Below are 121416 nucleotides of genomic sequence, written 5' to 3'. Positions count from 1 at the left end.
TTACCTGACTATATTCCCTTCACATTTTCAAATATCATATTTTGTTCTGTTTTTGTGACATTTTTTTTTCTAGATATTACTGAAGCATCATGTTTGTCATTAAGGCCCTTCACTCTTTAGACACTTGCTCTTGCAGCAAACAACTGTATAAAATTCTGACTCAAACTAATTTAAAAAAAATACATGTTTTTAAAGATTTTTAAAAAAATAAATGTTCAAACAATTGGCTTAATTCAGCATTTTTCCCTCATCATCATACCATCTTGTATTTCACCAGACTGCCTGTGAGGCTGTAATTTTATATCAGCCACTAGATGGCGCACAACGCACAATTATTGACTGTATTATCCGACGATTAACTCTAAATCAGAAAATACGACGGTTTAGCTCCTCTTATTAGAAAACTAGTTACTGGTCTAATTTTCTAATGTTATAAACATGTTCAATCAACAGAAAGAAATACCACGTCATTTTCTATTCAACACGTAGCTTTGATATCTTTACCACGCATAATCCGGCATATCCTCCGATTTTATAGCGCTGCCCACCTCCTCCTGTGATTGGCTATTACTTCAGGCAGGCAGCCTGATGTCCAATCGGTACTTGGAAGTATGTGTTACTATCCAATCCTAGCGCAGGAGGCGGGTTGTGTCGCAATACGGGTGGGGAAAGAAAAAACCCTGAACGCGTCGCAGCCAGCTAGGCGGGGGAGAGAGAGAGAGAGGGGTTTTAGCGTGGCTGGTTGGTTAGCCGTCTAGCAGTTTGTGTGATTCTCAGCGCTTCAGCTGCAGAAGAAAGTTTCAGATCGATGGAAAGTGAATGACTCGCTTTGGGATGTTTATTTCGACACAAAATGAATGTCAAGACTTGAAGAACCGGCTGTCTCACTCTTACGGACGTGGACTATTCACGTGGAAATTGTATGTTTTTCGAAGAAAAAAAAAACTCTTGTCGAAATGAGTTAGATAACTCTCAGAAGCTGGGTTTTTAATAAAGCTAATGTTTCTCCCAGCTAACTCAGCTGGCGGAATAAGCGAATGCTAGTCAAGGCTTAGTTTTTCTACAGAGTGAGTGAAATGAGTTCCAGGCGGTTTAATCAGCTTCACTCGGCTAGCTAGTGCTCCGTATCCCTAACGCTAAGCTAACCTCAGTGCTTTTAACTTTTTATAACACTACTAGCTAGCTGTTGGGTTATAATTGTCTAATTTGACTTCTGGACAAGTAAGTTTGCACGTTTATGCTCACGAACAGCGTGTTTTATCATTTTAAAAATAAAAAACGACTAACATTGTTTTCCTTTTTGCAGCTAGACCACTAGCAAAATGAGCTAGCTAACTTATAGTTCAGACTGAGCTCGTGCGGAATTCGTCTTTTTTTTTCTTTTTTTTCTTTTCTTTTCTTTTTTTTTTTTTTTTAAGCAAAGCTGTATATGTTGTTGTTGGATGTTACTTGATGAATATCAATATAGCAACAAACTATATCAGTATAATTCAGTGTTGGTGGGTTAAAAGTGAACAGCCACCGTATTTTGAATTGTTTTGACTTAAAAAAAAAACTTAATTAGCTAACGTTTGTTAGGTTTGTTGTAATGTTATGGTTATTGTTAGCTAAAGGGTGGTCACATGCTCAGCTGAATATTTTAACTTCTTGGCTTGGAGAGTTGTTTTTGACAGTCTAAAGTTGAGGAATGTGACTTTGAAAGGTCTGGACAAACGACTTAGAATTAATAAACTTAAAAAATACAAAAACAAACAAACAAACAAAAAACAACGTCCAGAATTCTCCTAATGTCTAATGGATAGATTTGAGAAGTGACTGAGAGCTCTGTCCACCCTGCTTTAAAAAAAAATAAAAATAGAAACCATCACAGAAATTCTAATTTGTAGTTTTCACTACAAATACCATTACAAACCTTCAGCTAACCATTAAAACCATGACCATTGCTGTTATTGGTCCTTAATGGTATCCACTAGACATAACATGCCACCAAAAAAGGTTTACCAGAAGAATTACCAGTAGAGACCCACAGGGACCATTAAAACCAATACAATTCCCATTATAACCAATAAAACCATTACAAATTCTATGAGGGTTTCTATTGTTTTTGTTTGTTTGTTTGTTTGTTTTTCCAGCAGAGCAGCTTCACAATGTCTCTAATGGGAGGAAATAGTCGGGCCGTCTCACGTGTTAGTTTGTTTGCTTCACCACAGTAACTTCTTAAAACGCATAATCCACATCATCCACAGCTGTGTGTCTGTTATTCTCTCTACCCAAGACAATGAGCCAGATGGCACACTTGGAGGAGAGGACTTTGATGCAGTAGTTGGAAAAGCAGCCCACCAGACCAACTCGATCGTCTCTGTTTCTCTCGCCGTGACTCGCACCGCCAGCTCCGGGCATGGAGTCGTACTCGAGGCCCAGCGGAGACATCCTGCGCAGAAACCCCCAGCACGACTTCGAGCTCATCCAGAGAGTCGGCAGTGGCACGTATGGAGACGTGTTCAAGGTGTGTTTCCTTTCTAATACGTGCTCCCCCTCCTGATGCTGAGCCCGTTACCACACTTATTTACATAACCACAGTTAGCGCATTTCCTGACTGTTCTGTTAAATGCAAAGATAAGATTAGTCGATAATTTGAACCTAGAAACCAATATATAATATACAGACGTGTATTTTCACAGTGACACATGGGTGTAGGAATCTCTAGGCATCTCACAATTTGATTTGATTTCGATTCAGGGTGCTGAGATGCATCAGTAGTCAAAATCAGAGAGAATTTGATGCTTTTGGTTCATTTGCTAGTCGGCTTGGTTTCGCACCGCATATAATTAAATGACCCAAACACCAAAAAACATTAGCTAAAGGTATTCGTGTACGGCTGAAAATGTACTTTGTAAATCTCTTTCACTGGTCAGAAATACGGTGACAAATATACAAAACCTTGCTAAGTGCGTGCAGAAATCACAAAAACCCTTAGCACAGACAAAACAGAGCCAATGCTAAAGGTTGAATGTATAAATAACTAGTTTAAAACATTGTGTGTCACGTCCAGCATTTTTTTTTTTTTTATTTTGTTCATCAGTCCAAATATCCAGAACACATGCACATTTGTGCATTAAAGCTCTGTCCTTTTTTTTTTCTTTTTTTTTTGTTTAAATAAATAATATACTGTAGTTTACTTTAGTTTTCACATTATGATTTCACCCTGAACATTCAGGAAAAAGGTTCTTAAAGGGGTTCTTTAGATCGATTAGGATTCTCAGTGTGGATGGAAATACTGGTCTTTCACATTATCCTTGTTAAAGACCATGTTAGAGTGGACTAGGCATTAAAGCAAAAAAAAAAAAAAAAAGCTGAATTATTTTTGTACAGGCTGTAAGCCCAACTAGAAGGCTTTTCTTGAGAAACACTTACTAAGTAAATAACACTTATTAAATAAATAAAAACATAATACAACATTATCTTTCTGCAAAGGTGTGGTGTTCATCAGAGATTAATAAGAGTGAAATTATGCAACAGACCCACAGGTTTAATAGAAACTCCTGTGAAAACAAACCAGTGATGATGACTTCCCCAAAAGAGTCCAGAAGCCATAGTGATCATTCAATTATTTTCCCATTTTTAATGAATTGTTTGATTCTGTAGTGACTCTGTTGTGCCATGTCATTGTGTCATATTTGTGTGTGTGTGTTTTTATTGTCTGAGAATTTCTGTGGGCACTCCTCATAAGAAGGAACCATCCAGGAAGTACTCTCCCATCTGAGCTCACCTTTCCGCTGTTATAATAGTTAATGCTTGACTAAACAAGACTTTTTTTCTCTTTGAATGCTCTCCTTTTGTGCCTGACAGGGAAGACTTGTTTCTTTTGTGTTCTCAGACTGCCAGAGTGAATGTAGTGAGAGCGCTGCGTTTGAGGATGAGATCTCTCTAGGGGTTGTCCCTCGCTCTCTCCTAGATTAGCATGCCAGGCAGAGACTACCCTACTTTTGAGAAAGTTCTGTGCTGTTCAGGGGTTCTGTGGGTTTGATTGTCTGAATTGTAGCGGGGGGAATGCCTGATTGTGGCTTTTAAAATAGGAAAATAGGATGTTCGTGAAGTAAAAATGTCAAGAAATTATGTGTGTGCTGTAAAACATTGTTCTTTGTTAAATTACAGTAATCGTGTTGTAGTGCAGGTTTTAGATTATTATGACATCTCCCTCTCTCGCACGTCAGAGACCTTAAAGAAGAGAACTTCACATACTAGTTTTTCTTGTATGGGTAGTCACTTTTTCTCCCTATGAACTTTGAGAGCACATACTGGGAGCTTACTCATATCTGTAACTACCTTGTCTACAGGTTAGTCACTTCAGTGGATGAAGTAAACAGTATAGGAGAAAGGATTGTAATAATAACAATCCTGTTTTTTTTTTTTTTTTTTTTTTTTTTTTTTGGCATCTTTAAACATCCTTTGTAGGATTTGAAAGATTTGAGAGTTGGAATCCTGTGTAGATTCAGGAAGAGTAACTTTTACAGATATAATCCTTACACATATGAAGTGTCTTATTCTTTCTTATCAGTTAAGCTAGAGTATATTAGATGCTAAAACTGCTGGTAGAGAGCTGGATGGAGACCAGGATTTATGACTGAGCTTTAACAATATAATTAATTTAAGTACCACTGGAATATAGAAACATTTAATATCTTGTTCTGATTATTTAAACAGGTGTTCAAGTGGGATACATTTTGTCTACTAGTTTAAAAGCACCAGAGGTGAACTCACCTGACCCAGGTCCAAATTCAGACTGTGGTGTTTTTTGTTCTGGGTTTGGTTATTGTTATTTGTGGCTGAAAGAGAGAGCTTCTGAAACATCTGATCATGTCATGAGAGAGGACCTCTGATGTTAAGATGTGTAAAGCTGCAGCGTACATGTTTACTTTCTTTTTTAATAGCTCTAATAGTCCTTGTGTACTAATGACACACACATTCAGGGATTTGGATTTAGCAGGCCCTCTGGAAACTCCTGGAAACCTTGTGAAAGTAGCAAAGTTTCCATTCATCCATGAGTGGACAACTTCCTCAAGCCAGAGGATAGCTCTCTCTCTCTCTGTGTGTGTGTGTGTGTGTGTGTGTGTGTGTGTGTGTGTGTGTGTGTGTGTGTGTGTGTGTGTGTGTGTGTGTGTGTGTGTCTGCCTGCCTGCCTGCCTGCCTGCAGTAGACACTTTTTTTTTTTTTTTTTTTTTTTTTTTTTTTTTAAACACTGTTATTGTTTGGTGGACATCCTTCCTCTCTGTCAGCTTAGCTGCTGCTGTTTTAAGAACTACGGTGCAGCAAGCTGCCTGCATGTGCATTATCTAGCTTTTTACCTTTTACATTTATGGCATTTGGTAGACGCCCTGTGTGTTAAGCTTAGTAGCTGCATTGCTGCTGTGTGAATTTTATAACTCTGCATCAGCACAATGTCTGAGCAGTGTGAAGCATTTCCTGACGAGAAGTCTCTACCAGTCTGACAACAGGTTTGGTCTGTCTCCCGGTACAGGCGCTGCCGCTCTTATTTACTGACTTGTTTATTTACTAGTCCAGGGGTTATACGATCTGAAACGTGGGTACAGGCTTTAGTCTTATCTGTAAGTAGAACGGTTTTCAATAACAGGGATTCTACATTTTTTGCAACCAGGGACCTCTGTAGCTATAAGGAAATCTATAGGCCAACTCAGCTCAGGTTTATGTTATGAATTATTGAAAAGATAGGCTCATTATTCAAATGTGTACTGTAATATTTTGGCTATATTGAGCCTAAATATATGCTGCGTGTGTGTATATATAGCCTAGAAACTACAAACATCACTTCGATAATGACAAGTAATGATTTTCACCACAAAAAAAAAAAAAAAGATCACAAGCCCACTGGCTATACATAATAGTACCCGAATAATAACAATCATCGTCATCAACATCTATTGTGGCTCAGAGTGCTTTAAAACGAGGAAGTTAAAAAGACAATAAAGATAGTGAGAATTAAATAGGGACATATAATAACAACTTATAACCATTATAAACCAATATAAACCATTTAGAAACAACATGAGAAAACAAGAATAAGATTAAATCATACAAAAGAGATTTTATAAAGGAAAACAAGAATGAGTAAATACAAACTTTTTGATTTCTTTTTTTATAATGAAAACGAGATTAAATAAAAACAAAAAATGCATAGCTGTTTTTAAAAAATTGTGTATTGTAGTTTCCTTTCTGATCTCGATTGGTATATCATTCCAATTAACTCTTGTGTAGAGACACCTTCATGTATTCAGCTGATGGTGTAAAACAGATGTGTGTGAAATGACACAGTTGACTGAGATTTTGTTCTTCTGGTTCCTGTATATAACCGGTTTGTACCACCATTCGTGTTTCTTCAGGTCTGCGTCTGTGGTTCTTCCTACCAACCAGAACATAATCCGTGATGCTCAGTTTACTCGTGCTTGTTTGTGTTATATTCCTCAGTGCAAACGTTATCACTGTAGGCGGGACAAGGATGATTGTTAGGAGCTCCGATATTCTTTTTTTTTTGGAAGGGCTATTTTCCCATTGTTGAGGGATGAGGGAAATGGTTCTGAATATCTTGACTTGTTTAGTCAGACTTCAGTAGGATTGGGGATGGCAACTTGTGATTTACAATGAACAAAATTATGAAGCTATCAGTCAGAATATCACTGTGACTTCATGAATGTAATTCTGTACAAAATTTTACTGATCCAGAATGATGCTTTAGTAAAATACATTACTACAAATGTGATATCAAGATTATATTTGTATCTTTTGTTTGTTATTTTTATACAAAAGAGTTTCATTTAAATGTGTAATTTGTAATATTTGAAGGAGTTTTAGCTCTATAATAGTTATATAATTTAGGGGCACATTAGAAAAACTGTGATTTTCAATATAACAGTGGTATCTTGCTGGCTTCTTTGTTTCTGTTGACATTTTTTTCCAGCCCAGGACAATTGGCTCTGCCCCTAGCCAAAACAGCTGTTCAACTCTGCCCCTTTAAAGGCATATAGCACAGCATGCATAGCTTTAACCAAGCAGTGCTTTCCACAGATTTGAAATGTACTTGGGTGGTAGTTGGGGGACCACAGAGGACCATACATGTATTTCATGTATGATACCTACACTTAATAAATGAACAGAATTATAACAAACCAAACCCCATGTGTGTTTGTCCCATCACCTGCTCTCTAGTGATCATCAAAAACATAGTTTTAAAGATTTTAAAATAGTATTGGAGAAGTATTCTCAACCGATTCCTCTAAAAAGGTTTTAAAAGTAAAAGTAAAAAAAGTAAAAGTAAAAAATATCATTTACCATTTTATATTCTGAATATGTAGTGCTATTATTTGTATTCCTTTACAGCCCAATCCTATAAAGGTATCATATTTGTGGAATGTGTTAATCTCTGACAGCCTGTCATGTTTAATATTACAGCATGATTTGTCCAAAGACTTTGAAAAAAAAATATTTTTGAGATAGTAATCTTTTAATTTTAGAGTACCATTTATTTTAAATGTAATATCACCACCAAAATGATTTGGGTTCAGCTAAGTGTTGGATATTTGTGACACCTTTTTTTTTTTTTTTTTTTTTTTTAAAACCTGGTTATATGTAGTGCACATTCTACAGTTTTTTTTAGACTCTATTGAAAAATCATTATAGGCAGGTGCTAATTACGAGGAGAGGAAGGCATGGAATGAAGATGGTTGAGTGCAGTTTCTTCTGTAGTCAAATGGTTATCAGTCTGGTATCATTGTGCCTCACTGAGCACTTGAGTGAAAAGCAAGCCTGCACTTCCGCAAACAGTGTTAACAGTATCTGTATCAAACACTTCTTGTTCCAGTGTTACCAGCATCAAATAACTGGAGAATGGGTGATGTAGTCAGTGTTATAATTCCAGCCCTGTTGATATTTCAGCTGTAGGGTTAGACAGTAGGGGAAACACCACTGATATTGTATGCAGTGTTCAGACATAGAGAAGAGCAGATTATATGTTCTATCTTGGAACGTAACCTGTCGCACTTGGCTATTTTACCTATAGCTAATTACGTACTGGTTGATGTACAATTCTGATTCCCATTTATGTGGCTTCTTATGCACTGTAGTTTATGGACTATAGTGAATATCTGCAAAAGTAGCCAACGGTGCTACAAGTTAGACTAAACCAAAGCTACAACCTGCTGTCATCCATCTCCAGTCCATCCCTGGGTTTATCAGCTGGGTTTATCCCCCCAGGATTACCTCCATTTGTTTTTTTTTTTTAGGAAAGACAAGTGATTCTGTTGTTTCCACTGCGACTATTGTGACTGTTGTTTAGCCTTTTTGTATTTTTCCTTAAAGCTTGTTTGTGTTTTGCCTTTAGAGCCACATTTGAGTGCAGCACAAATTTGATCTGAGCTGTTACGCATACGCAACACTATCTGAGTTGAGGAAGCAAAAAAATTGAATTGGTTGGCAATGTAAATGCAGCCAAAGAGACACAGGACAGGACTAATTGAATGCATGTGTTACTGTATAACTAGGACAGTTTATTATTGTTAAGACAGTACAACACAAAAACAAACAAGTTTATATTTTGTTTCTATTCATATTGTGATTGAATAGCTGATAGATGGTACAGTATTTGTTTGGTTTAGGTGATTTGGGACATACCATTAGCATGGAGGTTTGGGCAGAGCATTCTCTGACGCAGCGTTCCGTGTGTTCAAGTGAGTTGACACTCAAGTGAGGTGAAACATTGTTCACTGGCTGTCACAGCTCTTCTGCAGAAACCTCCAAAGTGATCCCTATCAGTGTGAGCTGTTTGGGGGGTCACAGAGACCCGGATTAGGAAGCTGATTTGTACAGACAGAATGGAAATGAATTAGTAGTGTCCAATATGATGGTTAATTCAGTATAACAGTTGTAATTAATGTTAAGGTATGGATTTTGTCTATAGTGCTTTACTGAGAGCATAATGTGTTACATGCTATCCACACAGAATGTGACATAGTAAAGTGAAAGTCAGTTCTTCTGTTCATTTGTTCACTTTGACAGGGATACCATGCCTACTTTAAAAAGCAACCCAACACAAGCCCAGTACTCAAAATTAGTCCCTTCCACACCCTATACATGGCTTTTTAAAAGTCTAACAGCATGGCTACCACTGCAAAATGCATTTTAATATTTAAAAAGAACTTGCATTGTAACAGCGTTGCATTACAAGTAGTTTCTCATGCCAGTAGTTTAAAAGTAGTCCACTGCAAAATCGACTTGGTGAAACGGCACTGTTATGAAGTTTGCAAAGTCTGCACAGTGCAAAGCCTTCTCAAAGCCATTCAGTGCAAACTGGCTGAGAAAAAGCATGTTTGCTGGAGTGCATGCATGTTACCATAAGAACATCAAGATTTTGCACACATTTGCATGTGAAATTTATTTGTTTTGTATTTATGGAAAGGGCTGAGACACGTATACATAGTCATTCCTTCCTGTAGTGTATGAGTGTATGAGCAGTTTCAGTGTGGTAATGTAGATGGCCATTTTAGGTGAAGTGTTAGAATTACAGTTTGCTCAGTAGTAGATAAAGTATATATCACAATAAAAAATAGAGTAAATGGTACTTTTACCTGAATTGCCCATCCATAATAGATAGTCAGTAGCAAATGTGGGTCATACAGATAACCCACACTTGCTACTGACTATCTAACCCCCCACCCCGGTTAGATAAGGTTAATGACATGCAGCCTGGCACGCAGCCTGGGACCCGTTTGCGACTAGTTAATTATCTGCTATTTTTGAGTGTCTGTAAATGTTCAACCAGTCAGCAGTGGCTTCTGGTAAAGTGTGTGTAGTTGGTTTCTGACGTATCTGTCCTTCTGTTCGTCTGTTATCAGTCCTGGCCTGAGTATGTAAAACACATGCTTTGGGCCCGGCTGAGTTTCACACACAGTCATTTGCCCTTTTATGTCCAGGCATTTCTCTGAGATCAATTACAGGAACTTCTGAATCTTAGCCAGCCTCTAGATCTCTCCCTCCTCCTCAATCTCTGTCTTCCATGTCCTCACACGCATTACCCCATGATTTTCAGAAGCTTTGCACTCCATATGAGTTCCATCTTTTATTGAAAAGGTGGCACACGTATGTGCAAACAGGGATGAGCTAATTTTACTAAACGCTTAAGATTTGATTTCTAGTTGATAGCATTCTGGGCAACATTTGAATACAACTGATTTGGTACCTTTATTACAATGCATGGTTTGAAAGAAGTAAAGGACTAATTGGGAAAGGTGCTTATGATTGAGAGTGAGCCTGGCTATCACAAATAAGTGAATTGTTCCCAGCTTACATCTGATTTGTTTTGTACTTCTTTCCACGAAGGTTTAATTGCAGTTAATGATGTGGTTAATAAGCAATTTGTGGATGCCATCGTGTGTGAGTGAGTGAGTGAGACTGACAGAGAGACTGATATATCTGTGTAGATATTGTTCAGATCACCAGTAATCACCAGAACATCCGAGGCTGTCCTTGGAACTTGGGAAAGCAGAAACGACAAAGAAAAATATAAAAACATGTATGTGTTTTTGTGAGTGAGTGAGAACTAGGAAACCAAGCTGTAGCCCCTATTTACCATTTCTCTGGATGTGAGACACTCATGCTGACCTACTTCCACATGAAGACATGGCGAACTTGAACTGTTTTTATTGTCTCTCAGTCTCCTCTCCTCTGCTTGTCTCCTCTGTTTCTCTCTCCTCTCCTCTGCTCGTCTTTCCTCTGCTTCTCTCCTCTCCTCTTCTGCTCTCCTCTCTACTGAACTCCTCTTTTCTCCTCTCCTTTCCACTTCTATAACACACACAAACAGAAATAACGCTATCACAGTTTAGCACCTTCCTCAACACAAGCTCCAGCAGCCACAGTGCATATCTTTATGTTCTGCTCTGAAACTGAGCCATTCTGCTTGTTTAAACATTGTTATCTTTGTGTTTTTCAGGCTCGTAAAATCTCCACTGGAGAACTAGCAGCAGTAAAGATGATTAAATTGGAGCCGGGTGAGTTTCAGCTCTAACCATGCATCAGAATTTCTCAGCCATAACTTTCATAAAACCATTTTATCCGCTTGTCTATAGGAAACACTATAGCTTTGTCTCACACAGTGTTTATCTGAAGTACAGTCATTAGTACAGTATTATAACCTGACGTCCAGTGCGAGGCAAGTGTGCACCACTTTACGTCCATGGAAACTTACAACCCTGTATTACCTTCCATTGTTTGCATGGTTGAATAGTACTCTATAGAATTAACACTGCTTTGGGGAACATATGAACATGTCGTGTAACTTCTACTCTAAAAATGGTGACTAGAAATGATGACCCATCATCTCTGTTGACTTTGTGTCTGTTAGCTCTTGAAGTGACCTCTAATGAGGTAAACTTTTATTCTGCGAACGTTCACTGATCCTGAGCCTGTTATTATTTACTTAGATATCCAGTCACTGTCCTCCATTACCATGAACTTAGTCAAGCTGTCAGCATTGTATATTTCTGCATTCACATAGACATATTTTGAATTTTAAACTCCAGATATGATCAGAAGCCAAAAGACCTGCTTAGTGGGCATATGTCACTTTGACAGAGGAGGGGTGTTCTATAATGGAAGATATATCTCTGCTCAAAGGAAAATCTTTTATTTGCTGTTTAGTTGTTAACAAGACCAAGAACACGATTGGAGTAAATCATGGTTCCCCGACTCCTGGTGCATTTTAGAGGATTTTTTCCATACACATGGCTAATTGCTTAGTTCTGGGCTTCCCAGTTCTGCTCCTGAGAGCTGAGAGCTGGAGTTCAGCACAGTTTGGAGATTTTTCTGATCTCGTGTGAATGCTAATCCTGGTAATGAACTGTTGAGTTTAATCGGACGTCTTTTGAACAGGAAAAACTGAGTTTAGCTACTTTAGTATTTTGTATTGTAGTGTTTAATTAAATTATTTTGTGGGGTGTTGTTTTTTTTTTTTTTTTTTTTTTTTTTTGGTAGACAGGGTCATTTAGGTAGACCAGCTCAAACTGATATCAGTAGCTTTTGTTCTTAATTTTTTGTTTCACCATCACTGGTCTGCTGAAATATATTTAAATTGTTGGTTTCCTACACAAAGGTCATTGCTGACTGCTTCTACCTGAGGCTTCCAGATCCCCAAAATAGATCTGTTGTATATGTTATAGCCAGTTCTTTAACTCAGTCACTCTGGCCTTCACTTATTCTGAACCAATATAGCAACAGTTAACAAGCATGGCTTGGGATGGGTCAATTACTCAGTTATTCAGCAAAAAAATACCAAGCATAGCTATAATTAACTTGGACACACATGCGAAATGTGATCTCCAGTAAATGACAGCAGAGAAACTGAAGGAATTGTTTTTAATCACTGTAATAAAACGAATATTTATTTGCATGGTTTTCATGGATGAAAGGCGACTTAGCTTACATCTCAAATATTCAAGCAGAAAATATCACCTGTTAAAGGATGTTCAAGTCATGGAAATCAACTTCATTTGTCTTGGTTTATTAAGTTTTTAATGAGCACTTGTGTGTGGAACCTGTATGTACATACATATCTTGTATTGTACTGAATCTTGGAATGACTGCCATTTTGACTGTCAGGTTTTGCTATATCATTTTACTGCACAGACACATTTATGACAGAGATTTTCATTTTCAGAACTTTAAACACAGACACACATGGAGCTTGAAAAATTAGTGTCAGACTTTTTGTAGATTATATTTTTGTTGATTTTTGTAGTTTTGTACTCTGGTATTGCTATTGCCTGTAATCTGTGTGCTGTTTGACGCTTGCTCATATGCATGGCTACGCTGAAGAAATCTCAGGCTACAGCTTTAGAGTGAAAGGAGTACCTGTTTCATAATGAACTGCATTTCAGATCTTCTGTATCAGAGGGCAATATAAAATCACTATTTGTTTCCTTTTAAAAATATATTTATTTTCAAAGCACATTTGTATATTATGGGTGAGTTTGATGAAAATATCAGTGTTTGTATTAGCAATACCAGTTTACCGATACCATACACTGACTGCCCCATGTGTAATTATTGTATTACAAAGAGGCCTGAGGTAGAGATGAGCATGACTGTTGAACATCCTGAACGCATTCACACGTGCACCTCACAAACCTCACATTTTACACATTCTCGGGCTTTCTTGTACAATCAAGATACACAGCATGTTTAAAGGAAGTGGGCAGGATTGTCAGGCTAGTGATCACAATTTTGTTTCTCATTTCTCAGAGATACCTTAGTTAAGATGGCCTGGCTTGTTGCACAGCACGATCCATCTTTTAGCTCATAGTACCAAATGACTAGCACTGTACTGGGTACTGTATAGGTATTTATGCTACTATGTTTTATGTTTACATGCACTTCAGATTTAATTTTTTGGTGGCATTTTCTGGGCATTTTCAGACTATTTTAGTGCCAGCTTGAATTGTAACTGCTAAATCAGAACAGGTAGATTTATAAAGGGAAGTCTCTGTGCTTTTCTCAAACCCATTCTGCTCAAACTTTGGGCTCTTATGCTGAAAATAGCACTGCTTGGCTCTGACACACAGTGGCTGCATTCATGTGTAATTGTGTTTGTAAAGCAGTCACTAGCTCTCAGCTAAATCTGTTATTTAGTCATTTAACTTGTGCGTTCCCGCCCCATTTAATGGTGCCCTTATGGAGAACTGCAATAACTACACATACTCACAATGTACAATAGTGCAGTAATGCTCTGTACGGAGGTGGACAAATAAGCAGCCCAGCCCAGGCACCCGGGACAAGCAGATTTCATTTCAAGGCTGTTAGTTTTTTGTTCATATTAGGCTGACTTTCGCATTTGTTATGTATGTTTAAATGTAATGCATTTCATGGTGGTGTAGCACATCTAACTGTAGCATGCGCTACTTGTTCTGAATCATGAAACCTGCTCCACTACACATCAGCTGCAGGGATCCATGGTTGACAATAGAATGGTTTACACTCTGTGGATTAATTAGCACATACGCATGACTCAGACGGTTCAGAAGCAGGAACATGCAGGTATGTGAATATAAAAAAATTCGAGCACAAAGTGGTCATATTACTTTCCTGCTATAAGTAGCTCCTCACAGTTAAACATATCAAGGGAAAATGAAGACACAAGCCAGATTCAAATATCTTATTGTGTGGTGTAGGGAGAGAACACCACAGCTTATATCTGAACAGTTGGCCATAGGTTTTTTGTTTGTTTGTTTGTTTTGTTGAGGACATAATCACAATGCTCTAGTTTAGAAGAAAATGAACCTTTTTTTTTTTTTTTTGTGCTTCCTTTAGTCTGTATTAATGCACTTGACTACGTAGCTCTCTTGCCATCCGTTATATTACATTAGCTACCACCTTCTAGCCTTGTCACCGGCACTGGGCAGCATATTGGAGCTTTTACTTGCCCACTGGGCTAGCTAATAAATTTGATTTCTCCACCCCTAGTATATTTAAGAACTAATTTATGTATGTGCTGTACGCTCCATATTCAGAATATGTTTGTTTAGCTCAGGATTCACTTGACCACAGTGAGCTGATGTGTGGATTTACATGATTGATTTACAACTGTACTTAAGCTTGATCTGTTTTCCAAGGCCAAGGTTAACAACTTCATTATTTATGGTGGTGTTGACTTGCTTTTGGTACAAGAGCATATTTCATCTCTCTGTTGTTCATTTTCTTTTTGTTGTATTTTCTAGGAGATGATTTCTCAATCATTCAGCAGGAAATCTTCATGGTGAAAGAATGTACTCATCACAACATTGTGGCCTATTTTGGCAGCTACCTCTGGTATGACCAAAAATATAGACAGCTTGTGTGGGTGATCTTATGTCTTGTAACAGTATTTACAGGAAGTGGCTCATTGCCCTTTTGTCATTTTCAAAGCAACCTCTGGTCTCTAGAGGTTTTTGTTAAAGATCATAACATATCTGCAGATAAGCCAGTGAGCAAATGGAGTAAAAATAAATGATTAATCAAAGGGCATCTGAAAGGCATAAACCAAATTTTCTCTTCCTGTGTTGCAGTCGGGAGAAGCTGTGGATCTGTATGGAGTATTGTGGAGGTGGCTCACTACAGGACATCTACCATGGTACCCACAGTTTGTTTGGTTATCAACCTGCAAATATCTGTCATTTACACCTTGTCATTCTCATAAATCTGATGAGTTGAGTTGGTGTGCTTGGGACACCAAATGTGCAGTACAGGGAGAAGCATGACTGGGGTACATTCTGCATTCTCTCTCTCTATAATGTGTGTCTTTTTTTGTGTGTGTATGTGTGTGTGTGTATATTTTTTATTTATATATATATATATATATATATATATATATATATATATATATATATATATATGTACACATATAAAATATGTGTGTGTGTGTGTGTGCACATATAAGTGTATATACACACACACACACACACTAAATGTTTGGACATTGACACAATTTTTGTAATTTTGCCTCTGTACACCACCACAATGGATTTGAAATGAAGCAATCAAGATGTGATTAAAGTGTAGACTTGCAGCTTTAATTCAAGGAGTTTGACAAAAATATTGCCTTAACTGTTTAGGAATTACAGCTATTTTTTACATAGTATCTCCATTTTCACAGGCTCAAAAGTAGTTGGACAAACTAACATAATTATAAGTATAAGGATTATTTTTAATGCTTGGATGCAAATCCTTTGCAGTCAATAACTGCCTGATGTCTGGAACCCATAGACATCACCAAATGCTCAAGGGAGTTTCTTCCCTTGAGATGCTCTGCTAGGCCTTTAATGCAGCCGCCGTTAGTTGCTGCATGTTTGTGGGTCTTTCTGCCTTCAGTTTCGTCTTAAGTAATTGAAAAACATGCTGGGTTGTGGTCAGGTGTCTGACTCAGCCATTTAAGAGTATTCCATTTCCTTGCCTTAAGAAGCTCATAGGTTGCTTTTGCGGTGTGTTTTGGGTCATTAGCCATCTGCACCATGAAGCGCCGTCCTATCAGTTTTGCAGCATTCTGAGCAGAAAATATAGCTCTATTCACTTCAGAATTCATCCTACTACTTCTATCAGCAGTCACATCATCAATAAACACCAGTGATCCAGTTCCACTGGCAGCCAAACATGCCAATGCCATAACACTGCCTCCACCGTGTTTGACAGATGATGTGGTATGCTTTGGATCATGAGCCCCTTTTTTTCCTTCTCCATGCTCTTCTCAACTTTCTGGTACAAGTTAATCTTGGTTTCATCTGTCCAAAAATCTTGTTCCAGAACTGTGCTGGCTTTCTGAGATGTTTTCTAGCAAAATCGAATCCGGCCTTTCTGTTTGAGTGTTATCAGTGGTTTGCATCTTGAGGTAAACCCTCTGTATTACATTCATGAAGGCGTCGGGTGATTGTAGACTTGACAGACAATGATAAACCTACCTCCTCGAGAGTGTTCTTGTCTTCTTGGCTAGATGTTGTGGAGGGGTTTTTCTTCACCAAGGAAAGAATTCTGCGATCATCCACTTGCAGAAGTTGCGATCCACTTGCGATCGTCCACTTGCACTAGTTGTCTTCCGTGATCTTCCAGCCTTTTGGTGTTGCTGAACTTGCCTGTGCATTCCTTCTTTTTAAGAATGTACCAAATTGTTGATTTGGCCACTTCTAAATTTTCTGCTATCTCTCTGATAGGTCTGTTTTGTTTTTTCAGCCTAGTGATGGCCTCCTTCACTTACTTCACCTCTTTGGACCGCCTATTGAGAGTTCCTTTACGAGCTACCAAATACAAATTCAACGCTTGGAATAAACTTCAGACTGTTTATCTCCTTAATTTGTCATGAAATAAACAACAGGCCACACCTGGCCATGACACTGCTTCAGTCAATTGTCCAATTACTTTTAAGCCTGTGAAAATAAAAATAAATAAATAAATAAATAAATCCCAAATGGTTAATTCAGTATTTTTGTTAAACCCTTTGAATTAAAGCTACAAGTCTACACTTCAATCACATCTTGATTGCTTCATTTCAAATCCATTGTGGTAGTGTACAGAGGCAAAATAAGCAATATTGTGTCACTGTTCAAATATTTATGGACCCAGCTGTATATATCGCTTGATCAGTGATGCCTACTGTAGTGTGAGGCTCCATTAGGACACAACACACCTCTAATAAAAGGGGATGTTAATAAACAAGACTTATCCGTGACTATACTTACTTGGTTATTATAATGACACTATCTAAAACCATAGCCATATTATAAATCATCCCTTGGCATTATGCTCTTGTAATAAATCATAGTTTGTATCTGTATTTTCCCACGTTACCACATAAACATCTTTAAACATTTACACTTTAGTGTCTTAACTGTGTATATTTGGCTCATGTGCTGATGTGGTATGTTTGTGTGTACAGTTACAGGCCCTCTATCTGAACTTCAGATTGCTTACGTGTGCAGAGAGACATTGCAGGTAAGGTCTTACAGCCAGTAATATACAAATTGCCCTTTTAGTAGAGCTACAAAAAAATAAAAAAATAAATAAAAATTAGAAGATTAGAATAAGTTAAAATAAAACAAATATTAAAAGATTATTTCTGATGGGAGCTGGTAAATTGTCACCCTAAACTCATTCATTTTCTATGAATTAAAGAAATTCTCAGGAAAATAATTCAGAGTCAAAAGTGCAAAAAATGGTTTGTTTTATTTTAAAAAAAAAAAAAAAAAGGTTCTCAGGCAGTTCTGAGAAAAATATCTCAGCTCTCACTTTGTAATTTATTATTTCAACAATTTATTAAATCTGCTTCAATCAAATGTAATAAAAAGTGATACATGTTTAAAAATAGAGATTATTGAATGTTATTAAAATGAAATATGATCCCAAGGATGCCACAGACTTCTGTGGCCTGGAGTCCAAGAGAGCAAAATTGGCCATGCTCTCTGGATGGCTATCAAACACAGTGACGCTAGCCAGTCGTGGGTGTCTGTGAGCTTATGCATTCAGAAGTGAGTGTATAGCACACTCCTCTAAGTGTAGCTATGGAGAGGAGCCTTAGATTAAAAATCGTATGCAGTATACTGGTTTACTAGGGGATGGATGTAGGCATGTGTATGACTGGGGGCATTTCCAATTTGCATATTGATCCAGTCTGGAGTTTTTGATAAGGGTAAAAATGTGAGTGCTTCTATTTCTTTTTCTGCCTTTGAATAACACTTTTTTTGTGTAACTGCCACATCTAGCAAATTACTTATTCTACACTCACCAGTCACTTTAACAGGAACGCCTGTACACCTGCTCATTTGTGCAGTTATCCAATCAGCCAATTATGTGGCAGCAGTGCAATACCTAAAATCATGCAAATAAGGGCCTAGAGCTTCAGTTAGTATTCACATCAAACATCAGAATGGGGGAAGAAATGTGATCTCAGTGACTTTAACTGTGGCATGGTTGTTGGTGAGTATTTTACAAACTGCTGATCTCATGGGAATTTCGCACACAACAGTCCCTAGAGATTACACGGAATGGTGCGAAAACCAAAAAACATCCTGTTAGTAGAGGGTCTGCAGGCTGAAACACCTTGCTGATGAGAGATCAGATTAGAATGACCAGACTGTTCTGAGCTGACGGGAAGTCTATAGTAACTCATTTAAGCACTCTTTACAGCCATGATGAGCAAAAAAGCATCTCGGAACACAGCACATCAGACCTTGAGGTGGATGGGCTACAACAGCAGAAGAGCACATCAGGTTCCATTCCTGTCAGTGAAGAATGAGAGTCTTAGGCTGTCATGGGCACAGACTCACCAAAACTGGACAATAGCCAATCCACCTCAAGGTTTGATGTTTTGTGATTGCTGAGATGCTTTTCTGCTCGCCACGATTGTAAAGAGTGATTGAGTTACTATATCCTTCCTGGGAGCTCAAACCAAGCTGGCCATTTTCCTCTGACCTCTCTTATCAAGAAGGCGTTTCCACCCAACTCTAGAGAAAGTAAACTCTAGAGACTGTTGCGTATGGAAATCCCAAGAGATCAGCAGTTTCTGAAATACTCAAACCAGCCCATCTGGTATCAACATCCATGCCATGATCAAAGTCACAGAGATCACACTACTTCTTCATTCCTGTGTTTGATGTGTTAACTGAAGCTCTTGACCTGCATTTGCATGATTTTTTGCATTGTGCTGCTGCCACATAATTAGCTGCTTGGATAACTGTGTGAATGTAAAGATGTTCCTAATAAATTGGACAGTGAGTGTATATAAAATGTATTATAGATACCTTGTAAAAATACTGCAGAAGTCAAGCTGAATATAAAGCTAAGAGATTTATAACAAGCTCAGTTGAACAGCCTGTTTTAAACACAGCGTACATGGATCTGTCATGATGTTTATTTTATTAATATTTCTGCCTGTTTCCTTCAGGGTCTGAGTTATCTCCACTCCAAAGGAAAAATGCACAGAGATATCAAGGTACCTCTGCTTCCATTGCTCATTGTTTCGCTACTGTTTTGTTACTGTATCTCTGTAACTTCTTCCTGCTTCCTCTTTTTGGTCAGAAAGCTATTAATCAAAAAGACTTTTAAATTCCTCTAGTATCAAAATATGTTTGCTCCAGTTTAAAGACACTTTTCAAGAGTAGGGCAGATTTCCTCTAATTAATAGTTCTAATAATTAGTTCTGTTTTGAAATTCTTGTTCTTTAATTAGGGGGCAAATATTTTGCTTACTGACAATGGAGATGTCAAACTAGGTGAGTCCTTTTGGTTTTTGTATGAGACACTGTTTCTACAAGAAAGTGGAAAAGTTTGTTAGGATGGATTTTTTTTGCATGCCAAGTTTGAATTGGTTTAGTATTTAGCTTCAGTATATTTGCGAATTAATTGTAACTGTTTGTTCTAAATTTATCCTGAATTTTTTTCAGCGGACTTTGGCGTTGCAGCCAAAATAACAGCCACCATTGCCAAGAGGAAATCCTTTATTGGCACCCCCTACTGGTGAGATATGTGAATTCAAGATTTTATCTGCACAGTGTAAATAATCTCCGTTTTTACATGATGCTTAGAGACAATCATAAATGAGAGGGTTGTGGCTTTCTGAGTGGAATGTGTTGGGGGGAAGAGAAGAGAGAGAGAGCGCAATGTGAAAATGTGGAATGAGAGAGTGATGTGAGACTGAGTAAATTTGTGTGTCTGTGTGTGTCCGTGCGCAGGATGGCCCCAGAAGTGGCTGCTGTAGAAAAGAATGGAGGTTATAATCAGCTGTGTGATATTTGGGCTGTGGGAATTACTTCCATTGAACTCGCTGAATTGCAGCCACCCATGTTTGACCTGCACCCGATGAGGTACACATCATGTTCACGCTCCTTTTCATGACACTTGTATTGCTGGTCTGGAAATGTGTTAAACAAAAACTAAAAACAATTGTTTTAAAACTGAAATAAAAATAGATATACTTTACAGTTAAACTAAAGCTAGAAATATTGCTACAAATTTTGCTGAAATGAAATGAGGAAAGAAGCAGATGAATCAATTTCCCAACTTCCTTGCACTGCATGACAGCTCATGATGCAGAAGCTCACGCTGTGACTGTGCAAAGTTAAAATGCCAGTGATACCATGAGTTACGTCTGGTTTGTTTGTTTGTTTGTTTTCTGTCCCCCCCCCGGTCAGTAACATTCACACTTGTAAAAAGCTGGTCAGTCCTGGTGCAGTCTGTGGCGGGTAGCAGTCTGCTATGATGGACAGCAGATGAGGACTGTACACTACACAATGTCTGATTACATTTTCTTACAAATTCTTAGAAATTCATGTCCTCGGACAGGTCCATCGCATGGATCTATTGGGCATCGTTCACCCTCTACTTGTAGTGAATGATTAAACACAATATAATACATGGCAGGTATAGGCTATAGGTAATGACATATTAATATGCTTGACTTCATAATTTGAATTGGAGTATGTTTGCCTGGTATGACTAGTTTAACTGGAGACAGCATTTCCTTGTGTGTGTTAAAAGTGAAATGATGCATGAAATGTACAGTGGATACCACAAATTATCACAGCGCCTATTTCTTGATGCATTTCTTACTCTAATAATTAGCGGAAATATAAAAATTATAAAAATAATTGATATTTTGATAATTGAAAAACTGACAATATAAAAACTTAAACTCTAAAGTCAATGGACCACATTTGCCTTGTAGTTATATGCATTTGTTTTTGCACTAATGTGTGTTTGTCATGTTTGTGTGTACAGGGCTTTATTCTTAATGTCCAAAAGCAGCTTCCAGCCTCCCAAGTTAAAGGACAAGATTAAATGGTGAGTGCAAGTCTTTAATTTGAGGGGTGTGTGTGTGTGTTTAGGATAAATTCCTAATACAGATCAGTGTTCATTTTACAGTCCTGTGTCGCATTCTAGCTTCTCTCAAGCCTGCGTGAAATTTCTCTTGCCTTCACCACTCCCTTATGTTTAGGTCTACATCCTTTCACAATTTTGTGAAAGTGTCTCTGACCAAGAACCCAAAGAAGAGGCCTACAGCTGAAAAACTGCTCACGGTATGAGTCTGTACTTTTACCCAGCTGCCCCTCTACTGCCACTGAATTTGTTATTGTACTGTGCACTGCCCTATTGTACAGATACTGACTGAGGAAACCTAAAACCACTATAGTGAATAATTTGGGTTGACATTATCATGTGTCATGACACTTCTGTGTTTCGGATGTAGCTGAAATGAAGTTTAAAACACCCTGGTGTTTATACTCTCTGCAGTAGTCACAGTTTTGTACTGAGATTTTTGTATTTTGCATCAGTTACTAATGTTTATTTTGCACTTGTTTGTGTGTAGCATATGTTTGTGGCTCAGTCAGGTTTGAGTCGCAGACTTGCAGTTGAGCTGCTGGATAAGATGAATAACCCAGACAACCCACCTCTCTATATCGAGAAAGACGAGGATGACCTGGAGGTTAGTGCTGGGTGATTTTTTTTTTTTTTTTCCACAATTAATTCGAATTCATGTTTTAATGTGATTTTTTTAAAATGTTCTAATCGAGATTATACATGGTTTGTATGTGTGTGTGTGTATGTGTGTGAATATATATATATATATATATATATATATATATATATATATATATATATATATATATATATATATATATATATATATATAGTGTGTGTGTGTGTGTGTGTGTGTGTGTGTGTGTATGTATGTGTGTGTATGTATGTATGTATGTATGTATGTGTGTGTATATATATATATATATATATATATATATATGTATATATATATATATATATATATATATATATATGTATATATAAAATAAATAAAAAAAAATCCATAAATGCTATTTAAACCAATACAAAGGAAAAACATAGCCTTCTTAACCTGATAAAATCCTGCAGCCTGTGCTACTCCTAAACACTGCACGCTTAGATTTAAGCCAAGATATACAGGCAGCACTTGACTGAGGACTGAGCTCGTAGCAAAGAAGCATTCAAATATCACTTCATTACACCCTAAGCTGTAATTTGCGGGTCAGAATTATGTCATATTTGACCTCAGCACGTCGAAAGACGAAGTGGAGAAAATTGACACTCCATGTTTGTATTTTGTTGGCAACAAGCTAGGCAGCTAACTCGCATGAGCGATATATATTTTCTTTCTCAAACAGTGCACTGTATAGTCAGTGTTTTAGATTTAACAAATGAATGTGTCTGTATGTTGATTAATATAAAACTGTTACTTGTATATACAGTATAACTCATTTAAAGGTAAGAAGGGAAGGAACTTGGATTTGAGAAGAATACCACAAGTCAGACTTTTTTTTTTTAAATAATTGCATTATGTAAAAAAAGGAAAAAAAGAAACTGAAATCATAATTGAGAATTGTCCATAAATTTGAAAAAAATCGAGATTTACAGTGTGATATGTGTACATACTGAAACTGCACGTTTCTTTGTTCAGTAGCTGGTTACAGTCAGTGACGTCTCTATGTGTCAAGTCCATTCATTCAGCCTGCATGAGCAGTGCTTTAACGGATGTGTTACACTGTCACACACATTTACTCCGCGTTTCTCACACAGTGGAACACTGTTCCTATAATCAGTAGTCCAGTACTGTGGTAATAACTCGTCTAACTGCATCCTCTCTCTCACTCTCTAGCCACCGCATCCTCCACACACCATCCGTTCAGCCCCGAACAAGGATGCTCGAGCTGGAAAAACTCGCTCTGAGATTGACTGTAAGTGAGCACCTGTGGAATCACATTCCACCAGAGTCACAACACAGTTGGGCTTACACAGCATTACACAGCATTACACAGCATTACAAAGAAACAAAAAATCAGACATGCCTGCTGCTTTCACAGGGGATATATAAGCACTCACAAATAAGAGAAATTATTTTTAATGGAGAAGAATTCTACAACATTCAGCAATGGCAATCACCATTTTGTGCAGTACACCCTCATCCTATAGTTAATTTGTGTGGAAGTCATGCGGAACATTTGTAAAGGCACATGTCTTTCTAAAACTTGGACCAATGATTTGTCAGATTCTAGCATGAGTACGGCTAGCTAGTATTAGTTCAGTCCATCTGGCTAAAATGAACTAGCAAGCTTTTAGCAGTGTGATAATTTATAGAAAATTACAAACTTTATTAATTTGCTTAATAGTAAAGAAATTTCTTTGAGTCATGTGAGTTAAAAATACCTTATACCAATGGTCCTAGTGGGTCAGACAAACACTTGAAAAATACTGTGGCCGAAACGATCAACATATGAAAAAAAGGAGTCACGTTTGGGGTAAATTGGGCTTAATCTGCAAATCTGAGGTACTTGATTCGTATCGATTGCAGATTAAGACTTTTAATGGACTTAAGAGCCTACATAGTCTCAATAAAACAGCATTTCTGATTTGGCTACAGAAGAGTGTGACTTGGCTTTTGAAATTTACCAAGACTTATTTAACTATCCTTATATCAGTGTTAGAATACATAGTGGTTTGTTTGTTTGTTTTTTAATTTACCTGTGAAAATGAAAACTAATTTTAAAAATGCAAAAAATTAAGTATGCTATAATTTACATGTATTTATTGAGAGCCCTTTTCTTATATCAAGTGACACAATTTAGCCAAAATGTGTCTTCTGGAAAATACATGACTTACTGCCTCTCCACTGTTGAAATGCACATAAATCAGAGGCAGAGGACTAACAAAGAGTGAAGTGATCATATTTCACAAATAAAGAACATAGGGACACACCCAGTGTTCCCGGGATAGACCCCGGATCTGCCGCAACTCTGACCAGGATACAGAAAAATTGCGAGTCTCACCTGGCTGCTTGGGATAGATTTGTCTTTGGAGGCAACGAAATATTGGCATTGAAATAATTTTGATTGCATATTGAAGATATCATTGTAGTAATTTATACGCTGGCGTGCTACACTTTATCTTGGTTGTTTTTGCTTGGCCCTGAGATGATTATCTGGGTGAAGTAGGCAAGTATGAACACCCCAACTGAAAATAGCGCACACTCTCTGAGGGGTGAAATTGTTGACTGTGATGTAGGATGTTCAAGGCAGTGTGAAGGGACTAGAGTGATTTGGATAATGAATAAAGCAGTACTGCACCCTGAGTTTCATTTCATCTTTGTGTGAGTGCACTAAATGCAGTTTTGCCAGTTTTCTTTTCACTTTATTCCTGGTAACGTTTGCGTGTTCTTAAAGAGTGTGTATGATTTTCTCATGTGGCTCAAAATGGTGTGGGTTTGACCACACTCTCAACAGCTGCTGCTGCGCAGAGGGCAAGTGTGTGTGTGTGTGTGTGTGAGAATGAACGACTGTGGCCCAGGTAATATGTAGGAGGGTGAGAGTAAATATTTTCCTACGTACTGTACATGGTGTTTGTGTGTGTTGGTTTTAATGTGTGTGTATAATCTGCAATCTAAAAAGAGTGTGATAACGGCTGATGTGTATTTAGCAAGTTGTGGTTTTGTTGATCTGTTGTATACACAATATTAGTGCTTTTTTAAATATGCATGTGCATCAGGCCAAGTGATGTAGACACTGACATTCGAAAGTAACTGTTTTGAAGGCAGAAACAATTATTATTATAAAGAGGCTGTGCTTACAGAGTGTAATAGTTGAAAACTCTTGGCCAGATCTCTGGAACTTCTGCTGTAAAACCTCTTCTGCTTTATTGCCACAAAGTTTCTGTCTCACATCCTCTCAGACACAAGCTTACAGTCCAGATGTCATTGCAAATACTCACACATGTGTCCATGCAGTCATTCAGGTATGCCATTGCCATCACTTTGTTTTCTAATAAAGTTTTTTACCAAGTATTCTTAAAAAGGAGCCCCTGTTAAGTGTTTTCTTTTAAAATGTAGTTTATTCTCCATGCATCTGTATGCTGCCAACACAGCTGTCTAGCCCAAACTTAAATGCAAACAGACATACTGCTTTGAATATCTAAATTGATAGTTGTAATATTTGGATTTTCTCAAGTTCTGATATCTTTTTTCTGTGTTTTATCCATCGCTGTGAATGTGTGGGTGTCTGTGAGTGTGCTCAGAGTACAGCCAGTCTTCAGCCCTAGATGGTTATGTAGAAAGTGTTTCTGACGCACTTGACTTGTGTTCTGTCACGGTAGAGCAGTGTGCTGGCTGTCTATCATGGCTACCAAGGGAAGTTCATTTGAACTTCTTTCCCCCCCCTGGTGGGGAGTGAGTGCAATGTCTGCCTCTGTGCAGAAGGAAGGAAGACCAGATGTCAACCTGGCCAGCCATCAGCTCTTAACAGTTCCAACTGCAGAAACTTTATGGAATATAAACACTCTGCCATTTTGTTTTTTGCTAATTTGTCTTGGGCTGAACTATATTTGGTAGAAGTGATGTCAATGCTAACAAATCGACAATTAGATTTAGCTATCTTACATCAGCTCCCTTTTTACCCCAATCCCAGGAACTAAAGATACTTTCTGTATTGCTGCTGTTTGATTAGCTTTATTATCCTCTCATTTACAACTATCATCCATTTTATTAAATCAGACATATGCCATGCATTGTATAGCTTTTTAAACTACAAAAAGTACAAAAGTAGCAGTGGCATGCATACAAAGTGCAGTGTTTATTACATTATTCTACCTTGTTACTTAAGCACAGTGCTAATAGAATAATGGACAAAATACAGCAACGCACCATGTAATGACTTTTTGAAAACAAAAAGTGCAGCAGAAGTTCCACTTTGTCATTCCTATGTGCCTTTTAACACTAGCACAGTTCATGAGTTATTTAAGTTGCCAGGGAGATGCCACTGTCGATCAGTATGCAGTCTGGCACACCCACATGATGCAGATCAAGCAGAAAAGGTGTTATGATATTTGTGATGAGTCATGGCATTGGGAATGTTGCTTTATCCAATATGTGTTTCTGCTGTTTTGTAGTTAATAAGCTGCGATTTGAGCCTCCACTCAAGAAGGAAACAGAAGCAAGCTCTGAAATGGTGAGCACACAAACACAATCAGTCTCTGCTCCCAGCATACCAGTGTCTGTGCTAGAGCTGGTATGCTAGAATGTCCAACTAGAACTTCAGTGCAACCAGACTGATTACTAGTACAGCAGCTGTACACAGTTTTGACTAAAATGCCAGCCTAAACATAACCCACCCTGCTGTATGATCTGAGAGGATTAATGATGCAATAATATGATGTCACTCTCCACAGGATGTGACCAGAGAGAATGATTTCTCCTCTCAGTGGAGCCCATTTGCTGAGGGAGGCATCTCCTCCAGGTAACTATAGAAACAGTGGGAATGAAGACCATAAACAAACCAGCCTCCCGGCAGGTGGCCTCCTATCACTACTTTAATAACGTAACCCCTGTCTGAAACCTATCTCTGGTAAATCACAAAGCTATGTGTGTATGTCTGCACTCGCTAACCTGCCCAATTAGTGTGTCTGAGCTCACTTTCTCCAGAGTGTCTGCCTGCTTGTTCTTACTCCCTTTGCTTTGACTGTCTGTTCTTTTTTTTCTGTTCCTTTGTTTTTCTTGCTCTCGTTCATCTTTCCACTCAAGGAGCCTCCTGAAAAGTGTGGAGGACGAGTTGTTCATACGGTAAAGCAAGAAGTGTGTGTATTTGTACCCATACTTGTGAGTTTGCCATGCTGTTTTTTCCATATGTACTGATGCCCATTCCACTGCGAAGGAATGCTGAGTCTTAAAGAGTGTTTGCTTTGTCTGTGTGTGCATCCTGTAACTGTTGTTTCATCTCTGACTGGCCATAGTGCTCTTCTGCATGTGGTTTTTTTGTGGCACTCAGTAGATTTATTTTGTCAGCTCTTTATATATATATATATATATATATATATATATATATATATATTGTGTGTGTGTTTTTGCTATACACTGAAGACATTATGGTTTGAGAACAAAAAATTAGTACAAGATGATTTTTTTTAAACATTCGTTTCCTAGTAGAGATTTATTTATTTTATTTTTTTTTTCTTTTATTTCAGTTGTGGAAAATTTACAACTCATATATTAGCCCATTTGAATGATGGGTCATTTGAATGGGTTTAGTCTAGACTGCACTAATTCAAAGTCAAGTCAGCCTGTAATTGTCAGGATCTATTGAATCTAATAGTTTCAATAGAAATGTGTTTCGTGAGTGGAAAGTTTAGATATAAAAAGTACTATGGTCCTTTAGCGTAAAGCGTAACTAATATATTATTGTGCACATTTAAATAATGAGCCTAATATTTGTATTACTGGATTATGTTCATAAAAGAAGTACATAGATCATACAAATGAGTCTCTAAAATGCAGCTTTAGGACCACCTCGGGAAATAAAATATCTGGCACATTTAATGCACCTTTGATTTTTAAGTTCAGACAGAGCTGAACTTAAGGGTTGCATTTTGTACTGCAGATGAGTTACTGTCTGGTAAATACAATACGCGCCGTTATTAACAAACAGTTTTCCTTTGTCTTTCTGCTCCCTTTGTCCCTCTGTCCTAACTTTACTCTAGCGGACATATGACTCCACTAGAGGACGCCTTTGAGGATGTAGAGATGTAAGTTTCCTATAGGCTCACTTTATACAATACTTATGGATGTAATGCAATTTTAGATGGACTGTAACACACATTTGAAAATGAATGCATATAAATTCTTTCTCAAATGCAATTATTTTAAATTTTATGTGTGGTTATATAGAGCTTTTGGAAAAATTTGGCCCATGTACAGCATACACATACCTCACAAGTCGAAACAGCTGCTAACCCTAAACACCCACATCAATACTTTCTCTTTCACATGCACTTTTCTTCTCCAGATCCACTCTAAAACATGGTGTGCCTCCACCTCTTCCCCCTAAGGTACGTGTGTGTGTGTGTGTGTGTATGTATGTTTGCGTGTGTATCTAAAATAGTAGGGAAAGTATGTGTGTTCTTTCTGTTCACAAGTCTGCATGTGTTTAGTATTAACTGTTCACCATCCTTTCCACTGCTAGCCACATCCTTTCATCTCATCTGATGAAGTGGGTTTAAGTGAAGGCTCTTCAACGATTAAGCGGTTCCCAGGCTCAGATAATGGCCTGGTCCCAGGGCCACGCAGGCAGAGCACACCAGAGAGAGGCAACAGGATCGAACAGATGCAGCATGACCTCTCCGCTAGTGTGAGCAGCCCTGGACTGCTATCACGCTCCACAGAACATGGTACTTGTATACATACGCATGATCTCTGACTTTAAATGTGTATTACCAAGTAGAGAGCCCTGCCCAGCAGCTGACCATCTACAAGGCATTATTCAAAAGGCATAGAGCTGTGGCCTTCCAGGAGGAGAGCAACTTTTTTTTTTCTCCTGCTAACACCTAAATTAGTGGACCTTTTTGCCAGCATTCCGTCTGCACTGCTTTTGCTATTGCTCCTAGCGAGACACTCATTTTAACTCCTGTTTTTTGGACCCTAGGCCTCAATCTGTCTCTCTTTTTTTCTAAACATCCTCTCTTTTGTTTTCTTGTCTTTTCCAAGCTTCTCTTCATTCCAAACCAGGAGGTAAGACCACTGCAGCACCAGTACTGTCTCCGTTTGCTTTACTTTATCTGTTGCATTTCCATTCCTCCATTCCTTACTCAACTGAGCCCCCCCCCTTTCCTTTTTTTTTTTTTTTAATGCACCTTCATATTCTTTCTCTCCCTTCTTTTATCTCAATAGATGAGGACTCTGAAGGAACCCTAAATGGAGACGCTCCTAAATCACCACCTGGTCGGCCACAAAGGAAGGAGAAGAAAGAATTCCCTGTGAGTGTGTATATCTAGGGCATATAGTGGGAGTGAAATTGTTGCTCAGTACACCAATTTACATTCACATTTATTCATTAAGCAAAGGTTCTTATCCAGAGCAAACGAAAGCATCAAGTCAGTATGCAGGGATTCATAACCAGAACGACAACAGACAAGTGCTAGTTTGTCCAAGTGTTAGAGAAGTCTACATGGTAAGAAAAGACCGTTGCAGACAATCTAAGTGCATACACAATAGAAAAGGTAACAAGATGACAATTTTCAAAACTTGGTGCATAAATAATTAAAAAAAAAAAAAAAAAAAAAGGTAATACAAAAGGTAATTGCTGCAAGGTAAATGCTGTGAAAGTGAGGTGTTGTCCTAGATACTGTCTGAAGTTGAAGGTCTTTACAATATAGGCAAATGGCTTATTCCACCACTGACCAACCGGGGTACTGATATAGTAAGATCTTGCTCTGTGAGCTTGTTAATACTTCAGAGCGAGAGGGAGAGACATGCCAGGCTCCCTGAAGTGGAAGACCCTAGCTGACATGCACCTGTGTAGTTGTGAACTAGTGTGTGCATTGCAGAGCCAGCTGGACTCTGCATTGCACGCCATTGGAGTGACCTCAGTAGGGATGTCACGTGAGAGTGCTTTGGGAACGTATAAACCAGGTGGGAAGCAGCATTCTGAATGCACTGTAGAGGAAAATGTGAAGACAGACCAGCAAGAAGAGAGGAGTCAAGTATAGCAATGGCTAGGATTTGATGTTATGAAGAAGAAATCTGCAGGATCTGGTGTTGGCAAAGTTAAGTCGGTCATCTAAAATCACACCAATATTATTAGCTGTGTGTGTCGAATGGACTGTGAGGGTGTTGATGGTAATTATCAGGTCCAGCCGAGTTCTTTGCTGTTAGATGTGTCGAGGCTGAGATTCAGATAATGAGTCTTCATCCAGGAAGATGTCAGAAAATCATTCCAAATGTTTATGAATTGTAAAAGGGGAGAGAGGGATGTGAGTAAGCAGTATTAGCAGATGTGCTATTACCAAATAGTAAAATAGATAAAAGTTGCTATTAATGAAAAGTGAATAGTGTAGAGAAATCAATACTAAATTTTAATAGTAACTGCATTTGTATATCTGTATTGATTTAGTAGTTTAAATAGAAAATGTTTGACCCTAGTTGAAGGACCCTTTACTGAAGTTTATTTTATTGTCTGCTTACAGAAGCCAGCGATTAATGGCCTTCCACCTACCCCTAAAGTGCTGGTGAGTGCACACTTCCTTTTTTTTTTTTTTCTTTTTTTTTTTTTTTTTTTTAATAAGCCTTCCTCATGGTCAGGTGAGGGAAGTCTTCTTGCAGAACATATATAAAGCTGCTTTTACAAGAATATTTTGGTGTACTTCAGAAAAGGAGTGCGTGGGAAACTGGAGAGCACTGTATTGCTACTGCGGTGCCATCTTGGATAACCTAAGATCCATTCTGAAATGGAAATTAATATTTATTTTCAAGCAAACACAAAATTGCAGCAAACAAGTCAGAGTCTAAATCAATATTGATGTCAGTTGTTTTAATGTATTATAGAGGGCTTCATTTTAGTATCCAGCTGCCATTAATGTTGTATTTCTACTATGCCCTTTAAGGTAAAATTCCTGTGCAAACTGACTGTGGCAAGCCAATGCTCTCCATGAACCATGATTATAAATTTTTAGTTGGATTGTTGATTAATTTTTTTTTATACATGTGTGAGCACAGTAGTTGTCCCACAGAGCTTGATATACATCAAATGCCTTGCTCTCACTGAAATTAAAGGTCAGAGGGGCGTTCTGTATTGGATACAACAATGTTCTTTTGAAACCAGCATTTTACTTAATGCTTTTTTTTTTTTTTTTTTCTGTCTCTGTGTCTGCATTTAGATGGGAGCATGTTTTTCTAAAGTGTTTGATGGCTGTCCTCTCAAAATCAACTGTGCCACTTCATGGATTCATCCAGATACCAAAGGTAGTTGCCTCAGAGAATTATCCTGTGTGTGTGCGTGTATGTGTGTCTGCACAACACTGGCTTCTTACACCTGTAATATCTACCTGTGTTATAGATCAATACTTGATCTTTGGGACAGAGGACGGCATCTACACATTGAACCTGAATGAGCTACATGAGGCCACCATGGAGCAGGTACTTGCTGACCTCTGATCTTTTCCCTCTAGCATCTTACACTATAGACATGGTGTGTTTCAATGTGTCTGTAGCCTGATCCCTGTTTTGTGTGTGAGGGATTACTCAGTGTAACAGAGTATAAAACACTATTTCAGCATTCAGTGTATGCATGCTGACTGTGTTTCAGTTGTTTCCACGGAGATGTACCTGGCTCTACGTCATAAATAATAACCTCATGTCATTATCAGGTAAGTGTCTCAAATACACTGGAAATAAACATTTGGATACTAACCTGCCAGCTATGTCTGTCTTTCATTCAGTGTTTATGATCGTTGGTATTTTGACTTGGTGGAAAAGAGTCAATTATTTCAAACCATTTAAGTTAAATAAATAAATAAATAATTATTACAAATGTGGCAAAACTACAGTTTAGTCAAAATTAGGTTTGCATGATTTTTCCCTAACGTCAGATGTAATCAATGAGCCAAGACATGTTTGGTACCATTAATGTGAGTTTTAGCACTAACTCAAACGTTATAAGGTCATAAAATACTCCAGCACAGCTGATTAAATCTGATTGGATCTGATTCAGGGAGGATATAAGGTTCTATCACGGTAGCGAGTCTCTGCCACTTTGTTACAAATATATTAGATAAGCCATGCAGGATGAAAACAATTCAGGGTGCTAAAGTTGCCATTAAGACAGCAGATCCTTAACCCTTGTTCTAGTGTCAAAGCCTGAGCTCTTATTTTATTCATAATCATTAATGAGGAAACGGCTGCTAATTCTAGCTTAGACGGAAATGCATTTTAATCATGGCTTATTTATGTGATCATGATGTGACACTGTAACATGTCTAGCTGCCGCTTTAGTACTATGGATGTTTGAATAAGTCAGCTTGGCTCTGTAACACAATGTGTACAAAAACAGTTTCATAAAATAGCAGAAATAAGTCTGTACAAACACACACACACACACTGTCCACTTTAATAGGAACACCTGTACACCTGCTCATTTATGCAGTAATTCAATCAGCCAAGCATGATGCATAAAACCATGCAGATACAGGTCAAGAGCTTCTGTTAATGTTCACATCAAACATCAAAATGGGATTTTCACACACGACAGTCTCTAGAGTTTACACAGAATGGTGCGAAAAACAAACCAAAAAAAAACATTGAGTGAGTGACAGTTCTGTGGGTGGAAACACCTTGGTGATAAGAGAAGTCAGAGGAAAAATGGCCAGATTCGTTCGAGCTGCCAGGAAGGCTATTGTGACTCATATAATCACTCTTTGCAACCGTGGTGAGCAGAAAAGCATCTCAGAATGCACAAAACATCAAACCTAGGGGTGGATGGCCTACAACAGCAGGCTGCATCAGGTTCCTCTCCTATCAGCCAAGAACAGGAATATGAGGCTAACATGGACACAAACTCATCCAACCTGGACAGTTGAAGATTAGGAAAAAAATCTCCTGGTCTCGTTTCCAGTCATTAGCTGTTCAGTTTGGGTGAGTCTTTGCCCATGATAGCCTCAGCTGACAGGAGTGGAACCTGATGTGGTGTTCTGCTGTTGTAGCCCATCCACCTCAAGGTTTGATGTGTTGTGTGTTCTGAGATGCCTTTCTGCTCACCACGGTTGTAAAGAGTGCTTATGCGTTACCATAGACTTCCTATCAGCTCAAACCAGTCTGGTCGTTCTCCTCTGATCTCTCATCAGCAAGGTGTTTCCGCCTGTTCCGCGGGGTACTGATATAGACCCTCCACTATCTGGATGTTTTTTGTTTTTCACACTATGCTTTGTAAACTCTAGAGACTACTGTGTGTGAAATTCCCAGAAGATAAACAGTTTCTGATGTATTCAAACCAGCCCATCTAGTACCAACAACCATGCCATGGTTAAAGTCACAGAGATCACACATTTTCTTCATTCTTCATTCATATACAATATTATCATTTTAATTAGTTCTATACTATTTGGAAATCCTAAAGCCGCACTCAAGTTCCATCGTTGTGGGAAGTGATGCCAAGCTGTATGATGAAGCAAAGCAATTCCAATCTTAAGTTTTTTTTTTTTTAACAATACATCATAATTTTGTCCAGTTTTATAGATGCTGCTCATACAGTGTCAAAAACTACCAAAGCAAATCTGTTTGATATGCAGTTCGAAAGCAAGTGTAGGATAGGCATGCGATGTGCACTAGGCATTATATTAGCCTTGTAGCTTTAGTGTTAATTCTGACAAAGCATATTTTAAACACAAAGTCTTGGCTGAAGAATGACATTTGCAGTAAGGGCAGAATGCTTAGTTACATTTATAACTTTATATTATACACTCACATTTATAGACAGCTAAATGCTAAAATTACAGTATTAAATTAAAAGTAAATTAGAGTATATGTGTATAATGGGTCAAGATATTTTATAGGACAAAAATCAGGCAGAGGAAAAGGTGGCGTAGACGTTTTTTTTCTCCGGTTATTTTAATTTAGAATTTAAACTCAGGACAGGCCCCATCATACTCTTACTGTCAATCTGTCCTCTACAGATCATGTCACTGTGTAATATACACGCTTTTTGCTTTTGTCGTACTCGTTGTCAGTGTATAGTAGCTACATGATTACTTTCTTTCTCTTTCCTCTTTTGCGCTCTCTCTTCTATCCTCTCTGATCATGGCTGATCTCACTCCCTGCTGACTGCTTTAACGTCTAAATCACCATAATCAGAAGGTAAAGGCACTCTTACACACTTGCACATACCATCATTTTCCTCACTGTGCACATATTCATACCTATCTGATGTCACTTTTTTCTGTCTTTTAATTGTTTCCTTTAAAGCCATGTTGTAGATGTGCATCACTGTGCTTATCTTAGCTTGCTATCATTGTTGCTGACACCAGAGAAGTCCAGAGACACAGCTGAATTGTTTGGTTGTGTTGTCTCTCTGCCACATGTCCTTGTTGTATAACATGTTATAATCTGTGTTTAACGTGTCAATATCTGTCCTGTCTCAGGGAAAACCTTCCAGCTGTATTCTCACAATCTGATTGGCCTGTTTGAGCAGCTCAAAAAACCTGGACTTGCTGCACAGTTCCAAACTCACAGGTTCCCTGAGAGGATACTGCCCAGGTACACAAAAGCAAATCTCTGGCTGCAGTTGCTTTCTACCAACACAAAAATCTTCAGTAGTAGACTACTTGTCTAGTGTAGTTTCTTACTCTTATCAGAAGGTATTTTCTAGCAGATGTAATAAGCATCATCTCCATTTAAAAAAAAAAAAAGAAAAAAAAAAGACAATGTCTCATTCATTTTTATTTTAATTACCCACAGCAAAGGTTTTTTTATTTATTTATTTTGTTTATTTATTTATTTATTTTAATTACTGCTTAATTTACATTTCTTCCCTGTGATCTGTGTATAATTCTATATTAGGGTGCACATCCCAAATGGTTTTCTATTCACATTGTTTGGTATGACAGAGTGGAACAGATCACTTTACCTAGTTGCCCTCATACATTGTGTAGAACAACATTTGAGAGAAATACCCTTCTGCTTTTGTTTAAAGTCATCTGGTAAGGTTTGCATGCAACTTTCTCTATGTTCAGATTGAAGTATTGTCACGCTTGTGTGTGTACGCTGCCATTAAAACCTGATGGGTCTCATGTTCAGTAGTTCACTCTATGAGGGAGAATGTAACAGAGCCATGCACATTTTAACATCAAATGAGATATACCTGGTTTTATTTCAAAATCATTTAACTTTTATTTAGTACCACTTTTACGTTTAGAGTTATGAAATGTGAAAGCGAAACACACACATACTCAGTCAGCATACGGTTAGACCTGGGTTCACATTTGTTGCCGAGCCGCACTGTTCGGTGGAGAGGTGTTCACATGGCCTTGGGTTGAACCCATAGCTACTGTAAGCTCAACTTACTACTACCTTAATTGAACCCAATGTTACCTTCCTAACCTATGACTTCAGCTTTGTAGAGTACCACCTAGTCGCACAAACACAGCACACACAAACACCTACCTATTTCCTGACATGTCACTCCAAGTTCTCCTAATGTGATATAGCTCAATATATGAACTCTTCCACAGCTAAATAACTGGAAACTTGTATACTTATGTTGCTGGTAGTGGTGGAGCCATTTAAGTGTCTGTCTTTGGTCTAGGTCTAGAAGTGGAATGGTTACAATCCCCTGTTATATAATTTAACAAAAAATTATAGTAAAGTACAAATATTACATGTAAATAATTAATTATCAAAAGCCATTTCTTTGTCCGGGCTATAGTGCAGTACACAGGTTTTAGACAGCCATTGTGTTACACACTTTGTAATCATATGTAGTGGATAAGAAGCCACTTGGGATTACAGCCTAACAGGGTGAATTTTGAAGAAGACAGGATGAAGGTGGCAGGTCTTACACAGATCTTAAGTAGTATAAGAACTGTCAAATCTAACTATAGAACAACAAAACATGACTGTGGGTCTAAAAAAGCTGGACCATTAATGTGTACCATACAGTATTGCTTCCATGTGACTTTCTTTGGTTAATATAATTACAGTTTTTATTTTTTAAGGTTTCTGTGATAAAGTTAGCCTACTAATGTTTGCTCCTTTGATTGCAATATAAAATTGTAGGCTCGTTAGTAGTCGAATACATTATCAAAATTTCAGTGTATGTTTTAAAGGAATTGATGACAGATCTATAATGATGTCCATATTATTGCAGTGTAGATTGTCATAATAAATAAGTTAATTATGCTTATTTGTTACTGTGTTTTGTTTGTTAACAGGAGATTTGCCCTGACCACCAAAATCCCTGATACAAAGGGCTGTCACAAGTGCTGCATCGGTGAGCAACATGGACAAATTTATATTTTCCTCTAGTGGTTACTTCTACTAGTAGGAGTAGATAAGTAATTGTACCAGTGCTAAGCTGACAAGACTTACACAAAAGGTACATGGTTATTGTAGCTGTAACGCAGATACAACATAGTTTACACCCAGCACCAACCTTCCTGTCTCTCTGTGTGTGTCTCTCTCTCTCTCTCTCTCTCAGTGCGTAATCCATACACTGGTTTTAAGTACCTGTGTGGAGCACTGCAGTATGGCATCGTTCTTTTACAGTGGTACGAACCTATGCAGAGATTCATGCTTATAAAGGTTAGTAACAAACAGATAATATTGCTTTTGGTGCCACACTAAGAGACTATATCTGTAGTTTCACTAAACTCTCATGTCTCTATTGTCCTCCCTGCTGCAGCACTTTGATTTCCCGTTGCCGTGTCCTCTGCGTGTGTTTGAGATGTTGGTGGTGCCAGAGCAGGAGTACCCCCTTGTGTGTGTAGCTGTCAGTCAGGGCACCGAGCCCAGCCAGGTTGTTCGTTTTGAAACCATCAACCTCAACTCCTGCTCGTCCTGGTTTACTGAGATTGGCTCAGGTACCCACTCACTTCCGTACAAACCCACAAATTCTTTAAAAATTTTGCATTTATTTAAAATGAATAAATTGTTTGATATGCATTCAAATATTAATAAGGCCATGATTTATACTGCTGCAGACAGTAGTGCTATACTGTCTTTGTAATGCATAACCCATTGTATGTGAATATTGTTACTTTCTTAAGCAGAGAAAAAAAGAAACGGAAGAAAAAACAAAAGTATAAACTTTAAAGCAAAACCTGGCAACAATGCTTTTAACACTTGGTGAAGGAAAATAACAGTGGTGCTGTAGAAGCTAAATGGTGGACAGTATAAGCCATAGAAGGCCATTTGATTGTCTCTAATGTGTAGAAATTTTTATTTGCAAGTACATTACTACTTAAATATGATATCAGTTTAGAACACATACTGTAATTATTTTTATATAGAAAATACATCATTTAAAAAACAACCAAAAAAGAAAATTTAAAATAAATAATGTGCATTTATTCACACCCTTTTTCCTACATCAACATAGGACCTTTTCTCCAAAAACTTTTTTACGAAATATGTTTTAATAGAAAGTGGTTAGACCATACACTTGAATACATAAATATAATGAAAATCCAAACAGTGACAAGCATTGTGACAGCCAAATCGCACACACATTTGGTTCATTTGTGCTAATTTGTTGTTTGATTACACATTCATATGCATTCACAAAATGCATCCCTCTTTCTTTGACTTTCTAGCAGGAAATCAGGTTGATGCAATTCACGTTACTCAGTTGGAGAGAGACACAGTGCTTGTGTGCCTCGACCGTACGTATGACATCTTTAAAGATAAGAACTTAAAAAAAAAAATGCTTATATGTAGGTATATAGTATATTTCATTGTGTTTGTGTGTCCACCTACAGAAAATCTGAAGATAGTGAACCTGCAAGGAAAGCTCAAATCTAATAAGAAACTGTCTTCTGAACTCAGCTTTGACTTCTGTATCGGTTCAGTGGGTAAGTGTGTTCTCTGGGCATTTGTATTGTTTATTTTGTTATGGTCATAAATGTGGTTGTAATGGTTGGTTGTGTGTGGTAGTGTGTCTTCAGGACAGTGTTTTGGCTTTCTGGAAACACGGCATGCAGGGGAAGAGCTTCAAATCTAATGAGGTATGATTTTGCTTAAAAAAAAAAAAAAAACTTTTACACAAGATATTTTTTAAACAATTGAACAAAAAACTATCATGCTAATTCATTCATCATTCGTCTTGCTAATACTGTATACAAGGAGAGTACTTGCTAGAAGCAAATCATCTAATTCAACCTGTCTGCCAACTACTAAGCCATTCTTATAATTAAGCTCTCATGCTGGAGCAGGGAAGAGCACTATGCTGTACAGTGATGTGGCTGTCTTTGGGTAAATATTTATGGTATATGTAGTGTGTGAAGCTAGGCCTCTCGATTTTCCCAAAATAATCTTTAAAACTTGCATTCTTTGGTTTATAGTAGCAAGATAAAAAACTAGTCCTCCAGGGCAGTTATTTCTGCAATGAGGTTATTGAGGTTATTGTCAGCTGATATTTAATATAAGCCGAGTTGCCAGTTTATGAAGAAAAATATCTGTGCTCATTGTGCATTTTATCAGGTATATCTACCTGTAGCTTGTCTGCTGCCTTGCGCAGTTTGTCAGCAATCTGCTTCCCAATGCATCCGTGAAATGAAGCCACTGCTGAACAGATTTTCAAAAAGATAAGCTGTAGTTACTAATTGTACACCTGTTGATGAACCAACCATGTCGATATTTCTAATGAAGTGGGTAGAAAGTGTACAGAATGCTGTTCTTCCTGATACCAGCTCAACCCATACTACAATGTCTAGATCAATGCAGTTCTTGGAATGGTTAATTAATTTGGTCAGCAGCAGTCCTTTGGTGGTCCCTTTCCGTTGATGTATGGACCTCTGTTTCTGTGCACAATCACTAATTGTCACCTGATGAACTTTTTGAGCTGTTTCTAATAAACTGGCAAATAAACTAGGTTTGACATTTTTTGGGGCTTGAATCATCTCAGTAGCGTCTGTTATGATAGTGTGTTTGGGTATGTGGCTGTGGTTAGCTGGGTAACGGTTTCAATATGCCACCCTGTTCGCTGTCATGTTCACCTGATCAGCATCATTCAAACAATAAAAGATCAGAGATCACCAGAAGGTGAACCACTCTTTATGAAAACTAATACCCTGTGTGTGTATGTGATTCAGTGAGTGAGTCAGTGAATATGAAAGTCTGTGTTTTCTAGAAGACATTGTGAAAGGTAATGTAAAATTGATGTCCAATCAGAAAGTAGCAGCTGCTGAAAGAGAGCGATTAAATTATTCAGCTGTTTTTGTCTTGTATGACCCTACTGAAAGGCCATCAGCACCCTCAGGGTTCCAGTCTGTGCACTTGACTGCATGTGTATGTGTAAGAGCGAGAGAGAATAGCTGGCTATAGCATAAGCCTGACAGGTGTTACACCGGCACTGTCACCTGGTGTAATTGCCTGTGCTTGCACGAAAAGGGGGTGGGGGAGGGGGGTGGGGGAATTACTTTGTCATGATGGAGTGCTACACTTGGCTTTTGTCACTATATGACTTTGAGTGGTGTCTGCTTTCCTTGCACTGAACAATCTGTTTGTTAAAATAAATATGAAGTTAAACAAAATGCATAATAGAGGGAATTACCTACATACATAATTGACTGAAAGATGTTTATTTCAGTCAACCTTCTATTCACAGGTTTACCCGTGTATGAGAGTGACAAGAATTTACTTTAGTTTACTTGTCTCTGGAATGTCTGACTTTCTTACTGGGTTTGAGTGTGGAATATTTTTTGAAGATGTTAACTATACCAAACCTTTATTTATTGAAGAAGCTGAGCTGTGCAGAGTCTCACCCAAGGGTAGAGAGCAGTCTGAACAAAGTCTGTGCTGTTCTCTAACTAAATCTTTGATTGCTTTGTAGTTAGACTTTGGTCTTGTAAGCTAACAGTATATATGTACAAAATATGATTTAGTCCTCCTTTTGCTGATATATTAACCTCTACTCTTCTGAGAAGGCTTTACGCTAGATTTTGGAGCATGGCCTTGGGGATTTGTGCTCATTCAGCCACAAGAGCATTAGTGAGGTCAGGCACTGCTGTCGGGCGTGGAGGCCTGGGGCACAATCAGCATCCACAATAGCGTGACACCTTAGTTCTGGTGAAGGGAAATTGTAATCCTACAGCATACAAAAACATTGTGTACAATTTTGTGCTGCCACAGTGTTGGGGAAGAACCACATATGGGAATGATGGTCAGGGGTCCACATAATTTTGGCCATATAATGTATATAGTTCTTAAAAACTACAGGCTTGTTTCTCTTTTGCACCTCAACTACAATTAAGTTTCTAGCATTTTATAGTCTGGTTACCCCCAAAAGTAAAAGGGAGAAAATTGCGTTTCAAAGATGCTGCGGCACTGACTGCGGCACAGAAGCATCACCGACATTTAGACAGCCAGTATCTGATTAAAAAACTGATTTCAGTAGGCTTATGTCCATAACGGTCCATAACTGTCCAACAGCCTGAACCTGACATCCATTGTGTGAGGAAAGCACACAGCTGAGCTAGCAAGGTTTTAGACATCTTTAGGCAGGTTGACTGTTTGTAACCACTGCACTTGTAAACTGACTTCTTACCCAACATGATCTCTGTAGAGAGATAGCCTAGGCAAGCTAAAAAAAAAAAAAAAAAAAGTAAATATAAGCATTTCTGCATTGTTTTGATGAAGATGAGGTGTCAAATGCAATATATTATAGACAAAAACCCCTAGTTTTGGCCAAAACCATATTTTTCTTTATTTTTGCCAGAACTCAGCCACAGAGACATTGGTCGGGTTTTCCCAGACTGCTACACAATATTGGTGTAATTCTCCATGTCTTCATTAATGCATCTTGTACTTGTCTACAGGTAACACAGGAGATTTGTGACCCGAGCAGAGTGTTCCGACTACTCGGATCAGACAGGTGGGACTTTGTGCTGGTTTTATCGCTGTTTCCTCCTCTCATGTGTTTTTCTTTCTCTGTTTATTTCTTTCACTCACCCATCCATTCATTCAGTGTTCCCAGTGGTGTGTGTCTCGCATTTCTCTCTATTTCCTCTTTACCTGGAAACATACTATCACCTTCCAGCTCATCTCCTTCCATCCTCAGAGAGCCAGTGATTTCCCTTACTGCTTAAGTTTCTATGACGAGAGAGCCACACTGGGATCTGTGTGTGTGGACGTGGGCGTGAGCATGTGCAGTGTAAATGGAAACATCAGTAAAATGTTTTCATTGTGGCCCAGACGTAAAAGGGTTTCATGAACAAGATGGAATTTTTCGGAACGAGTTGATAAGAAAATGTATTAATATGTAATATTTACACTCATCAGTGACTTTTTTTTAGGAACTCCATACTAATGCTGGGTAGGACCCTCTTTGCTCTCAGAACAGAGTTATCTGTGGCATTTTTTTCTACAAGGTGTTGGAATAATTCCTTTGAGGTCTGGTCGGTGTTGACATGATTGCATCACATAATTGCTGCAGATCTGTCAGCTGCACATTCATGCTGTGAATCTCCTATTCTACCAAATCCCAAAGCTGCTCTATTGGATTCAGATCTGGTGACTAGGGAGGTCATTAAAGTACACTGAAATCATTGTCATGCTCTTGGAACCAGTTTAAGATGACTTTGTTGCCTGGCACATTATCATGTTGGAAGTTTCCATGACAAGATGGTAAATTTTGGCCATTAAGGGAATGTACATGGTCAGCAGCAATACTCAGATAGGCTATGGCATTCAAATGCTTCTTGACTGGTATTAAGGGGCTTTATGTGTGCCAAGAAAACATTCCTCACACCTTTACACCCCCATCAGCAGCCTAAACTATTGGCACAAGGCCGATTATGCTGTTGAGGCCAAATTATGACCCTACAATCTGCATGTTGCAGCACTAATCCAGTTTCATCTGACCAGGCGATGTTTTCCAGTCTTTAACGGTCCAGTTTCAGTGAGCCTGTGCCCAATTTAGTCTCTGATTCCTGAGTGGAACCCCATGTGGTCTTCTGCTGTTGTAGCCTATATGCATCAAGGTTTGACAGGTTGTGTGTTCTGAGATGCTTTTCTGCTCACCACAGTTGTAAAGAGTGGTTATTTTAGTTTTGCAAGTTAATGGCCAGACTGGTTTGAGCTGCCTTCTTATCAGTTTAAAACAGTCTGGCCATTATCCCCTGACCTCACTCATCAACATGGCACTTGTGCCTGCAGAACCACCACTCACTTTTGTTTTTCACACCATTCTGTGTAAACTCTAGAGACTGTTTTATACAAAAATCCCAGGGATCAGCCGAAAATACTCAAACTAGCAAATCTGGCTCCAACAACCATGCCACGGTCAAAGTCACTGAGATGACCTTTTTTCCCCAGTCTGATGTTTGATTTGAATGTTATCTGAAGCTCTTGACCTGTATCTGCATGATTTTGTGTTCTGTGCTGCTGCCATGCATTTGGCTGATTGGAGAGTTGCATGAATGTGTAGGTGTGCAGGTGTTCCTAAAAAAAAAAAAAAAAAAAAGTGGACAGTGAGTGTATAGAAGATCAAGGTCTTGTGTATTAGAATTGATCCGTGAGGTGTGTGAAAAGTGAGGAGATACAGAGTTGTCAGTTTTATCAAGCCCAAACAGCCTCACTTTCTGGAAGAACAACGTCATTGTAAGAGTACAGTATGGGAGGAGACGGTGTCTGTTACACACACACATTCTCCCCTATGACTCAGAGGTTGCTCTCATCCATTGTGAAACAGGTGCATTGGCCTCGGGCCCCCAGGCTCTGGCTTCTGTCTTGGGGAAGAGATGAGCTCTGCTGTCACAGCCTGTACCTTAACAGTTCCTAAATATGTCACACACAACAGGGTCAAATGAGCGTACAGAACGTTCTGTTAGCTCTCCTACTTCTTATTGAATCTGATTTGATTGGCTCTCCTCACAAACCCTGGTCCTCACATACTTCAGACACATATGCACTTGCACGCACACCTCTCTGCCTATACTCTATGTTTTATTCACTGTGACACGGGCAGTGCCAGGCTGGTGTGTCTGTGTGCTGTAATTTCATCTGATGCCCTGTGCCCGCTGCCTCCCCCTCTCATCTCTCCTTCTACTGAGGACACGACCAGTCTTGTGTCATACTGTGCGTCTTTTCTCTCTGCTAGTCTCTCTGCACGTGTATTTTTCCTAATTAAATGCAGTGATCTGCAACTTTAGTCCTCCTTTTCTCTCTTTCTCTTTCTCTATCCTCCTCTCTTTGTTTTTCTCCCTGAGGTGTAATGTGTGTTGTGTTTTTAGGGTGGTGGTTTTGGAGAGCAGGCCCACTGATAACCCGACGGCTCTCAGCAACCTTTACATCCTGGCAGGCCATGAGAACAGTTACTAGGCTGATTCTTGCTGATACTGTTCCCTCACCTAGTCACTGCTCTGGCATTGTGGATTCAGAGCTGTCTGGCAGTGAACTCTCTTCTCTCGCAGTATGCTGCTTGTTTAAGCAAAGGTTTGAGGACAAAGTGAGCAGAGGCTTCAGATCGTGCCTTAATAATTCCCTGAATGGACCTTCAAGCTGGTCAATGCTGTGCATCTTTCTGCCTCTGTCACTGGCTAATGGCTAATTTAGAATCAGATCAAAAGTAGCAGCATGATTCCAGCAAAAGTATTTAACATCTGAAATGCCTGAAATAATATTAACCCAACAGCAAGACTGCAGAAATTGTACTATAAAGTGCCTTTTTAAGGGGACTGTCAGGCGTGCTTCATTAAATCCTTTGAGAAACAGGCTGTCCTGTGTGACTAATCAGTATGCGACTAACATATCTTCACACCAGACTTAGATTTTTAGATCACTTTTCGGGAGTATTTAGCAGGTATGGAGTGAGCAAAAAGCGAACAAGGAATTAAGGACATATTGCTGTTGGCTATTTAAAGTGTAAATTATTGAGCTGTGGTCATGTGTTGTAGTTTAAATGCAGCGTTTCCGAGAGCGCACCAGCAAAAGCTCACTTCCTTAACAGAGCAGGACTCCGCACAGCTGCATCTTTATTTTACTGCTTTGTAATAAAATAATAAATCTCTCCTGCCTGGTTACATTTTAGAACACAGTTATGATGTAAAATGGTATCCTTTTTATTGTAACTTTTATTCTATATTTGCACCATGTAAGCACTTTTGTACATTAATGTTTTTGTATTTAAGAGTGACAAAATATGGGAGATGCTAGGTTTTTATGAATTGCGGAGTATTTCCATGGCTTCAGTTCTAATGTATGCTTTTTTTGTAATAAAAAAAAGACTGTTAACATGACAGTGTCTTTGGTTTTGTTAATTAAACTGTCGAAGAACAAATGACTTTGGTCTGTGATCAGGGGAACGTGTATGTGTGCTGGATAGCTTCTGTAATAAACATGGTGCTGTGCAGCAGATTTGTCTGCCACTAAACAACTGAAAGCATGTATAATCTGTGCTCTTCCTCATGATTTGTCCTTCACCAGGGATCACTGAGCGTGTTTTTTCACACTCCTCTCCTGCGGGGCTGCAGCACTGCACAGCTGACTGGGTTTTCTGCACTTGTAGTTTGAAACCTGTTGTGTGAAGCAGTGGAGTAACGCTGGAGTCCCCCCTGTCCAGCATGTTTTGTTCTTTCTCTGTACCACACCTGAGCCAACTAATCAGCTAATTAACAGCTAATCTTTCTCCGTGGTCAAAGCCCATGTAATTCCAGTATAATTAAAACATGAGGCATGACGTCTAGTTTATACGTCAGTGGGGGTGTGCTTGTGTGAGTTTTCCAGAATTTCTAATTTAGTAACTACTTTTACTAGTTTAATTACTGTGATGAGTTTGGTAGTACAAATATATAGTCAACTCTAGACTTTTTGGCAACTTTCAATAAACTGGGCAAAAATTATTGTATTGTAATGTGATTAGAGTACATGCATGTATTGGATATATAATATAAGCCCACATTCTCTCAGCAGTAAAAACAAGTAGAAAACGCCTCAAACATGAAATTTGATAGCTTTGAAGAATATTAAACATATTTAGCTTTTAAAAGTGTTGCATTTGATTTCCCACGGTTTATAAAATTGACATGCATGAATAAAATCTTACTTTTGTTGCCCTGTACAAATCTAAGGCCAAAATGCTAAAATCAAGCTTTTTGACCTTGCGAATCATTGGCATATTTGGCCAAAAAAAAAAAAAAAAAAACCTGCCATACCCAGTGTAAACATGCAGGTGTGTCACTGATGCCTTGGGTCTGTTTTATGTCTAGTGGTCTAGTGACTTTGTGGAACTTGAAAGCACCAGACATTGTGTACCATTACCAGGATATTTTAGCCCATAACCTGTTGTCTCCAATAATAGATTAAGACTTGATCTTTTAAAAATAATGAGCTGAAACTAGATTTAAATCAACACATAAATGGAGGTAATGGCTGTCCCAGTGTCTGGACTGAATCTCTGGAATGTGGAGTGCTCCATGATCCTCTTGAAGTGTCTTCAACCCTGCAGAGACTCAGTGCTAGCCTGCTATTCTCTCCAGGGGAGGCTTCATCACATCATTGTGGGGTGCCAATAATTATGAAACCAGCGTTTTAGAGGGGAAAAACGCACTCTAGCGTTAAAATGCTGCGTTAAATTAAAACAATACAAACGGCACACATTGTGTGTGTTACTTATTTTATTCATTTTTCCTTATTTTCATGAAGGGGGCCAGTGTTTCCTGATTTGACAGTGAAATCTGTCGCAGTGAGTGAGAAGAGCTTTACATTTGACTGCTGCTTCCCATTAGCTCAGTGATCCTGTGTGTTGCTGTGTGTTGCTGTGTGAGTGAAGCGCTGGGTTTTGGAGATGGTGTGGGTTTTGTGGTGTCGCTCTGCGCATTCACTGCGCTTTGAGAAGGTGGAGCCTGTGCGCTGTTCCTATGGGGACCGAGGCGCATGTAAATGCCCAGCTCCTTCAGGCCACCTCACACACCCCTACACACTCCCACGGGCCCCACACACACACACACAAACACACACACACACACGGGCACTGAGCTCTCACTGGCCCACAGCAGCACCACCTGCACGGCGCACTTTGGAGCGAGCAGGCGCAGTCAGGTAGGCGGCCATCACACTGTTTCCATTTCTTTGATTATTCCATTGCATGGTTTTTTTCCGTGAAACGGAGCTTGTGTTAAATCTCGGAATGGCAGATATCATTAAATGTTAACTTATTACACATTTATACCTCGACACAGGCACTATCCTGCACTGGGCAGGAACTTGGTTGGATGTTTATTGGAGCAGCACTGAGATGTGCTCGATAAACCCGAGCTGGCTGAGTTTAATGTAAATGTGGGAAAGTAGAGCCACTGCGGCCTTAAAGCTGTTTTACTGAAACACACAGGGGTTTTTTCAGCTACAAAACTGAAGAAGCTGATAATAATCGCGTTTGCAGAGATGTTGCATAATGCTTGGCTGATATTTTCCCATTAAGAGTCTATTATCTAATAATAATAATAATATAATAACAATAATAATAACAACAGCAGCAGCAACAACAACAATAATAATAATAGTAATAATAACAGCAACAACAACAATGATGATAATAATAATAATAATAATAATAATAATAATGCATAGGCAGGGATTTGCTTTTTTTTTTTATTATTTTTAATCATTGGGGTCTAACTCCAAAATAAACGTAGCCATGCATGCAGAGCTTTAATTTAGTGAGGTTAATGTTTTTCCAGGTTGATCAGTGCATGAGGGAGGTGGAGGTGGTGCACCAGAGTGCTCTGGGATTCCGCTTGGCTTCACAGCATGGAGAAGTATGAGAAGATTGCAAAGATCGGAGAAGGTTCATACGGAGTCGTGTTCAAATGCAGAAATAAAGACACGGGACAAATCGTCGCCATTAAAAAGTTCGTGGAGTCAGAGGATGACCCGGTTATTAAAAGAATTGCACTCAGGGAGATCCGGATGCTCAAGGTAAGTAAAAAAAAAAGAACAAAAAACACTCACAATAAAACAGGTCCCAGTGTTCGGATGCATCCTCTGTGTGCACATGATGTACAAATCAGACTCCAGTAGCTTGTACCATTTCCAAGCAGATTTATTCTTGTGCCAGAAAAAGATGCTTTGGCTTCTCAAGGAACCTGAATGGTTTAAACCTGAACTTTAACCATTTCTGTTTGTGTCACAATGAAGTGAATTATTTCTTATCATAAATGTCTACATTATGTGAAGGCAAAATAATTCTTTAGTTCATTATGGCACCAGAAAGAAAAAAAAAAATATTAGAACTATTCATCAAAAGGTTCTTGAAATCAGGGGTTTTAAACTTTTTGCACAAAAAGAACAGACTCAGAAATAAAGGTCCCATACTGTAGGTTTCCTCATTGCTGGGGTGGTGCCATCAAGTGTACATCTTTGTTTGTTTAGTGTATGTCTTTGCATGTTGTGTATTTTTCTTTAGGTTTTGCTTAAAGTAAAGCTTTTAAAGGTACATCATTGTTCCGTAAGGTACCTGTAATTATTTTCACAGGTATACTCAGTCATGTTTATACGTGAAAGATACATGGTAAAATAAAACAGATGTACCGTTGATGGTTCTGCCACAGTGACGAGGAAAAGTGCAGTTTGGTGCTTTTATTTCGGAGAGGGAACAATCCCAAACGTCATAATCCTTATCAGTATAGATTTGTAATCCAAATATTCAAATATTAAGCACAAAAGCCGTCATATTTATTTATTGGGACTGTAGAGATTACTATTCCTGAAATAAAAATTTAAAATAATAATAATAAAAAATAAACACAAAGCAGTACCCAAACTCAAAGTTTGTATAACATTTGCAGTTAGAATCTGATATTATACTTTATATTATTCATACTTTGTTAGTTATTAAGGTTTGGATTAAACCCAGTTTAAGTGACCAGTCAGTTTGGCTTATAATTATGAAAACCTAAAAATAAGTGAAAGTATTTTAAATTTGAATGAATCTCCACTGCTGTAACATCATTGAAAAACTAGACATCCCTCTTTTGTTGAAACTGAAAAAAGTTTGCCACCATAAATGTTGCCATTTCCTTCTGGAAGGGAACTGATTATGTTCTTTGTGGCAGCACCAGAAACGATTAAAGGGCCATCTATCATAAAGTCCTGTAGGAAATTTGTTCTTCCTTGGTATTGTTCTAAAGACCCTTTTTTTGGCACCATTATTTTTATGATAGTTGCAAGACTCGCGATACTATTTTGACATGTTTTGACACAGGGCATACTGGGAAGTCAGGCAATGTGCATTTTGTAATTAGAGCCTGTGATTTGGTTGCATTGTTATTTAGTCTATAGAACACAAGCATGTCGTGACTTTAGTATTATATGGTTCTGTCTGGGGGAAGAATGAATGACAGATACAACCATATAATACTAAGGTGATAATGTGCTTTTGAAATTGCCAGTGGATTGGTTAGCTGAAAGCTAGTTTTGCCATGCTGTTATGGTGGTCAGTATGTAGTTTGGTTTGTAGCAGTAATCATAAGAATCAGTAGGCATCTTTATTCTCAGGTTCCTGTGGCTTTAGGATAAAGTCTAATGGAATAACATTCTCTGTGCTTCTGTATATTAAAGATGGTACTTAAACAGTTAGTTTGTTTTTGCTTAAAATATATAATTAGTGGCTGCAAAGACTTTCTCCATGAATTCATGTCTTATTAAAAAAAAATCACCTCAGCATCTATATACTAATATCCTATATCAGAATATTATTGGATACCAAGTGTACAGTAATATTAGTTCAGCTCTCAGGGTTTGTAAACTTCGTTACTTTATGTGGGTATGTGGTTGTGTGGTTGTGGAAACTGAATGGAGATAGAGAATAGGTTTGATTTTACAAATGTTCTCACGTGCTGATCTTTTTGGTTAGTGTGTGGGAAGGGAAGAAAAGGGGAGGGGTAAGAGCAAGAGGCTTTTCATTTGCACCAAAACAGTAGCCCATATAACATTAGTGAAGGAGGACTCAGGGTTAGTGACCTACAATCATTAATCTCCACTCTTGCTTTGCATTTTACAACCTCTCAGTGTGTATGTGAATGTGAATGTGTTGTGTGATGGGGTCTGATTCTGGAGGATTATAAACTGATAGCTTTTCCAAATCAAAGGATAGCTTGAGGTGGTGTGGTGTGTTGTGTTACACGTACAAAGCCCACACTTTATGAAACTGTCTTTGGTGTTCATGGGTAAGAGTAAGAAGGCAGTGCTGATTAGATGATCCTATGATTCAGGTATTTTGCCATTTTTTTAGCCAATTATAATGAGAATTCTCCTGAAAGCCAATAATTCAGTGCAATATATCATGTTAAATTGGCTGCATTTCAGATACAAGGATGTATGGATTTAAAATTTTGAGCTAGTTGGGCCTCTGTGCAATCAGAATGTGTGTGTGTGTGTGTGTGAGAGAGAGAGTGAGTGTGCGAGCCCCGGTTTAACTGTTTAATGGCTGGATCGTAAAGCGGAGGCTGCTTTAAATAGGCTTCTGGATGGTGACCTGTTGCCATTGGAGATGCTGTGTGTCGGCTTGGTGAAGTTTACGATGCAGATAAGACATGCAGCAGCTTGTCTCTGTCCCTCTGTCCACTTACATGTAGAAAACAATCCTGCAAAAGCTAACAGAAATTCCAACAGTAAAAATAGTGTGTGTGTATGTGTGTGTGTGTGTGTGTGTGTGTGTGTGTGTCTACAGCAATTGAAGCACTGTAACCTGGTCAACCTGATTGAGGTTTTCAGGAGGAAGAGAAAACTGCATCTAGTGTTTGAGTACTGCGATCATACGGTGCTCAATGAGCTCGACAGATATCCCCGGGGGTGAGTTTCTCACACACATACACTCAAGTTTAATAGATACATCCACCTTATATCCACACTCACTAGCCATTTAATTACTGCACGTATAAATCGACCATCAATGACCATATTGTTTGGGTAGTCGACCATTTTCTCATTACAGCAGTGACACTGGCTTATTTGGTAGAAGTATATCAGGTGCTGCAGTGTTGCTGACGTTTTTAAACACCTCAGTGTCACTACTGGGTTGAGAACAGTCCACTAGAAAAAAATATTCAACACTCCCAGGGTTAGAAACTGACACTGATGAAGGGATAGTGTTTTATTAACACTAGCTCTGAATGGAAAAAGATAAGTTATAGTCTCTAACTGTACTGCTAGCAGATTTACAAACAAGCTATGGGTGTCTAATAAAGTGGCTTTTGGGTGAATAGTGATTAGTGTTTAACAACACTACAACGTCAGTGTCAGAGCTGTGCTGAGAATAATCCTCTATAAACAAATGATATCTGGCTAGAAGTGTTGCTATGATGGGTGACAGATGGACCACCATGTAGCTACGTACATAGCACATTTACCTGATAAAAGGCCACGGAGTTTAGATACAGGGTAGGTGCACCTCATAAACTGGCTTCTGCGTGTACAATTACTCTCACTCATTCACACTTACACACACAGGATGCTTTTAAAACTATTTGTGAGCCTCTTTGTCTTCGTCACACAAATGGCCATATTGTTTCTGTGTTGCTGGGGTGGCCAGTCATGTTTGTAGTGGAATGTTTACAGCAATGATTACCCAGAGTGCTTTGCTGGACAACTGCATCCAAGTTTCCTGGTGCACCCTCTAAAGTGTCCTGGTGCACTAGAGTAGAGGGAACATGATAAACGAAGTGAAAAGGCAAATTCTTGCTTAACAGGTTTTCATAAAAATCTCACTATCACATAAACCTTTATATATTATATGATACTGTAATAGGGGGTATGGTGGCTTGGTGGTTAGGATGTTTGCCTCGCACCTGCGGCGTTGGGGGTTTGAATCCTGCCTCCGTCCTGCGTGCACGGAGTTTGCATGTTCTCTCCATGCTTCGGGGGTTTCCTCTGGGTGCTCTGGTTTCCTCCCCCAGTCGAAAGACATGCATTATAGGCTGATTGGCATTTCCAAATTGTCCATAGTGTGTGAATGTGTGTGATTGTGCCCTGTGATGGGTTGGCACCCTGTCCAGGGTGTCCAATGCCTTGTGCCCCGAGTTCTCTGGGATAGGCTCCGGGCTTTCGTGACCCTGTGTAGGATAAGCAGTATAGAAAATGGATGGATAATAAAATGGTTCATAATGTAATAACTTTTACTGAAACTATTATATAGTACATAATGTAAGAGCTTTATAAATTTTATTGTTTAATGTGTAATAAATGAACAGAGTTATTGTATAATTACATAGAGCCCCTTTAACAGCAACACCTGTTGTTGGTGCCAGACAGACAAACTGCTGATCTCCTGAGATCTTCACACAAGTCAAGTCAAGTCAAGTGGCTTTATTGTCATTTCAACCATATACAGATAGTTAGTACACAGTGACATGAAACAACGTTCCTCCAGGACCATGATGCTCAACAGAACAACGTTTTAAAACAACAACAAAATTCTCTGGAGATTTCACAGAGTTTTTCACAGTGAGAAAAACAAAAACATCCAGTGAACAGCAGTTCTAGTCAGACTGGTCTGAGCTGACAAAAAGGCTAGGGTAACTCAAATAAACACTCTTTACAACCACGGTGAGCAGAAAAGCATCTCAGAACACACAACTAGTCAAACCTTGAAGCGGATGGGCTACAAAAGCAGAAGACCACATTTGGTTCCACTCCTATCAGACAAAAACAGGAATCTGAGGCAACAGTGGGCACAAGATTACTGACACTAGACAGTTAAAGACTGGAGAAACATTGCCTGGTCTTTTTCCAATCTTCAAATTTTGGTAGTATCATAAGTCCAACAAATATTTCAGATAGTTCACTGATCTGTTTATAATAATAACTAAACAGAATAAACAAGACACCCATCCATAAAATGTGTAATAAAAAGTCACTTTATGGCACATTATATATGCAGCAATATTCCAGGAGGACAGATTTATGATGTTTTCTTGAAACTTCCTTTGCAGTGGTTATTAGCTTAACATATTTATTGCTTGTCAAACCAAATGAACATGGGATTGTTTGCTACGACATCGTAACACACAGAAGACTGGAAGAGGACAAAGCAGAAAGTGAGAAAAGGGAGAGGCGGAAGATATAATAGTTACGTTTACATACAGCTGACTCATAGCTGAATTGAAATAAAAATGTTCATGTATACACCACAATCTTAATACAGCAAACCAACTGAAGTCAATCTGAATGAAATTCCTATCAGAAATACCTACAAAATACCTACAATCATCGCTTAAAGCCAGGTGAGCTAGATATGATTTGTTCAGTCTGGATAAATTAAATAAAAGACCTCTCAGAGATGTGAGGAAAGAGTTGCAGGGAGGAAACGAGAGGAGAAGGAAGGAGAGTGAGGAGAAGAGGACAGCGAAGAATTAAGGCTGAGTAAAGAGTGATGGCTAAATTTCGTTGTGTCAAACTAGACACCCAGCATCAACAAAACACATCAGCTATGAGTAGTGCTATTTGCAGTAGTGCTAGGGCATTTACTTTATATCACTCATACCCAGGCTACGACACATTAGTGCCAGACGATAGACGCAGAACAAAGAGATGGCGTGTAAAAGTGTGCTCTAGGGTGACCGCTTATATTTCTCCCACTCATTCTAAAGCTTTTATACTGTTGAATGGAATTATCAAAATAATAATCAAGAATATGAGCTCAGGGTGTGTAGGAATGTGTTGTATATTGTTGATTATACAGTGTTTTTTCTTTTTTTTTTAAACACAGAGTTCCAGAGCCTCTGGTTAAAAGCATCACCTGGCAAACGCTACAAGCTGTTAACTTCTGCCACAAACAAAATGTAAGAATTTATCCTTCTGTCTGCCATACTGTCTATTACTTTTTATGGGTAGTACCATGTGTGTTTAAAACAAAATGTGATTTTATTTGTTTTATTTACAAACTAATCAAAATGAAGAACCATAATGTTTCCTTTTGGTTACTGAGGTTAAGGTTAGGGTTAGATTTAGGTGTAAGACTAGCATTAATTAGCTGCATTAACAAATATGTCAATGAAAGGTCCTCACAAGGATAGTAAGACAAATGTGAGTGTGTATGTGTGTGTGTGTGTGTGTGTGTGTGTGTGTGTGTGCGCGTGTCTGCAGAAACTGAGAGGGAGCAGTACAGGTTGTACAAGGTTGGGTTTCAGATTGCCGATGTTAATCTGAACAGTGATAGTGAATTAGAGAGTGAAAAGTGGGTAAATGCTCTTAGATTAGATGTCTGCCATATTCCATCACCAGGTAGATCCAAATACACTATATGGCCAAAAGTTTTTGGACACCTGGCCATCACACCCATATGTGCTTGTTGAACATTCCGTTCCAGATTTAGTCCCCATTTGCTGGTATAATAACCTCCACTCTTCTGGGAAGGCTTTCCACTAGATTTTGGAGCGTGGCTGTGGGGATTTGTGCTCATTCAGCCACAAGAGCATCAGTGAGGTCAGGCGCTGATGGCAGGTGAGGAGGCCTGGGGTGCAGTCAGCGTTCCAGTTCATCCCAAAGGTGTTCAGTGGGGTTGAGGTCAGGGCTCTGTGCAGGACACTCAAGTTCTTCCACTCCAAACTTGGCAAACCATGTCTTCATGGAGCTCGCTTTGTGCACAGTGACACTGTCATGAACAGGTTTGGGCCTCTTAGTTCCAGTGAAGGGAAATTGTAATGCTAAAGCATACAGAGACATCCTATACAATTGTGTACTTCCAGCATTGTGACAACAGTTTGGGGAAGAACCACATGGCTATGATGGTCAGGTGTCCACAAACCATGGCCATATAGTGTAAATTTTTACACACAATATAAAATATCCCATAAGTAACATGTGAAAAAATAAAAGGAATAATAGAACAATAGTTTGACATTTTGTGAACGCAGAAACTCAGTTTGGAAGGGGAACAGAAGATCAGTGGTGCCACTTCAGTTGATAAAGTTAATGTTAGGTATCCTTCAGAAAGCACACTGGCGATAGGGTCGATCAGTTATACAGCCTCTCTGGTTTTTAAAGTATGAATGTAATGCAAATGTTAACCTGCTTTCTGTTTTTCTGCTGTGTGTTGTTGAGAGCTTTAGCATAGAGACTTTGTTTGCTGACTAGCATCCAGTTCATTAGCTAGTGAAATGTATGATGAGTAATAAAGGGAATTACAAATTATTTAGAACTTTTTAGTTTTTAAAAAAAGATTTTTTAGCCATAGATCAGCTCTCATATAAAAATCTGCTCCAGAAATCACCATCACATTAACTGTCAGTTCACACATCACCATGCAGTGTACACTACTAGTCAAAGTTTTTGAACACCATATATTTTAGCTTTTTTTTTTTTTTTTTTTTCTTTGGTGGACTGGTTCTTTATCCACCATAACCCTGACCAGGATAAAGCAGTTACTGAAAATGAGATTGAAATTTTTTTTAAAGTCTAAAATTTGACAATCTACCCAAGGAATAGATATAAATGAATTAAGAATGGTTTACCATTAAATGTTTACGGAATTTATTTTTATTCTATCTAGAGCTTCTGTAATCTGAAAAGGCCAAAATCTTCACATATTTATATTTTCCAGTTAATACTAGCACTGTGATTAAGTATTTTATCTCTAAGCTTAACAGGTTTACCCTCCGAGTGTGCCTATGTTTAATAAATCACTCATTTAGAGACCTATTAGGATCTGAGAGGAAGCAGTTAATAAACTTAATAAAAGATTTAATTGTCCATATTTAACTGCTATTCTGTATCATTGTGTAAATACTAGAGATTAAACTGTAAAAAAAAAAAAAGAAAAACATTGTTCAAAAACGTCTGACTGCTACTATACAGCATATTCTGTATTTTAAAAATACAAAAAATACCGAACACATTGCTAAACAGTATTTCAGATACATTTTGTGGGGTCACTTGATTAACAGCGATAGTCTCCTCTTTTATTTTATTCAATTATTTTACAAATTAATATTACAAACTTCACTATAACTATGATGACAAAATTTGGTTACTACTATTTTCAAATATTTGCATTCTAACAAGCCACATTTAAATTAAGATTTTAAGATTTTAATTTTTCGCTATCCTTACACGCTGCACTAGCGTAGGAGTTCAGCAATAAACAAATTTTAAAAATTGGACAATTTCTCAGAGCAGCTACTGTACTTCCGCTAATTCCTTAACAACACAGAGATAAATGCCAAAACATTTACTGAATATGGATTTACAAGTGTGATGGTAAATAATGAGGAGAAACCAAAAAAACAATGTATAATATTCAATTGGAGTTATTTGTCCAAAAGGTTTAGGAACCCCTGATCTAATCCTGATATTAACCTCAGTAAACAAGAAGAACACTTTTTTAAAATTTTCTAAATAAAAGCTACACACACACACACACACACACACACACACACACAGACACACAGTACAGAACCAATAAACCCTGATCCTGCACAAGTCTCTATGTACACACGTGCCAGATACAATGTGTGTGCAGGTGTCTGAGAGTGTGTGTGTGTAAGAGCACAGCCCATAGTTAATTTTTAATTTAACACTTGTGTGTGTGTTTAGTGTATCCACAGAGATGTGAAGCCAGAGAATATACTCATCACCAAACACCAGGTCATAAAGCTCTGTGACTTTGGCTTTGCCAGGATCCTCAGTATGTACAAACACACACACCCAAAGATGACAGTAATGATACCAGGTAACCACAATGAAGTTCCTTAACAGTGCACTGTCTTCTTCTCTGTGTCTGTTTTATTGTGTGTGTGTGTGTGTGTGTGTGTGTGTGTGTGTGTGTGTGTAGCGGGGCCGTGTGATTATTATACAGACTACGTGGCCACTCGGTGGTACCGGGCTCCGGAGCTGCTGGTGGGAGACACTCAGTACGGCCCTCCGGTGGACGTGTGGGCGGTGGGTTGTGTGTTTGCTGAGCTGCTCTCTGGCGCTCCTCTGTGGCCGGGCAAATCTGATGTAGACCAGCTTTATCTCATAAGGAAAACATTAGGTAAGAGATCCAGCACTACACTGTGTGTGGATCAAACACTAAAAGAATTTGTCTTATAGTATAACAGCAGTGTTTACTCTAAATCTAAGAATCTTAAACTAAAAAATGTAATAATGTTTTAATCAAACAACACTTTTTTATAGACTTGGGGATATAAAAAGAATGAACATTGATAAATGGGAAAGATATCAGACAACAAAGCAGAACGGAGATTCTAAAATAAAAGAAGAATAAAAAATGTTTTGGTGGATTTTTGTTATAATGAATGACATTTTATTGAGCTGAATTTCTATTAAAATGTATTTTTGACATTATTCTTGAATAAAATACTTGAATTGTCCAGTAATTAATTGAAATTATATATTTTCTTGCTGTTTCTGTCTTTGAGTATGTGTGTATATGATCACTCAGTATACTCTTCCTGTTCTCCAGGCAGAAATAAGTGTTCAGTGTTTTGGTGTTTGCATTGTGTTTGTAGGTGATTTGATCCCCAGACACCAGCAGGTGTTCAGCAGTAACCAGTTCTTCAGCGGAGTGTGTGTTCCTGAACCACAAGAAATGGTGGGTGTATAAGAGGTACTTTAATCTGGTCACGCTACCAACCTGCCGAGGGCTGTGTGTTCAGTATACTCTCACCGACCAGTGTTCAGTCTTCAGTATATACTGCTCGGTGGTTTTAAGTGCTCTGTTAACAGGCTGTTTATCTGAAATGCACCTGACTGAGGTGATATAAATAGTACACTGGTATCCTGTGACAGGCACGCCACTGCTTATTATAAAGAGCTAAATATGTTGAGCTGTGGAAAACAACACACTCTCCTCTGGGATGTTTTAATCGGTGTTATGTCCTTAGTCACAGGTCAAGACATTGCACTGATTGGAGAGAAACTATTTATAGTGTAGTTATAGTGATAACCAACTCGTACACATTTCCATCCTGTGACAACACACAGTTACGTTGTGTGGGCCACTGGGACTGTACAGTGATGTGTGTGTGCAAAGAAAAGAAGAGAGAGACTGCTCAGTGTTATATCACCTTCTATATGTTGTTCTGTGTGTGTGTGTGTGTGTGTAGGAACCCCTGGAGCAAAAGTATCCAAACATCTCTTTCCAGGCATTAAGTCTAATGAAGGTGAGCTATGTAGACTGAACACACAATAATAACATATAATACTTATTTTTAAAAAATTATTGCCGTATCACTTTTTCTATACATTTTACAAAGAAGAGCAATTGTTACAGATTATACAACAGAACTGTTGAATTCTTGATTCTGATTAGTCAGAAGGTGTTGACTAATATTCTATAACATCACAGGTTTATATGTAATATAATAATGCGTTGCATATAATGCATTGTTACAAGTTATTCTCTCTATTACTTATAAGTCTCTCTCTCTCTCTCTCTCTCTCTCAGGGTTGTCTGCATATGGATCCTGCAGAGAGGTTAACCTGTGAGCAGCTGCTGGAGCATCCGTATTTTGACAGTCAGCGGGAGGAGACAGAGAGCGTGATGCGAGAGCATGACAGAGCGAAGAGACGAGCACGGCAACCCCGTAAACACCTGCCCCCGGGGGTGAGTTATCATGCCCATGGGCTGGGGATTCTTGTGGATTATATATTAGGTGGAACCAACATATGTGGAAATTTCAAACTGTCAAAGGAATCATATTTTATGAATATTTTCTGCAGTATAGCCATGCATTCATTTTTTAATGACGTAAGATCATGATCAACTACAGTCAACGTTGACTATTTTATAGTTACTTACTATTACTGTAGTTAGCTTAACTTAGCTTAACTCACTAGATACATGAATTGAATGGGTTTAATCTAAGCAAGTATAAATACTGTCAACTCGACTCTAACTGCAATTTTAATCAAGTTAAGAATAGAAATGTTAATATGATACAACTATACAATATTTTAACATGATGTATCTGGGTTGGGCTTTGTGGCTTGAAAATTCATAAAAAAAAAGTTTTAATAACTGCTTGCTTGAATAATTATACACATAAAATGATCACACTAGGTGTAAGAAGTTTGAGGATCCTTGATTTCCTTTAAGCTGTGTAACCCCCAAGAAGCCATTAGGATCTTATAATAATACAAATGATTGAAGACTTATTATGGTACATATATTATGGTACATGATCCAGAACTTTCTCTGTCTGACTGTGTGCAGTATTTACCCCAGCTGACTGGCAGCAGTATCTTCCCAGCGGTGGACAACAGGAAGTACTACAACAACATGCGTAAATTCAACTACCATTTCCCCAACATCTAGTTCTTCACGCTGGAACACACTTTATACACCCCCAATCTGCCCCAAACACTTTCATACACTTTCCTATTTTGGTTTCGCATATACTCACCTACCTTACGTCTTGCTCAGGAACAGAAGTCGCTGAGACGGTAATGCTGGCTGCTCCAGTCACAAAGTGTCCTCGTTTTCTGTAGAAAGAAAATCTCCACCACTCATCTACAGCTGTACTGTCAGTCAGTTCACTGCTGTATCTTTTTGTATACGACTCATCAGACCACTTGTGTACTCTGTGTGATTGACAAAGAGCCCTGCTCTGCATGTACACACACTGCTCTGAGTGTGACACTGCCTTTCTGATTGCCAAAGTGCTGCGTGACGTGACACAGGGAAAACAGATTGATTGTCTCATATACACAGCTAACGAAGACCTTGGTTAGTGAAAGGATAACTAAGCTGTAGGTAATTAGCATAAAACGTGCAGGAATCAAACAATTCCTCTATTACTGTTTTTTTTTTTGTACATTTATGTTTTTCTGTCTCTTTATATTGTTAATCTCAGACCATCTAACTTCCTGTGACAGACGGAGGAATAAAAAACATTCCTTCTACTAATATTATTACTCTAGGTCTATGTTCTAAGTGTTGATTTTGGAGTGAATCGCATTTATGAATCATATGATTTAAAAAAAAAAGAGAGAGAGAGAGTATAACTTGTGTTTTTGATGGCTTTTATTAGAGCCTTAAACATTTAAAACATTTAATGATATTATTGTTGCCTTGACAAGTGGTGCTAATGATCTTCTGGCCATTGACTTGCACCCAATGCCAAACTGCTAAAGACACAAGCCCATTCCCCAGCCCTCGGACTCACCTTGTTACCTTCAACACACCCTCTTTCCCTGTAAATATCTCATGACATTTAGTTCTGCTGGTTTTCCAGTAAGACAGGCTCAACAGGGGAGTAAATACGGGAACAAGAAATTCTTGCTCTTTTTGTATGTGATTTATTAAAGAGCTTTGAGCAATGAAATTGTGTTTGTCTTTTCATCAGTGCTCACTGACTTTTACAGGATATTTTCAACACAAGTACCTCTGGAACAAGTACCTCTAGTTTACAATACAACAAAATAACGTGTGCAACAAGACAACACGTCAAAATCAAGATTTTTTTCTATAAAAACTTTTCAGTCTCAAGACCTGATCTGAAGAATGCTGTGCACAACATCTGGCAGAGTAGTAACAGATGCACATCTGGGAAATATTACAACTCCAAGCATCCAAAAGCTGCTCAGAGGATACAAAGAGGTTGGATGCAGTTATAAAATAAAAGCATGAATATTTAAGGAACTAGAGAGAATATTTATATCACATTCAGAACAGAAGATGGACTTCAAATGATCTAATTGTCTTTTTCCACTATTAATACCTAATACAATTTAATAATGAACTATTTTGATAATTTACAAAATAATTTATGAAACTTAAGATACAAAACTAAAATGATTTGTTCTAAGGATCTTTTTTTTTTATTAAAATCTTTTATATATGAAAGACACCACTGCAACCACTTACAATTCGTCCCTAACTGACTGAAACACACCAAAAATATTGCTGTGATAAAGTAGAACACCATTCCTCAAAATTATCATCTGATCATAAGTGTAACTAAAATAATCAAAGTAAAGTATACAAGCTCACCGGTGGCTGCTTGGGTCAACTGATGGTTAACTTTAAATTAGTTTCAAATCCCTTCTTCTCACCACAAAAATGCATCTGTAAGCTGTGAGTAGTTTCCTAAAGATTGTGCGAAAAGAATACGATTTTTAAAAAAATCCCAGATATGGTCAGAATTCCAGCAATGCTAACCTGTTGACCAGGTTTTCTCTTACAATGAGATTTTCTATCACTAAAATTCCCCTGCTACAATATTGGTAAAATATATACATTTACATACACTATATGGCCAGAAGTTTGTGGACACCTGACCATCACATCCATATGTACTTTTTGAACATCCCGTTCCAGCTTTAATCCTCCTTTCCTGTTATAATAACCTCCACTCTTCTGCGAAGGCTTTCCACTAGATTTTGGAGTGTGGCTGTGGGGATTTGTACTCACTCAGTCACAAGAGCATTAGTGAGCAAGAGTTCTTCCACTCCAACCTTGGCAAACTGTGTCTTTATAGACCTCGCTTTGTGCACAGTGACATGGAACAGCCGGGTTCCAGTGTAGGGAAACTGTAATGTTACAGCATACAGAGATATTCCATACAACTTTGTGCCAACAGTTTGGGGAAGACCCACATAAGGGTGTGATGGTCTGGTGTCCACAACCTTTTGGCCATATTGGACTATGTTGTGTAAGGGGATTGAGATAAAATAATGTATATTTACATTATCATGTAAATATGTATATATTTACATTATACAGTGTCAGATGAGAAAGAAACACACTACAATACATCATGTCTTAATAACATTAAAGCCTAACAATGTTTAAACTTTTCCATACAGTTCTCACGTTTTTCCAAGATAATTTATCCAATTTCTTTTCTTTTTCCAAATCTCAACTGTCAATTTTCCAGGTGAGTGTGTAATATTTTAAAAATAGTTTTTACAGGATGCATGGCGTCTACGGTTCCTTACAGGAATAGGGAAATCGCCTTCATGTGACTCAACAAAACAAAAAGGTGGCGCAACAAAAAAGCAGAAAAGTGTTGGCTCTGTCGTGGGAGAGTGTGAGTCTGAATCCCAGTGACACCACAGCAATTCACATACCAATTTCACACACCAATTCCTTTTCTAACAATAAACGCTAATATTAGTTATCCTAATGATTGCACTTATTGATAACAGTTTATGCCCAAATCTCATTCATTACTCAGTGGATAACTTCACTATAGTCTCAAAGCTAAAAACTCTAATGAAATCAAAAAGGACTCTGATGCTCATACTGAGGATCCTTTCAACACACTCAGTACTGTTTGACTTTACAGCATACACTCATGCTAGAGTAATGACTCATAATCACACTTTCTGGAGTCTGGTTCCTCTCAAGGTTTCTTCCTCATGTCGTCTCAGGGAGTTCTTTCTTGCCACTGTTAACTCTGGCTTGCTCATTAGGGATCTAAAACTAAATCTATATACAGATTTCTGTAAAGCTGCTGTGACATTGTCCATTGTTAAAAGTGCTATATAAATGAAACTGAATTAAATTGAATTGAAAATAAGTGAAACTAAATGTAATGCAAAAAAGAGATTCAATCGAAGCATTTTCAGACAGACATAAACAGCAGTACATATTTAATATAAACTTTGCTTCTTTAATACTACACACATCAGTTTCTCAAGAACTCAGAGAAAGTTTAAACACACTGTTTCTATAAATAACATCGCATCGCTTCTCAGGTCTCCGATTTGTCAATCTAGGCTGCAAAGAAAGCTATGATTGGCTAAGCCAGGTCAAGTTCTATGGTGAGTTTGGGTAGTGCGGTTTGCAGTGTGTTTGTTGTTTTCTGTTTCTCTCTCACGCCTGGTAGGTCACTGAGGAACAAGGACTCCAAGTTCCTGAGAAGTGAAAAAAAACACACACACACAAAGAGAGGGAGAGAGTGTGTGTGTGTGTGTGCCTGACAATGAGACTTGAGATATTTTAATGAATAGAGCATGAAAGCAGCTCTGTGGTTTTCACCTACCTCAGGTGATGAAGAGCGATGATGCCTCTGTCTGTCACGTTGCCACAGGAGACAATCTCCATCGTCCTCATGCTGTTCTGCAGCTTCTCTGTCTTACTCAAGCGCTCCAGACACGTATCCTCTATATATATACACTTTCGCAGCTTTATCTCCTCTACATGCTCCAGACCATCTGCACAAACACACACAAACACACAGGAGGGAGAGATTTATTTACTATACACTCACTGTCTACTTTAATAGGAACACTTCTAACCCTGCTCATTCATGCAGTTATCCAATCAACCAATCACGTGGCAGCAGCACAATGCATAAAATCATGCAGATACAGGTCAAGAGCTTCAGTTATCATTCACATCAAACATCTGAATGAAGAAATAGTGTGGTAGCAGTGACTTTGACTGGGGTATGGTTGTTGGTGCCAGACGGGCTGCTTTGAGTATTTCAGTATTTTTATCTCCTTGCGTAAGAGTCTCTAGAGTTTACACACAATGGTGTGTAAAAGAAAAACCCTACAGTGAGTGGCAGTCCTGTGGGTGCAAAAGCCTTGTTGAAGAGAGAGATCAGAGGAGAACGGTGAGATTGGTTCCAGTTGACAGGAAGGCTAAAAAAAAAAAACACTCTTTACAACTGTAGTGAGCAGAAAAGCATATCGGATAGCACAACACAACAATTGTAGAGGCGGATGGGCTACAACAGCACAAGGCCACACTGGGTTTCACTCCTTTCAACCAAGAACAGGAATCTGAGGCTACAGTGGACACGGACTCACCTAAACTTGGTAGGTGAAGATTGGGAAAACACAACCAACACTCAAGCAGACACGTTCACTTCTCAATCATTTGTCTCAGGTATCTCAGGTACAGTAAGATTTTCTGCACATTAAGAGAACCTGAAGTCATCAACTCCAAGGACCCACTTCAGTGCAAAATGTTTACAAATGATGTGCTCCGGTATGTGTGAATATTAACCGAGCTCCCCGACAGGAAGAAGGTGGAGAAGATCGAAACACAGCTAAAGTCAAGCCAACAACTAGAGAAAATAACAAGTAATAATCCAAGAATAAATGGAAATAATATTTGTGTTGTTTCAAAGGTACTATTTTCATTTACTATAGTGACAGCCATGGTGATGTGTGGAAAAGATTTATTCTCATAACACAGGAGATGACAGGCGTTAATTACATTCTGTGAGAATTTCACACATGGGCTGAGCAGTGAGTCAGGTTATTACACCACCAATGGTTGTGTTATTGTATTTAGCGTGTAGTATGAGGGACACATACTTTGGGACACAGCCTTGAATTCTCCTTGAATGTGTGTGTTCTTGTCAGTTATAATTAAAGTGTGGGTGAGAGGTGCATAGCACAACTGCCATTACAAAATATTCAATGTTGTTCCAATGTTCCAACGTCATTTTGTACCAGTTGTTACATTTCTAATGCTGCTGCTAAGAAAATGTCATTATCAGTGTGTGCATTGTGAAAGCTGTATCTTTCATTTCGTGTGTAATCAGTGTTTATGATGATGTCTTTGTGATTTGCATGGGTGGATTTGAAGGATTTGGCTTTGGATGGTAAACGGGGTGAAGAGAAGAAAGAAGATTAGGAGAACAGTACAGCAGGGATACTGTATCAGGATCATACACAGTATCTTATCAGTTATTGTGTGAAGGCGTCACTCACCCAGGTAATCAAATCCCCGGTACATGATGCAGGATTCTGTGGCATCGATGGCCTGGATTTGATATCGACCCAGTGGCCCGGTCGGGAGCCCGTTATAATCATGTTGCCAGCGGTCGAAACCACGGAAACGAACTTTAGCCCCACACCTTAGGAGCCATTCAGCAGCCGCACGGTCTGGACCAACTGCCTTAATCCGCTCATAATCAACCCTGGAACAAAACACACGATTAAAGTTTTATAAAACTGTACATCAAGTACATCAAGAAAAGGCCACAAAATGACATGATCTCTGAATCCTCTCTTACATCAAACAATATATCTGGGAGGCAAGACTGATTTTTATCATAAAAATAATTTCCTCCCCTAAGCCATTTAAAATTCTAACTCCTAACCGCATTCCTATCAGTTACTTCTGCCTAGTGCTTCTACTGAGTTTGAAAAAAGAAATGTTTACACATTTAATACAGCATCGCTGTGAAACATGACATGTGCGTGCTGTTATAGGAAAAAAAAAACCCACGACAGCGTTACGCTGTTACTACCCCGAAGCAAATTATTTTCCTATAAGAGCACATCCCAAAGTGTTTTATTCCTCTTACACCACAGTGATCTGCCATTTCTGCAATTTTACCATTAATTAATGAATAAAACTTTGTGTTTTTTAACTGTTTATAGTTACATTTAACGTTGTGCATTGTACACATGTACACAAATGCACGTTCATGTTATCACTTATGTTGTAGCAGTTACAGACCATCATTCCCTCACTTTTTTCTCTCTTGAACTTAATAAGACAAAAAGCACACAGTAGAAAGACTAAAGTCCTCTGTTCTGAAGACTTTCCTGTGGCGGAAAACTTACTGACTGCTACAAAGCACTGACATGACACTCAAGATTCTTTCCATCAACGTTAATTAAATAAAACTTTACAGAATGCATTACTATATCAAAGATTATACATTTTTATTTGTTAAATAGCAAGTTTTCTTATTTCATTTATTAGGCTTAGATTATGTGGAGCATCTGGCATACAAGTCTATGAGCTGTTACTATATGAGCTGTTACTATAGAAACTATAACACATTAGAAGACATTAATATAAACACATCATGTGAATTATGAGCCGTGCTGTTACAGAAAATTAAACCACACTGTCAGATTCAAGGATTCATCAGCAAGGGTGAGTCAAATGAAGAACGTGTGATATAAATTTTAAGAGAAATTGTACATTTAATTTGCAGCTGCAAAAGTAAAAATGCACTACTGATCCATTGCTCTCAATAGCCCCTTCTGTTGTTACCTCAAATCTATACACTTTTGTGACACCCATTTGCAATAAACAAAGCAAAACATTTTGCATTGGACTCACTCTCAAAAATTACTCATTTATAGCATGTAATGTATATTCATGAATATATTACAGAATGTCAAATATCTCATTTAAATTCCTGACAACAACACAACAGGCTATTGGCCTATAAGTATAAAGAGAAAGTGAAAAAAAAAAAGAAAAACATTTTGCACTTTCTGTTTTGGTCATATATCCTGATTTTTTGCAGTTATCGGATTATTGTATGCATGTAAACCCATTCAGTGTAACAGACTATGAAATACCAGATGACATAAGTGTTTCCTGTCGCAGTTGTACTGTAACTCTCTGCACAGTACACAATGAGAGGTGATTGCTCTTTCTGTCTGTGTGTTATGTCACACCTCCAGCCCCCGGGGTCACAGGTATGAATCATTCACAGCGTTTAAATCCCAAAGGCTTTTACCACCATTCTGTAGATTTAATGAAGCGCCTTGGATGACTGAGAAAACATCTTCATGATAGGAATAGAAATTTGATTTAGATTTGCTCTGTTGGTTGCGTATTTTGAGTACATTAGATTAATTATATCCATCTTCTCTAAGTTAAAAAGGAAAGACAGAACACATTAGGTCCCAGCTGACATTTTAGGGCTACATGGTTTTGTCTTATTGAGGTTTGGATTGAACCCATTCAATTCAAGTAACCAAAAAATATGCTAATATCTGTAAGAACTCAATAATAAATAGAAATAACTTGGTTAATAACGGTTGTAATGGTTCAACCTGGATAATAATGGTTGAAAACTTGCTTCATGATCATTTCTGTCCATACAGTACTGTGCAAAAGTCTTAGGGACATGCAAAGAAATGCTGTAGAGCAAAGATGCCTTCAAAAATAATGAAATTAAATGTATCTACGTATCTATATCTATATGTGACGACCCTTTGCTTTCAAAAATAGTAGTCTCAGGTACAGTGTGTGCAGTTTTATAAGGAAATTAGCTGTAAGTGTTTCTGAGCATCTTGCAGAAGCAGCCACAGCTCTTCAGGAGACTTTGACTATCGCACTTGCTTCTTATTTCTGCAGCAAAATCCAGCAGCCTTCATTATGTTTTTTTATCTGAAAAGTGTCTCTTATGTAACATGCTGCTTTCTTTACTGACATACAAACATTTTTCTGTAACATTTAATTTTGTGCTGAAAAACTAATGTTTGGAAATCTAAAAAGTTTCTGTACTGAATCAATAATGTAGGAGTCATAAAATAAAAATCTATAAGTTTGTTCTAAAAAAAAAAAAAAAAAAAAAAAAAAAAAAAAAAAAACAGGAGGGTGCCTATACTTTTGCACAATGCTGTATATTTACATGAACCTATACGTCACTGCTTTGCTCAGGTTTCCAGCAGTTACATTTTTTATCAGGGTAAAGGGCAGGCTCGTACTGAATCATGGGTGTGGAAGTAAAGCAGTGAGCAGCAGCTCATGTGTTGTGTGTCTGTGGTGCGTTATTACTTGTTGAAGACGGCGTTGAGCCAGCCCCAGAACCCTCTGCTGCCCCCTGGCGGTGCACACCGGGAGTGTGTGTATAAAACACACCGCGCTGTCCCACTCAGGAGTCTCATAGCTACTGTTACTGGAAATAAAAAAACACATCAAACCAGACAACCACTTCTGAGTTAGTCTGCGGTAACCTCCCTTTATACCAATAAACACAACAACCTGGATCAACCGGCGGTCTCTTAGTTATTTTTCACACCATGAGGCAGCTCACTTCAAATGTATCCGTCTGCGTCCTGCAGGATCACAAACCACGCCCCTTACAAGACACGCCCACTATTACAAGTTACGCCCACATCAAATAGGGTTAGAGTTAGGTTTAAGGGGGAGTGGGTGTGGAAATGTTGTGTGGTGATGTTGTGTAGCAGGCATGGGAATGTTGTGTAGCAGGCGTGGGAATGTTGTGTAGCAGGCATGGGAATATTGTGTAGCGGGCGTGGGAATGTTGTGTAGCGGGTGTGGGAATATTGTGTAGCGGGCGTGGGAATGTTGTGTAGCGGGTGTGGGAATATTGTGTAGCGGGCGTGGGAATGCTGTGTAGCGGGCGTGGGAATGTTGTGTAGCGGGTGTGGGAATGTTGTGTAGCAGGCGTGGGAATGTTGTGTAGCAGGCGTGGGAATGTTGTGTAGCGGGCATGTAGGGGGTTTAGAAATGTTGTGTAGCAGGCATGGGAATGTTGTGTAGCAGACGTGGGAATATTGTGTAGCGGGCGTGGGAATGCTGTGTAGCGGGCGTGGGAATGCTGTGTAGTGGGCATGGGAATGTAGTGTAGCGGGTGTGGGAATGTTGTGTAGCGGGCGTGGGAATGTTGTGTAGCGGGCGTGGGAATGCTGTGTAGCGGGCGTGGGAATGCTGTGTAGTGGGCATGGGAATGTTGTGTAGCGGGTGTGGGAATGTTGTGTAGCGGGCGTGGGAATGCTGTGTAGCGGGCGTGGGAATGTTGTGTAGCGGGTGTGGGAATGTTGTGTAGCGGGCGTGGGAATGTTGTGTAGCGGGTGTGGGAATGTTGTGTAGCAGACGTGGGAATATTGTGTAGCGGGCGTGGGAATGCTGTGTAGCGGGCGTGGGAATGCTGTGTAGTGGGCATGGGAATGTTGTGTAGCGGGTGTGGGAATGTTGTGTAGCGGGCGTGGGAATGCTGTGTAGTGGGTTTGGTAATGTGTAATGGGCAGGGGAATGTTGTGTAGTGTGATTTGCTAGTAGGTGTTCCTTGTAGTGGGCGTGGTTTGTGTTCTTGCAGGAAGCAGAAAGACCCTTCTCACTCACTTCCTCCACTCACAGTTACACACATCTACAGCACAGTGTCTAAAGAAACTGCTCACAGGTCACTATGAATAAAACTTTGCACTAGTAGACTACTAGACGAAGCTAGGTGGCACAAGTATAACAAGAAATTTAAAGTTATCTCCTTGTTTTTTTCAATATATCACATCCTGAGATAATTTAGTTCATTTCTCTAGACTTCTCGCATCCATTAGCGACCTCTAGTGCTGAAAAGGATGCAGCCTGTGTAGCGTGTGACCTGCTTTACATCACAGCTCAGAGTGTGGAAATGTGAGGTCTCATCCACCTCATCCACCAAGACGCCTTCAGAAAGAATGAAATTAAACTTTTCTACTTTAGAAAGTACAATAGAGAGCAGTAAACAGTAATAACTGAAACGAAGTCAATGTGTGAAGTGACGATCCTTTGCTTTAAAAAAATACTAGTCTCAGGTACAGTGTGTGCAGTTTTATAAGGAAATGAGCTGTAAGTGTTACTGAGCATCTTGCAGAAGCAGCCAGAGCTCTTCTGGAGACTTTGACTATCGCACTTGCTTCTTATTTTTGCAGTAAAACCCAGCAGCCTTCATTGCACTGAGTGTGTACAATCTGGACCATTAAAGGTATTAAAAAAAAAAAACTCGTTTAAGCCATGTCAAATCCAGGAATTCTTGGGATTGTATTCCTTTTCTTTTCTTTTTTTTTAAATCATAGCCTAGACATGAACGTTTTTTTTAAATCATAGCCTAGACATGAACTTTAAATAAAAGATGTGGACAGCGATATCCTTCCGTATGTTGATAGAGATCATAAGTAATCTCTACACCAGGCCTCTTGTCATCCTCGATGACGTCATTACAGGAAGACAACACAAGTAGTGAGAGCTGCAGGTGAAAGCGTCCTGCCTTCACAACACACACTTCACACCCAGCACAAACCTCCGTATCGCGATCGGATAATCATTTCTGGTATAATCTTTTACACCATAGTCATTTACTGTACTAAAGAAAACGAGTTCATTTCCGAGGCAAACAATTCCATAGCAAACCACATTCAGCTAAAAACAACAACATATTAGTGTTAGATCATCCTGTTAAATTCACCATCATGCCGAATTTATACGCAGAGACTCATCTGGTATTAAAGATCAATTCAAGAGTAATAGAGTATACAGTAAATACAGCTATGAAGTCCGAGAGTTCACCTTTTCCAGTGTTGTTTACTTTTCACCTCCGCCATGCGCCACTTTCATGACCTTTCAACTCACGCCAGCTGACGTCAGCACGTTCTGATCTCCCATTGGTCAGTTCACGTTGAGCCAGAGAGCGATATCAACAGATAGAGGTGCAAGTATATATTGCTTCCTACTACACAAACCAAAGCGTCTAAACAGATGTAGATGCACCACACACCTGCTAAACTTCACTGATAATGAATATGTTCTGCTGGTTCAGTAACTAAAGCAACTCTGCATGCTCACTTTCTTAAATCCAACCTAAAACAACAACAACAACAACAACAAAAAAAAAACAACAACCACAGCCTCATTATCAGACAGTTATCCTGAAGCTGTGAAATTGGTCTTTCACTGTATGATTTTTATTGATCAATTATTAATAAGAAGTCATTCATCTTTAGTTAGTGCTGATCAGGGTTGTGGTGGATTTGGGAACACTGGGCGTGATGTGAGAAAACACCCTGGATGAGACATCCATCCATCACAGGACAACATGCACACACGTTCTTACACTCATTCAAGCATAGCCAGTCCAACTACTGGCATGTTTTGGAAGGTGGGAGGAAACTAGAGAACCACCAGCCAGGAAAAAAGCCAAAGAAAGAAACCACCTAATTGTCTACTTGGGGTAATCTTCACCACTACGCGTTCCCTCCCAGTTTACAGTGTGACGTCAAATCAACATGGCTGTACACAGCATCTGAAATAAACACCGTAGCACTTCTTACCTTTAAATGAGTTATGCATATATGGATATGTATGCTTTAGATCAATCAACATAAAACTGTGGTAAAACTCCACACACACAGTAAAGGCTCAGTTATACTAGCTTTTAATGCTGCAATCAACTTACATTGTAAGTGGTAATTTGCAGGTCGACAGTTTTCGACCTCTACACATTTGACACACAAAATAGGAAAAAAACACCCATAGGGACACCCCTCTGTTCATCTTTCATCAGCAACAAGTTAGCCAGCTAACTGTGATGAGTGATGTATAATTTCCTCCACAAAACTGCGATCTGTATCATCCATGTTATAGATTTAACAAGCAAATCTGGCTGTATGTTGATTGATCTAAAGCATACATGTCCATACATGTATATCTCATTTAAAGGTAAGAAGTGCTACTGTGTTTATTTCTGATGCTGTGTACAGCCGTGTTGAGTTGACGTCACCCCGTAAACTGGGAGGAAACTTGTAGTTGTGAAGATTACCCCAAGTAGACAAGTGGGTCGTTTCTTTGGCTTTTTTCCTGGCTGATGGTTGGGAATTACAAGTTACAACACTGAGTTGAATGCAGCATAATTACATGGACCTGTACGCAAGATGGCTGCTGCACTGATCCTGCAGTCGTTTGGAGCGTCACTTGTGTACGTCCTCAGAAATGAACCATGACATGTCCGTGGTGCAGTATATCAGCGTAAATAGTGGGGTCAGTGTAGCACCATGTGACAGTGTGTTTAGTTGAATAACAAACTAACATTATCCATCAATTTTTCATACCACTTATCCTACACAGGGTCACGGGGAGGCTGGAGCCTGTCCCAGGGAACTCAGGGCACAAGGCGGGGAACACGCTGGATAGGGTGCCAGTACATCATAGGGCACAGTCGCACACACATTCACACACTATGTCCAATTTGGAAATGCCAGTCAGCCTGCAACACGTCTTTGACCTGGGGAGGAAACCAGAGCACCCGGAGGAAACCCCTGCAGCATGGAGAGAACATGCAGGCTCTGCGCACAATAACACAGTTAGTGTTTACATTTTTAAAAATCTTTCATGTAGCCTTTAATCCTACTGAAAGATCTGTTAGATACTATTTCACTATTTTCAGCTAGAAATATAAATATATCTCAGCTGATATAAAACATTTAAAATAAAAAGCCTTATGATTATTATTAGAATGCCATCAGCCACAGCCCTCAGAGGCCACGCCCCCTTTTAAAGCGCAATAACCGCTATGACGTCATTCTATACTTCATTTGTGTATTCGTTATTTTTTTTTTTTTTATTATTATCATTAATTATTAGTTAATTATATGTCTGTTTTTTTAAGAGGTGGTGGATTTAAAGGGGGCGTAATTTTTGGCACATATACAGTATTTATCCCAGGAGTTTTAAACTCCTCAGAAAACATTGTTTTTATTTAAACTGTCTGTAAGTTACACTGTAGCACACAAAAACCTGTTTTTTTTTCGTAAATTAGAAAATATTGGGTAAAATTGTCTAAATTTAAGCATTTAGAAAAAAAACTTTTCCTTTAATGTGTGACGGAGCTGTGCTGAAGGCTGTGTATCACTGCTGCGTTTGTTGGCTTTACAAGCGAGTAACGCAGGCGAGCTAACAGGCTAACAAGCTAACAGAAGCTGTTAACATTTAAAGTCTCCATTTCTCGAGATTATCAGTGAACCTGACGGCTTCATGATTCCTTTCCAACCCAACACGCTTGTGTGGAAATAGGTAAAGAAGCGCAGGGGATTTAGCGCACACTCGCTCAGCAGGAGGACACACACACACACACACACAGACAGAGAGAGAGAGGTAAGACGTCATGCTAGCGGCGTTAGCTTGCTAGTTCCTGGCTAACGTTAGCTAGCTGTCGAGATTTGTCGTTTCTTCTGAGCTGCTATTCAGCATGTTTGTGTGTTTGTTAACTGCTGTGTACTTCTCTGTGTACTTCTCTGTGTACTGTTTATTGGTGAATTTTCCACTGAAACACTATGAAACACATCCTAGAGACCTGTCATACCTGTCAAGCAAGTAGCAGCTAGTTAGCTGTTAGCTGTTAGCCGAGGCAGACAGCGTTATTTTGGTAGCTAGCTAGTTCTTTCATGGTAATTGGCGTGTATCGGAATCTCAACTGTGTAAATGTTTGGAATAATTGTGAGAATACTTACACATTCACAGTGACTGAATGAAGCCGCTGGAGATTATTAAAGCTGTTTCAAACCCAGAAAAGGAATGATGATGTTTGGGCTTTGTACAGTAGAGGAGAGCAAACAGTTTGTAGTCAGGGACGCCTTTAACTGTTTTTTAAAAAATATCCACGAACCCTTTTAGCACAGATAGTAGTATATTTTACAAACAGACTAATAAATAATTACAATAAAATTATTTAAATGTATGCAGTAATATTTTGGCTAGTTATTGGACTCATAGGTTTTCAGTCATTTCTGAACTTTCTACCCATAGAATTAATTTTTATTAAAACTGACATTATTTATTAAACATTAACACGTTGCTAATGGCAGGGATTGATTTCCACCCGTGTAAGCAGCATTAGAAAATCACACACACTGACTGTGCTCCTCCAGACCCCAGTGTGAGAAGTGTGGAGTTAAAGGAATAAATAATGGTGGTGTGTTGAGTCCATTAAAACCCCATGGCCTCTAACACTGTCATGTCTATTAGACTGTACTGGGGGATCACGTGATTTGTCCCCTATTCCTAGGTTAAAGTCAGTCACATACAGAGTGCAGCCTTCATCTACAGCACAGGTTCCCATCCCTTTTTCAGCACATTTCAGTGTTTTTCCTGCTCTGAGACACCCGTTTCACCTGGTAATTATCTGATTAGTTGAATGAGGTCTGTCAGGAGCAGGGAAAACACTAAAATGTGCAGGACAGGAGTACTCCAAAACCAGGGTTGAAGAAAAAAACTAAGAAATACCAAGCCTTTGAATATGTAGTCTTTTGGATATTAAAAAAAAAAAAAAAGATCCTGACATATTGTTCTGCCTTATATTTATATATATTTTATATATATATAAAAGTTAGTTTAAAACAGGGTTTGATTTCTACTGTGGTAAGCCTAAAAATTTCTCATGGATAAGCCCTTGGTATTATGGATAAGCCCCTGGCATGGTCAGCTCTTTAGCATATCTCTAAACATATTGATTAGAGCACAGGTATTCCACTAAAAGTCTGTGAAGGTCCGGCTTCATAAAATTTCTTCCTTACAAAGGTCTGGATAAGCAGCTAACATGACTGAATGGTTAACTGTTACCTTTTAATGCTTAACCATTAACAAATGGTGGTTTACCTATTTTAAAAAAAAAAAAAAGTTATGTTGTGTCTGACCTAATCAGACCAGAGAGGGTAAATAAAATTGAAAATCTATGCAAATGTTCCCCTTTCTAACCTAATGTCTCTAGCCCTGTAGCTAATCTCTGGACCGTTGTACTGCCTTCAGCTAAATAATTTATATAAATATGGGACTGGATAAGCCACAGCAGAGGATCTGCTCCAGAAGACGAACTGGTTCATATTTAGGAAACTAGAGATGCTGAACAGCTGCCAGTCTGTTTCATACTCTTATTGATTCTGCTACAGTGATTTTTTTATTTTATTTTATTTTTTCTTCGAGAACTCTGTTCACTCTGCTGAAATATTTGCTGGGTCTGCATAGACTTACATTCTTACTTTAAAAATCAACCACGGAGCTTTTTAGTTTCATTTTTTTCAAGTGCTCTAAAATATTGAAGGATCATTCTTGAAATGAGTAACAACGAGGAACAATTTCTGTTCTGAAATTACTATAAAGAACATTATTTTTATTTTACCATATTTTAAATCAACAATAGAGACACACCTATTTGACACTGAGATTTGACATGTTTTCCAAAATGCTTCGCTGAGGTATTTTATCCCGTGAAGGCCTCTGATGTTGACAGGCACAACACAGCTCATGAATGTGAAAACAGAGCGTAACTTGTATTAAAGCAGGAATACATCAAACCTCTGATGTGTCATAACTCTGCAACAAACATCATCTTGGTTAGTGTTAGGATATTGGGTGCTGGATCAGTACTATATATCAACCAACACTCAGACCTTTGAAATCGATATTATTTCACTTGAAAGCATGTGCAGTAGAAAAGATTGAGCCATGCTCGCTTCTTTCTGAAAAATACAAACTAAAATGTTGCATTGTTATTATTAAATAGCTATCACATCATCTGAATGCTGTATCTCTCTACTGCACGTTCTTCATTTACTGCTCACATATGAGTAAAATTGCCCAACTTTCAGCCGAGCACCAGAGAAGAAATCACATATCGCACAGTCGTAGCTTTGAATGATGGCAGCAGCAAGAGGGCAGTCAGAGAGAGTAAGACCAGAACAGCAGTTTTTTCCACTCAAAAAAGAACAAGCATGATCCCTCACCTTTCATAAGAGCTCTTCGATGATGCAGATGCACAAACTTTTAAAACGAAAGCTCCTATTAGGTAAGTGAATGTTGTTATTTAGCCTCATATTACATAATGTTTTTATCAGAAAGAGAGAAACACGATCCATTTGAATGGTATTATATCATTATTTTTAATGGTCATATTCCTTATTTGTAATTCTAAATGGGATCTTGTTGTTAGAATAAAAACATAATCTTTAGATTCTGTTGGTACACGTTTGGGCTGGTTCTTGTGTTTAAATAGCAGTGGACTCTCCATACTCTCACACGAGCTGGATGTGAAGTGGAAGTGTGTGTGCCAAAGTAAAAAGCTGTTTATTTGCCACAGCCTTGTATCATGCTGTATTGGTTCTTGTTGTGAACAACGGTGACTCAGTGTGCTGCTGCCGCTTGGCAGGGTGACGGAGCACAGCAGGGCGCTTGCAGAGCTCGTCCATCTTGTCTGGCAGAGCAGGAAGAGCCTGTGCTTTGTGCAGGGGGTTCATGTTGAGTGTGTTGTTTAAAGAGTGCTGTGTCTCCTGCTGACAGGGTGCTGGGTATGTGTGTGTTGTGTGTTTTCACTGTGTGGAGATAGTGTGTCTTGAGGACATTTGCATGTGGTGTGTGTGTGAAGCAGAACGGTCACACGTCACGGTCACTGTTCCTTCTGTCCCAGCTGTCGATCCACTCAAACCGCACCCTCACTGCCTGCGCACTCAGCTGTCTGCCTCTCTGCTACTCTCTGTATCTGGTTATGTGACTTGTCCTCCAACCCCGTCAAAAAGTACAGAATAGTTGGCTTTCTTGGTTTGTGCTGTGAGAAGCAACATGGTGCTTTTCTGTTTTTCTGACCTGCATATGTTTAGTTTCTTTAAAGCTGTCCTAGCGCAAAAAGTGATCCAACAGATTTTTTTTTTTTTCATATAGGGAGCCAACTTTAGGGTTTTAGTGTGTTAATTATTTTCATTCCAAAATGAAATCATTTATCTTGGTATTTCATTACCATAAAATGTAAAAATCTGTAGTTAGTGAATTTTTTGATGCAGCCAACTTAATGAGCCATTTGTTAACCAATTTAGTCAGACAGTGTTTATCTTTGCATGTTAATTTTTGTATGCTTTTCTGGCCACAAGCTTCAGGATCTTAAACCTAGTGCACACTACGTGATTTTAGCCCAGATTTCCCAGTGGCAACCACTCGTGTAATGTGAATGTTTCAACAACACGATTTTCTCAGTCTCTGAGCAGTCACCAAGGCTCTGATATTTTCAAGCATATTTGATTTTTTTAATTATTTATTTATTTTTTGGGTTGATGAATTGCATTCTGTAAACCCTTTGGGACTAGTAGCAAGAACAGTGCTGAGAAACAGCCAATGAGAGTCCTAGAGGAAGTACAATTCAACTGCTGTCATGTGCAGCAGATCATGAATCTAGATCTGTTTGTGTGGAGGGGCAAGGGCAAAAAGTAAACACAATAATATTGCTTTTTTAAGAAGTTATTTGGCATGCCATACCCAAACCTGTTGTTAGGAGCATCAAAAATAAACACAGCATGATATACAGCAGTATACAAATAGTTAGGTTTTTTTGTGCTATACCTCCAGTTCTCTTTGCGGAACAGACAGTCCTTGCTGTCTCAGCTAATATTTCCACATTTATTTTTCCCTCTTATTTCTCTTTTTCTTGTTTTTGAACAAAATAGTGACAAACCCATAAAGTCACATGATGGATGGCGCTCTTATTTTGGTGAGAAAGTGCAATTTGGGGACCAGATGTGCTTCATTAGGGATCTGTCTAGGTGAAGGATTGTGTAGTCTGTCTACTTTTTTTGTGAGTGTGCATGTAGTGTGCACACGCTACACTACCAAAAAACTGATCACAAGAGATTAAAGTCATGCGGTGTGAGCAGGTCAGAGATTCTGAGATTTTGAAAGTCGTGTAGTGTGCCCTAGGCATTAAAGGTTGCAGTCTGATTGACTCTCCACACGTCCGTGTACTGGTTGCCAACAGGAAGACAAATTTTTGAATGCTGCGACGTTGGACTGATCCCATCTTTAAAAGTTATTCCAGAGCTTGGCTGAAGAGTAAAGGAGATATTCTTGCATGTTTACTGTCGATACTGGAAAACGTCAGCAGGTGGTCGTCTGCCATCAGTCAAGTTTCACCTTTCTGTGAAAGTAATTTCTTTCGGGTATGACAAGTATGATGTCATGCATAGATGTGAATTGGGCGTTTAAGTCTTTACTGAAAAGTTAAAGGGGTTGTGAGTAACATACATTTCAACCCCGGTCTCTTAAATCTTTTAGCCTGCTTTTTTTTTTGCATCCACCACTAGGGGGTGGAGGCATTATGTTTTTTGTTTGTCCTTTGTCCATCTATCCATCTGTCTGACAATTTTTTTGGTGTGATATCTCAAGAACAAATGGTTGAATTTTTGTAGGATTTATGTGGATTTATCATTGTATCCAGCAGATGAACTGATTAGATTTTGGAATTGATCCAAAAGGGTCATGGTTAAATGTCTGACGTAGTTTTTTCTTCAGCTTCAGTTCTGTTTGAAGACAGTTTTAAAGATGTTTCAGGGATACAAATTAGTAACTAGAAGAACTAGACTTGTTGTCAGCAGAGGCATCCCTGTCAATGTTGTTGGCATCGAGTACTTTTCAGCTGGCTCTAGTAGAGTGGTATGGACTGTCATCAAAACTGTTCAGGCCATCTGAGGCCGAGATATCAGAACGTTTTGCTAGAGCACTCCTGAGCTGGCAGGAATGCAAATGGAGCAGAGATGAGACTGAGGGAATGGGGTGGAGTCAGTGGAAGAGAAAGACTGCCTGTAGGGTGATTGGTATTGGAGTAAAGGTCAGAGGGGTCACCGAGCACCAGTGCGAGAAGGGGGATGATGCTGAATGATGCACCGTCCTCGCTGGTATACTGAGACTTGAAAAAACCGAGGACACGCATGCCCGATTGTCTCTCTCTTGGGCGTAAATTAGCACATCTGCTCTGCATTTGACTTATTTCCTCTTGCCTAATTACCCATAAGCTGGGTTACTGCTGACTCCTCTACATACATCCTTCTCGAGTGGGTTACAGGGGACAACGGCAGACTGATGACTTTGTGGCTAACCATAATACGGAGTTGTGTAGATTTTATTTTTTTGCTGCAGCACCACATTTGCGTCAGATGGGTAATCTGAGTATAGCATTTTGTCTTTGCAGGGAGTCAAGCCCTGAAGATGGTTTTGGCCTGGTGGGTGGTAATGATGGGAAATGATCAGGGGGGTTAGAGCAATTTCCCGTGTAAAGGGGGCAGCCTTTCCTCAAGTGATGAGTTTCCTCAGTCAAAAAAATCACGTTAAGTCTGACAGTAAAGCAGCTGATCCTCGGTACATGTGTCTACCTGTCTGTTAGGCTTGGCTGTGCGTGTGCATACATGTGTGTTGGTGCATAGAGGTGACTTGTCGAGGTCGAAGCTGGGATGTGCGTATCTGCCTGCTTTGTGTGGACCTTTTAATTCTGCAGTGCCTGTGCGCTCTCTCTCTCTCTCTCTCTCTCTCTCTCTCTCTCTCTCTCTCTCGCTCCCCTCCCCCTCTCCTTGCACTGAGGGTGGGGCTGCTCCCGATGACTCGGTGATGCTTTCTTTTCTACAGTCTCGACATCTAGCTTTAAGATAAGACGAGCCTGTTATTGTGATTCAGGGGCGGATGGTGTTGCTTTGCTGACAGGGTTTGGCCGTGTGTGAAGCATTGTTTCAGCAGTGTGCGACGCTGTTTTGCTATGAGGATCTGGTGCTGACGCTGAGGTAGGCAGCTTTTTATTTTTAATACTCTCTACTGCCAAGCTGCAGCCATCGCTAGTAAACACCCAGTCTGAGTGAAGCTTGTGTCCCACGCCATCATCAAAACCATAATTAGCTTCTAAAACTAGTTCTGTTTTTAAAAGTTACTTTAATCTTTTTTTTTTTTTTTTCTTTTAGCCACATGGACATTTTTTTCTGTTGTTAACAAATCAAGCTTTAATTTAGTTCTTTTTCCATAAACTGCACAGATCTGTCATCATTTTAAAGACGCACACCTTACTGTTCATAGATTTAGCTTCCACACAAAAGGAGAATGAGTCTCTACACATTAAAATACTTTCAAGTTGAAAACTGATCTTACATCCCTCAGATAAAGGTGTTTGCAAGGGACAGGCTGCTTTAACAAATAACATCAATAATTAATCCCATTTGCCAAGATCTTCTGTGCTGCTCCCAGGACTCGCAGATTACAGCTGCACAATCACGTTCAGGTCTTGAAGATGACTCCTGTTAGAAGGTTCTTCTTGTGTTTGTGTTGGATTTAAGCCTTTAATCCTTTCCTTGCCACCGCTCTGTGTTCACTCAGTGGTTGTAGCCCCAAACCTTCACATTTGAGAAAACCTTTGATGTTTGACGGTTTATTTCCACTGCAGTATTAGCGTAGGATTGGGAGAAACTCTTTGATGCCACATGAGACACCTCAAGCAGTCGACTAAGAATTTTGAAATGCGCTTTGCCGATATTTGGTGAACACACACGCACACACACACACCAGCATATTAAGAAATGCATGAGAGTGCATGACAAATCTGAACAGATAAATTTGACTTGACTGAATTACTTTTCTACATAGTGCTGTACTGGTCCCAGTTCTAAGTGCATGCTGGACCAAGACTGCACATCAGCTTTCTCAGGCAATGTACACTTATATGTTTATTCTGCTCTCTAATGCACCTGTTGTGCTAATGCATGGCAATACTTTAAATGTTTGGCACACAGTATAGGGTTTTATTTTTCCTCCATGTTCTTTATGCAACCTGTTCTATAACATTATACAACAACATGTTCTTTATAGCATCCTGTTTATAATGATATCAAAATAAACTGATTATGATTATTTATACTGATTATATACTGATTATTTAATTATGCCATCTTTCAGATTGGTACCAGAGATGTTGAATTCTTGATTTATACACCATCTTCCTATAAAATTCCCCTGGCTGGTGAAAGTATGGTCACATCTTATAGGAAGTGTTTCTTCACTTTTTTTTTTTTTTTTTTTTTTTTTGCTAATAATATGGAATTATGAGTGAACAAAAAGTGTTAAACAAATAAATAATATTTTTATAATTCCTAACAGTATTCATGATAAAACTCGTCACACTCTTCCTCATCTTTTCATGAGGAAGCTTCAGCCAAACAGGCCAAGCTTCTCACTGCTTGTTTTCAGTGAAAATTACTTACTGAAATACTGTTTGTTTCAGAATAGTATGTATACATGGGCAATGATGCCACTATTTACATTTGTCTAGTAGACATTTTGATTCAAGCTTATGGCTGAAATTTGTTTCTAAGCAAATGAAAAAAATATATTCATCTATCAGGTGTGTCCAGGTTTGACTGGTAGTGTACGTATCAGTGGCCTAATCATCACTGCAGCTTGATACACTACTATGTGTAAAGACAACATAAATTTGGTCTCTTCTCCTCCTGCCACTGCTCATACAACTGTTCTGTAAAAGATGTTTATTTGGCCTGAATGAATGGTGTATGATGCTTGGTGTCAGTGATGCCATGTCACAGTGATTCATACAGGCAATGACTAATAATTTCTAAAGACTGGATTAAGTCAGAGTTGTGTAATGTGTTAAGAAATAGTGTATTTATTTTTGTAATTCACTAAAGTTCAACAAATTTAGAGGGTAGCATGTTGCTTGAAGCATCGTTAATACTTGTTGTTCTTTATATATATACTAATTGCTTGTCAGAGCTCTAATGAGGAAACCTTGGTGATACTGAGAGGAAACATTACTTTAGTACAAGGCTTTTTTTATTTGAATTTCACAAAATAATATGCCAGTTTTGCCTTTCTCAAAGCCTGTCTGGTTTATGCATATTCATAAGAGAGAAGCTCTCAGGGCACCTACATATAATCAGCGTTGTATGCTTTGTTAACCTTGAAGGTAAACGCACTATACAGATAAAGTGTTTCAACCATGAGGTTGAAGCGGTGCTACGTTTGAAAACACTGATCGTTCATAGAGCTAGACCATTCTGTATGTTTCTAAATCCAACATGCATCTAAAGCTGAAACAAAAAAAAGGATTTGGCTTTAGTCATCCTTTGTTGAAGGCGGGAGAACATATGACAACATTACATGCACTGTTTGACCAAAAGTTTGTGGACAGCCGAACATCACACACATTTGTGGGCCTTCCTGTTGCCAAACTGTTGCTGGAACGTTGGAAGCACACGATTGTATAGGCTGTCTCTGTATGCTGTAGCATTACAATTTCCCTTCACTGGTACTAAGAGGCCCAAACATGCTCCAGCATGACAGTGTGTACTATAGACCTCACTGTGCACAAAGCGAGGTTTATAAAAACATGGTTTGCCAAGGTTGATGCGGAAGAACTCGAATGGCCTGCACAGAGCCCTGACCCCAACCCCACTGAGCATCTTTTGGATGAACTGGAACACTGACTGCGCCCCAGGCCTCCTCACCCGACATCAGCGTCTGACCTCACTAATGCTCTTGTAGCTGAGTGAGCACAAATCCCCACACCAACACTCCAAAATCTAGTGGAAAGCCTTCGCAGAAAAGTGGAGGTTATTATAACAGGAAAGGAGGATTAAATCTGGAACGGGATGTTCAAAAAGTACACATGAGTGTGATGATCAGGTGTCCACAAACTTCTGGCCATATAGTGTATGAGGGCTCATCTTATTGGTTGCACTTACAGAAGGTCAGCGTAAACTGGGTCAAAGATGAATCTCAGTGAACCAAAGCAATTCATGGCCCCTTTAGACAAAGTGACACCGCTCTCTGCATGGAAGTAAACAGTGATGGTTTTGCCCCTGGTCGTTTTATTCACTTGAATATTTTGAAAAGAAAATATATTTATTCAACAACTTTGCTAGACTTTTTTTCCTAATCTTTTCGTAAGCAGCCTCACGTAGTTTAATCTGCATTCGAGTCCTCAAGGCATTCCATCAAAATGAAACATTCTGCAACCGTTAAGAGAAATGATGCCATCACGATCATATAAGTACTGCCTTTTTATCTGAGTTCCTAATGAAGTGTGTGAAAATAACTTGAATGTGATCATTATGAGCAGGAAAATGTTCTTTACAACTGTTCAACTCCTAGCAGCTAGAAGCATTTAATGGGCCAATTATAATAGCATCCTGCTGACAGAAATCTTAGCTCATGTCATTGCTGCTAGCACAAGAAGTGTGATGATTCACAGCTTGCTATTGCTGCTTTAAAGCAGTATTATTTCAGAAAATCTGGCTCTGTGCAGGCAGTTGTTAGATTATTTGACATTGTTGATGAAAATGAGGCTTTTAAGCCAGACATGGGGAGCACAAGTGTCTGTTTTCTCCCCCTACTGAGCAGTGACTTATTTTATTTTGTTCACTGTTCTTTTGTTTTGTTCCTGGCTCCGCTTCCTGTGTTTTTGTGAGCGTTTTGAATGAGAGCGCTGGATTTCAATAAGGGTGTGGTACAGTTGTAAATTAGATGACAGAAAAGAAGATGCTCTGTTGATGAGTGCAAGGGGTGACAGTGTCTGGAGGCAGATGGTCTTCAGCTGGTGCCGTGTGTTCACAGACCCGCTCTCATTTTCTTTTAACAACCCTGTCATCTCTAATCTCCATCATCACCGGACCGCACACGGTGCTGAGGTCTCGAGCAGGGGTGGAAATGAAACACAATCAGCATCAGAAGATTACGTTAGAATTTAGCATTGTGTCTATAGGACAAATTGCAACCGAGTGTTATATTAATCAACCAACTGTTTGCTTTACTTCTGGCTGCGCTAATGGTTTTAACTCGTAGGCCACAAAACAGAGTCAGAAACAAAAAAGACCATTGCAAACTTCAGAGACCAGATATCACAAATAAAATATTTTGCATTTCTAATTCTTTTTTGCAAGAGTAAACTAGTCAATATGTGAGTCAACCTATTTTCAAATTAGTTTTGGATTGATATTTAGACATACATAAAAAAAAAAATCTTTGAGTCAAATAGAGACATGTTTTTTGAAAAGCGGATTTAGGCTGCGAATCGAAGTGAGGTCTTTGTAAAGCTGCTTTGTCTGTACTGTTCCCCTGTTTTAATTGCAGCGTTTCACACACACACACACACACACATGATACATGAGTGTATGGGATACATTGGAACATGGGTGTTGTGAGAAAACACTGTAACATTAAAGTAGCACAGGGTCAGGATGATTGGGAAGGTATGGCATACAAAATGTGACAAAAGTGGTTAATATAATGCACTGATTATGGAAATGCATAATATAATGCTTATTATTTAACCTTAAATACAACAGTTAGCCACATACCTCATGTCCTAATCAGATATACTACAATACTGATTGGTCTATAGACCTATACCTATAGACTGTTTCTGTCTATAGTCACTCAAGTGTATAACCACTCTCTCTATAATCTCTCAGGTGTATAACAACTCTCTCTATAGTCACATGATATATAACCACTCTATAATCACTCAGGTGTATAACCACTCTCTCTATTGTCACTTAAGTGTATAACCACTCTCTCTATAGTCACATGACATATAACCACTCTTTCTATAATCACTGAAGTGTATAACCACTCTCTATAATCACTCAGGTGTCTAACCACTCTCTCTATAATCACATGACATATAACCACTCTTTCTATAATCACTCAGGTGTATAACCACTCTCTCTATAATCACTCAGGTGTATAACCACTCTCTTTATTGTCACATGACATATAACCACTCTTTCTATTATCACTGAAGTGTATAACCACTCTCTATAATCACTCAGGTGTATAACCACTCTCTCTATAATCACTCAGGTGTATAACCACTCTCTTTATTGTCACATGACATATAACCACTCTTTCTATTATCACTCAAGTGTATAACCACTCTCTATAATCACTCAGGTGTATAACCACTCTCTCTATTGTCACATGACATATAACCACTCTTTCTATTATCACTCAAGTGTATAACCACTCTCTATAATCACTCAGGTGTATAACCACTCTCTTTATAATCACATGATCTGTAACCACTCTCTATGTCTATAACCATCCTCTCACTCTGGCTGCTCCATGAATGAGACAAATGCTTGATTAGATTAGTCTGGTGTATGAAGCTATTTCTTGACTGTATAGCTTGACAAAGTCCCCAAATACCACCCAAGTATTTAAAATCTGTAGGAAATGCTTGGTTGGATTGATGTCTGAACTATTACAGACTGCGAGAGTTTTGTGGTCTGCAAAAGCTCTGGTCTACGTTGCAGAATGCCAAAATGTTTGCCTAATGACTGGATGATGTTTGTGCCAGTTAGCCTGCACCATTCAGGAAGTTATAGTTAAGTTCTCTCTTAATTGTAGGAGTCAGCGTTTTGAATCCAGTCTGTCTGACCATCTCTCTAGTGAAGCGGACTAGCAGGACTGTCCATGAATGTCTAATGGCAAACAGACCATACTTATATTCATATTTAATAGTTTATTAGTGTTAGGACATTTTTGCCTAGCTCTAAATTTGCTCGACCGTGCCTATAAATGTTTGATAAAGTCTAAGTGTCTGCTTAGCAAAGATATTTTGTGTTTGGAGTAACAGACGTCCACCAGTAAGAGCATGTCTTTTAAGGCAAGCCAACATTTTGGAAGTTGCTTCTGACAAAGTAAACTTGAATAACTTTGAGCTTATGCACACGTCATGCTGATTGTCAGAGTAAATTACTTGCAATTAATTTTGGCTTTCAGCTCAGCTGAAAGTTTCATAATTTAGGATTAACAGTGATTCTTCACCAGTAGCCCTATTTTGTGAAATACTATAAATACTATAATCCTATAAAAGGCACCCTTTTCCCCGTGGCCTTATGTCATTTAGGCTTAATTAGTTAGAAGCTTATGCTCTGATTTCTAATGCCCATTTGTGATATATGCCAGCTTTTCCACAGGGCTCCTAATGAGGTCAAAAGGTGCTACAGTTCTTGTTCTATTAATGCCATTTTTTTTGGGGGGGGGATTTTTTTTCACAATTTAGTCATCTACTCACAAATCAGGCAGCTCTGCCCTGTCACACAACAGCTATCACGTGTGAAGAAGCACGTTAAGCCATCTTTTCTACCTGCTGCTCATGCAACGTCCCGGGGGCAGTGTAACTCGGAGGAAAGCGCTATCCGCCCCCTTCCGCATGCTTGAGCTCACATTGCCCGTGATTGGCTAGAATCTCTGTGATTGATAGGGGAGAGAGATTTTGGTGGAACTCCATGTCAGATTTATCAGAGGCATGCGAGGGCCATTTAGTCTTCTAGACTGATGATGGAGGAATTGTGTCATATCATTTCATAAATCAAATCTTCAAACTGATCAGTCAGCTGATCTTTACCGTGATGTAAACAAAATAAATATGTTAACATTTATTTCAGAACACTTTAGAAGTTCTTAATATCCGAAGCCTTTGTCTGAATTTTTACCTAACACTCATGTAAACACTCTTGTGTGCTTTCAGGTTGCCCCTCTGATAGAAGATGTCCACAATGGTGTATCCTCGTGAAGAGAAGCTGGAGAAGCTAACGCAGGAGGAGATCATCTCAAACACTAAGCTGGTGATCCAAGGCCTGGAGGCACTGAAGAGCGAGCACAACTCTATCCTGCACAGCCTGCTGGAGACCATCAAGTGCCTGAAAAAAGATGAGGAGGCCAACCTTGTGCACGAGAAGTCCAACTTGCTCCGCAAATCTGTGGAGATGATTGAGCTGGGCCTGGGGGAGGCGCAGGTGGGCCTGTCTTTCTGGAGTTTTGGGATTAAGTGTCTGTCCAAGAAAAAAAAAAACTTCAATAGTCTATTTTCAGTGCATGTATGCATCTTCTTGAACTAGAAGTAAGATGTACTACAAATAGTACATAGTTCTCCAAGCTATCTTTAGTAAACTAATGATAGAATGAGGAACTTTTTGGTATTTGGAAAAAGATCTGATTCACTCAAGCACGTCAGCCATCTTGTATCCTTCTTTCTCCCACTCTTTCCTTCATTTACCTTGGCGTTGCCTGTATGTCTCTGTGTCCATGTGCAGGTCATGATGGCTCTGTCTAATCACCTTAATGCTGTGGAGTCAGAGAAGCAGAAGTTGCGGGCGCAGGTGCGGCGTCTGTGCCAGGAGAACCAGTGGCTGAGGGACGAGTTGGCCAACACGCAGCAGAAACTGCAGAAGAGTGAGCAGAGTGTCGCCCAGCTGGAGGAGGAGAAGAAGCACCTGGAGTTCATGAATCAGCTCAAAAAGTATGATGAAGATGTATCACCCTCGGTAAGAAAAACACCTTACAACTTTCATTCGTATGTGTGTAAACATTATTTTATTTTCTCTTTTTTACTAATCAGTTGGGATGTTTGGATTTTAAAAGAATAATAATCAGACCACAAAGTAACATACAAAGTGTCTGCACACATAGCAATAATAATAACAATTATAATATTCATAACAACAATAATAATAATAACAAAATGGCATTAAAAAAAACAAGTTCCAAAAACATGTATTTTGTCTCTTTTTGTCACGTTGTCAGATTACTAATAAAATTAAGATTATAAATCTTTTTTTTTTTTTTTTTTTTTTTAAGCCTTGGCCGTTTTACTTTATTTATCTTCAGTTGCAAGCAGAATGAGGCGTGCGTGTCTCAGTGCTTGCAGAACTGAAGTGCTCTCGCCTGTGACAGTTTCTATGCACACCTTTGTGTGTGCAGAATTCACGGTACCTTGTGCTCGTATTTAAGGCCTAGGTTTGTTATTTGTTTAACAGGGAAGCCAGATAATACCAAAACATTGGTCAATAAGTAACGTCTTTGTAAAACTGAAGGGGCATCATGTTGTCATTAAGAATTTTAAGTTGTGACCGTAGGTAAATTTAGTTAAGTTAGGGAGCATATTGTTTTCCATGATTATTATTGTACCAATCATGCATCTGGCTGTAATTTTTTTTTTAATTTAATTTTATTTTTTTTTTGCCAAGTACTTTGTAGTGTATCAGCTATATTCATTTGTAGTTTAATTGAGCAACTTGTAATTTAGCTAGCTAGCTAACTGTATTTCTAGTAGCCTTTAGTAATTTGCAGAATACACTGTATACATCCAGGCTTTACTCTCTTAATGCTATGTGACCTTTTGTGCCTGAGGCACAAATTTACTAAGATTAAAAAAGATGACCGCTAATTTGCATGTACTATGAGATAAATTGTGTGCACAAACAGTGGGTGTGTTGCAAATGAGTTACAAAGCGTAACTGTGTGAATTGTGTCATGGGCAGTCAGGGGAAGTTCAGGGAAGTGTGCAAAAACACTGCTAAACTTGCCACAGTGAGTTTGGATGTCAGAGACTGCATGAAGAGTAAACTAAACTTGAAACCCAAATATAACAAGCAGTAAAGGCAAGGGGAAAATATGAAGAAATTAGTATATGTTATGTTATATTGTGATAGAAATTTTTGGCCTTGGCATCCAATACCAATGCTAACACATTCGCTAGTTTGCATATCGTGTGTGAACAAAGCAGCCAGTGGGTCATGTTTGTTATAGGGAGTGGTTGACATTCCACTGTTATTTGGTTAGATAGCAATACATTTGTTTATCAGTACTTTGTGATTAGGGCAGGCATACTCACTGGCTTCTGTGTTCTGACTTTGTTATTCACCTTCCTCATGCCGGCAGAGAGCTGAGCCGCTTACATCAGCACTGAGCTCGGGTAGAAGCAGAGCCTCTGGGGCTGTATACTGGGTCAGCTCTCTTCAATCTTTTTTTTTTTTTTTTTTTTTTAAGCATTTTAGCATTACCTTTCCTTTTCAAAACATGTTAGAAGCTGCCAAAGAAATCTCCCCTAAAAATGTAGCTGAAAATGTAGCTTTTTTATATTGCCTGTCAGAATTGATATAAAGCAATATGTGAGGTGAATATGGCAAGATTCAGCATTTTAGCACGCTTTAGGGAGGAAATATTTGGCCAGCTGTTAATCCTCCGTGTCAGGTTTGTGGTGTCAGGTGTGTATTTCCATTTTGCTTTTTGACAGTAACCAAACCTTCACCAGAAAGAAAACATAAACATAATCTGACATGTTAGAGCGGTGTGTTGTCATTTTTATGGCATGCCGTCAAAACACATTTGGTTGTAATTGGACACAGTTGTCGTTATGTGTTTGATCGTATTCACTAACTGAAAAGATTCTAAATATTGAATGACAGAGCTTTTAATTCTGATTTCATCTGCCTACTAGTAATTGTTCAAGTCACTTCCAGGTTTTCATTGAGCTGAGTTATACTTTTGTGAAGAGGCAGATAAGTATATCTGTGCCAAGAGGCAGAAAAGTGGTTTATGGTTAAGCCATGACAAGCTAATGTGTGCGTACAATTAGCAGAACTATAAATCAGTGCTAGGAGTTGATTGTTTTTTTTTTTTGTTTTTTTTCTGTGCTTACACTCTGGTCATTCGATGTTCTAGGAGGAAAAAGATGGCGACCAACCTAAAGACTCTTTGGACGATCTTTTCCCTAATGATGAGGAGGAACATGGCCAAGGAAGTAAGTGAATAACCTTCCCTTTTAAATAAGGTTGATAATTACTTTGTGAAGTACCTGTACATGCAATATTTGCACATGTACTGCAATATACTACATATCATTAACATTTATTTGTCATGGAAGAGTTAATAATCTGTTCATTTTGTGTGAATGATTCTTTAGTCTGAGCTTTGCGGTACATGTTTCCTCAGACAGAAGTGTATCTCTTTCCTTCCCCTCCAGTGCAGCACCAGCACAACAGTGCAGCCGTGGCAGCAGCGCAGCAGGGAGGATATGAGATCCCAGCCCGCCTCCGAACCCTCCACAACCTGGTGATCCAGTACGCCTCTCAGGGTAGATATGAGGTGGCAGTGCCGCTGTGCAAACAGGCTCTGGAGGACCTGGAGAAAACCTCGGGCCATGATCATCCCGATGTTGCCACAATGCTCAACATCCTCGCCCTGGTGTACAGGTTTGTAGCTGAACTCTGTGTAAAGTTATCCTGATAGCTGTTAAGTGTTACTAGCTGTTTCTGTAGACTTCTCTCACTGTAAGTCTCTCTTCTTGCTTCTGACGCTGTTGTTGAGTTGCTCATGCAATACCACTGAGACAATAATAGCCATCAATTCCTTTGTCACTCTCAGGGATCAGAACAAATATAAAGAGGCAGCACACCTGCTCAATGATGCTCTGTCCATCAGGGAGAAGACTCTTGGCAAAGACCATCCTGCAGTAAGTTACATCTGCTATAAACCTTTCCCTTCCAACATGCTGCATATAACAGAGGTGCCTACGCTTTAGCTTTAGTACTTGTGTCGTAAACACACACACACCTTGCTACAGTGATACAGGAGACACTCGAATGCTGTGGTTTTTCTCCTTTCACAGCTAAAGCCAAACAAATAACATTCAGTTTGCAGAAAAGCTAATTCACTGAAGGGGAAAGGACACTGAGATGTGAAAGGCACACATTTGTTTATGGTAGCAGTTACTTTCTCTTAGAGTTGACTATCTAGGTGAATAAAGGGACATGTGAGCCAATAGAAAACATACTGAGGCCTCTTGGTCAGGATTAAAAATGGAGGAACTGCTTATTATTACGTAGAAGTCACACCAGACTTTTGCTGTGCAGTTTTCTCACTGTTGCTTGGCGCACATCTGGGGAGGGGAAAAAGCTGCCTTGTCCACAGCCATATTCTCGGGTATTTGTGAAAAAAATTTAATTTTTTTCTCTCTGCCTACAAGAATTTTTCTGTTAGTAATGTTGGCACCTCTGCTACAATCACTTTAATCCTTTACCTCAATTGCAAAATATGTCATCATGGTAATTTACAACTAATTCAATGACTGTGAAATGAAATTTCCTGTATCTTCTATGTTGGATACAAGCTGAATTTGCATTTCTGTCTATCTCTCCTGTGCAGGCTGCTGATTTCAAATGACCTAATAGGAAATTACCAGTAGGGACATAGATTGCTAGTATTGATCTTAGTCTCATGATCCATCTGTCTCGCTGTGTTATCATACACTGGGTGTCTCAGAATAGCTTTTAAACTGATAGTACTTAATAATTTTTTTTCTTTTTTAATCAGATATCATACATCTCAGCAATTGGGTTTGGTGATGTGGTTCACTCTTGTCATAACGGTGGTTCTGTCAAAACTGATCTCTCTGGGTTGGTGTGTTTGTGCGTGCTGTGCTGCAGGTGGCTGCCACCCTGAATAATCTGGCTGTGCTGTACGGGAAGAGGGGCAAATATAAGGAAGCTGAACCACTGTGTAAGAGAGCCTTGGAGATCAGAGAGAAGGTGAACACACAGACACACTCATACAGCAAATCTCATGAGAAAGGTTTATCTATCTCTGCTATAATCAGTCAGGCATTATCAGTTTTATGGTTATGGCCACAAAAAATACATTGTGAGCTGTACTATTAAGAGGTTTGTTTGTTTTTTATTGGCTAATCATTTATTAGCTAATCATTTTGTGTCATTTATTAGCTAATCATTTTGTATGTGGAACATTTTAGCATATACCGTAATCATCATGTGCTTCAATCTTTTGTCGCTGCCTGTGGTGGTAAATCATTCACCACATGACATTCTTGAGATGAAGCATAATGTTTGAATCTTTCAAAACCTTCCATTCTTACATGACATGTGACAAGTAAAATATGACTAACATGTATATGTAGTGTGAAAGCATTGGTATCTAAGAAGAATAAATAAGAGAATGCTATTAAAATAATGACACTGCAGTTTAAGGAAATTAACTAAAAAACTGAACTGGATCTTCATTTGGTCAGATTGTGCATGATTATTTAAAAGGAAAAAAGTTATTTTTCCATAGTCAGCCATCAGAAGACAATAACCTTTGCCTGCCTTTGACTCTCTTCTGATTTTTGGCTACCTCATCATGTATGTGTGCATGTGTGACGTCATTAACTTCCTTAAACAAGTTAGGCTGCGTGAATGTGAAATTTGAATGCTAATAATGTAGATTTCTATGACAAAACACTAAAAGTCAGCTTATGACACCCCCACCCCCCCAAATGAACACATTTACCTGTAGGAAGAGTAAGCATCTAAAGCTTTAAGTGAGATTGCTCAGAGCCTGAGTAAGCTGTATAGAAGCCCCTCATATTGATTCAGCTTTTATGAGATCATGTCGATACTGAGCAAACAGCAGAAATCTTACACCCACTCTGAATAACCTGCTTAATGCTGGAGAGAGCAGTGGGGCTGGAAGGAGTGCAGCTCATTATGTTTGTAGGCAATACTAATGTTCTCTCCCTTCTCTGTTTGAGCAGTCTCCAGTTACAACTGCACTACCTTAAAGCACTCTAATCATTTTACTGCCTCAGCAATCAAAAAAAAAAAGGTCAGAATATTTTATTTATTTATTTTCTTTCATCGTGTTTGGTCTTTTTCCTCAGGTGCTTGGAAAGGACCACCCAGATGTGGCTAAGCAGCTGAACAACCTGGCCTTGCTGTGTCAGAACCAGGGCAAGTATGAGGAGGTGGAGTACTACTACTGCAGAGCTTTGGAGATCTACGAGTGCAGGCTGGGCCCTGATGACCCTAATGTCGCCAAGACCAAGAACAATCTGGTGAGAAGTAACCCTTTTAGCAATTTTTTTTGTTTATCCCTGAGAATATAGCAGTTCCCAGAGTTGTTATGGAGCTATGCTAGTAGTGAAGTTCGTACCCTATCAGCTTAGCCGCACTCTCTCAGTTTAGTAACAGAATGCTAGAAGGGATGTTCTCTCTCTTTTTTTTTTTTTTTGGGTAACTAAAGATCATGCTTTGATGAAGCTTTGATGTGAGGAAAAATAATATTGCAATTCTAGCTCAGTGTTAAGGAGAGAGCTTAGATCCAATTTATCATTCCCCCTAAATAATAGCCCTGTTACAGTACGTTGTGGCATCAGTGCACTGTAAGCTTAAACGAACATCCTCAAATCAATGAATAAAAGTCGAAACTGATCTGTTTCCCCAGGTAGTTCATGTTTATTCACATATTGTGCAGTGTTTTTTCTGTAATCTTTGATTAAAATGTAGTGGCTTTTGCCTGCCCCGAATGCTTTCTGATTGTTTAAATCCATCATCATGCACACATAGGCAGGGAAAAACAAGCCATTACAGAGTCTTTTCATTCAGAAAAGTATAACATTACGGAAGAAAAATGCCTAATGCTTTCAATTTCATATTGGCATTAAGTTACATTTCCAGCTGACAACTGCAGAATCTCTGTGGTGCTTTTAAAACCAGTTTCATTTCTTATTTTAAAATTTCATTATGATGTTTTTGCCGCACTGAAATGTATTATTTGGCCATACAGCAAGGGAACACCGCTTTATCAGGAGTGGCACAATTGAAAGTGACCTTTAGTGTGTACTAAAAGCTCTGGATTTCCTCTTCTTTCTCCACAGGCTTCATGCTTTCTCAAACAAGGAAAATACAAGGAGGCTGAGATTCTTTACAAAGAGATTCTCACCCGTGCCCATGAGAAGGAGTTTGGATCAGTTGATGGTGAGTCCCTGTGACACTGTTATAAGTGGCATAAGTAAACACTATTCACTATAACACTATAAACAGATCTCTCTCTGGATGTAATTTGTTGCCAGTATAGAAGTGTGCAGTAATGAGTTACTGCATTATGTCTCTCCTCTGTTTCCTTTTACTTTTTTTTAAAATTAAAATTCTTCTATTTTCACTCCTATTTTGACTTCTCTTTTATAAAAGCAGAGAACAAGTTCAGCGATGGAGGCAGGGTTAAAAGATGGACAGTTTTCTAAAAACAAAAAGACTCTAAACACATCCAGTCAGCAAGGGCTGTAACACCGAAGGATTTTTTTTATTTTTGATGAAGTTGTTTATGGGAAGAAATAAAGCTTCTGTTCACCATTTTAGTGCTGAATGTTTTGTATATATAAATTTTGACCTACGTAATAAATTCTCTCAAAACAAGTATATATACTACTCATTAAGTTGATTTTGTTTGTTTATGTATAATTTTAATAATCTACAAGAGGCAGAGGCAAGAGGCAGAATGCAACTCAAGCACAGAGCTGAGCAGCTGATGGTTAAAAGTCCACCAGTGGCTTTCTGGCAGTCCTGGGATTTGAACTCGTAACCTTACGGTCACTAGCACAGAATTTAACCATTCATTTACATCTATCTTCATGTTAACACAGGACTAAATTCTTTATGAACATATTTTTGTTTGTATGTAAAGTGAGGACAAAATTCTTTATGAACATATTTTTGTTCATATGTAAAGTCTCCTTTTACTCCATTCCAATACATAACATTACATTATTGTAGCTTTATTCTATTTACTTCTAAAACATGGAAATACAACACATTAACTTCCTTGGAAGTGGGACTTGCAGAGCAGAATGGATAACGTTACATACTAAGCCACCGTGTCTCTGCCCACAGCTGAGAACAAGCCTATCTGGATGCATGCTGAGGAGAGGGAGGAGATGAGCAAAGTAAGTATGTGCCTCAGTGCATGTCCACGTCCTTTTTCAGACATATGCCAATCCAGCGAAATCCAACTCAAGATCCCTACGAGCTTCACGTTTATGAAAAAATAACTCTCTTTCTCAGCCTTTGGTAGCTATCAAAAATTGTATATTAAAGCTGCTGAATGTGAGATTTTGAAATTGGGCCCTCTCTAGTTAAAAAAAAAAAAAAAAATGATATTGCAAGCCACTCAGAAGAACATTTTGTAATGTGAGTTGTGTTTCACTAGTGCCGATTAATCTCACCTCTGCAAGTCAGTGCACATTCAGTGAGAATTCAGTACTGTGTTCCAAACTGCATACTGTGCACTAATTAGTGTGGCACACGGTCCAAGTATTTGGACTTTGGGTTTATAGATAATCTGCTGCTTATATGGAATTAAAGAAGTAAAATCATAAGTATAAGAACTTTCTTAAAAACTTCATCACTGTGACTGTGATCCTACAGCAGTCTGCCTGTGCATCGCCAACCTGCCGCAGTGTAACTTTGCTCATTCTGTGGAATCAAAAGCAGCACATAATCTACAGAGTGAACTAGCCACCTAACATTAGCTAGCTCGCCAAAATATAAGTTCTGTTTGAAGGGAAAAGGGTTGCTCCACTGTAACATCACAGCGCACTGCTCAGCCTGGAATGCAGGATAGTATGGGATGAATATAGTGACGAATATATCTGTTTGCTAAAAGACACTGAAACATACCAAACACAACTAGTTTGTTTGTTTGTGCTAGATGATCTAGCACTGTTTGTCTATCGTTAACTCTTTAGCTAGAACTAATTCGCAACTGGGTAATGATACAAATTCCACAAGGATAAATCAGCTGACTATTATTCACTAGCGTCCCACCAGATCAAGAAAATGCCTTACCTAAAACTCCATCACACCTGAATCCATTTTCCCCTTACTGATTATATTTGCTTTCACACTCTCCCACTCTCTCTCTCCCCTGATTGGCTACTGGCTTTCTCCTGCCATTGTGTAGTCAGACTTCTTTCATGCCTAAAGTTGTGGCGTAATATCGTTTGACATGTCAGAGTTGGCATATGCATGCATTCCTGGTACAGCCCTCACTGTCATGTACTATTATAAGATTGTCAAGGCAACTCACAGAAGCTCAGGAACCTCAGTGTAATTTTTCCCTCTTCTGACTCGATCTTGTTTTTCATTTCTAACAACAATCCTACGCACTGTAGCTTGTCCACTCGTAACTCTTCTGTGGTCTGGTTTACTTCAGGGCAAGCATAGAGACAACACCCCATATGGAGAGTATGGTGGCTGGTACAAGGCCTGCAAAGTCAACAGGTATCACACACAGGGTCTTAAATGAATGAAAGACACCTTTTTTAATCATATGTTTTTTTCAATTTAAATGGTAATGTTTGTTAAATCACCAGTCCGACTGTGAACACTACTCTGAGGAATTTGGGTGCGCTGTACCGCCGGCAAGGCAAGATGGAGGCTGCGGAGACCCTGGAGGAGTGTGCCACGAGGTCCCGCAAGCAGGTCAGTTACATAATCCTACACAACATTGCCTGAATCTAGTGTAGCAATAAGACTCTTAACAACAAACTCAGTAATTCTTAAACATATTGTCTGCTTATCAGTTCAAACAGTCATATTGATGTCTTCTTTTTTTACTTCTTTTCTTCTGTGGCTTGCTTTGGATACCAGAGTAACTCAGTAAGTCATTTTGTCTAAAATAGGAACACTGTCAGTCCTTCACCATTCATAAGCTCTTCATTATCCATAAACCTCCTCCCTGTAGAACAAACATTGCAGATTAAATCATTCATGGTCACTGCATCACAACCAGCTCTTAGTAACAATCTCTATAGAGTAGGAATTTAGATGGGGGAAAAAAAAAACATGATTAGTGACATGCCCCCTAATCAATTGCATATTTGTGTGCTTGTGTCTTTTAGGGGATCGATCCCATCAACCAGAGCCGCGTGGTTGAAATTCTGAAGGAGGGTGATGGAGATAGGAGGAGGAGCAGGGACAGCATGTCCAGCGTTAAGTACGATAGCAGCTCAGAGGCTGGAGAGGAAGTGAGTATGGGCATAGAGTGGAGCGGGGTAAGTACATATCCACTTCATCATCCAATCAGAGATCAGTAGCATTCAGATACAGCACAGAGCAGCCTCACTCTAATCAGCTAGCTCTGGGACTGCTAGCAGAGACCAGAAAGTTAGAGTGTTGAAAAAGACTATAACAGAACATTGTACGCTGACAGTTGAGATCAAAATACCCTCATTTCCCTCAGCACTGATAGAGCAGTGGCTTTGATAGACCTTGGCAGAAAGGTTTGTAATTAGATTCTTGAATAGCAGGATTCTCAGTGTAGAAACGTCAAATGGAGAATAGACCTCAATCTGAAAAGGATTTCAGCCCTGTGCTATATAGCAGATACAGCACTATTCCAAGAACAGACATTAATCCAAAAAGGAGTTTCTGAAAAAACATCATCACATATGAACATCACATATGAACATATGACTGTTTTTATTGGAATGTTAGTGAAACAGAGGTCAGTGCGTCTGGTATATTTGACAGAATGAACTCAGAAATACGGAATTTATGCTTGAAAATGAAATTAATAATAATAACAATAATAATAATGAACAGTTATACTGATACCTAGGTAGCAGTCTCGTGTACTCGGGTAAGGCTGCTCTGTCCTGTTATTGTCTACTGATATTTATATAGAACCAAATGCTGATTGAGTGTCCTGGCATATTTCATCTGTTTAAGCATGGTTGTTATGCTTGTATCATTTATTTAACTTTCTTTTTTTTGCCTGAAGTATTAATTTGTTGTATGTTTTTATATGATTTCAAATGTCACTTGAGCATTTTGAGCATCTGTAAAAGCACATGTCTCATGCAGAAGCCAGTGTTACTAATTTCCCCTTACTCCACTTTAGTCCTCTCTACCAGCATTTCAATTTAAAGGTGCAGTCTGTAATGTCGAAAAGTGTACATAGAAAAAGTATCATTTGCTATATTACTATGCAGTGGATCTAGCTAGTTTCTTCATTTCTTTTCTCTTCACTTCATTTTTCTGGCCCAGAAGTGAGCTCCATCCCATCTGGAAAAGTGCTATTTAGTCAAGGCATATCTTGTTTCACCAGAGAGTGTTGGTGTGGAGAAGAGGGTTGTCCGTCTTCATTGCAATTGCAATTCACACTGCAGCAGCAAAGAGCAATTAAAAAAATTACAAACTGCTCCTTTAATTCTCCAAAAGATATATAAGAACATATTTTTTGAGCAAACTCACATTTTCATTATCTATTTCAATTATTACATGAGTTGTAGGTAACCTGTTTTTTTTTTTTTTTTTTTTTTTTTTTTAATAAAAATTTTGTAGGGATCCAATAATTAATTTACAGTTGATTTGGTTGTACATTGTAGTCTCTAGTCTGAACTGTAAACTCTAAACTCATCTGAGCACTACTCTGCTCTTAAGCTAAAGGAGTTCTGTTTTCAGAACTCTGCTGGTGAGCCAGGAGTAAACCTGTCGGGGGCTTCTGCAGGAGGGAGAGATGCTGTGTGTGTTCCAAATGCTTGGCTTGCCTCTGCACTCTTTCCAGCTTTGCTTTATTTTAAACTTCACTGCATGCACTGCTTGTCTGTATAGCCCCATGTGTTCTTGCACCATATTGTGCGCTTTGCTTTGAGGGTTGTTTTTTTTTTTTTTTGGCTTGGTGTATGAGCTGCACCACACTGACGGTGCACATTAACCCACGCTTCTACTGCTGCTCACACTTCTGTGTTTTGGAGTGTTTGAGTTATATAACATGTTTGTGCTAGGTATTGAAGAATGGTGCACAGGCCCCTCTGCATTTCCCATGCTATGATTGTGAGGCTTTAGTTCTAGGAAATAGTTAGAAATATTTGCATTCTTCTGATTTACACAACTTGTCATTGACATATCTTTGGATTTTGGTGAAAACTAAACCACACACCACCACAGAAGGACTATTGGAGGTTGATATAAAACCCAGCCTACATTTTTGAGAGTCTGCTGTTTGGTCCTTTCTGTTTGTGTGTTTCTCTAAGGTGGTGTGTGGAGCTGTGTGGGTTGTGTGGCGCATGATTATGGTCATATCCCTGGCATTGCAGTTCATACTGAGGAAATCTAAAAGAACTTTGTGTTCAGAATGAATAAAGCTTGCAACTGTGCCTACAGTGTTCATAGTGTTCATTTTATTTTTTTAAAACCTGAACACTGAAACAACAGACACAATCCATGACTTAATTTAAATAGTCAAGTAATTTCTATGTTGATTGCTAATTCACAGGGACCTATTAGGTGGATGCTCCACATGATCTGAGACTAATAATAAGATGATTAAAAATGTGTTATTTCACAAAGGAAAACATATCGTAATTGATATGGTGAAGCTTTTTATAAGGAGACATTCATTAAATTAATGGAAGTGTCAGTGCTAGACAGGAGTAAACAGGAGTAAAGCCCTTCTTTTAATTTCTTGGCCACAGGAAAGTCTTCGGGATTGAGGACGTTGCATTTTGCAGTTTCTCAGTAAAAATCTGCATATTCTTGTTTTAGTAACTTGAAGAGAAATTGAGAGAATTAATTTATTAACGGCTATGACAAACGTAAGTGATAACTAACCTGGAACTACCCTATTTTGTGGATGTTCCACAAGATTAAATGTAACTAAAAATGGATAAATTATGTTCTTCAATAAATAAAAAATTTAATAACTGACAAATTTCTATGGTATAAGAGGAAAACACTTTGGGATGTGCTGTTATTGGAAAATAATCAGCTTTGGGGTAGCAACAGTAACTCCACTTTGTGTCGGATTACAACACCCTGTTGGTTATTTTCCTATAACAGAACACCCTGTCATATTTTATGCCTTTTTGTTTGATAGATCTTTTTCTTTGCAGCATAATTTCCCATAGCTTTTACCAGATTTATTTAAGATATAGCAGTCTATATACTGTACATTTTATGACAAATAACATGTCCTACACTGTACCGTTTTGAACTATTTATAGCCACACTGCAACTGCATTTAGACTGTGTGTGTGTGTGTGTGTGTGTGTGTGTGTGTGTGTGTGCTTGCGCATGCAATAAGCCTGGTTAGAATGTTTTGGTTGCACTGAGCACATAATGAGTGCTGGGTTCAGCCATGCCTGAATAAATGAGGGGATAATGTAATGTAGAGCTTCTGTACACATTGTGCAGAGTTGGAGGGTTGCCAGGGTTTCTAAAAGCAGGCTGGAAGGAAGGGCACCATGCTACCTGGTCTTACTCTGCTATCCTGCCTCTTGGCAACCCAGCACTGGTGTTTGTTTATCATCACTTCTGAAGTAAAGGCAGAACACCAGTCACTTGATTGTTCCAGTAGGAGTGGTTGTAGATTATTCATACTGTGATGTGCTTGAAGTGTGTTTGTGGTTCATTTATGCATGAATCGGGCGTGACTTTCACCTCATCGTTGCCTTTTTTGGTTTTGCATTATCTAACTATGCATGCAATTGTACACTAAGTATATTGAATTATGAGCTGTTTTCAGTTTTCTGTGTTACTAACCAACAGCATTCATTAGTTTGTTGTTCTTAACATCGCCATGACAACCAATCAGCCAATGAGATCGGTTCTTCTGGATGTGGTGGATTGTACTCTCTTCGTGATGTCCTCGGCACCTTCTTGCATTTAAGGAAGCAAAGTAACAACAGCAGCTAGCTCCAAATAGATAGCTTACAGTTAGTTAGTCCTTATTTTACCTTTGCAAACAGGCACTGCAGTACTACAGCCAGCAGGGATGAGCGGGGACTCTGACACAGGCAAAGAAAGAAAAACAGTTACAGCCATCATTTAGTCATTTACTTGTCATCTAGTCATTTAGTCATCGGTCTGCTTAGACATGAAGCCCATGAAGTGTAACAACCTCCACGCCCAGACCAGTTTTTATTTGCTTTAGAGTTACTGCAGCGTTGGCAGGCTGTGTGTGTGTGTGTGTGTGTGTGTGTGTGTGTGTGTGTGTGTGTGTGTGTGTGTGTGTGTGTGAGAGAGAGGTTTGTGACAGAGCGCAGGGCAGAGCGTGCCAGGCCCGCTTCCACCCTCCCTACTGCACAGTGCTGCAGCTGAGTCACTCATACACTCCCCTGCTGGAGTCACACAAAGGGTAGACCAACAGAACCACACTTCCTTAGCCAGACAGTGCTCATCATTTACCCAAGTTCAGTTTTTATGTTGATTTGAGGCCAGTTCTTCACAGCTAGCCAAATAAACTGCCTGATTCAGTGATCCTGCTTAACGCCTATAAACCAGTCAGAAATGTCCACAGCTGAACCTTGTGCCTCTACAGTTTACAGATGGAGCACATCATTGTTGGTTCTAGCATAATTGTTGCCCTACATAAGTTCTACCCCTTCGCTCCCCCTTTCCCCCTGGACTCCCATTTCATACAGGACGTGGAAAAATTTGCTACTTCTGTATGCTTCTATCATCGTCCGTAATAAGCAGCGCGTGCCTTCACTCCGGTTGCAGTCACCACAAGTAAAGCATATTTTTTCACCACCGTTGATGCATGTGAACATAATTTTCCAATATAATATTGTCAATGCTTATGTGGACACTCACCAAATTTAAGCCTAAATGAATTTTTTCTTTTTAAGCATTTTAACGTTACTCAGGCGAAGCTTCAGTAAGGAGACGTTTAGTTAAAACTAATGAAAGAAGACTTAATTCAGTGTCAGTGCTTGGTAAAGCTGTTTAGGTTTTCCGCCATAGGTGAATTATTCAGGACCAGAGAAGTTTGTGCATTGTGGTTTATCAGTTATGTGAAAAGCTGCATTCATCTTACTAGCTTCAAGAGAGGGAGAAGAAAGAGAATGGTGAAGGAACGATGGTTTATAGCTGTTATAATGGCAACAAACTAGTTTCATGGGCTTTCCACAGCTAGCTAGCTATGTGTATATATATATATATATATATATACACACACACACACACACACACACACACACATACACATATATATATATAAGAGGCATATATATATATACACACACACACACACACACACACACAAACATAACGGGTAAAAGGCATGATGTGTCACTTTTGCTGTGGTTTAAGAGGAACTGAATAGTTAGTGAAATGCTTTAACAGCCCCATCATATTTTATTCCTTACATAATCCTCTGATAATTGTCAGATAACTTGGAAAATTTGTTTAATCTAGTTTTAGCTAATGTTATGGCTTCAGCCTTGTGCTGTAACAGGTTATCATGTCTGGATACGATGCCAAACACTGAATTTGGACCGGGGATAACACTAGGTTCCGGCTACCCGATGGCACTCCATATGCACCCCTCAGCATTGTGCCTGACTTAAACTCATCCAGTCGGTTCAACTTGTCTGTCCTGTCTGGAACAAGGCTAGTGTATCAGTGCTCTGTTTTCTGAGCCCCATGAAGCAGGACACCAACTGACTGCTTGGAACTTGGCATACATTTGAAGGCTTGGTAAAATGTTGCCCCTGCATGTGTTGGCCATGCCAAGGAGTGGCCCTAGAGCACATGCTTTAATAACAAACTAATGACATCACCATAATGTACTAATGAAAGAGTACAGAAAGAGTACATAAATATCAGGATGTCATACATGAGAATAATTAAAACTAGAGCTGAGATAGCTCACAGATACAAATGGCCATAGACTGAACTCTAACCTGATCAGTAATTATCGTGGAACGAGTCCCCTGGTTTTAGACTGAACAGAATGGCTGCAGTGTGTATTTGCAGAGGTCAGAAATACTTCTAGTCACAGCTAGATACTGACAACTAGAGCTAGTCGAGGCTGCTTACAATGTTTCTTGTGATTCTCAATGGTGTGGTTTCTCTCTGTCTGTTCTCTTTTTTTCTCTTTATTAGGCATAAGCCATCAAGATTTTCTCTCCACCTTAATCTCCCTCCCCATCACATAGCAAAGGATGTTCTTGTTCCCTCTGGTCTTTCAATTACACATCTACAGATTCGTCCTGTTCCATTCCTGGTGTCTTCGGCGAGACTGCACCCTGATGCTTTCACCTGTTCACTCAGAAAATTGGGATGGTTGCTTTTTGCTCTTATTGCTTAATTATCTTTTCCTTCCTCTTTCTCTTCTGTCCCCCTGACCTGATAATTGTAGATGTTTTTTCCTCTGTGTCTGCTTTCCCATTGTCACTCTCTCTTCTCTTATTCAGTATTAGCTGTATAAAGTGATCTTTACAACTTAGATAAATGGATAACAAATGCTTCTTTTTGCTGATTAGTCTGCTGTACTGCGTTCACAGTATTGCATTTGGAATTTGTGTTAAACTGTGCAGTGAATTATTTTGTTTTTTCTTCGGTCTTTGTAATTTCGTATTTGACTGGCCAATATTGAACAGGTAAAGTCTGAGTTTGCGCTGTCATCTTGCTGTAACCTGCGTGTCAGTAATATTTTTTTTTAAATCCGTGATTTTCCTGATTTTTGTTTGGCTTCCTAATTTTAACTAGTGAAATATCCAAAGGTGAACAAGGAGACGAGGACAGTTGTGTCTGTAAACATTGTTACAGTTAGTGGTGGGATGAAGTGGCATGGACATTAGACTCCTCTCTCCTTTTTGATGATGATGATGATGATTATTATTATTGTACTTAAGTATTAATTTTTATTCCACATTATGTTTACAGCGCTTGTAAATGCTTGCTGAGTCTTTGGTTTGAAACATGGTAACGCAATGGCTCTGACTCTAGGACGTGTTCTCAGTTTCCTGCTCTGCTGGCCAGCGCTGTTACATTTCTCAGCATCTAGGGATTAAAAATAAAAGAGAAATAAATACACACTCCAGCAACGCCACAGGCAGGGCCACTCCAGTTCTCCTTCCCAAGCCTGCTCTGTTACATGGCTGGAGTGCCAAGTAGTCAGCTGATCCTGGCTGATCCTGGTGTGTATGGTTAGTATTTAACTATAATGTTTACCAGAGTATCAAAACAAAGGGACTGAGAAGGCTGTGTGAAAAAGAAAATCAGCGTATAATCCACACTGACACAAAGGTCACTTTATTGTTGGACTACATTTGTGTCTTGTACTTGTATCTTATCATTGAACAATAACTGTCTAGATATTTTAAGGATCTCAACACACTTGATTCAATAAGGGAATGCTGATTTGAGCTCAGTCTCGAGTTCACACACGTCTACAGTCTGATCCAGAAGATGAGGCTCTTGCAATTCATCAAATGCTTTTAAATGCACCTTAGGTAAAACACAAAGAGAAATGAAGTCCTGCACGTGAATACATACGCTGTCTTACTCCAGACTGAAAACTGTCCTCAAGCTTCTTAAATAAAAGTAGAGGATTCTGTCTACACTAAGGTTCAGCTCGTGAACTGAATGTTATGTCAATAGTGCACTTGTGTAATTAATTGAACACTACACACTTTTAGGTCATTTCGTCTGTCGATATGTCATTCCGATTTCTTCTCGCGATTAACGTGCGTCATCTTCACTCTCACCGAAAGGCTTCCCAGAGACAGTCAAGGGTGTAAACGTGAACAAACATTTATCATGTTATTCTAATAGACAACATTATTGTGTTTAGTGGAATGTGGATTATTTATTGAGATATATATGAATATATACGATGTAACTTTGGTTTTCTAGAGCAGTAGTACTGACCTGTAGACACTATCGTAGAGATTAGAACTGCATATATATATTCATCTGTCTGCATTGTGACGGTTGTTGAATCTCCAATAAAGGTTTTCATTTGCGAAGGTTTGGCAGTGGTTACTCATGAAAGAATGATATGAATATATGTAAAGCATTCACATTTACAATTGTTCACCGTTTGTAGGGGAAAAAACTCAGAATCAGAATGTTAAATAAAGTGCTATGGATGCACATAATGGGGCACTGAGGTCTGGAGTACTCCATTTAGTTCATTTATAAAGGAAATGAAAATGTTGTTCCCTTTTAAACCTTAATGGAAATAAAATTAATCATTCTGATATCTTTTGATCTCATCATAAAAGTCTGAAATGTGTTTCCTCTGATTGTACATGGATTAATAGAGGTGAAGCTGTCCTTGGAGACCGCATCGTTCCAAATGCGCCTTCTGCTGGTCTCTCTAAGTAGTGAACTTCAAAACCAAACACTGCTGATCATTGCTTCAAGCCCAGAGATGCAGTCTGCAGCCCTAGTGATTTTAAACAAACATCATAGCTGATAAATATATAAGTTAATAAATCTCCTATCTAGCACCCGTCAAAAACCAGTTCAGAAGACAGGATTGTAGAACCTGCATCTATAGATTTAATAATTAATATTGTGAACATATTTACTAATATGGACTAGTTGGAATAGATAATAGCTTTGAAAATATTGCAATGTGACATGTTACAGAAGCACAACAGAATAATGATGAGCATGTCTGAACATTGTGACTGCTTAAATGGACCCATGCACATTATTGCTTGCAGTATTGCTATTGCAGATGTTGTAATATACTAATGAGGAATCTAGCCATACATATCATCAGGTTCTGCGAGGTCCAAGACAGCAGTAGCTTATAACCATACATTTTGGTGGGGAAGGACAGCATTTATAACGACATAGCCTCGACATAGGCCATCACAATTGATTTATGCTACATAGGCATATTATGCTACATAGGCTACTATCTAGTGAATTTTAGAGTAACCCTTTAAAAGTCAACAACATACAGGCATTCAGTACACAGTCTAGCAGCTTGTTTTGAACAGTTTTAGACGTACCATTGTTTAACTGTGGTAATGCCGTTAAGGGTTTACAGATTTCAGCAAAATTTCCAGCCTAACTACATTTCAAAAACCACACAAACAACCCGAATCTATCTCCAGCATTGGAAAAGGGAGACCTTTTCTTTTTCTCAGCCCTTCTTGGCATGTGAAATACTTGTTTCCCTTGCATTCTGATGTACCAACATTACTCCATAATCCCTGTTTTCTTCTCCCAATCTTTGCAATATATCTTACAACACAAATTATTCTGTGCATCATAGACCCATAGATATTTCACTTTTTGTGAAATGTTATTAGATTTAATTTAGATTATTTGCTATAAACCAAGATCTTGGTTACCACAGAGTATTTCTTTTTTTTTTTTTTTTTTTAAACGACCTCAATCTGGCAACCCTTTCATTAAGTGTCTTGTCTGCTTCACCTCCTCTACAAAAGGCAGGAAGTATCCCTGCCCCAGTGGACGTCAATTTGTGCTTGTTGTACTTCCCATTTTTGAGCACAAGGTGCAATAATTCTACAGAAGCTAGCAGGGGGCAGCAAGCGCTCTGCCTCACAAATGTACAAAATCAATTTAAAAAAAAAAATTTTTTTTTTTCCTTTTTTTTTTTTTTTTTTTTTAAATCATTGGTCAGTCAAAAGAGGTAATTAATATTTAAACAGAATTTAAAATGTATGGAGTTTATGAAGATTAACATCTGTTAAACGATTGATATAAATGGTCTACGAACGAGCTGTCACACGAGCAGTCTCCTTTAGGTGTTTAGCAAATCTTGTCAGTTACCTTAGGTCAAATGAATGCAGGCCAATCCTTAACTGACACATAAACACAATATATGTATGATGTGCTATTTTCTTCCATGTTGTACCACCATAACCTGTGTTTAGCAGTTTGGGTGCATTCAGGCAGAGGTTATTGTGGTGCAGTATTATGACTGTATATTCAGCATAGTGTTAAGTGCATGTGAGACAGCTAACACTATACTTGAAGTCCAACAGCGAATGTTGAACTTGTTCAAGTACCAGACCACAGTAAAAATAGGCTCCGCTCATGTATAGCATATAATTTAAGCGTCATGGTCAGACTGTTATTATAAGGATGAGTCAGCAGTCCTCTGCGCTGTAGCTGATTTGAACAAACACTACTCACAAGAAACAGTAACAAATGATTAGCCAGTTAAATAAATAAGGCCATTTTAATAGCTTAATGAGCAGGAGGAATTGCCATTGTTAAGAGGCTGTAGTTAGAAAGGTGTGTGTGTATATGTTTTTTTTTCCAGCACTGCGTACATTTACATTAATGCACAAAAGAAAAAGAAAATAATAGATGGCAGCCGTACAGTTATAATGGGAGTTGTGTGCATATACCTATGTAGTCTGTATCTGTGCAGTGGATGGTAGTGGGGATCTGCAGAGGGGTGTGTGTGTGTGTGTGTGTGTGTGTGTGTGTGTGTGTGTGTGTGTGTACACTCACTGGCTGCTTTATAAGGAACACCATGTTATTACTGAGTACGATTCCCCCTCCCTTTCCCATTCTAACACGTTACAAAGGCAGTATTGGATTTAGGTCTGGTGACTGGTGAGGCCAGTGAAATATCATGCTGGAAGAATCCATTATAAGATGATAAATTGTGGCCATAAAAGGATGCACATGGTCAGCAGCAATATCCAGAAAATTTGTTGCATTCTAATGCCGCTCTTAAGAATGGCATTAAGAATGAGTGAGACTTTTCCAATCTTCATCTGTCCAGTTTCAGTGCCCACTGTAGCCTCTGATTGATTTTAAAGTTTGACAGGAGTGGACACTGATGTGGTCTTCTGCTGTTGTAGCCCATCTGCCTCAAGGTTCGGCTGGGTGTGCATTCTGAGATGATTTTCTGCTCACCCTCCAGTTGTAAAGAGTGGTTATTTGAGTAACCGTAGCAATCCTGTCAACTCAAACCAGCCTGGCCATTTCTCTCTCTGGCTCACTGGATGTTTTTTTTTTCCTCACCATTCTGTGTAAATACTGTGTAGAAAACTCTGTGGGACTGTTGTGCAGGAAAATCCCAGGAGATCAGCACCAACACCCATTCCATGGTCAAAGTTTCTGAGATCGCTGTTTTTTAGTGTTCAGACGCGAACATTAACCGAAGCTCTTGACCTGGATGTGAATGACTTTATGCATTGTGCTGCTGCCACTTGATTGGCTGATTGGATAATTCCATGAATGAGTGGGGTACAGATGTTCATATTAAAGTCGCCGGTGAGTGCATATGCATAAACGTAGTAAATGAGTGCTGAGTGTGTGTTTGAAGGATAGTAGTGTGGCTTTGCAAAGAGGTGTGTGTGTGTTTATATGTGTATAAATGTAGTAAACGAGTGCTGGTGTGTGTTTGAAGGATGGTAGTGGGGCTCTGCAGAGGGGCGGATCTCTGGGGAGGATCAGAGAAGTGCTGCGTAGAAGCAGCGAAATGCTGGTGAAGAAACTGCAAGGAAACGGACCTCCAGAGCTGCGCTCCACCTCCAAGTAAGCACACTGTACACAAGCTGAGCCCAAATGTGAAGTGTGTATTAGTGGCAATGAATTACATGCAACATGAACTCTGCACTATTGTAAACTCTGCATCTGTAGTATATGTGGCATTTACACAGAATATTATTTTGCCACATTTCCTTGCACTGAGAATCGAACAGAAGGCACATTTACTTGAAAATCATTTATAATCAAAGTCTAGTGGCAGTTGTTGAAACTATTCAATAAACTTAATATAAAATGCACAATTATAGAATGTAAATCCAAAACTACCATCATTACACTGCAATAGCATATAGGTCTTAAGATGAGGCAGACATGAGAGAAGGTCTTACCAAAGCTATTCTTATGGAGCTTTATCCAAGTTTCCAATACAAATAACTCTGGTTACTTTCCTGAAGTTTTGTGGTTTCCATGTATGGGTAGATCCAGACAATTACACTGGAAACCACAAATTCTTCCATCTCTGAGAGGTCAAATTATACTGATTTAGATCTTTAATTTACAAATTGGTTTGGCTGAAGAATTCTTGAAAGTATTATTGAAAAAACAAGAATAAGACTTAGACTTCCATTATAATCAGTAGTGGCTGGTTGAGATATTGAATGGGAGGGTTAAAAAATTCTGCTACCTATCAGTAAATCACCATTACTATTCTGAACCCATTATAGGTGAGCCTTATAGCATGGGTCCTCATCATAGGCATGAAACTATTACACATAGACAGACAGAGCACCATTTGCGCTGTCCGTCCTCGTACGCATACATGAGCTCACAGACGCCCACGTGTGGCTAGTGACACTGATTTACAGGGGAGAAAGAGTATGCCATTCCTTCCATTCCTTCCTATGCCATTTTGCTCCCGTGACTCCCGGCGATGGATGGCTGTGGCATTGTCTGACTTTTCTGGTGCTCCACTTAGGAGCCTGTATTGTTGAAATTCTTGTCTGTCATAATATATGCCACAGTGTGATATGTAGAGATTAGGTTGAAAAATTCCAGGATTTTGACAAGGGGTAATTGGTGGGGAATGTGGGTTAGTTTATTTTAAACTACTTCTCTTCAGTATCTGATTATGATACTGATCTTTTTGGTAGACCGACTGCAAGATAACACTAATATCTAAGCATATTTGACATGGATTTTAGGGGTGTAATGATTGGACTATTTGGATTGATGCGTTGATTTTAAAAGCTGCAAATGAAACGACTCATCAGAAAACATAAACGTTTCAATCAGAGGCTAGTAAATCAAATTGTATTGTATTATAGCACATTCAGTGGTATCTCAAATATCAAATCGTTGCCTAAAGAATCGAAATCTGTTGTAGTGTAGCAGATTCAGTGCTACTGTCAAATATCAAATAATTACATTAAGACTCAAAATTCGTATTATATGCCATTATCAATTAAATTGATCTTAATTTTTACCTTCATCCTTTTTTTCTCAACAGTATGAAGCGCGCTGCCTCCCTCAATTACCTGAACAGGTCGAATGATGATCCCTACCAGGTATCACATGGACCACTGTAGAGCCTTTTCCCAGTACTCTTACTGTAGCAGTATGGCATCAACACACTTCTTCACACTGCCTCTTTTACCCGCACAAAGCTTTTGAGTTGACAGCCTGCTTAAATCCGCAATGTTAATAGGCCCTTGGGGTTCTGCAAACATGTTACAGAGCCTGAGATGAAAGACAAGTTGAACTATTTGCTAAAAGAAACTAAAGAGTTTAATGATGCAATGCTGAAGCAATACATAACACTGACATTGTATCCATTTTTGGTGTCCAACTGTCTTTTCTTCTCTTCCTCCCTTTCTATCCGTCTTTCTTCTCTTCCCCTTTCTCTCTGTTTGCTCCTTCCTTTCCATATTACTCCATCTCTCTTTCACTCTCTCAGAACCCTGGGATAAATAGGTTGAGGCAGAGCCGTGGCTTGAGCTCCAGTAATTTGGATCTGTACAGTGGAAATTGAGAAAATGCCTCTACAACTCCAGCTATGACCGTACCAAGCCATTCCTACTGCACAACCCAAATCCTTCACTTTTAATAAAAGCCACACCTGACAAGATCTCAGCTATCCACAAACCTGGTCCTGCAATAAATTAGTCAATGCTCTTGGAAGGTTTGCACTCTCCAGCTCTCACTTATGCAAAATATAATTTAGACATTTGTTACAGTCTGTTAGAAGGTTTTTTTTTTTTTGGTCTTACTTTCTGTTACCACACTTTCTCATTGTTACTCTAACAGCTATGTTACAGGGTACATGTATCTTGAACTAAAGTGTCTGCTACTGTGTCAGCCAGGAAATATCCTAGATGGTGCCATGCTATTATTCTCACTTAGCATCTTCCAGTAAAACATTCTTCCCTAGCTAAAGTTATTTGAGTCATGTAGCAGACTTTTATTAATGCATTTTTATATTTGTGTAAAATATAAGTTGAAAATTTTTGGTACATCTTGTTTTATGTAAAAAATCTTCTCAGTCTTTGTAAATAATTTTTGCTTTTGCCTTTTTGCTTTTTATCTGATCTTTTGGGGGATGCATGGCTGAAATGAGAAAAGCCAGCTTTGTATCTTTCACTTTCATCATCATCATCATCATCATCATTGTATCATGTTGGTCCTGGACTGTTACTGTATCTACACTTCCATATCCTACAGAGAAGACAATGCTTTGCTAAATTCTGTATTGCTATAGGCTAGGGAATGAGGTATTAGATAGCTGTAGAGAGAAATACCCTGAAATACTGAAACACAGAAACTTGGTTACTGGGAAGTGCATTATTATTGTAGCTTATTTATAGTAAAAGGGCAAAAAAACAAACCCTGGACCAACAGCAATGTGTGTATAATGAGGCACTACATGTCATTTAAACACTAACTATATTTTCTAAAGGTTGAGGTTATGGGCTTTGTTACTGTATGCAGCTTTTTAAAAGTGAATTTAGTCTCTTAAACATATAAACTTACTATGTCTGTTACTGCTGAGCGTTACTGTAAGCATTATCATGATGGTGGAATGTACTTTTTAAAAAACGTTTTGTCTCTTTTACTTTGAATGCTGTTCTGTTTTAAAGAGAATCATTGCATGTGATTGGATCTTCCTTTTAGCTTGATCCTTCTACTGAGTTGTGTTACTGAAACTGGCTGTGTAACATTTTCACTGCGGGGAAATGTGGTATAAAATGGGCCGACTGGGAAACCAGTGCATTATAATGATGTGCCAATTACTGTAAGTACAAGGTTTGTTGAATGTGAGTGGTACAGGAGTTTCTCAGGTAACGCCAAATTTATAAGATGCTTATGTAATAAATATGAAACCCTGCAAGCATGTTAAGCTGTAAAAGTTAATATTCCATATAAAAATGCATTGACACTATCGGCGTGATGATAGTCACACTGATGTTTCCTTTGAGCTGTTTTTGTGTATGATATCGCAGGTTTTTTGTGAAACATTTGGCATATTTCTTACAAAGAACCAAAGTACTTTACCAATTTTATGCACGCTTATAATTCCTCATAGTGTGATTAGGATTTTATAATGCTGATGATGTGTGAAGGATTTTTTTAAATGTTACACAAGGCAATGTGCTTGAATGTTTTATAAGCCTCGGAGACTTTTACTGGTAGAGAGTTACACGTAATAGTGATGGGGAAAGGTCAGTATGGATTTTTAAAGAGGGCTCTGCATGACTTCAGCTAAATGATTTAACTGTAAAATGCTTTCCTCTGAACTCCACAGGTGTTGGGTACGATAGCCATAGAAGCCCTGCTGTTGGGTATAACTGCCATCTGTATGATTTATACCCTCATATTTTGTGGCGTAAAACATGTTGTGATGAAAATAAATCATTCAACCTTCTATGGCATTATTGTTTGACTGATCTTGCTTTATTTTATTTGTACACACTATTTATTAAAGTCATAAATAAGGAATAAAACACAACAGGGTGTGCTGTCATAGGAAAATAATCAACAACACACTGCAGGTCAGTGTGAGGTGGAGTTGCTCTTACCACACTGAAGTTGATTATTTCTAGTTGATTATAGCAGCACGTCCCATCATACAAAGCGCTAACACTGGAGACTCCTTCCAAAAATGCTCAATAAACATCTCCTCACAGAAAACTTCACCATTTCATGAATTACACTTGATTTTTAATACGTTTATGTGGCATGTCCACCATTCAAACCCTGTGGATAAAGTGTTATTATAGAAATGCTAACATATCAGAAGGAGCACATTAATATAAAAATTGCAGACAGAACTACTGTCAGAGCTGCTGTTATAAAGAATTAATCAACAACATCTGACCAATCAGAATGGAGAATTCAACAGCACTGTGGCAGAGATACAAGAGCAGCAATAGAATTTATCATACAATTACCTTATAATGTTTTTCTCCTGCTTGTACTGTAAAACTAGTGGAATAAATTTGTCAGTGAACTTCTGTGAGCATGAACTTCTCTGCCATTTTATTTTATCTGCCAGTCACTTATAAAATTTTGAGTTCTCTGGTGTTCTTCATAGAGACCACAGCTCTCTTTCTGACTCCCTCTAGAGCTTTCTCTCTGTTTTATACACTCTCAGGCAGCTATAAAGAAGAAAGGCTTGCCAGAGCAGGTGACTTCATTAGTGCATGTTCTCTACCACATTCATTTTTCAGCAAAGTTGAAAAGCTTTTGAGTTGATGATGTCTCTGTCCTCCTCACCTTGGAGTGACAGCAGAGATACAATCATAAAGTGCTCCTGCTTTTACTGAGTTTCTATAGTGCAGCTCCTGTGACAGATGTGCTGATGATGCAAATAAAGCAGCAGTGTGGCAGAAAAATTATAAGCTACTTCTGAGACTCAGGAGACATGAATTACAACTGTTCTGTCAGAAAGCAGCCAAAAGCTTTACTGCAAATTCTGCTTCCATATTTTAGCTAAGGAGATTAGTCATAAGGTAAATATTTGAGAACTGTTGCAGATGAAATGACCTTCACTGGAATGAGGCTTGTTATTCTGAGACTGTTCTTTACCCTGGTGGATTCTATATAACCTTCCTTAATAAGTTCAGCGCTTTTAATTATGTCTATTAATGATGTAGAAGACTTTCTGCTGGGTGGCTCAGTGGTGTAGCAGGTAGCGTTGCCACCTCACAGCTCCAGGGTCCCTCCTGATCTCGATCCTGATCTCAGGTTACAGTCTGAGTCGAGTTTCTTTACAGGTTCTTCCTCGTGTCTGTGTGGGTTTCCTCCTGGTTCTCCAGTTTCCTTCCCACGTCCCAAAAACATGCAGCTATGTGGACTGTCTATGCTAAATTGCCCCTAGGTGTGAGTGTGTGTGTGAATGTGTGTGTGTGTGTGTGCATGGTGCCTTGTGATGGACTGCCATGCCATCTGCATTCCCAGCTCACACCCAGTGTTCCTGGGATAGACTCCAGATCCACTGGATAAAGTGCTTACAGAAGATGAATGAACTGTAAAAGCCTTTCTCTGGAGAGTGTCTTGAGAGTGCAATAAGCATCAAACCACTGGGTTTTGTTTTGGTTTTGTTTTTGTTTTAGAAGACCTAAGTAAACAGTAAATGTATGCAGATTGAGTTAGGTGGATGCTTTTTTCCCCCATAAATAGCCTAGATGTTTTTTTTTAACATTAAATACAAAGAGTATCAGTAAACAAATGGTAAGCATCACCAAAAAGAAAAAAACCTTATTCTTCACCTGTGCTTTGGAGTCTTTTCCCCTCGCGCTGCCAGGAGGCTGCAGCATTGTCCTTGTTATTCATCAGCTCGCGCCCGAAACCGGAAGCTGTGGAGAGAGAGAGAGACAGAGAGAGAGAGAGAGAGAGAGAGTGTGTGAAAGAGGGACAGGGGGAAGAGAGATGTGAGATACACCGGCTTTGCTGTAGGCTCTCACCGGACTGATCAGGTCACTAGTCCAAGCCCGACACCCGGGACACACACGTTAAGCAAGACGTCGCGCGCGCGAGTTGCTTCCTGTGCCTGCACTAACTCCCATGCTGTGTGTTCCTGGAGCTCTGCTTACCCTGATCACTCTGAAAGGTGTATTCTGTGTCAGCCTCGTAAACCGAGATCGTCTCGATTTCTTCCTCAGTGTTTGACGCGTACCTGTTTGCTTTCTTCGGCTTGATTGGACCAGCAGCAGACATGGACATATCGGACACATCAGACACATCAGACACACAGCACAGAAGAGCAAGCCAAAGCTCCACAGGCTTTAGGAATAGCAGAAGATGGACTCTTTTCCCTATCCGGATCCACTGTTTCCTCGCCATCGCTGTCTTCTGCACGAAGGGTGAGCATATACACAGCTTTCTGCCCCACTCCATAAACACACACACACACACACGCACACTACAAGTAGTTTGAGAGTGTCGTGTCACTGTTCTGAAGCCACTGTGGAGTTACACCTGGATCAGACCTTTCTCACTGGAGCACAATCTGGTCACTGTTGCATGAAGTGCCTGAGCTTACAACCAGCCCAAAGTGACATCTGTTAAATCTATCCACCTTATAGGAGTGAAATCAATTCCAGAAAACTGCTTTTAGAGCACTGTATATAACACAAACTGGTGTGTACAATGAAATGCTCACATTATAAGCAGAAGTGTATGCAGTGTATTACACAGAATCCCCTAAACCCATTTATTCTCCATCATCAAACCTGATTCAGCAAAATGAAGTCAAGGCCTTACATATGTAAGTTATATGTACATAAATTAATATTTTTAAAATATCTGTAATTACAACGTGACAGTTATCCTTATGTCAGAATAGTTGTAACACTCATTAGTTATGCTGAGGGGAAAAAAGTATTACATAAGAACTACAACTGAAGTGAAATCTACCTATTTATAATCTGATCTTAATGGCTATACATTTATACATTCCTTTAAAATTAGATCACCAGTGCAGGAATCCTACACAATTACAAGATGCGACATTTTTTAATGTGTAACCTTTTGTGTAGTTAAGAATGGATCAGTAACTGTATTACAGTAGTTGAGTGGATGCCTGCTCACTGAGTTACAGGTCAGGTTTGAATGCCGTGCACATTTGTCTGTGTTTTATTGAAAAAAAAAAAAAAAAAAAAGTACATACTAGCGTGCTGGAAGATTAATGAGCGTAACAGTGTATGTTTAATTTTCAAGTCAAGTAGAGTCTATCCAAAACAAAACCTACATCTCAGACAGACATCTGCGGATATCTGGAGCAGAGATGTGAATGAAATGTGAAGTCAAACAGGACAATATCAAGCATGTTTACATCAAATATTACTTAAAGCTTGCTGGGCAAATAAGATATTTGAAGAAGAAGAACACACCTCTCTGTTTTTAACTTGATAGTGTATTATGAGACAACCAAGCAGTTGGCCTCTATTTTTGGTACATAAGAATAAAAAGGTGCAGAAACTCTCAGGCCCTTCATTCAAATCAATTAAATAAAACAGAACTAGCTGAAAGAGTAGTTTATTTTGCCTTCATAATAATATAGATATACTCTAAAGCATTATTCTAGCTGGGTTTTTTTTTTTTTGGCTGCAGTGGTAGAAATCACAATCCAACCTGATAAACTCAGTTTCCTCAGTTCTCAGTTTATTCATCCTGTTTCACTGATCTCTTTATTGTATGTGTTTAATCTAAACCTCAATAACCAAAAAACAAGTAGACCTATAAATAACCTATAAATACATATAAATAACTTGAATCTAATGACAATTTGAATTAAAATGTGTGTTATGAGTAGAAAGTTCGGGGGAAAAAAAAGCTCTATAAGGCTCCATTAAATAGCCACAATATTATTACGCACATTTAGGCCTGAATTATGTGCCTACTGTGTAAATAGTAAAAAAGTAAAAAGTTGTAAAAGGTTTGAGAATCTCTGCTCGATATAGTATCGTACAGTTGGGCTACAGTTTTGTTCTGCAACGTGTAAACAATGTAGTGTAACTGAACAGTGTACAATAAGTAATTAAAGCTACAGAAGATGTACGCTTAAGGATACCACTGCAGTGACAGTGCGCAATACTTTTTTTTCTCCCTGGGAGTGTAAGGTAGGACTTTCCTGCTTTTTGCCAGAATATTCCATCATTTCATCATGTCAGGACACACATCCTCCATCTGGCCCATGTCAGAGTATAACACTTGATTTTGAGTGTCATTGTAGGACCATATTAGGTGTTTAAAGATCAGGCTGGAGATCTGCCCTGCCTTGCCTAGTTGACATGCTTATATGAGTTCCACTCATGTGTTAGTGCCGTGCTGATGAGGTGTTCTGGTGCCATTGAAACCTATTCCAAACAAATGCCTATGATCTGGGATCTGTCAGTGAGCTGGAGCCGCTGGCACTGTGTGTAGCCCAGGGTATGATCATACATCCTGCTGTCTTTCATACCTTTCACACAAATGCAAGTACTCTGATTATGACTAATACAGGCAAGAAGTCATGTAAGGATAATTTGTCTAAATATTTTGATTACAATATAAATGATGTAAAGAATCTTAGATTTTCAGCTATGTAGAGAATTAAAGTCATACAGCTTTTGGTTACAGCGTACAGTAAAAATCATGTTGAAAGGCATTCTTTTGTTTAAACAATGATTTTTAATGTGGAATAGATTCCTTCTGATGAATCAGTGAAGGATATCATTACATTTTCTACAGCATTTAAAACCTGTGCACGAATCATATTATGCAAATTCCTTGACAGTACGACTTCATATTATATCATTTATAACGAGTTACATTATATCTACATTTGGGCGATAGCACAAAATATCCTATCACAAGAACTGAAGAGATTTAACGTAGAGCACAGTATGTAAACTTGCGTTTAGGTTTACTGAGCTTTTACGATTTAAGCTTGAAGACACGCCACAGAGTTTTTTCATTTGTTTAATTTAGTGTTTACAAGAAGGTAACAACCAAAAAACTCCACCAAGATTTGAATGTCCAGTCAGTTACAAAAAAAAAAAAAATCAGATATGTAGCAATTTTTTAATGTGTCAGTTTTTTTAAAGAACAAAAAAAGGCTATGTGGCTTTTCGCAGAGGGGATTATTAAAGCTAATGATTAATGATTATGTGTGTGTACAGTATGTGGGCATGCTTTTACATGTTTGTGAGGACCAAGATATAAGAATAGGAATATCTGAGAGGTTTTTTAAAAAAAAAAAAAAAAAAAAAAAACACAAAATTGCAACTTTTATTTATTTATTTATTTTTATTTATTTATTTATTTATTTTTAAAAAAAGGGCCAACCAGTTTCCTTTTGGCTAAGATTAGGTTTATATATGTAGCATAACATTAATTACAGCTGCATTAATAATTATGTCAAAAGAAGGTCCTCACAAGGAAAGTGAAAAGTGTGTGTGTGTGTGTGTGTGTGTGTGTGCATGTTACGGGTGATCACACGTCTAAATCGGAGAAATAAGCTTGTTTATTCGAATACCTGAACTTTATCTTGCTTTAAACTGGACATTGTGTGTGGATTCATTTTGAAAGTTTCAAGGCATTTTTGTTTACTTGGATTAACACCAGCGTTTGTGTATTTGGCTTATAGGAGAACCATTTGTTTGTAATTGTGAAGCTTATACTTAGCATTTGCCAGGGCAGTCAGTAATTTTAATTATCTGTGTTATTGAGATTGTGGCTGTAAAATAAAAAGGTGGATCTATGTTTTTCATTAGAACTGTCTTAATAGAACTCGCATATAGCAAACAGAGACAGTGTAAGGAAGGATCAGTCCCCACCTCAGGACCTCTACAAATCAAGTATTTACTCAGTGGGTGATTACAAAGCATGTCTGTTCAGCTGCATGTCCCTCTCTTTAGTTCTGAGCCTTTGTTGTCATCTTGTTTCCATCTGTGGTCAAGAAAAAGTGTTTCATGTATGGCCTTCTTAAAAAGATTGTGCGTGTGTGTGTGTGTGTGTGTGTCCGTGTGTTTGAATGTGCATGCGCACGTGTGTATGTGTGCGTGCATGTGTGTGTTTGTGTCTGTGTATGTGTGTGTGTATGATAAATTTATAAATTTAAAATTTATATATGGAATTTATATATTTCTGTAAAGCTGCTTTGTGACAATGTCCATTGTTAAAAGTGCTATATAAATGAAATTGAACTGAACTGAAATAAATTGTGTGTGTGTGTGTGTGCGCGCGGGGTGGAAACGTTCTACATCTTGGTGGGGACCAAATATGCGCATGCATGTGTGTATTACTGTATGTGTTTTTAGGAAGTTTTCGTTTCAGAGTTTCAATACATGAAAAGTCAATTGAGTTCACATCTGATACATTCACACCTTATCTGTCCTGCGCTGCCTCCCTCCTCTCTGCAGACTCCACTTTGATCTCTCTGGGAAGCGGAGAAACTGAGAAAGAAAGAAAGAGAGACGGGGAGAGAAACCCATTTCCCACAGCTGACTTTAATCAAAACCCGTGTTTATGATGGCTGGATTTTTTCCACTTGAGCAGTTCCTCTGGCACGATTAAAGGATTTATACGACAATCCAGAACATTAAGAACAGGTTGTGCATTTTAAAGAAATCAGCAAAAGTTCTAAAGGTTAAAAAGTAAGGGTAAAATGGAAGATAAGAAGTGTAACCTTTTAGGTGGCTTTAGAAGGGCTGTCTCGGTCTTCCCACATGGACTTGCTTCGCCCGTGGACCACCCTGTCTCTGCTTACTATATGACCGTAATTCTCCTTTGCATATGGTCAAAGTCAGATTGTGATGTTGCAGCAAAGCAAAACATACAACCTCAGGAGTCAGAGCCCTTGTGTCTGCTGCTGAAAAATCCCAGAAGTGTTGTCAGTCATGCAGTATCTCAGAGATTGCAGGGATTAGCATGTGTTTGACAGGCATAAATTGGATTAGGACACCGCGTGTTTGTGACTTGACTGGAATCTTACCCACAGGGCATTGAGTGAGGAGCAGGGGAGCGGCACTTAAACTGTCTGAGTGTGAAAGAATGCATTTGTTTTTCATTTTAAGATTAGCAACATTGGGTGCATTCATTATAACTTGTACTAAAGTGGATGTTCTAGTGGTTGTAGACTCTCACTTTAGTCATGATGATATACTGTATATGTGTGGTGGCCTGGGAAAGCCCTTCAGGTGGTGATATTTTCTACTATATATAGTTCTGAAAACTGCAGGATTTCCTGAACTGAAATGTTTTTATTTTGCATATACCTCAAATACAAGTAACATTATAGCATTTGATAACCCCTGATAACCTGATAACCTCCAAAAGTGAAAAGGGAGAAAATTCCATTTGGACGGTGGCACAGAACTGAATTGAAAAGGCTTATGTCCATTTCACTAGGAAACGTAGCAGTGTATGATGAAATCACGCTTAGCTTGAAAGGTTTTATACATATTTAGGCATACTGACTGTTTTTACCATTGTTTGTTAATTTGTCTCCTTACCCAGCACGATCTTTGCAGAAAGCCAAGGCATGATTAAAAAGTAAATTTAAACATTGCCATATGTTTTCATTTGTTTTGGTGAAATATACAGTATTTATGATTTCTTACAGATGAGGCGTCAAAGTATGTTATAGGAAATAAAACACAATTTTGGTCCAAACCAGATTTTTTTGTCTTTTTTGCGTGTTTGCCAGAATTCAGCCACAGAAAATCTTTTCCCAGACCACCACAAATATACTGTCTTACTGTCATGTGAGAAGGACCATGCCCTATCTGTGAACCTTTTACAACTTGAACTGAATTCAGTTTGATTTTATTTGTATAGCACATTTAACAAAAGACGTTGTCACAAAAATTATCACATTGTCGCAGCAGATTGCGCTCTCCATCACAGTGCGCCCGCTTCTTTAACTGTGCTGTTTTTTGACTTTGGTGCTCTGTTTTTTTGACTTGGGTGCTCTGGAACATCAAGAATTGTTGGGAGGTGACACATAACTCGGACTGCTTTTATAGACCACAGGCCTAATTTTAATGCCACCAGTTTATTAGAGCTTGAAACCAATGTCGTATTCACTATTTACTCATGACTAATCCAGAAGAATAAATGCAGCCACATTATTATCTTTGTGGATGATTCCACAGTTATGAGACTGATCACAAAAGCCATTTGTGCAGCTTCAAATGCAGAGCTGTTTTGACAAGAAGGTCATGGTAGATATGATGACATGCACACGGAGTTTCATTTTATCATCTCATAACCACTGAATGGGTGAGATTTTGTATATCAGAATTTAACAGTTATAGAGACAGAGCTCTGGGTTGCTAATACTGACAATATCATTACCTCAACAGTAATAAATTGTACACTCTTCTTTTTTATCCAAGTTTGCAAAAGAGACTGGATATGATGATGGGTGATGTAAATAGATTGTCTAAATGATGACATGGAGTAAGTATTTTGTTCTTTATGACTCCTTGTTGCTACATTTAAACTTAAACTGTGGGCAGAAATGCCTTTGTGATGAGAAAGGTCAGAGGAATATGGTCAGACTGGTTCAAGCTGACAAAACAAACTACTTTAACTCAAATAACCTCTCTTTACAAACGTGGTGAGCAGAAAAGCATCTTAGAACACAAAACGTTTAACCTTGAGACAGATAAACTAAACAGCAGAGGACCACATCAGGCATCACTCATGTCAGCCAAGAACAGGAATCTGAGGCTGCAGTGGACACGGACTCACCCAAACTGGGCAGTTGAAATTTAGAAAAAGACCAATTGATGTTTTTCCAGCAGACCAGTTTCATGGGATTGGATAATTGCATGAATAAGCAAGTGTACAATTGTTCCTAATAAAGTAGTCAGAGCGTGTATTATGCAAAATAATATTTGACAGGTGTTCTTTTGATTACTTATTCTTGGTGTACCCACTTCAGAATAGTTCATGGACACACACAGTTGCATTTTGTTGCAGGTGTTTGTAACACATTTATGCTGAAACATAGTGGATAATTCTTCCAGACGCTGCCTGCAGATGACTATTTGAGGAAATTGAGGAAATCAAACTCTTATCACATTGTACTGATGGGCTACTACGAGTGTTTAAATTGTATCAATCAAGGTGCTGTACTAGAATCAGGAACACATGCAACTTGAATGTGAAGTAGTGGTTAGTAATGCGACCTGTGTGGTTAAAGGATAGATAGCCTCAAAGAACCGCTTCCACTAAAACCTATAGTAACAATGCAGTAAGACCTTGGAAGCTGATGAAACACATTAGAGTTGAGTGGATACTACTACTTTTTCTCATGTTGCTTTTTCTCTGTGAGAGGTATAGAAGGCAAGTGGGGTAAAATCTTCACCCTTAGGGGTGTTTAGGTGAATACTGGCTCACTGTTGGACTCGCAATGTGAACCCATTTGCCGTCATCCAGCTCATTCAGCTAACAACAGTGCTCTATGTTTTCCGTCATAAAGTCCACGTTTGTGGTGTATAAATGAAGTCTTAAATACTTATTTTTTAACTTTTTCTCATGTTGAACTTGGTAACCCTGCTCTCAACTCCTATACACAATCATCTACGTGCTGTAAAACAATTAGCAAAGGCATTAGCAGTGAAGTGATAGCATTCAGTGAAGTGATAGCATTGCTACTTTTTTGTCATGTACGACATCTTGGAAATGGTTAACCTATTTTATATTCAGGTTAGCAAAATAACACTGATAAGCACTACAGCGTCTCATTTAACATTCACAGTCTTTAAATCAATCAGGATATGTTTTTCCTGTTGGTTCAAGCACAACTGACTCAAAGATACTAGCTGCTAGCAAGTCAGCTCTCTCTTACACTGAGGGAAAAAAAAAAAAGAAAAACACGACTAGTAATTGGTATTTTCTGGACTCTTTTCTGGATGAATGAGTGTCTTTATTTGGCTTTAATTGTACAAAGTACTGCTGCCGAATTAATCCTGTTTTATTCATGATGGCGTCCTCAGTTAATAAAACATAATTGACTGCTATGTTCATGAGCTTAGCTAAATTTCATTAATTTGCTAATGTATCCAACAGGGTTTTAATGCCTCTGGTGTGTTAAATTACTCACTTCCCATACATACATTTAAACCATCTGACCAGAAACAGCACACAGACAATTTTCTGCTTTCAGCTTCTCTAACATGGTGAGAGTACAGATAAATGCAGGTTCATTGGACTAGAAATTAGGGATCATATTGTTTTCAGGCAGCTTACTTTCATTATTATTTGAATTAATAATCATAGATTTAGGGTTTATGCAGGAGGCTTTAAGTTACTTTTTTTCAAGTACCTTAGTACTGCAGATACTGTCAGGTCCATGAGTATTTGGACTGCGACACAATTCTAATAATTTTGCTTCTGTACACCACCACAGTGGATTTGAAATGAAGTAATCAAGATGTGATTGAAGTGTAGACTTGCAGCTTTAATTCAAAGGGTAACAGTTTAGGAATTACAGCCATTTCCCTCCATTTTCACAGGCTCAAAAGTAATCGGACAAACTAAAAATCATAAACATTAGGATTATTTTTAATACTTGGATGCAAGTCCTTTGCAGTCAATGACTGCCTGAAGTCTGGAACCCATGCACGTCACCAAATGCTGAGTTTCCTCCCTTGAGATGCTTTGCCAGACATTTGCTGCAGTCGCTGTTAGTTGCTGCTTGTTTGTGGGTCTTTCTGCCTTCAGTTTTGTCTTCAGTAAGTGAAAAACATGCTCTATTGGGTTGAGGTCATCGGAAATTTAAGAACATTTAATTTATTTGCCTTAAGAAGCCTTTGGGTTGCTTTTGTGTGTTCTGGGTCATTATCCATCTGTACTATGATGCGCTGTCCTATCAGTTTTGCATCACTTGACTGAATCTGAGTAGAAAGTAAGGCTCTATATGCTTCAGAATTCATCCTGCTACTTCTATCAGCAGTCATCATCAGTAAACACCAGGGATCCAGTTCCACTGGCAGCCATACATGTCAATGCCATAACACTGCCTCCACCACGTTTGACAGAGGATGTGGTATGCTTTGGATCATGAGCCCTTCCTTTCCTTCTCCATACTCTTCTCTTCTCAACTTTCTGGTACAAGTTAATCTTGCATCAGAACTGTGCAGGCTTTTTATTTCTGTTCTTGAGTGTTACCAGTGGTTTGCATCTTGAGGTAAACCCTCTGTATTTACATTCATGAAGGCGTCTCTTGATTGTAGACTTCAGAAACACCTCCTCCAGAGTGTTCTTGACTAGGCTAGATGTTGTGAAGGGGTTTTTCTTCAACAAGGGAAGAATTCTGCAATCATCCACTATAGATATCTTCCGTGGTCTTCCAGC

At 38.7% G+C, this 121416-nt stretch overlaps 5 protein-coding genes across 16 annotated transcripts in view; 4 read left to right on the top strand and 1 right to left on the bottom strand.

Moving 5' to 3' along the window:
• The first annotated feature begins 686 nt into the window (after positions 1 to 686).
• Positions 687 to 44300, top strand: map4k5 (mitogen-activated protein kinase kinase kinase kinase 5). Of its 7 annotated transcripts, none has more exons than XM_053232342.1 (35): positions 687 to 920; positions 2276 to 2506; positions 10997 to 11054; positions 14775 to 14865; positions 15102 to 15166; positions 17459 to 17514; positions 19463 to 19510; positions 19747 to 19789; positions 19961 to 20033; positions 20249 to 20380; positions 21294 to 21356; positions 21511 to 21592; positions 21883 to 21999; positions 23203 to 23281; positions 26481 to 26539; positions 26760 to 26827; positions 27112 to 27150; positions 28065 to 28109; positions 28370 to 28412; positions 28547 to 28751; positions 29068 to 29091; positions 29251 to 29336; positions 30546 to 30587; positions 31236 to 31320; positions 31415 to 31494; positions 31664 to 31724; positions 34491 to 34605; positions 36279 to 36337; positions 36545 to 36648; positions 36749 to 36926; positions 37659 to 37727; positions 37824 to 37916; positions 37999 to 38069; positions 40881 to 40936; positions 43296 to 44300. In XM_053232342.1, the coding sequence occupies exons 2-35, from the start codon at positions 2399 to 2401 to the stop codon at positions 43381 to 43383; spliced, it is 2685 nt and encodes an 894-aa protein (XP_053088317.1). In that variant the 5' UTR covers positions 687 to 920; positions 2276 to 2398; the 3' UTR covers positions 43384 to 44300. The 7 variants fall into 7 exon arrangements, with proteins under 7 accessions (XP_053088317.1, XP_053088318.1, XP_053088316.1 ...); XM_053232343.1 differs by having other exon boundaries at positions 29248 to 29336; positions 37662 to 37727; XM_053232341.1 differs by having other exon boundaries at positions 29248 to 29336.
• A 141-nt stretch (positions 44301 to 44441) lies between these two features.
• cdkl1 (cyclin-dependent kinase-like 1 (CDC2-related kinase)) lies at positions 44442 to 59324 on the top strand. The gene is made up of 10 exons (XM_026944957.3): positions 44442 to 46101; positions 46740 to 46977; positions 49730 to 49851; positions 52766 to 52838; positions 55591 to 55681; positions 55829 to 56029; positions 56508 to 56590; positions 57105 to 57161; positions 57446 to 57604; positions 58214 to 59324. The coding sequence occupies exons 2-10, from the start codon at positions 46810 to 46812 to the stop codon at positions 58313 to 58315; spliced, it is 1056 nt and encodes a 351-aa protein (XP_026800758.1). The 5' UTR covers positions 44442 to 46101; positions 46740 to 46809; the 3' UTR covers positions 58316 to 59324.
• A 2241-nt stretch (positions 59325 to 61565) lies between these two features.
• Positions 61566 to 72715, bottom strand: dmac2l (distal membrane arm assembly component 2 like). Of its 4 annotated transcripts, none has more exons than XM_026936991.3 (5): positions 71941 to 72715; positions 66494 to 66614; positions 63673 to 63881; positions 61989 to 62160; positions 61566 to 61860 (listed from the first exon to the last, which is right to left on the bottom strand). In XM_026936991.3, the coding sequence occupies exons 1-5, from the start codon at positions 71942 to 71944 to the stop codon at positions 61746 to 61748; spliced, it is 621 nt and encodes a 206-aa protein (XP_026792792.1). In that variant the 5' UTR covers positions 71945 to 72715; the 3' UTR covers positions 61566 to 61745. The 4 variants fall into 4 exon arrangements, with proteins under 4 accessions (XP_026792792.1, XP_026792801.1, XP_034158687.1 ...); XM_026937000.3 differs by lacking the exon at positions 71941 to 72715 and adding an exon at positions 69005 to 69130; XM_034302796.2 differs by lacking the exon at positions 71941 to 72715 and adding an exon at positions 69005 to 69050 and having other exon boundaries at positions 66494 to 66608.
• klc1b (kinesin light chain 1b) lies at positions 71174 to 109990 on the top strand. 3 transcript variants are annotated; one of them, XM_034302791.2, is made up of 16 exons: positions 71174 to 71584; positions 84768 to 85035; positions 85333 to 85563; positions 87743 to 87821; positions 88044 to 88272; positions 88445 to 88532; positions 89506 to 89607; positions 90735 to 90908; positions 91731 to 91830; positions 92743 to 92795; positions 94064 to 94131; positions 94224 to 94332; positions 94752 to 94904; positions 105992 to 106119; positions 107579 to 107636; positions 108026 to 109990. In XM_034302791.2, exons 2-16 carry the CDS (start codon positions 84787 to 84789, stop codon positions 108098 to 108100), a joined length of 1896 nt encoding a protein of 631 aa, XP_034158682.1. In that variant the 5' UTR covers positions 71174 to 71584; positions 84768 to 84786; the 3' UTR covers positions 108101 to 109990. The 3 variants fall into 3 exon arrangements, with proteins under 3 accessions (XP_034158682.1, XP_053088323.1, XP_053088324.1); XM_053232348.1 differs by lacking the exon at positions 71174 to 71584 and adding an exon at positions 77834 to 78015; XM_053232349.1 differs by lacking the exons at positions 71174 to 71584; positions 105992 to 106119; positions 107579 to 107636; positions 108026 to 109990 and adding exons at positions 77837 to 78015; positions 100741 to 102608 and having other exon boundaries at positions 94752 to 94877.
• Positions 109991 to 111929: 1939 nt separating this feature from the next.
• The window catches only part of ptk7b (protein tyrosine kinase 7b), a 99653-nt gene continuing 90166 nt past the window's right edge, over positions 111930 to 121416 (top strand). Inside the window, exon 1 of the mRNA XM_026936926.3 lies at positions 111930 to 112430. Coding sequence (XP_026792727.3) covers positions 112283 to 112430 — 148 coding nt within the window. The 5' untranslated portion in view covers positions 111930 to 112282. The remainder of the gene's footprint in view (positions 112431 to 121416) is intronic.

The sequence above is a fragment of the Pangasianodon hypophthalmus genome, chromosome 3, assembly GCF_027358585.1.
Source record: "Pangasianodon hypophthalmus isolate fPanHyp1 chromosome 3, fPanHyp1.pri, whole genome shotgun sequence".
Classification (NCBI taxonomy): domain Eukaryota; kingdom Metazoa; phylum Chordata; class Actinopteri; order Siluriformes; family Pangasiidae; genus Pangasianodon; species Pangasianodon hypophthalmus.
The sequence above is the reverse complement of the archived record's forward strand: the minus strand, read 5'-3'. Positions and strand labels throughout refer to the sequence as shown.

Coding starts and splice junctions, on each gene's coding strand:
- map4k5 (XM_053232341.1), top strand. CDS start 2,399: ATGGAGTCGTACTCGAGGCCCAGCGGAGACATCCTGCGCAGAAACCCC. Junction 20,034..20,248: donor TTTATTGGCACCCCCTACTG/GTGAGATATGTG, acceptor GTCCGTGCGCAG/GATGGCCCCAGAAGTGGCTG. Junction 21,593..21,882: donor CAGCTGAAAAACTGCTCACG/GTATGAGTCTGT, acceptor GTTTGTGTGTAG/CATATGTTTGTGGCTCAGTC.
- cdkl1 (XM_026944957.3), top strand. CDS start 46,810: ATGGAGAAGTATGAGAAGATTGCAAAGATCGGAGAAGGTTCATACGGA. Junction 49,852..52,765: donor CTCGACAGATATCCCCGGGG/GTGAGTTTCTCA, acceptor TTTTAAACACAG/AGTTCCAGAGCCTCTGGTTA. Junction 57,162..57,445: donor AGGCATTAAGTCTAATGAAG/GTGAGCTATGTA, acceptor TCTCTCTCTCAG/GGTTGTCTGCATATGGATCC.
- dmac2l (XM_026936991.3), bottom strand. Junction 63,882..66,493: donor CTCAACGCCGTCTTCAACAA/GTAATAACGCAC, acceptor GTTTTGTTCCAG/GGTTGATTATGAGCGGATTA. Junction 62,161..63,672: donor CCGGGGATTTGATTACCTGG/GTGAGTGACGCC, acceptor GTGTTTGTGCAG/ATGGTCTGGAGCATGTAGAG.
- klc1b (XM_034302791.2), top strand. CDS start 84,787: ATGTCCACAATGGTGTATCCTCGTGAAGAGAAGCTGGAGAAGCTAACG. Junction 88,273..88,444: donor ATCCTCGCCCTGGTGTACAG/GTTTGTAGCTGA, acceptor TGTCACTCTCAG/GGATCAGAACAAATATAAAG. Junction 91,831..92,742: donor GGAGTTTGGATCAGTTGATG/GTGAGTCCCTGT, acceptor CTCTGCCCACAG/CTGAGAACAAGCCTATCTGG.